We start from the raw sequence: 144,179 nt of genomic DNA, 5'->3' as shown, positions 1-144,179 counted from the left end.
AGCCAGGATGAACTGCTTGGTGGGAACTGTTTGGGCTCACAGCATCATGAGAAAATGAACTTAGAGCTGTGGGCAGATCAACCCCTCGGCACACTTCTACCCCGGCTTTACTCAACACCTCTGTGGAGCCTAAGGTGGTGCCCATGATCCACAGCACATCCTAGCCAGTCACATGAAAAAGCAAAGCCATTTTAGTGCCATGTAAATCTCTCCAGATTTTTTTACCCTTTCCTGTCTCCTCACGGTCACATACAGGGACCCCTTTCACTATGTCCACAGCAACAAATAATTTTCTTTTTCCTTTAATCACTATCTTTTTCTACCTTTTGATAGCTGCTCTCAGCATGCTTTGATTTTATCCCCATCACCTAAACACAGATCACCTTTAAACTTACATTTTTTCCCACTGTTACCATACCATTTACAACCACATGCTATGAACATACTGCTTTGGGAATCCCTAAACAGATCTGGAGGCCATTTCAGTGGCAGCACACCCAGGGCTTCAGCTGCAAAACCAGGAATGATTGCACATCTAAAAGCTCAGGGCAATAGGAAACCCTCATCTCCTTTGGACAAATACATTTCCCTGAGCAGCTATTTCTTTGCTCACTCAGTTAAGGCAGGTTTGCAATTAGTCTCCCTACAAACCAGCCCGCACAGGGCCACACCACTGGCATGCACATGCTCAGGCCTGCCTAACCCCATGGGAGGGGAGCACCATGCTTGCTCCAGCCCTGTGGCAAGCTCCCTCTCTTCTCCCTCTGCATATGCAAGTCTGCAGAGCCAGAGGAAGGAGAAATGTTTTCTACTGGCCGGGGCTGGGCAAGCATTAACCATTTTGGCTGCTGAACTAAAACCTGCTTAGAAAAGGACAGAACAAAACCAGTGTATTTCTCCTTTCTTGACAAAATGAGAAAAAAGAAAAAGAAAAAAAAAAGGAAAAAGACACTTGTGCTTTATGTAGAGGGATATGATCGATTTGGCTTCTGCCCTGAACTGAAATAAAAATAAAATTCTGTTTGAGTAGTTGTAACAAAAACAAAAGATGAAAGATAAGCCTTGAAATATCTTGTCAATGATCTCTTCCTTCAATTACCAGCTCAGTGACAGAGCCTGCACCAAAGGCACCAGCGATTTCAGTCCAATTCCTTTTTCTGCTGAAACTGTTTGAAAAAATTACTTCAAAAATTTGATTTCCACCTGCAATTACCTTCAGTGTGATGGAAACCTCATTTTTTGAATGAGGAAACTATTTACTAAAAGAATATAGGTCCAGAGTGCATCCTGACCACAAATATGAGTATCAGCTACAACAGTCCCTCTGAGTGAGAGCGACACTGCTCAGGAACCACTTCTAGCAGCACTTCCTCAGCAACGATCTAATTCCTGTAAAGGAAATGGAGGCTTTTGTGCAGTCAGGCATCACCCTTTCAAGACATTGTATAATATTTGTGCTATTGCCTTCTCCAGTAGCACTGAGAGACATTTTACTATAGGACTGATTTGTCTGATGTTATTTTCCCTCTGTTCCTGCTCCAGGCTGCCTAGAGTGGAGCCAGTAGCTGCTGACCCAAACTGTCATGGCTTGAACTATTCACGTTGCTCTCTACCATGGCTTGCTACTTTCTGCCACAGTAATGAAGCTTCTTGCCTGGATCTGGCTGATGCAGAGCATGGGTAAATCACTGCAATGGCCAAGCTGCAGGCTTCCCAAGATGATTTTGCCACTCCTCAGCCATGGGTACAGCTCTGCAGCAGATCCTTCTGATGGAAACCCTAGCAAATAACTGTCTCCTCCACCTGTACTGGTGTTTCCTTGATTCTCTGGTTCACTCATGCTACTGTGGGGCTCCTCTCTGCTACTGGCCACTTGTCAGAAATGTGGATTTGGAAAATAGACAGGTCTTGTTTCTGCTGCAGACCAACATGAACTCACACAGCTAAAATCCCCGGCAAAATACTCAATATTTATACAGGTTTCAGTCATTCTTTTTTTTTTTTTTCTGGAAAAATCCTGCAGCATGTATCTGTCCCTGGACAATTTGTTCACTGCAAACTAATTGCCTGCAAATCATTTGTTTGATCCAAGACACATCTTCAAAGGGAATTTCCACAGACTGTTCCTGGCATTTAGTACAAAGTTTACCAGTCATAACGAAATCCAAACCAATCATTAGCTCATCTGCTATCTCAGCTTTCCAGACTTTTATTTTGCTCCAAGGATCCAAATTTCCAAGTATTTTGACAATAGCACATTCCTCCATAACTGTCTCTATTTGAGGGCAATTAGGTCAGTTGCGTTTGGACACCTCATTGCATATGCTTCTGAATGTGTCTGGTCTAGTAACAGCTCTGCTGGAGCCAGCATCCACTGTCCCCACGCGTTTCCCAGGTCCTACTGCCCTTTCAGCAACCAAACTTTCTCCTATAGTTGTTTAACCACCCAAAACAGAACAAGCAGTTCTGCAAGCTAACGAAGCTAAGGAAGCCTGATTTCCTATGCATTTACCTCTCGCCACTGCCTTTGGTGTCTGAGGATGAAGTTCCTGTAGAACTATTTGACATAATCTGTCATCCATATGTATTTTGCCCTCTTCTATGTTGATTTTATACAGTTTGGGCTCCTGCCTCAAGACTAATTGGGAACCTCTTGAAACCTGTAGGTTCCTTCATGTTCATGTCAAGTTTAGATGAAATCAGCACATGAGTTCCAAAGTCATTAGCAGGGGGGACACAGGTGCATATGGACAGCATGCCTTTGTAAGCCTTTGGTCGCACAGGAAAACAGGCAAGCAAAGACCATGGTGCTAAGCACTGAAACTCCTATTGTGCCACCTCCCTCTGGCAGAAGCCTTCCACCAGACTGGGAGAGGGATGCTGATAGACACCAGTGACAGTCCTCCCTGACCGACCTCTAACAGTCATTTACATGGCATTTTCACAGTGCTGGTGTGTAAGTGAACTGCTCTCACTAGGTACTGCACTATTGCAAATTGCTTTCATTTAAATAAATTAACTTATATTTTTCACTATTGTTTTTAAATATCTGAAAGCAGATTAGAATCCCCTTTCCCTCTCGCTTACTTGACACAGATTCACTTCCTGCATTCTTGGTAGTCATCTTCCATAGTGTCTGATTCCTCCAACTCTTGTACTGGAGATTGAATGATTTTGAGTAAGAAGCTCTTTGTTGGTTTTGCCTTTCTTTAAAGCTACTGGATAATTTTTGCACCCCAAAGATTAACCTTTCCCAAATGATTCCAGACCATTAAATATACATATTAAAAAAACCCCCAAGCAACACGTTCAAAACACATTAGTATGTATCAAGTAGATTGAAATGAGCTTCTAAGGATAACTCAGTAGTATCACAAAACCAAATTTTGTTTGCAGGCAGGTGGCAAGAGGAAAGCAAAAGTTCAAATGGTGGTGAGAAGGAGCCTTGACATCAGCAGAGCCAAGGACCGGAAGACTTACAAGGCGGAGTAAACCCACTCTAAGCTGTTCCAACAATAAACAGTTATTTTTGAACTAATACCTTTGAAGAACTTTAGCCTTAGCTGAAGAGATCTATAAACCACACATAAAGACCACCAGTGAGTAGGTATTAACACCACCAACCACAAAATGCCCCCTCTCTAAATGGTACCCAGCTCCCTCCCCTCTCTTGGAGTATTCTGCACAGAACAGCAATGCTGTGATGAATAATTTTTCTCATGGTGATAAATATAATTAGATAATAAATTCATGTCAATCTTTGAGAGTAGAATTGCCATCTACCCTGTATAATGGTTGGAGGGGAGTTAATTCACCTGTCACTGAATACATTCTCGCTTACTTAAGCTTGTTTAAAAAAAAAACAAAACAAAAAAACCCCACAGCCAGAAATCCAGCAATGTCTTAGGACAATGACTGTGCCACTTGCTCCTGTGAATGGGCTGCCCATCCTGAGATCCACAACCTGGCACCTCTTTCCTACCACTCATCCAACTTACTGCTTACTGACATGACAGAATATAACTTTTGCCATTGCACCATAACTAATGAAGTGTTAAAGTGAGTGCTAGCAGTTGTGCATCTGCTGTGGAGAATGCACAGGGACAGAAAACAAGTCCTGTGGCAGAGCTAAACCCACAACTGCCAAAACCTTTCTAGGACCGGGTGGTGGAAACTCCAGTCAGACACTGAGGCTTGTTGGTTCTCCTGGTTTTTGATCCTGATCATACAAAAACTCATGTGCGTAAAGTCATGAATACAAATGGTGTCTCTGCAGCCAAGGGAGCTTTTCACATGAATAGATTTTCAAAGAAAATGCAAGGATTTACAGGATTAGGACCTGAAAGTCTTGGCTTTATGTCTTTCAATGGAGTTATACTGTGCCAGTTATACTCAAGAAATGCTATCATTTTAAGAGACCGAACGCTGTCAAGTGCCAGGAACTTTGCTGGAGATGAGATCTGGGGTCTTCTTACTTGGCCAACCTGATGAAACAGAATTAAGCTTCAAATGAGCCACATTGCAAATTGAGGCTATAAAGGTCAGTGATCCTTATTTTCTGGCTGGTAAAAATAGGTGTTTGCTCCTCTGACTCTGACTTCTGACTAAGGTAATTTTTAACCATTATTGATATTTTGGTCCAGACCCAGTAGGTAAAAAATGTTTGTTCCTATATTTAGTTTATATCACCTGACTTTCATCCCTGATTTTAGAAATAGAATTCTAGGAGAGCAGCAGTAGCTACTTGCTTCTGAGTGTACTGTGTTTAGCCACACACTAATTCAAGGTTATGTGTCTAGAAACTTGGATAAGAAGATATCAAAAAAGCTCCAGCAGGCACAAAGATCAACAATGGGTTGAATAAATACACCTTATTTCTCCCCACAAATGGGCCTAGCTTGGAAATAGCCCAAGCTCTTTTAGCTCCCAACCTTATTTCCCAATGTCACCTCTAGATCTTTTATTCATCAATTACCAACATGCTACCAATGAAGTGATTTTGCATCCAGCTCAGGTACAAGATTCAGTAAACTGCAGTGGGGTCATCTCCAAAGCTTTCTTGTTTCTTGCTACTTGAAAGTGATTGCAGCCATTTTGTCAGTAATTAATCTGTTCATTCAGGTTTGGATTAACAAAAATAAACCTCAGTAGAACTTAAGTAGAAAGGAAAGGCCAGCATAAATCAATGCACACTTGCAGAATTGCTTATTTTGGTCAGGGATAGAAAGATTAATGTTCTCTTCCTTTCTTACATTGTAATTGAAGTGTGTTTTTTGGCCCCCAACTTCGGCGAGCAGATCCAAGGCAGAGGGGAGAGAGGGGCATGTGAGACTGTAGAAGGCACACAGGGTGCAGACTCCAGGAGTTAGGAAATGGGAGTTACAGAGCAAGATGGCCTATTTTTTGTACTTTTTAATGTGAGGCCTGTTTTTTTAAACCTCTCAGCAGGAACAGCAAAGTTTTCCAAGTCATCACCTAGCAACAAAACCCAGAAAAACATTTGCAAAGCAGTTTTGCATCCCTGGAAGAACTAACTTGTTGAAGGCTGAATTTGCTATGGAGAGGGATTGAATGCTCTGTTCTTATTCAGAGTGCTGAGACGTGCAGTCCTCTTTCACTGAGAACAGAAATTCATTAATGCACATACACACACACTTTAAGTGTAGCTTTGGAGGTGTTCTCAGACAGAGCTTTTGGACCACAGGGGTGTGGTTTCAACTGAAAAGCAAGTGAAAACAAATTAAAACAATTTCTTCTTTTACGGTATATGATTCTGTGTTATAGATTGTGTTTATATGCACTTTCTGCGTGGTGGATAACAGGATCAATATTTAATCTCGAAATCTATTCTTAAGAGCATTTCACTTCAAATTAAAATAACTTTGATAAAAAAAAACAAACCCAAATAAACCAAAACAAAACCCAAACCCAAAAAACTCTTTAGCAGAAGAGATCTGTTTGAAGTCATAGTGAATGACCTGGCTTGATACACCATATATTTTCACGAAACAAAATCTTTTTTATCATTATTTGCAAAAAAAGGGATTTGCTGAAAGATCATATTTTTCTTGTAAGATTCTTCCTCTTCCTTTCTCACTGAACACAAGGAGTTTTCATGACCACTGAGGTCTTCAACTGTCATGACTGATGGGAGCAAGACCCTACAGAAACTGTTACAAAGGGTCTGCCCACACAGTGCAAACCCATGCTTTCTTAGACATCCTCCAGTTTTCTCTGAGTGCCATCAACAGCCATTTCTTGTCAGCATGCAGACACACCGTGTTCATAGCCCAGAAACAATATGACTGTGTCAGTGCAGCATTACATTGTGTGAATGAACTCAGGCTCTTGGGAAGGCTAATCAGTCCAGTTGCATGACTATGCTGATTTGTGCTTCTGGTTTTCATTAGCATCACCTCTGAAGTGTCTGTACCATGCTGCACTGCACAGTGTAAGCAAATAATGAATTTATTTTTCCATATTTAGTAGGCAGAAAGGATATAGATATTATCGGGCCAGGAAAAAAAATCCAGCTAATAGTGAAGTTACTTGGTGGTAACATTACATATATTTACACATTCATCTTTCCTTACTGCTGTAATGGTTGAAATTCTGCTAACGGGCCAGCTCTGTGGCTAATATGTATATAGAGTGCAGAGCAGAATAGTCACATTCAATTCAGTACAGCATTTAACCTCAAACTGTGGATATACTTCTGACAGGCACTAGTTGTACATAATCATTTTAGACCAGGGTCTGTAGAAAGAAGAATTTACAGGAGGATATGGATTTAATCCCGCGTTGGTCACACATAACCACTACGCAGCTTTGCGAATGGTCATTTTGCAGGATTGGTTACATTCCTTATCACTGCGGGAGTTTTGCACAGCTTCCAAATATTTCCTGGGATATTTTTGTCCATTACCACTTTCCTGCTTTTCCTAGCTTTCACCAAATAGTAAAAAACATTTGGGACTCCATGGGGCTTGCAGCGAACAAAAACTCACTCATGAGTGTTCCCATCTTATTGGGAAATGTTTGCAAAGATAGAACCTTTTCTTTCTTTTCTTTGCAGCTAAATAAATGGTTAAATGCTGAACTCTCGAAATCTTCCCGAAGTGTTTCTAGGCCTTGGGGAGCATTAACGTAATCACAGGTTTGTGACCCACCCACTAGGGGTTAAGTGCTCCTACACAGTTCGTTCAGAAGGCGTGCTGCTCCTTTCCTCCTATCTTTGTGCCCTGAAGTCACCGGGGGTATCATGCATGCAAAAGTGGTGTAAGAGAATGAAGAATCAGGCCCTTCTTCCTTGTGTTGTTCAGCAGGTCCTGCTTTGTCAACTGTGATTCCTTGCAAGCATAAGAGGGAGGACTGACCCTCTGAGTCCTCATTTCTCTCATTTGATCTCAGTAAACCTTTCATCCTGCCACTGCTTCCTCTTGTGTTGTATCTCATCCTTTTAACATCTGTGTGTAACCTCAAGTTAGTCACCACTCACAAGGCTAGCAAGGGCAAATGCAATCTATGGAAGGGTTGCTTTCCCTTCCTGAGTCATCTTCACCAAAGATCAGCCTGTCTGTTTCTCTTGCTCTCGTTTCCAAACCAGGTGGACAGTGGTTGTTAGGTTGACATGGAAAGTTGGTGTCTCAAAAATCGACATTTCTGTGGAACATGTACTGCTGGCATTCATGGACTGCAAATTTGTGGCTCACTTACACTATTGATAGTCTCTCACCACTACCAGGCTGCAGAGAAGACAACAAACATACAACAAACATCACACATACACCTGCAATTTCTGTGCTTTTTACCTAATATCAAACAAAGATCACAGGTCAGCATTTTAATAATGCAGTACACATTATAAGTACTGAATATGTGGCCTTCAGACACTGGCACATCTGCAGCAGGGTGCTACACTCAGAAGAGCACATTTTGGAGAGAAAAAAGTTTTCTGGCAATTACGATAAGGGCCTGGAGGTCAAGATGCTTGGCTACTACTACTTTTCTTTAACCTCTTTTTGCAAAATGGGGGTAATATTTTCCTGTGATATTGTTTCGACTGCTATGCAGTTTTAGTGGCTTTTGTAAAAGACACGGATCTTCAGAAAGGTCATAACAAAGCAGAATTTAATTAATAGGGTGCCGTGGTGGAGACAACTGTGCATTCCAGACAAAATTCGCATCCTCAATCTCCATCTAAATCACAATAAAAAACTCTTACACTTGTTTCATCAAGCGTTCATGAGCTTTTACTTTGCACAAACTACTGCCCAGGACACCTGCAGCTCTAGGCCTGTTTGCCTGGTTTAGTCTCTATCTATTGCTTCGTATTAATAACTTCTCATTTTCTTGTATATTAATATATTCAGAATGACAATTGACATAGCTTCCAGCTGCATCATACTGAAGTAGAACAACAAGCCGCAGCATTTTAGGGCCATGTTAACCGTTTATTACAATAAAGATGCTATCTTGGAGCCCTCATTAATGGCAATATTGCAGCTGTACATACTGCAAGTAGATGCATAATCAGTGATATAAAGCTTGTACACAGCAGATGGAAATAAGAGAAGGTAAAATAAAAGCTGTAAGCTAAAATATGTACTCAGTGAAGCCAACAGAATTCCTGAAATATCTGTGGTCTAAAGAATTTAATATAAGACTTTTAAGAAAAGCTTATTAAGAACAGACAAACTGTAGGTCACACATATGATCATTACTAGCCCAAGACAGAGAAGTGATAAATAGCTATGTAGGAAAAGGCAGGAACTATCTGCAGCTATGTCTGTCCTGTGTGTGAAGCAAAGGAAAAAGATGTCACCTTCCTAATAGGATGCTGGTATTGGACTAGAAATAAGGACAGGACACGGTACCTACCAAAAATTGGCATTTTTGCAACAAGAGTGGCCACAGCACACTGAAATATTCTAAAGGAACTAGCTGAGAAGTGCTATGTTAAAGTTAGTCTAACATTAGAAAAGTGGGAATGAAGACACAACCGACCCACTGAGATATTCTTCCATCAGTGCCATGACACTGAACTTATGGAGCAAATTTTCCCAAGGTCTTCTCTTACATGAAGTCTTTGGGATCCAGCAGCCTTGGTTGAGCAACGGGCAGTACATCGAGCCTCTTTCTTCCACTCTTTTTATTGGAACTTGTTTACAAAACTCGCTAATAATTATCATCTCTGGAACATTAGTCTCGCCAGGAAATTCAGTTCGAATTGGCTAATAGCTTGATTTGTTACTAGAGAGGAATAAGTGATGTCCAGATCTGACTAAATAAAATTTCCTTAGGAAACCAGACTTTAAATTATATGTGGCATTTCACAGAAGCTAGCTGAAGAACAATCCCAGAAAAATAATGGAACAGTTTGTTCAGTATTTTAATAACAGATAATTAGTGCCAAGGACATAAATCATACCAGGGTATGTATTAGCGTATTTTTGACACAGCTTAGGAATTAGCAAACCTGTCTAGGAGGTATTTTTGGGGATGGGAGGGGAGGGTAGAAGGGTTATGGGGCAGGCTCATGAAGACTGTTTGTTCACATAGGGCTCTTGAACGTTTCTATCACAAGTGAAATTCTGAGTTAAAACTTTTGTTAAAAGGAATCATATAGTAGTATATCCTTTCAGTATCCTGAAACTGTCTTTGTGATGAGAGCAATTTTTTAAGGGAGAAATACCAATTAACAGGATAGCTTTAGAAAGATGCATGGAAAAAATTAGAAAGTATTCCCCTATCGTCTGGCAGTATTTAAAGGTTGTTACCAACAACCCCTGTGATGATATACAATTGCTGCTGATAAAGCTTCAGCAGACATCACTAAGATTCATTACTATTACAGAGTGAGCCAAATCTCCCGGTCAAATAATTGTGATTCAGTTTGGCTGCATTTAATACAGCCAAATGCAAGGTGATACATCTGGGAACCTGGAGGGCAGATTACAGCTATAAAATGGAAGATTCTGTCTTGGAAAAAAGTGACCCTGAGTGAGACTGAAAAAGTCGGTGGAGATAACAGCTTCAACATGAGCTCTCAATGCAAAGCTGCAGCTAAAAGGGCAAGTGTGTCATCTTAGTGTATGAAAAGGGAGCTATCAAATTAGAGGTGGGGAAGCGATCCTACCTCAGCAGAGAGCTACACCAGGATCATGACAGCAAAACTACATCTACTTTGGAGGTTCATTTGTGTATCTGGAAACAGTAGAAAGAGTTCAGACAGAACCACACAAATAATATGGAGAACTAGACTTATGGGGGAAAATCTAAGGAGCTCAGTACATTCAGGTGTTTGAGGAAGAGTTTGGGAGGAGACTTGGTCATTACAAATGTTGAATGAAGAGGTTCTCAGAGGGGAAAGGCAATTTCTGCTCCCTGAATTAATTTTGGCATGTTGCCACATGAGCACAGCAGAACCTTCTGGGTTTCCAGGGAAGACAGTGCTATCAGTACCTCTGGGGAAGGAATATCTGATAAAAATAGACATGGGCGCATGCTATCAGTTTTACCTCTGCTCCATATAATAACAGAATTATTTTATTTCATTGCAGAGAAAGATTGTCAAAAAGACTATCACACTGCCATACCCGAACTTTTATCATCTGGCCTTGTATTGACTTCTAAGGAGGCCAGGTCTGCAAAATGCTGAGTGCTCTCAGCTGTAGAGGAGTGAAGGTTTTTTAGTATTATTATTAATTTTATGTTCATTTTATATTCATTTTAGTATTATCAATTTATCTCAACTGATCCAGTCTGTGCTTGGTTATATGTTTATATATAACTGTATACAAATATAGTAACATATATCAGCTAAAGGGAATTTTGTCTTCAAAATTATTTCAATGGTGCACATCTCTTTGTACTATTCCTAGACCTGCATATATGAGTAGTGTGAGGGGATATTCCATTAATGTTCCAACATGAAAATAGGCTGTGAAGACTGTGCTCCTGTCAGTTTCCTCTCCCTCTCAACTATCTCAACGAACAGAAATCCTAAGCTTTAAATTCAGAAATTACCCTGCTTTATAACAAGATATGGAGTTAATTCTATTTTCTAACTCCCTGTGTGAGGATCTACTTTCATTTCTAGAGAAGTCAAAGTGGTTCAGATCAAGTTTGGAGTAGTTCACATGATTAGCTTAAAAAAAGCCACAGAAGCAGGTACTGCACACAGCAGTAACTATTTACTATTTTGAGTTTCTGCTAAGTGATGCTCCCAATTTTGCTGAATGATTTTGCAGCTAATCCCAGATATTTGCACTGATGTAGATAACTCCACCCACTAATTACCTGGGAAAAAAAAAATCCCAGGTCAGGTGTTCCTCCTACAGTAATACCTGGCAGCAAACATAAACCAGACATTGTTACCTGACAAGCTATACATGATGCATCATGTTGCAATGTGAGGGATAAGACATTTTTCCATGTTTACCACCCACTGTTAAACTTGCGTAAAGAAATGCCAGCTCTTCAGTTTCCTCAGCAGAGAGAAGCTGTTCAGACCTTCCCGTCCTTACGCTGTCCAAACATTCTAGGAAAGCTGGTGACTGCTTCTTTAGAAAAAACAGGTCAGAGGCATTTAAAATAAACCTCCCACCTAAAAATCTTTTCAAAGTTCTAGGAGTTCAAGCGATCCTTTCCTGCCCACTCATAACAGATTATTTTCACAGCCTGCATGAGGAGCAGCACTGATGGCTCAGAGCAAATCCCCTAATATCAAGTCCTTCCAGGCCTCCCAGGATACTGACTGTGCAAGTCTAGATTCGAGGTCCAAGCCCACACTCGCCCTTGTGACTGCCTGGCAGAATTCAGCAGATCACTCTCTACATTTCCATTTCCAAGATCATGGCATTTTGGATACCTGTAAATTATATCAATTGAAGGCAATGAGCTGCGTTCAGCCCAGTGACTGTGTGCCATACTGGTGCCTTGGGAAATTGCTGCAATTTTACAAGCTGGCTCTATCAGCAAAGGTTACACGGTTCTTCATGAAAACACTGCAAAGATGTCACAGACTATGTTCATAAATTGCTGTTGAATTCACTTCTTCAGGTTAAGGAAAGTGAATGTTTTGCATGCTTGAGTTTGGAAACTGAAATGCTTTTCTATGGTTTAACTCTCAGTGGAAAAGGCAGAATGAAGTCAGTTTAATGCCAAAGTTTTAGTGGGCATAGCCTTGATTTTTGTTTAGCTGAGATCAAAAACAAAGGCAGAATAATGTTTGACTGCTCTGAGGAGAATTGGTAATTGAATATTTCAAGCACATCTTTGAAGTGTCCTGTTCTGTATCATGGCATTAAAAGGTGGCTCTGGGAGATACCTACAGTTACACCTACCTGCTTACCTGGGAGAAGTGGAGGAGGCTCGGGGGAAGAAAAGGCCCAATGAGAGATTAAATAAGAAGAAAAGAGAATACAATGAAGGAAATGTCCTCAGGGGTTTTTTTGTTTGTTTGTTTGTTTGTTTTTGTTTTTTTTTTTCTCTCTGTTTGTTGCCAAGGAACCTCGGACCTAGCCTACACAGGATCCTTCCTTGGATCTATTTCTTGTCACAATCCTAATTGCAGCTCGGTTGGTGTGTGCAAAATTCCTTCTCCCCATTTAGTAAAATGAAAGGTTCCATCAGAGTGAGCACATCTGCATGTGCTAAAAATGGAAATGCAAAACCAATGCAAAATATATTAAACAAATTTTTTTTTTAATTTTTTTTTTTTCTTTGTGGGGGTTGGAGGAGAGAGAAGGAATCTAGAAGTGCCAGGGCTGAACCACATAAAAATGAAGCAAGATGAAGGCCTACATCATAAGTCTTCCTGCCAAAGAGGTGTGCGCAGTCTTTGAAAGAACATATGCTGCATTGTTGTACTGTAGATTCGGCATTCTAAAAAGTCTCCTTTAACTGGTGCAAAAGCATATGCATGTGGTTCAGGTTTGTGCTAATATGGAAGTGTCAAAATACCCACACGCATAGTCCAAAGCCAATGAGACACTGGGGGAGGTGGAGGGGAGAGACAGAAAACTGAAAGCCATGTTTCACTCAATCTATTTCTTATCAGTCATCCTGGGAGCTGTCAATCACTCTCATCTGCCCTCTTCGTGGAAGTCCCAATCAATTCCTTCAGCTGTATAGGACTGAAGTGTGCAATGGCCAGGGCTTTAAGAAGAGTAATTTCAGAAGTCTCCAAAACCATGCAGCCTACCAAGCATTAAGAAAATTCTTCAAGGGAAAAGCCTGGGAAAAAGTGAGGTGGCTTGAGCTGCACCTTGACACCAAGAACCATCCCTCTCCAAGCTCACAGGCTGCTCTTTCATTTTCACATCTTGCCGGATACTGAGGAAATCCTCTTGTTGCCACATCACTTGCAGTTTTGTTACTGGTGATATCATCCTCAGAATAAATAAGATTTCCACAGTTTTAAAGTGATCTGCACTGGAAAAAATTGTTTATCTTTAAAGCACACAGAAACTCCTGTTTCTGCAGAGAAAGTAAACCCTTCGAAAACAGAGAAAAGATGACTGAAAAGTTCAGAATTACAGTACCTTGATTCTTGATGAGTTTAAGTATTCAGAACACAAAGAAATAAACACTCTCATCCCTTAATCACACTTATAGCCATGCTTATGATAAAATTCTCAGGATTTCTCCTATTACTCCTCTTCAGATGGAAACTACCTGAACCTGCTGAACACTTTAAAGACCAGCTTGTTATTCTCAAGGCTCTGCTTTGTCTTTCACAGTCCTGACTTGCCTGGCCACACCAAGCACCCATATCAGCAAGAATCAGAATTGTAGCTGATGTACATCAGGTTCTGTATGAGTTCAAGATAGCATTTAGCTTTAAATGTTTTAAAAGTTGAACTGCTACATGCATGTACGTAGTGGATCAGAGGCACATCGTGTAGGTTGAACTGTCACATATTTTGGATACCTTCATTTACTCTCAGTTCATTGAAAAAGTGTGGTTGCCTTAGAAACCATGAAAGTGCAGAATAATTCTAAGATAAACCCAACTGACAGAATCATTCAGCAGTGGCTCAGATGTACACAGCATTTCTATAAATCCCCAAAGATACACTGCATTAAAAGCAGGGGAGGAAAATGATTTCCCCATTAAAAATGAGGTTAGAGAGAGGTGGCTGATTACCCTGTAGAAGATGACAGATCACTGTATTGTGTTACGTGTTCAGGTAGTCTTAGCCTGGGAAATGCCCATGTTTGGTAGGTTAAGCCTGTGGGAAAGGAGGAGGCTGTAGATGATGGGCAGAGCTCAGAGTCAGAGCAGGCAGTGTCTTCTGGGCCAGAATTTCCCTCTGGCTCTGGAAGGATGAAGAAAAGCAATAAGTATGTGTCTATTTCCAGATGTTCCTTATAGAACAGGCTCCCTCTGCCTGCTTCTGCTGGAGGCATTTCCCCATTTATGTAAAGCACTCATTTAGGAAGTATAAATCTGCTCCCCTCCCCTGCTCCCCCTTTTCTCAGTGCTGAAACTTGTCTGCACCAAGGTGATGATTTCCTATCTGAAGAACATAAAGCGAGCTCCTGAATGGAATGTGATCACCTCCAGCTAGTAAAAGTTTTATAACCAAAGACAAAAAACCCCAATAAAATAAAACAAAATCAGGCACCTCAGCTGGTGTAAATCAGCACTGCCTAACTCCAGTGGAGCTTGCCTCAGGCAGAGGTGGAAATTTTTGGTTTTTCCAGTATATAGATGGCAGGTTTATTGGAAGTCATTAAAGCACAAGTTTTATTCTTAAAAAAAAAAAAAAGATAAAAAAAGAAAAAAAAAAAAGAAAAAAGAAAAGAAAAAAAAAGGTATTCCAGGCTTCTCCCAGGACCATCCTCCATTAAGATCTCTTCAGTGATTCACTGTATATGTTTAGATAGGCACTGCTAGCACAGAGCATTGGTTTATTTGGGTACATTAACAAAATCATTTACACCGATCATGGCTAATCCCTGGTTTAGTGTGTATAAACGTCAATTTACATTACTGATCCCCTTCCTATATTGTTTCTTCCTATTTGTCCTATTTGCTTGCTTTTGGCTGCCAGAGCATACTGCTTGCATGTATGAATGGTATATTGTAATTGGGACAAGAAATTAAAAAGTTTCCCTTGGAGAGGGGTGATGGTCCCCAACTTTTCTCAGTTTTATAGCTTGAGAACTGCACAATTTTAGTCTGGTGCTACAAATGCAGCCACACCACCTGAACAGCCAGCAGAGGCACTGCTGCACGCTGGATAACATGCATGGCATCTCCTGTAGTTTCAGCAGGGAGCAAAACTATTGCTAACTTACTGAAACACTCAGCTGACTTGGAAGAAAAAACAATTGTTTTGTTCAGAGCAACATCTGTCCAGTTCCTGAATTGCAGCAGATTGCTGGATCTGGTGTTGAGAGGGATCAGGAGATCACGGCCTGAAGCAGGAGTGAGCATAGACTTGGAATAGGGCACTGGAGCCATGAGACACTCAAAGTCCAATTTATTTATTTAACATTTTCTGGGGCTTAGGTCCTGCTTAACCAGCCAGAGAAGAAATCTAGTACCATCTACAGTAACAAAATGGTAGCTCAGCCATGGCTTGAAGTCTGCACATCAAGAAGAAATGCCTGTCCTCAGGGATGTGCTAGCTGTCATACGTTTGTTGAGGGCAGCAGTCCCAGAGTCCAGTTTATGCTGGAAACCAGAGCAGAAATCCCAATTGTCCATTCTGAATTAAACAGCAAAAGACCTTCTGTAGATGCCCAGCTCTATTTGACTACTAATGATTCTATCTAGCTCAAGATGTCCCTGCTTATTACAGGGAAGTTGGACTAGATGACCTTTGAAGTCCCTCCCAAGCCAAACTATCCCACGATTCTATGACAGTAACTTGCTTGGCTACTATGAATGTTAAACCTTGAATAAGTACAGAAAAGTCAAATCAATATATATAAACAAAGGAACCACTTGTAAAAAGGTTGAGAGAATTCAAATAGTGCTTCATTTAAAATAAAGGAGCTGATCCTTCTCTTTGACCTCATCCATCCTTCCCTCCCCCCAAAAAAGAGAGAAACAGAATACAAAGACCCAACTATTCCATGTAGGGAAGGAAAAAAAAGGGGGGGTGGGGGGGGAAGCCAGATCACCAAGGTAAATGTTTGACTATGAGCTATTCATTTCACAGGACAATTATGCTAAGTTTGTGTGTTGATCCTCCCCATTTGTAAGACAGCCTCTTCACCAAAAATCCCAAAGCACTTCCCGAAGCCTCCTGCACTTATTTCATATCCCCTGACCTGCTGCCAATGCTGAGAAAAGAGCCATGCAAGCCTCATGCTCAGTCTGAAAAAAATAACCTTCCTGGAATATGAACAGAAACAGAAAGCCTGAAATAGCAATCAATCATTAGCAAAGGTCTGGAGAGCAAGAAATACTGCCCAGAAGAGAGATGGCTTGCAAGGATAAAAGTTGTCATGGATCCACTTATATATGAAGTCCTTCTGCCAATCAGATAGTGCCTAGAGGTGCAGTTTGCCCCCCTGGGGGAATCTGATTTCAGACACGAGATCACTGGATTTCCTTTTTCCTCAGTGCAGACTTTATCTGGAGATCAAAGCCCTGCCGGGAGCTGGTAAATAGTATATTCTCACTTTGATGGATCTGTAACTCCTGTGAATGCAAACATGGCAAGAGGATAACACAACTTTATGTGACCACTTCCCATGCTTTTCTGACCACTCATACTGCTGGCCAGAAGAAACAGGTTTAGAGGGCAGATTTAGCCAAATTCTGCTCTTTCTGCTTTTCCTCTGCTATTAGGGTGCTATATTAAGGGTGATGAGGGATCTATTGCTTTCTTCTCCCCCTACTTCAACTCCACTCAGTCATCCTCCAGACCAGGTAATATATAACTCCATTCATTGTGATGCTAATGAGTTCTATTTAGCTGTATTTAACTAGATATCATGACTCCACGCAATGACCTTTCACTCCTGGGAAGTAGTTTTAAATTTGATCCACAGCAAAGGAAAATCCCTCCAATTCATTGGCTGTGAAAGGTCACAAGTGAAATGTGTTTTGATGGTATCTGCTTGTGGTTTAGTTCTCAGTATACCTGAGCATCAAGCTCGTCTGAATCGGCTTTTGTCCTGACAGTCTGAGTACCAAGCACTCTAAGAAAGCACCGTGGAAAACGCAGCCAAGCATCTGGCAGTGCCGATTAGTTTAGGCAGTACTTGGAGAGGAGATGCCCCATTGAACACAAAGCATGTGCAAACCCACTATGAAACAGAGCGGCCCTGCTCAGCTTGATTAGATATTTTGACATTCAGGAAATATATTCTGATTACAGGATAGTTTTCTTCCCCCTTGAAGATATTAAAAATGCAATAAAAATTCAGCATTAGGTAGAAACACACAAAGACCTCACGTACACATCAGACAGTGATGCTACAGAATATGCTTGTAAATATGACTTCCAGGACAGAAACGGAGAAAAAAAAAAGACTAAAACTGTGTTAACACTGGGATATTAAAACTTCGCCAGCACCTCTTTCCTCCTTGGTTAGTGAGTTAGTGCAAATCATTCAGCTTGGGATTTCAGAATAAAACACTGCCAAAAAAAGAAGCCTTCTCCTTCCTTCCTCCTTTGTAGCCATTCTCCAGCAGAAGCGTAAGGGCTTGTTTATCTCTTCTTACCAAAGATATTTGGCACTGTGGTATGGTGTACCCTATACAGGATAGGAAGAAATGTCTCATTTCTCATTACTTAATGTTGGCATAATAGCAAAAAACTAGAGCCATAAGTCAAAAAACCCAACCAACAAGCAAGCCACCCCACCAAAGCAGTAAGAAGGGTATCCTCCTAAAAGCTTTCAATTAAATCAGGAAGGGAGGAAGTACTGTCAGTCCACTTTTACAGGAAGAACCTTAAATGAGAAAGCCTAGTCACGAGGTTGTGTCAGAAAAAGCAACAGGTTTGGTGTTTGCTCTGGTCAGATTTGTATAGCTGTGAGCCTACTGCTAAGGTATTTAATGAGGTCTCTATGTTTTAAACACTGAGTTGTGCCCTGATAGCAGTCTGAAAGCTTTCCTTTCCCTAAAACCTTAGTACACTTGCAAAACCCTGCTCAGACTAGGATATTTGAAGTCCCATTAGCCAACATGAACAAAAAGAACAGCCTATTTACACCTGCTTAGACATGCCCTGGCTATATAGCTAAACTAAAACATGCTCAAAAAGTGCATATTGTCAGTAATTGAAACCCCTGCTGATTTCTGACAGTGAAAGTACAGAAAAAAACATGAAAGCTATTGCCAGGCCTGCTAGAGACACTGAGCAACTTCATGGTTCAGAGTAAGAGGTGTTGCTGCCTTCAGGGTGTTGCAGTTAAGAGATGCCTGTGGTCTTAGGATGATGAGCAACCAACCTCTGTTCTTAACAGCACAAGGATGTCTCCTTACTAAGGGAGCAAGTAACAGCTACAGGAAGCGGACATGGAGCAGTAGGGTGAAGAGTGTTTGAAGTACAGTAGCTTACAGGCAGAAATTATGCAACTAAAACCACCCCTTATTTGCCTCACCTAGTGCCAAATGCATTCATTCATAGCATACTCAAGGCTTCCCCAAAACATACTCAATTTCTAGTGAGGTCTCTGGGCTCATCCAAGGAAAGAGCACAGCTGGGTGTTATCACAAAAGAGAGTCCTACAAGATCCACTAGAGTCCTGCCTTCAGCCACATATAAAAGCTATACTCAGAGTACAGCGCAGAGAGCAAATTCCTACTTTGCTAGTACTACTGAATGATGGCCAGAGGGTTACTTGCACCCAGCAAAGGAGAACAGAGACAGGCAAAAATCAGGATGCTATGTGTCTTCTCATTCCTGCTTTAAGGTAGATCAAATTTGGGATGACTCTACCTACAGCTTTAGTACAGCATTGGACCAAGGAAATATAGCCTATATTCCTACCTTGACACCCCCACTGCAGAAGAAGAAGCAGCAGTGCACAGCAAAACAACTCCAGCTGAGAGCTCTCAGGAATCTCAAGATCAGCCAAGTTTCAGTTTTTTATGCTGTAAAAAAACCTCAACAAAACAACAAAACTGCAAACCAAAACAACAGCACAACAAGACCTAGTCCAACTGCAATCCTGCCTTTGTACTGCAGTCAGAATAAACCAACATAAGTATGCTAGGGAGCCTCAGCCCTTTAAGTTTCTGACCTAAAATGCAGAAGAAATACACAGGGAGGTAAGTTAATAAAACACACCTGCAATAACTCCTTTTGGAAACATGCCTTAGCTGAGGTACCTGGCTTCACTCCCAATACTTGCAAACAATCCCCACATGTCAGGAACTGCTGTTTAACAGACAGCACCATTTCCAGGAGGTCCTGAGAAAACCTAAACTGACAGATTTCTTTTTTGAAATACTGTAATAACTTATAAAGCTGTCAAAGTGTTTTATTAGTATTATTATTTAAAACATGTTCCTGTGTAAGTCCTTGTATGACAAATTTTAGCCAGCAGCTAATTTTTAAAGTTAAGTGATAAACTCCAGAAAGCTGAGAATACATAGAAGCTCCAACACAGCTTTAATTAGAGGGTTGTAACCAGGTACAGGTAAATTACTAAAATGCTTTTGCTAGAGGATCTTTGCTCTTAAAACATTACTAACACCTCTCCTATGTTGTTGATAAAATACTTCTATGCTGCTGAACAGATACATCTTCCTAATACAGAATTCAAAAGTAAAAACTTTTGACTTATTCTAATGAGTCCTTACCTGGCTTTTGTGCCTCCATTCCCTTTTGCTCTTAAGTAGTAATGTAAGTTAATTAAATTTGGTCAAACCATAGTTCTTCCTTCTGATGGGAAAGTCAAACCACAAAATACAGTTGACTCTCCTTACAAAACTACTTCCCTGACCAGTCTATACATAAATGGCCAATGCCAGAAGGGTCTATGGATCCAACTAAAATGCAAACCACCCTTGCCTTGGGGCCTTACCTTGAGTTTCTCCCTCTAAATAAATAAAATTATGTACTCTGCTGCTGAGGTTCCCATTTCAAACGTTCCTGTCATTGCTGCTCTTGTACAGCTTTTTAATTCCTCGCTGTTCCATCTCAGCTGTTTCTAGATACCTGCACAAACCTTTCTGATTGATCTCACCTTTCCCCCGGAATAGCTTTTCATTTAATTCTTTCATAATAAATTCCAAATCATGCCTTACTTCTGATCTACAGCCATCTAAAGGATGGGCTAGTCTGACTTTGGTTATAGATTAAGAAATAGTCAGTAGTAGGTAAAACTAATGAATAAAAAGGTGCTTCCTTGTTTATTTTTATGGAAGCTTTCATAATCCCTAAAGATGGCTTTTGTTTTTACTTCTGTCAAGGTCTTTAATTTCTCCATTTTATTTAAATCTCAAAAGTCTGAATAGGGAAATTGATGGAGAAGAATGCTGAATTCTTAGGATACATATGACCTGTAATGTAGTGTAGTGATATTGAGCTAGTGTTAAATAATCTAGCCTGCGTACCACAAATGATGTAGGCACTAGAGCTGCTGGTACCTGAGCTACCTTTATGATCATGTATACAACTTCTCTGAATTTTCATGTCCATCCTTCATGTCTTCACCTTGTCCTACAACATACATCAGCATCTTCAGGTCCAAACCAGGACTATAGTCATCCTAAGCTATGGCGTCATACCTGCAAGATGCTGAGCACCACAATACTGAGCAACTTCAAAAGGAATTGAAGGGGCTCGGCACCCTGCTGGTTTGAGCTCAGGCTGAGCAATTTCGTGGGTGGATGTCTCCTGAAGCACTGGTCAATTCACTAAGGCTTGAGTTTTCTGCCAAATAAATGCCAGCTGAGGGAGTTATGGCTGCTCAGGGGCTTTCTTCAGTGTACATGTTCTACTTAAAAAAAAAAAAAATCTACTGTCAATTTTGCATTCATAAACTGATATTCCCCTTTGCCTTCCTCTTTTGCCCTCTCTGACTTCTGCCCTCCCTCCTCAGCTGCCAAGAAAGTGCCCTTTTGTGTGCGGAAATGCCCAACAGTTCACAGAAGTTAACTAGAAAAGACACATTCAGCCACGTTCTGTCAAAATGCCTTGACACTCTACTTTCTGTCCAAAAGGCCCTTTTACTTTGGAAAGGCCCTCATTGAACTCCTCCCCCCCTTTCACCTCCCTCTTGAACTTACCCTGCAACAGCAATACAAAATAAATAGAAGAGGCACCCCTCTCCCCTGCCCCTTTTGCTGCAGGTTGTTTTTTGGTTTTGGTGCAATATTAACTATGAATTTTATGCAGGACACTTGCAAAGTCCAGAGAAGTGCAAAATGCTGCCACTTGGCATTATATTCACAGAACATCTATTCTTCTTTCATGACTTCACTTTTGCCTTGATGTTTTTTCCGTGGCTTGATTTCTTTGGCTGTGGGAAGGGATCCTACCATTCTTAAGACCCTCTGGGTCTGTGTGTTAGAGGGAGGGGACCGTGCCACACACAGGTATGAGGATAGAGTAACATACGCTGCTCTCCAGCTGTCCCTTGCCCAGAGCACTGCAAGCTCCAGGGGCACAGTCAGCACAGTTGAGAACAGAAACACAAGGTTGCTCTTTTGGTTTGAAACCAAGTAAGGAATACACGAATTATCTGAAAATAAAAGCAGACAGCACTGGAAGTACAGACTGCATAATTTTGATCAAGTTTTCAATGTCCTTTGGATGCTCATCTCTACTCAAAAAGATACTGAGTGTCTAGTGTGATTCCTATTAAGCTATGATACATTAGGACAAGCATTAACACTACTGTTTAACTGAACCTTAGCTTTTTCTGTGGTATAAAACTTCCTGAGGCAGGCTGGGGAACAGGTCCTGTGGTAAACCAAACATGTTAACTCAAATACGGTGTTAGTGGTCAAATTTATTTCTGGATTCCCTTTCACCTGAAATTGAGGGGCTTTGCCCATGTATATAAGCTGGCTAGAAATTACTGGAGGTTTTAGACAAGGATGGGCTCTTTGGAATTTGTAGCTATGTATTTTTAATACTGTCAATAAACTACTTCCTTGAGACACAGGGCAATAATGGGAGCTGTTAACAAAGCGTGAAAAGAAACGGGCAAGCAAAGGTTAATCACATGGCTGTCCACTAATGACCTCTCCAGCCCTGAGTTTAAACCCTCCACTACTTGTAAAGACCAATCACGTGAATAATTTCCTGTCTGAGGTAGTCTTTATGGTTAAGAATAAAAGCTGAGCTTATTGTGAAAAGAAAGTGCTCAGCAGGGGAGAAGGTTATTATTTTTAAGCTGATCTAAACACCTGGGTTTCTCAGTAGACCCTATTAAACTTCCTCCATTATGTCTAAAGATTTCAATCATTCCTACCACAGTAGTAAATTAGTGTATTACTGCTTAAAGCAGATAAGCCGTAGCGATGGGGACATCCTAAGCTGATGCTGCTCACCCACCCTGAAGAGAGACCTATGCAGCCTGTTTCTTCCACATAAATAAGGCAACAAGGCCTGATGTCATCCCAGAATATCATCTCCTTTTTGTATGCTGAGGTGTGAGGCCCCTGCTGCTAAGAGGGCCACGGCACAGTCTGAGCCTGGGGCATGGGAAGGTGCCTCTAAGCAGGATGCTCTTGGAGCAAGGTTGGCCCTAAAGCTTGCCTAAAGCTTGCCCTAAAGTATGGGACAGGAAAGCAGATGGAAAAGCTTGTTGCCATCTCTTCTAGATACTTCCAACAACAGTCAGGCAGAAAGCAGAGAATAGAGATATGAGATATTCCTGATTAAAGGTTTAGCTTTTGTAGCAAAAGGAGGTCTGCATGAGTGAGAAATATAACACTGTCCTAGCTATTGGCTCCCTACACTCACTCCCTCTTCCTTTTCCTCTCACCCCCACATTATTCATGAGATTATTGTCTTCCAAAAGTTATGATCCTGGAAAATGCCTACAGATCAGACACAGAGGGAGTATGCAGCCTCTCTTCCTCCCACCACAGCTTGCTGCTGCTGGGATCTCCACAGCTCACCAGCACATCATCAGCCAGTGCAGCATAGACCAGAGTGCTTTCCCTGTCCACCCAACTTTCTCAGGGCTCTTTAGTAAGGGTAGCCCAACCCGTGGCAAAGCAGCCCTCCTGAGGCCTCACACAGCGTGTGATGCTGTCCTGATTGTGGTTTGTTTATGGGCTCATATATAAAAAGTCCCAGATTCTCAGCCAAGTCCAGTTTATCTCAGGGCAAACTGCACTTATGCCATTTATTTCAGTCCTGATTTACACACGTCAAACAAAATACCTGCAGATCTTTTCCCTTCTCGACTTCCCCAAAAGGATCTCATCTGGCACATTTAAACCTAGACTGTCTACAAGAGTTGCAAAATGACTGTGAAATTTTAACTACACTCAACATAAAGTGCCCAACTTACAGTCTCTGGAGGGAATGATATTATACCTTGTTAACCTGTTTAAAATGCTGCCTAGAAACTGTTTGACATTGCACGGGTGGTGGAATTGCTTTTTCTACTTAATAAATGGAGTCCTTGAATTTTCCAAGTAAGCGCGAAACTCTTCTGTAAACAACCGTGTGTCCAGTTTCCATGCATGGATACCCAATTTGTGCACGCAACTGTAGTTATTGTGCATTCAAATGGGGCACACCACTAGTCACGGGCCTGGGCTTCTTGCCAGTTTAAAAGTCAGCCCTTCTGTATGTAGAAAGAGAAGGCAGTATCCAATAGAAACAGTACTCTGCATGCACTCACAGCTCTTATTCAAGGCTCTTGGAACAATGTCTAACTGTTAATCTTTGCAACACTGCCGTGAGGCAGGGAATATTTTATCGACATTTTACAGTCAGAGGAAACTGAGGTTAAGTGACTTGCCCAAGGTCAAAAGACAGATTTAATGACAGGCTCAGGATCTAGCCATGAGAATATGCTGCCCTGACACTGGACTGCTACACCTCGGGGTGGATGAGGACTAAATGTGTCCTTCCCGTAACATCCGTGTGGTGCCATTTGCTAAAGGTCTAATCCAAGGAAGCTCAAACAAAAATCTGCTGTGGTGCCAAGATTAGGGAAATATCTCCTCTGTGGCTGGGCTCTTTTTGTATTGTAAATGCAGAGGATGAAATTTCCAGAGATGTGGATGCCCAATTTCCGCTAACATTAATAAGATGATGTGTCCAAATCCTGTAGGCAGCTTTGAAAGCCTGTTTGTGCTTTCCCTCTTCCTACTATTCAAGCATAGAGTAAGGTCAGGGCTTTCCCATACCCTCTCCCTTCTCTGCCAGTGGAAAAATTCTGGCCATACCTTCACTTACTCTGCAGTGAATGGATAATGTCACTGGGGATTGATTGATCTAATACCCACAAAAGGCCAGAGGAGAGATTCCCTTGGTTGCCACAGATACTGGATCAGGACCTTATCTTTTTATGGCATTCATATTACTCCCACTATTTTAATATCTGAACATCTCATGGTTTATAATATATTCCACTTCCTAACTCATCCACGAGATACAGGGGTAGCATTAATCACTTAATCCCATTTTACAGATGATGAACTGAGGCACATTAGACTCCATGCTCATTTCAGTCTGAGCTACTCTGAGACACTCTTGGCATAGGCAAGAGGATGAGATAAGCACCTGCAGCCAGAGATTTAGGCACTTGGAGGGGATACTACAGTAAGAGGGAAAAGCCCTTTGGAAAGTGCCATTTTTACTCTGACTGCAAAGGGAGCCTGGATGACGAGGTAGTTAAAACCCCACCCTTCAAAATAGCTACTGCTAGGTGAGACAAATCCCCTCCTAAATGACTTGCCCAATACCATGGAGAAAGCCTGTGGCAAAGGAAGAAATTGAGTCCCAGACACGATCACCAGGCTATTTAACTTGGACTGAGCTTTGATGTCAGGTAAAGCATTTTTTTTTTTTTTTTTGTTAAGGCAGGAAAAATAGTGATAAGTTCAAAACTACCAGTTTTGCTTGGATTAGTCACTGGGAATCTCAGCAGCCGGGCTCTTGAGCTCTGGCCTCTTTGACTTTCGTATGTTTAGATGTTCAGGCCCTAATGAGTTGATCTCGTTGATCTTTAGGTTCCTATTCATATGCAAATCCTGTCATTCTACTTTTGCTAAATAGTCTTTGTATTAACACATGAAATAAATTTTTAAAAAAGAAAGTCAATCTGTGGTAAATTATCATACTTAGGTTTGTTTGCATTTGGATAAATGATCATGGTCCCTTTTTATATGATCTCCTTGCTGTATTCCTGTTCAGAAAAGGGGTGCAAGGAGAGAAAGCCAACTTTTAATCTCTTCCACATCGTTGTAAATGTTTTGTCAAAGCAAAAATTGTCCAAGAACCAAGAGATAAAGATTCAAAAATATGTTAATGCCACAGCTTCCTCTTTGGTTATATTTTTTAAATTAACACAGAAGCGTCCTCATTCTAGTGTCACTAGTGGTCAGTCTACTAAAAAGACCAGATCTGTTTTCTAAGGCTCCAAAATCATGGCCTGCCACAGAGAGAATGCCTTTTCACAGAGAGATTTTGCAGGCTTACTGTGTATGTGTGTGTATATGAGACATGTACATCTCTGTGCCATGCCAGAGCACACTCAAGAGATTTTGAGCGTGAATCCTGACCCTCGTAGTCAATGAAAAGCACTCAATGACTTCAAAGAGTCCGGGATTTCACCCATCGTTTTTCAGACTCTGAAGCTTGCAATCATTAGTGGTTTGCTCGAAAAGCAGTGGCTACAGTGCAGTGAAATCATATTGGAACTTCATTCAACTCTGCAACAAACTTTTACTATCTCTGTTTATACCCTCTGTATGGTACAGTTATATATAACTAGGTTAGCCGCAGGGAGTAATCTGAACCATAGAAACACAGGAAAACTCTTGCAGGGTCTTGAAACATATCCTGGACACTACAATATGTGTCTATATATTTCTGGATGTGTGTATGCACTTAAACCTTTCAAAAAAACTCTTAGCCTTAATTTGAACAACTTGCTTGGAATTGTAGCTGAGTTTCATTTGCTAAAGAAAAGCTGTTTAGGAGTAAATGCAGGTTGCAACAAAATGTTAGGAACAAACTGTCCAGGATCTTCTTTCACAACAATCCCACGCGCTTACAAATCTCCCTTTAAGAATAAAGTGGTAGTGCAAACACCTAATTAAAAAACCGGCTTGTATTCAGAGTTACTAATTAAAAATCCTCATGTTCCCCCGACTTTTTCCCCCCTCTCTGGAAATCTGCAAGTTATTTAATTGAAGTCCCATTTTGTCGGTGCAGATGCACGAAGTGTCTGAATCATCAAACAGATTTAGGGTGTTTTGATTGTTGTGTGTGCCTCATTGCTATTCCCAGAATGTCGAGCTGAGTTTATGCTGATCGGCAGGACTTAGAAGCATGAAACAGTAAAAGAGTCCTTTCTTCTCATCCCAGCCCCATCCCCTTTGCCCCCCTGGATTTACATTGAAACTTTGCCAATCTCAGATCGCACTCTGTCTGCTGCCTCTGCATTAAAATGGAGCCGGCTTGCCTGTTTCTGTGGCCCTGCGCTCCATCTTCAGATTCCAGTTCGCTGCCGTAAGATGCCTCTCATGTTGCTTCAGGGAAACTTCTTTTAGAAGACAATTTCATTTTCTCTCTTTCTTTTTTTTTTTTTAATAATAAAAATCCTCCCCTGTTTTTACATTTGTGTGCTGTGTGAAAAGAAACGAGAGAGAGGAAGAGAGAAGCTGTTTTCGTCTAGAGGTGAAAACAGCCTGGTGAGCAGCAGGTGCAAAGCCCCAAAGCAGCTGCTTACTGCTCTCAAGTTGAAGCGCCTTGGTCCCCCACCCTTCACGCCAAGAGCACTTCATATAATCCTCTCATGCAATTCACACTGTAATTGCAGATATCCAGACTGCTAGGGCTTATTTTATTATTATTTTTACTGATAACAAGATCCACAAACAGGGGACGAGTCATAGTAATTAGTTGTGTGTCGCCAGGCAGCTTCTGCAGAAGCAAGTTAGATTCTTTTCCTTTCTTTTTCATTCTTTGAGGGGGGGAGGGGGACATGACTGCTTTGCCTCCTCCTACCTCTCCTCTTTTTACCTCCTTGAAGGCCACTCAAAGTAGCACATGGGGAACTTTCCTTCTGAATGTGTAGGTCTTTTTATTATCTTGCCTGCCTCATTCACTCATTGAGATGAAGCCTGGTGGATGGGTGCTAGCAATGAAGATTATTGTCTTGAGGACCAGCTTGTTTTCTCAAGGCTCTGCTTGTTACATTGCTAATTATGGGTCTATGGGATCCTTTTCTGATATTTGACCAAGTGGCATGGATATCTGTGTAATCATTTCCAACTGGGGAGGGAGCTTTTAATTTTTTTTTTTAAATATTATTACTACTATTATTGCTATTATTATTATATACCTCTGGACAACTTTTTAGTGGCTTTATTTCAGGTAATTGGTCCTTCCTGCAATCTGGGAAATCTTTTTTTTAAATCACATTATGGATTTCACCAAACACTAGTTAAAATGTTAATCACTGGTAAATACACATTTATTTTTCCCTACTGTTCAGAATGAATACAGATCCCATGAATGTGTTGTTTGTCATCTGTAACCCTTCTGCGTTATCTCTGTCTAATAGGACACTGTTGTTTACAGAATGAAAAGACTGAACATGGACATTTGGCTCCAAACTTTTGTTTTAGATTAAGGCTTAATGAGTTTATGCTTTTTTCTCAGTTTGATTTTTTTAAGCTAGAATATAAAGGAATAAAAGTCAGTTTAATGAGATTATTATTTTTAATAATCTGAACAGATTTTGCAGTGCTGAAAGACACTATGCAAAAGCCTGGAAAATAGGATCCTTTATTTAGCTGCAGAAAGCTTAATTCAGTTGCCATGAAGTCAAGGCAATTTTCTCACTATGTCAGAGAAACTCCTGTCAGCACGGAAGACCAGAGGAGTTTCTTCCAATGTGTCCTGGTAACCCACGTGGGGTCCAAACAGACAAGTGTGGCTGTAGGCAGAGGGGAGTGGAGAAGAGAGTCTGGTACTGATTCAATTTCTAGAAATGTTTTCAATTTGCCTTAAAATGGATTATTTTCCTGGTTTATAACTGTGTGATTTTTTGCAAAACTGTAAATTATTGAGAACTGTCTTTTATGCTGCAATTCCAAGTTCTCATGAATAAAATTATTGCTATGCTGATCATTGTAAAAATATGGTTTGGAAGACTCAACAGCTCCAATAACCTCACTGTGAGAGTAATGCTAAGAAAATAGTGTTTGGCTTTAGTGGTGTTAAAGAACCTCAAGCCAGACTGACACAGAACTAGAACAGTCAAAACCCACCTTATTCTGGGGACTGAATAAGTGAATTATAACCAAGAGGTAAACCAGAACAGTCTAAGGCTGATTTAATCTGTGCCATGCTATTTAGGATGTCAAAGGCTTATTGTGGCAATAAGGAATATCCAAAGCATCGGTACACCCCCAAGGAACACCTGCTTCTCATGGGCTTCTCATGTTGAGTTTCACACCTTTCTTATTGCTTTTTCAATCACTCCAAAACTGGTATGGCATAAATTTTCAGCTGAAATATGCAGACTAACTGCAATGTTAGAATGTTGTCAGAACCCAAGGACACCATGGACAATAACCCATCCAAAACAAACTGTGCTGGTGCAAACCCTCCTTATTATTACGTTGGCTCGTAAATGGGTATTTGTCTGAATGAATGTCTGAGTTCTGCAGACTCTGGTATGTTGCCTAAAAAGTCTTATGGCTTAAGACCCTTTTGTTTTTAAAAATATCTTCGTAGCCTCTTCTCAGGTTTCAGACCAAAGAGCTGCTGGATTTGGAGCAAAGTAAACACACTCCAATACTAATTCTCAGCAGTCAGTCCAAAAATGCTTTTCCCTTGGGGTACCAACAGGGATGTCCACAAGCTTTGAAAATAAACATAATTCAAGGTGACACTGGCACACCAGGACTTGCATTAATGATATGTCAGAAGAAGTAAATTGTGGGCTGGCAGAGTGGGAGAGAGCAGGTCAAATGATATGGTGAAAAAAGCCACCTTGGTTCCTATAAAACTTTCAAGCAGTTCAATTGGTTCAGTGTAAGTGCTGTTAGCCACACAACTACCATGAATTTAATCTATAATGTCAGAAGAGTTTGTATTCTTTGCTATTAGAAATGTGAACATCTTAGAGACACTCCTGAAGATGAGATTTATTAGGCTAAAAAGTGACAACACCTGAATATTTCCTTGAGAAACGTATTATTCCATTTTAACCAAAATTAAAACAGGTCAAGTAAACAGCTCTGAAAGCTGGAAAACTCAGTTTCTTGCCCATCCAATTATGCCTAGCTAGACTAGCCCATAGAATTTTCCATTATGGCTGTTATGAACTGTGGGTGGTCCTCCTGACAGTAGCATATGAGCTGGAGCACTGAAGCACAATAAGGCATGTTAGGGGCTGTCAGCGTGTTTTAGGATCTCCTAATTCTTCACTGTAATCATACTGCTGTGTACAATATAGTATTTGAGAAGACCCTTTGAGTAAAAATCTTGCTTTCAGACATTCCCAGGCATTGGAAAAGTTTGAGAGATAAATAATGTTATTTGACTTTTTTTATTAGATATAATCAAACCTTTAGGTGTCAATATACATGCTTTCTCATTAGACCAAAACTGTCATCTTAATTGCACTTTCAGGTTCCCCTTTTTCATCCATGTTTATGTATGGATTTTTCTTTTTTATTTATTTATTTATTTATTTATCTATTTTTATAGCAGCCTGCTTTGTGCCATTATCACCTGTTCTGCATACTGGTTACTTTGCTGTAATTCATTCATTTACTGTTTCAGTGCTGCTTGGGTAAAACCCTCTTAAGAACCGAAGAACCTCCTGTTCTTACAGAGAAATCTCTTTTTTATTTAAATCAAAGCAATAAAACCCAAATATGTTTTGTTTTCCCCCTCCCAATGCACACATACTTTCCAGTAATTACAGAACTATACAACCACCCTACAGAAAGGAGCGCATATTTTCATCTCAGCACTTACCAGCTCTTTTAACAGTGCAGATGGGCTGAGAGAGCAATCCTTCCACATCAAATCAGGAAGTTACAACACCAACTTGGTAAACCAGTGAAAAGAAGGAGCAGCACAAGCAGGATTTTTTGGAAGGTGAAAAATTTCTCATCACCTGTAGGGGTGTGGAAAATATTTCAGAGAGGTCAGCAATGAAGGAAGAGTATATGTCTAGTTTGGTGCAGTCCCAGCTTCCTACCAAGGGTCTGTGAGAGGCAGTGTGCTCCAGCTGGGAGCAGGATGGGATGCACTAACTACTGGGAGATGTCTGCAGTGGTGGGGAGGGTGTAGAGGCCCTTGGGCATGGGAGCATGCCTTGTCTCATTTTGGAACGCCACTGCATAGCAGGACAAGGCTTCATGTTGAGAGGTTGGATTCAGCCAAGGTGGCATAAATCCTGGAAAGTAGGGAGGGCATCCATAATCACATTTATTACAGTCATTGTAATATCATTTGGGAATAAGTAAGGCTGTATATTCCAATGTGGACATCTCTGTATTGCCATCAGCCCTTTCCCTGCAGGCTGGTAGCAGTATGGGTTGTGTCCCTGTGTGGACTACGTAAGGGAGGAGTTGCTCCCTTCTCCCCTCCTTCAAGTCCTACCCTGGGGGTCAGGGCCAGTTACCCAAAGAGGTTTCCTCATGTGCCAGTTCAGTTTTAAGAGCTTCCTTCATAGCTGCTCCCTTCTCCTCACATCATTCATTCAGCATCAAATAGCCAACCCATCTCCAGGTCCTGTCTGATCCTTGTGATCTAGTCACAAGAATTTAAAACAAAAATACCTTTGGGCTATGTCTTTCATTCGGGTGGATACCATCTGCAAAAGGTCTCCTATCAAACAACCCAAAAGAGTAGACAATAAGTAGGTCACCAGTGTGCTAATACCTACCTCAGCCTGCTGCCCACAGGACCATACCCAGGAGAGCTCTCATGTTCCCACATCTGCTTGTATCTCTCAGCTGACTTCCGCTGTTACTGTAGCATGAGGGAAGCTGGTGCTTTCACAAATCTTGCTCTGTGCCTAGAGCTCTTAGATGCTATAATAATATTAAAAGATGCAACATAAACTTAAACACAAGCAGTATGTGGATAGGTAAACAGCACCCAGTAATTTCCATGCGCAAATACAAGTACCATGTTTAAAATCTGCTTGCGAAACTAGGGCTGTAAGTTTTACCAAGGTTTGAGAGCAGTAAAAAAACACCATTAAAACAGTTATTAAAGCACAATCACATACACCAATAACACACCTAACTGCTGTGGGCCCAGTATAGCACAGCTGTTCCCAAACTGTTCTAAAATATTTCAGATTTTAGATTTTGTGCAATTATGCTATACTATTTTTATCTCTGCTTGCACTAAGGCTGCATCAGAAAACCCCAGGTAAAGCTGGAGTCCTTATCCTGGTAGACAACATAAAAAGCCATAGGAAGAGGTAATTATCTTCATTTCAACAAATTTAATAGATACATTGTGGCAAAAAGTGAGGAGGCTGAAAAAATGGGTGAAGGCACTTCCCAGAGGTTGTAAATGAGGACAATACCAAGGGCGTTAGCCCACCAGTCCATTGACACATCCACTCACCCAAACTTTGAGAGCTTGGTTTCCTCCCCTTTCTACACTCTCACTTAAGACACCTACTAATTTTCTATTCTCACCAGCAATGAGGACACAGGGCAGATGACTGGATTTTGTTCCTCTGCGGCTGACAGCCTTTCACAGCCCTCCTGCAAGCTTGAATAACACATGTTGCATCTCGAGTTCTGAGGGGCGTATTTTAAAGTGCTTAGCACCCAGCAGCACTTTTAGAAACACTGACTGGAAGCAACCTCCAGCCAGATGTTCAGAATAGCACAGTACCAGCTTCTGAGATCTTTGGACACTTATGCTGGGGTTTGAGTGAGAACAGAACAATTTTGAAAGTCTGTAAATTGGAGCCTGATGGGTATTTTAAATACAAATATGTTTCCAGATCTAATACTTGTAAGCCCAATATTTTAAGGAGCATTCGTAGCTGAGCTCTGGGATATCTGGTTATAAAGCTCAGCTATTTACTGGGAGAAAGTAACTGCTTTTCTTTACAAATAGAAGTACACAAAGTCTGTGCAATAAGGAAAATTCTTTTTAAAAAATTGTAAATAATAACAATTTTTAGAGCCAAGTAAAAGACCTGTTATTAACCACCATTCCCCCCACATTTTTAAAATGGGATACAGTTCTCTTTGGAATCATAGAATTGTTTAGGCTCGAAAAGACCTTTAAGATCATTGACTCCAACCGTTAACCTAGCACTGCCAAGTCCACCACTAAACCATGTCCCTCAGTGTCACATCTACCTCCAGGGATAGTGACTCAGATACGTCCCTGGGCAGCCTTTCCAATGCTTGGCAACCCTTTTGATGAAGAAATATTTCCTAATATCCAATCTAAACCTCCCCTGGCTCAAGTGTTCTCCTATTCCTTATTACTTGGGAGAAGAGACCAACCCCCACCTCGCTACGATCTCCTTTCAGGTAGTTGTAGAGAGCAATAATGTCCCCCCTAAGCCTCCTTTTTTCCAGGCTGAACAACCCCTGTTCCCTCAGCTGCTCCTGACTTGTGCTTCAGGCCCTTCACCAGCTTTGATGCCCTTCTCTGGACCCGCTCCAGCACCCCAGTGTCCCTCTTGTAGTGAGGGGCCCAGAACTGAGCACAGGATTCGAGGTGCAGCCTCACCAGTGCTAAGTACAAGTGGATGTTCACTTTCCTGGCCCTACTTGCCACACTGTTTCTGATACAGGCCAGGATGCCATTGTCCTTCTTGGCTGCCTGGGCACAAGCTGGCTCATGTTCAGCCACCGCGACACCCCCAAGTCCTTTTCCACTAAGCAGCTTTCCAGCCACTCTTCCCCAAGCCTGTAGCGTTGCATGGGGTTGTTGTGACCCAGGGGCAGGACCCGGCACTTTGCCTTGTTGTACATCCATCAGTTGGCCTTGGCCCATTGATCCAACCTGTCCTGATCCCTCTGCAGAGCTTTCCTATCCTTCAGCAGATCAACGCTCCAGCAGAACTTGGTGTCATCCTTTGTCACTATCTTTCCCAACACATCCCATAAAGGATGGAAATTCTCCTTAGCCTTCCTTTTGTTGCCACTGTATTTATAGAAATTTTTTAATTTGTCTTTTACAGCAGTAGACAGATTAAGTGCTAGATGGCTGTTCCAGGGATCGAAGGATTCCGGGTGAAGAAGGATGTAAGCCATACATGCACACACACCAAACTGCTAGAAAGTTTATTACAAGATCCAGAATAGATATAAAATCCAGAGATATAACAAGCCAGAAAGAGAGATATCTAAAGGCTACCAAAGAATAGGTTAGGCATAGATTCTTACCGACCCACACACTCGTCCAATGATCAAGAGGCCAGCTCCGGGGTACATCGTGAAGAGATGGGGTGGCAGGCATTATTTTAGAGGGTGTCCCTGCGGAGGCAACATCGACCTCGGTGGCAGTTGGATCCGCCTCCTTCTTGATCTCTCTCGAACCCTGGCCTTTTTTATATGCCAAAAGTGCAGACTCCTCCTGATGCAGGGGGCCAGTCTGCACTAGGAGGAGTGGCCTTGTTGGCCCTTTGCCGTGCACGCTCATTCTAGATGATCGGGGTGGTCCACCATGGACCAATTCCACAGTGTTAGACCCATCTAACACAATGGCCTTTGACTCTTCTAATTTGCTCTCTGCTTAACCTCACAACATCCTTGTAGTCCTCCTGTCCCTTCTTCCAAAGGACATAAACTGCCTTTTTTTCCTCAGTTTCAGCCAAAGCTCTCTGTTCAGCCAGGCTGGCCTTTTTCCCCACTGGCTCATCTTTTGGTACATGGGGATGGCCTGCTACTGTGCCTTTAATATTTCCTTCTTGAAGAACGTCTGGCCTTCCTGGACTCCTTTGCTCTTCAGGACTGTCTTCCAAGGGACTTGGTGAACCAGCCTCCTAAACAGGCCAACGTCTGCCCTCCAGAAGGCCATGGTAGCAGTTCTGCTGACCCACCTCCTTCTCCAAGAATTGAAAACCATCATTTTGTCATTGTTGTGCCCAAGGTGGCCTCTGACCATCACATCACCCACAAGTCCTTCTCTGCTCACAAACAGGTCCAACGGGCATCTTCCCTAGTTGGCTCCCTCACCAGCTGTGTCAGTAAGTTATCTTCCACACACTCCAGGAACCTCCTAGGCTGTTTCCTCTCTGCTGTACTGCATTTCCAGCAGACATCTGGTAAATTGAAGTCCCCCCACAAGAACAAGGGCTAGTGATTGTGAGACTTCTCCTAGCTGCTTATAAAATATCTCATCTGCCTCTTCGTCCTGGCTGGGTAGTTTGTAACAGACTCCCACCATATCATCTGCCTTGTTTGGCCATCGCCCTGATTCTTACCCATAAACACTCAATGCTATCATCACCATCATTAAGCTCTAGATAATCAAAACACTCCCTAACATACAGGGCTATGCCACCACCTCTTCTTCCTTGTCTATCTCTTCTGAAGTTTACAGCCATCCACTGCAGCACTCCAGTTGTGCAAGTCATCCTACCATAGTTTTGTGATGGCAACTATGTCACAGATTTCCTGCTGTGCAATGGCTTCCAGCTCCTCCTATTTGTTGCCCATACTTTGTACATTGGTGTAGATGCACTTCAGTTGGGGAATTGATCCCGCCACCTTTTTGGAGGGGGAAGCCCTAATTCCTATGTGACCACTCTCAGGTGCTTCCATGGTTTCTAATACATCAATAACCCTTGAGTCTTTGCTGCTGCATGGATCTCTATCCCCTACCTCCACTGAGGTGGCAGACTGAAGGACCTCACTAGCACACCATCCCTCAAACATTGGCATCTAGCAAGCTTGGGGGTCTACACCCATCTACCCCAAGTATCAAACAGAAGGGTGGTCCCCAATGTTAGCAGTACTCACACTCACTTCCCCCAAGGCCATAGCCAAATTCTTTAAGTGCTTTTATTCATTTTTATTATCCAGAAAGGATTTGTTCATCAGAGTTCATCATGGCTGTATTATTTTTACCCTTCCATTTATTTTTAAGAGTGGGCCAGCCCTAATATTTGAAACTTCTCCTGCTCCATTTCTTTTCATTCTCTCTTTCTTCCTTCCTTCCTTCTCTCTCACCCCCTCCCTCTGTCTCCTACTCTGTCCCCTTCAGAAGCCCCCAGGATGACACCGCTCATTGATGCTTCTCCTTCATTAGCATTTCAGCAACTTGGCTCAGTAGTTTCAGAGACAATCCGTCATGAGAAAACTGAAGAATGTGCCCCATTTGCATGATTCTGTGCCAGAACGCAACTTTTCTCAGCTGTTCATTGTGTATTTTCCCCTTGAGCCTTCAACTTTCCCATGAAGTCCCAGAAATCATATTATAGAATTCCAGACCAGCTGCAATGCTCCAAAGATTAGTTTTATGGACATTTTTAACCAAGCTCACAGCTTTACAAAGAGAATCACATACATAAGAAACAGTTTTACTTTCTGTTCTTACGAAAGGCAATGTGCCTTATATGAATAAAGTCCTTTGAAACTACAAGAAGGAATTTATGCCCCATGATGAGAATGATCCAATAACTGTTGTGAATCCTTAGGCATATTTTTAACTTCCACTTGTCCTTCCTTAATTATTTTATTCCTCTTTCAATTAAATGTTTGTAATCCATTTTGAGAGTCTTTCCGAAATGAATGGATATGCAAACAACTTGATTGAAATGCTTAGTGCATATGACTAAAAGTTACTGGCTCTCACACATCAGCAGAACAAATCAAGCTTTTGGTTAGTTGGTTTTGGAAATCAAAAAGTGGTTTATAAAAAGAGACAGACAGATAAAACCTGCTTCTAATTACTTTCTTGAGGGCGTCTGAGTTTGTCAAAATAAAAGACTTTATTATATTAAAAGTAAGCAAGAAACTGAAAATTAGTGTAAAGCAATCAAACTACTTTGTCAATTAAAATGTATCCCATTAGGAAAATTAGGCACCTGTTCCACAAAAGTTAGACAATAGAGCATGGGAGGAGAACATTGCATTTTAACAATCTGGTTGCTAATTAAATTCTTTACTTTTTCCTATGTAAACCAATAACTATCATTTTTCCCATGTCATTTTTAACCTACCGAAACAGAACTTGCTTTTAATTATTCTTCCTCTGTAAAACACCAGATTTCTTCTGTGCTTTTACAGCCATAGCATAGAACATAAAAATATACAACCAAACATTTTATACACAATTCAGAAAAAAAATCTTTTAAATAAAATCTAGATATATTTTAATACAGATTTGCGTGCCCCCCTCTCCCCCTCCCAATGAGGCTGGCTGTGTAAAAAGCATCTTTGCTGACTCAGGCAAATATATTGAACAAACGCATAAACACACTCAAACTATGTGAGCATGTACTTACACACACATTTGCATTTACATATACGCATTTATATATGTTGCTAAAATCCCATGGAATTAAAGCTTGCCAAGATTAGAACTTCATAAACAGATAAATTAGGGTCCTTCCGATGCAAAAGATAGGTTTTTTGGTGAGAAGCTCACACGGTGATTAGAGTGAGGTTGTGGAAGATTTCATTAATTATAGGTGACCGGTTTTCCTCTCAGAGGACAGCTCAGGTCCCCCAGCTCCCCCTTGGCAGCTCATCTTAAACTGTTGTCTAACCTTTCCCTTAATTCAGCTCATCTTGAGCTGATGGGAACTGCTTTCATTCCACCTCTTGTGGAGGTAATGAAACAATCTTCTTATTCACTTGGTTCCTCTGAGCCGGTGACACACAACAAAAAACCCAGGGCCCTGATTAATGGGCACTAATTAGCAATGTTAATGACCAGGTGTCCAAGAGCATGGCCAGCTTCTCTCAGCATGGAGTGATCCCTCAATGAGGGCCCTGCAAATCCAGTCCCAGTGACCCTTCCCCTCAGCTGCCAGTAATGAAGCTGAGCTCTCTCATTACACCCAGGAGAGGCTCAGGGGGAGGCCCAAGGCTTGAGAGCCGAACCTTTTCCTTCGGGTCTAGTGGGTCTTCCATTAATTAAGGTCAGCATTTTTGCTCTACCCCCACCCAGCCTTTTCCCCCTTAAAAAAACCAAACCAAACCAAACAAAAAACAAAAAAAAAAAAACCAAAAAAACACCAAAACCCCAAAACCCCCAAAAACCCAACCAAAACCAAAACCCACCAAAACAACAAACAAAAAAACCCCAGCACTCAATGGTAAAAGATTTGGATGAGGAGAGATTTAGCTCTTTTGGCTGTCTCTGTTTTCCCAGTGATAAAGATGCAGTGTTTGGGCTGCTCATAGACCCTTCCTTCCCCTTGGGTTTTGAGTCTTCCCGAGGTAGCCATGCAATGAGGGAAAACCTCCACTGGCTGCAGCAATCACTCCCCATCAAACCCTACCTGATAACCTCCCATAGCGAACAGAAATGGAAGAGCACAGAGGTGGAGTGATGTTTGTGATGACAAAGCAAAAAAGTAACATACATCAGTTAAAAAGCCAAATGCACAACTCCACAGGTCAGACTGAACACACAGAAATGTATTTATGTATTATTCCTCATCAATACTTTAGTCATATTTATGATTCTTAATTTCTGATGTCTAAAAAGTGACTTTCAGCATAAAAACCAAATATAATATGCCTCTTTGAGCAGTTTACTTGGCTGCAGTTTGTGACTCCTTTCATCTGGCAGCACAAAGCAGAGGTCATTTCTGCTTTCTGCCTCTGTGTTTGGGAAAGCAGAAAGGGGAGTTTGCCCCATCCAGCTGTGGCCCTGGCACAGGCAGAGCTGCCAACTGCTGCCTGAGCCTCTGATCATCATGACACAGATTGTCTGTCACCATTGTCTGTGGACGACAATAGTTTGTAGGTTTTAGAAATTGATCTTGGTTTTTGGTGGGAAGGGGCTTCTTAGGGATGGGGGGATGTTATATCCGTGTGTGTGCAGCACTTCTACAAAAAAAAAAAAAACCCAAATGTTTAAAGAAACAGAGATCTGGTTTATTTTTGCTTTATTAACTTAGCTAATGTAGTGATATATGAGCAAGAAAAAACTTTGCAATGCACCTGACGGCAACCTGTGTGGTAAAGCTGTGTGCTCCTTAATATCTGAAGTTTCTGGAAACTATAAGTTAGCTTTACTAGCTTAAACTTTGACAGTATGAATGTTTTATTTTAATTGGAAGAATATTATTACAAATCCATCACTTTTTCCAGTTGTGCACTGCATAACAAAGGCACAAAATTCACATGCATTAGGAGGGAGTAGTTAAGGGAGCTGATAGAGAGACAGGAAGCTTTTTACTCTAGGTCATATCTTGAGCTGGAAGTGACAGAAAGTTAATACTGCAAGAATGCCATTTGGTGGCTATTCCAATAAGGGGGAACCTAGCTCAAACCATAGTGTGTAAATGCCTTACCAGTAGCTGGGGAGGTAGCTGGACACCGTACTGCACCAAGTGTTTTCCTATCAAGGAAAAAATCACTGCATTAAAGGGGTGATTTCTGTCTAACTGTGTAATATTGTCTTCTCCCAAATGACAGTTATTCCCTGCTCTCTTGACTACCTGGGCATTACAGCAGTGGCTAACATGACAAATTAGTATCATGATGATAATGTGTTTGGCTTTTCCTAGTGAAATTCTGTGAGTTACGAAAAAGAAAAGGTGCTGCATTTTGAGATGGCTGGGAGCCTGGGCACAGGTGGCAATCCACCAGTAAGCCTGCACTCCAGTTACTGGAATTCTGTGCATAAATAAATTACTAAACTTTTTACTTTTTCCTCTTCAGATTGTTTTACTAGCACCCAACTTGCCTAGAAAAAAGTCTTGCAAGATGTACTGGTTCATTCCCAACTGATTACTTGCTCTCCATGGGATCATTGGACTTTCTAAGGGCACGCAGCCTTGAAATTGCACTGCTTTCACCTTGCACACAGCAGGTTATTCAGTAAGGACCTGCTCTGGCTCTGGTTTGCTTCACCTGAAACTGTAATCCTGCAGTAGGTCAGCTGTCTTTTAAAAGGTGTTTTTGAACCCGACAGGGATTTTGGATGAAGGTTTATATTCCCTATCTAGAGGTGTGCATTGACTGTCATTACAGATAAGAAAGGTTCAGTTCCCAGCTCTCCTAGTGACCTCCTCAGAGATTTTGGGCAATTTAGTTATGGCCAATGAGGGTTGCTGATGGAAAGATGATATAATGATGGTTAAAATATCAAAATTAGAAATTAATATATTATTAAAGCTTATTGAAAATTTGGCCAGGTATATTAAAAAAAAAGCAAACCCAAACCAAAACCAGAATAAAAATCAGCTTCCCCCTCTTTGCCTCAGCTCCCTATGCATAAAGCAAGTATAATACCATTGCCTGTATTTTCCCCCCTCAAGGCAGACTGAAGCAAGGATTGACCTTTCACGTGCATTTCTGTGGCATCAAAATCCTATGGGAAAGAAGCGGCAATTGAGGGCTTTAGCTATGTGACATAAAGAACAACAACTCAGTTTTCAAAATATCATTCACTCCTATAACATCATTTCTAGCACTGTTCTGTTCATAAAACCATGAACAGCAAAGCAGCTCCGGCAACTGTAAGAGCTTTTGTAACTCCATCCTACACATCTAATTGATCGGCTATGCCAAAAAGAACAAAAGTCTTTCTACAGCTATAGTTATTCTATTACAGGTTATGCAGATAAGGTTACAACTACAGCCAGACACATTTTTCCCAGATAAACCTTTTTCACTAAGAAATACTCATTATGATCACAAAACCTCTCATGAATGGGTATTGAATTGATTTTTACTTTTTTTTTTTAAACTAGGAGTCGGAAAATGTTTTTATTCTAAACTTACTTGCAGTTAATTACAAATGTCTAGGAAGCCTGAAACAGCTATTCAGTGAAATCTGAAATATTTTTTCAGTGTTTTAGTTCACCTAAATTTTGCACAAAATTTCGCTTCAGGCCTTCGCATCTGTTATTTCATACACACCTCTGTTGTTGAACAGCCAGTTATCCAAACAGCTTCACCAGCCACCCTTCTGCCTCCTATAAACTTCTCCTTTCAGGCAGTAGCTGTAATGCCTTTTAAATGTACCCTCAAAAATATTTCCTCCCCTTCTCTATAGCACTGCTGAAGCCATGGCTTTTGGCTGGTACTCTGGCTGGTTATTACATATTGGTAGTTCATTTATGAAGAGAATAGGGATCAAAAGCAAATTTTTGCCCAATTCTAAACTTTTCCAGGCATTTGGACACAGCTTCTGTTCAGTGTTCCACAGGGGAAGAAGAAATGAGAAACACATGACAGCAGTGACCACCATGTGGGCTAAATCCCAGCCGCTGATGCCAAAGACGTTCAGACACTGACTTCTGTAACAACAACAGCTAGGAGCTTTGGAAGATGAGACCTTCATGGAGTAGTAAAATCAATTGACAATAAAGATGCTTATTCTCCTTAATCCTGTAGGGACCATGTTACATGAAGTATGCTGTTTAGTAAACTCTTCAGCAACAACAAAAATCAGTCTCCAAAATGTTTGAAATCCTCTTGATACTAGCAATACTTTGCTTTTATACCGTCTAGGTTTATACCAAATAGAAAATCCTTAAAAGGATAATGCTGAGGAGCACACAGCAAATGTAAAGTTTGGGCTGAATGTTCTGATTGCTGGTTCAAGTTCCTGACTTATCCAACAGTTTATTTTGCAACTACATTTTATCAGGATTTTTTGGGTGGTTTTCCAGTTGCTTTTTCTAATCACTTTCCACTATAATCCTCTGCCTCATTTTCCCCATTGAAAAATGAACGTCACTAACTTTTCAACAAGATAAGATGAAGCTTCATTTGTTAGTGTTTGCAAAGCAATTTGCAATGATTGGTTTGTAGCTGTGCTAAGTGTACTATTAATAAAGTAATTAGATAAAATAAATAAGGAATGAATTACGTGGATTCTGATAAAAGGCAACTGGTAACAAGGCGAGAATTTTGCCCATTATTGGAGCACATAGCTCCATAGGCAAATTAAAACAAGGGCTCTGTCCTCAGAGTTTTGGGCAATCCAGGCTACGTAATTGATTTGAGAAGAGCTACTCCAGGCTACTGTGTAATTACAGAAGTATTCACTCTTCTGGCTCCCACTCTCCTTGTCATGTTCTACCTCATTGCCCTTTATGCTAAAGCCTTTGTTGATGAGGAGACGGAAGCAGTAAGGACAAATAAAGCAATTAGCAGGTAGGGGAATGCTACCACTGTTTAAGGATAACACACAGCTTTTACTGAGACATTTACTAAGTAGAAGTCTAGAGCCTGCAGGTCAGAAGGAAAATACAGGTAATCCAGAAAAACAAACAAATTAAAAAATAAATAAATAAAAAGACTGTTCCTCATATGTATGTGTCATTCAAGAAGTCTTGGCAGGAGGAAAACAATAGTCTATATCAAAACCATAATGATTTTACTTTGAATAACTATATTTTAGTGAGATTAGCTTCCAACTTTGTAAATATTTTTTTTTTCTCACTAGTCTCATCACCAGAATTCTTTTCTCTCTTATTTCAAGTTTGCATTGGCAGTAAGCAAACACTACTTTTTGAAGGGCTAAAAATCTCATTTTAAATTGCTGTAAAGCCAGCCGGGAGAGGGAGCCAAGACCTCGAACAAACCTTTCTTCCTGGCTCTCGAGACCCTGGGAAGGAAGCTGAGCCATTTTGGCAGGGGCTCCACTAAGATCACAGGGTCTGTGTGAAGGTATTGCATGAGGAAGAGACAAAAGTGACTGGGAGACAAAATAACATATGGTATCCCCAAGCATCAAATGTTGGATGACTCATGGTGTAAGGAAGAGAAGATGGCAGAAAGATAAAGAAGAACTAGTGAAAATAGGGAAACTGTAGTTTCTCGCTTTTAATGTTTCCATTGTTCATCAGGAGACTAGTTTATGAGGTTATATTCTGTGTACTCTAGTTCTCTTCATAACTTGCTATCAGTTGAATTTGAGGCAGGTATGAAGAAAATGATAGATTTTCTGCAAAGTGTAGCAGATTAAAATTATGGCAGGTCTAAACCTGTTTCAGAACTGCAACGCCAGGCACTGAAATGCATAGAGGTACTGCTGCTTCTCCAAAGACACCCCAGTGGAGTCTGAGTTCTGATCTCCAGAAAAAAAGTCCAAGCTATTCTTGGTCTCCATAATACACTGATGAAGGTGTTAGGAAATTACTATGGTGCAAGGAAATTACTAAGATTAGTGGGGAAAGAAATTCTGCAAACCAAACAAAAAGAAACCCCAACACCTAAATAACCCCACCAACAACATGAGGGGAAAACCAAACACATTTTAAATTTTTAAGTGGAGAAACATAAGAGATTAAGAGGATAATTTAATTCAGGACCATTTGTGATATATTTCTCCCTGAAAATCTAGAAAAGATGAGAAAATTCTGATTCCACTTTTATGTTCTTAATTTTTTTCCATTTCTCAGCTTTCGATGTTTATAAAAATAATCTTTCTTCCTTTACGTCTAGTAGGAATTAAAAAATAAAAGATACTGAGACTCGTCTGTAATGGAGAGAGCAATCACCAAGAAAATTGTAAAAGTCTTTTTTGCTAACTAAACTGAAAATTGTGTTTCAAACTAAACTTAAAAAAAAGGGTTAATTTTAACTCTTATCTTTACATTTAACTCTGAAATAACTTAAAAAAGTCAAACTTGAAGTGTATATTTTTTTTCTAACAGTCTGTAGGAAATTTTTTCTTCAAATATTTTTAACAAATTTTTTATTGTGATCTTTTACAACATTTGTAGACTAAGATAACAAATTAGTTCCTTACTACTGACTTCATTTTTTTCTGTATTGTTTTGTATTCTTTTTCCCCATTGTGCAGGTAGCACTTCTCAGAAGTGCATCCAAAATAAACTAATGATGAATAGTGATGAACAGAATTGAAAACTAGAAGAACTTTTTCCCTATTCTTATGTTAAAGATCAAAGTATTTGGATTGGAGACAAACACACTACATTTGATTTTCTCTTTATAAAAGCCTAGCAGTGTTTCTTCAGGCACTTTACCCAAGCTATGAGATGTTGAGTTTCTTGGAGATGTTTCAGAAGAGCAGCCCAGAGGCTAGAAGTCAGTGGAGAAACTTCTCTCAACTCTTTTCAGGCAGCTCAGGGGCAGCAACTTAATATATGTGCCTAAAGATAGATGCCAGGAGCATTTTTCACTTCTTGTGATCTTTGTAGAGCATGATCTTCCTCAAGCAACACTGGTATCAATTTACAGAAGAGAAAACTGAGGCACAGGGGGAAGCAAACCTGCATGGAAATGGCTAGCTGGAGATTTGAACCAAATCTCTGAAATCCCATTGTGGTGCTCTCTCATTGAACCGCATCATACTGTGGTGTAGGGAAACCTATCCTGCCACACTTGCTTTGTATGTAAACACAAAATTTAATTTCCCACACTTTACAACCTGGCCACGTGCTGCCAAACTCTATCAATTACTGTGTTTCCAACAAGTGGGAACAAAAGGCAGAGGTTGCTGTATGAACATACCTTTTCAGTGGCTGCATGGTAGCATCAGAAGCACAGGCATGAATCCCCACAGCTGTAAATCTTGTTTAAAGTCAGGGGGATTTTCATGTCTGTTATTAAATGTTCAATTACACTCCACAAGCAACAACAGAAGCAAACTGATAAAAAAATATGGTAAGACACAATAGGTTTTGAGCAAAGGAGACTGCTAAAATATGTTTGTGAAGAGAGCCTGGAATTATTTGAATAATGAACAAATCTGTAAAAATCAAAACCTGTTTGCAGGAGAGTAACAGAGGAAAGGGCAGAATTGGTTGAATGAATTATGCATTACAAATCATTTAACAAGCACTGATATCTATAAAGATAATGATTCTAATGTAAATAACAAGCCTTTAATATTAATGCAGCCTTAATAGACTGAAGAATCTGAAATGGTGAGTAAAAATTAAAACATCTCCTAAGTGTTTTTCAGGAAAAAACAGATTTATTAAAATGTCACAAACCCAAAGCAGTATCACTTCATGCTAGTTTTGATACTCCTTTACTCCACTGTAAAGGATCCTGTCTGTCCTAATGCTGAGGTATGGACAGAAAAAACACCTCTAATTCACAGTGATACCAGAAAAGTAAAATCAGAGCCTTCTGAACTTCCTAGATATTATAGAGACTCAAACAGTGACAAAACTGAATATTTCACTTTCCTCTCTGCTTTGAGATAAGGATCTCTGTACTGACTTGGTGCAATCACAGCAGCGAGTGGAGAAAGGAAATGAAAAGCCTATTCCCCTCCCCTACTTGCACATAGTTACATGTGGGAAAAAGAGAGAGAGACTATAGAAAACTCTGTGCAATCACAGCTGGGCTGTTAATTGCTTTGCCCTGTGCACACCTTGTTGCTCCTCTGCAATAAGAAATGGCAACCCATCCCAGCAGTCTCAAGGCTGTTTTCGTATTCACCTCTGTTATTTTCATGTCACCGAAATGCCCATGTGATGTCACAGGCATGACACTGTCTAGGCTCCTGTGGATGACAGCAGTACCGAAAGTCAGGGAGTGATAGTGTGACCGAGAAAGGATTGGGTTTCTCAAACCCCTTTGTGTTATATCAAGGTTACAGCCAGGGAAAAATGTTGGTTCACAGTAACAGATAGAACTGAATGCACCGCCACATACCTAGCCACTGATCACAACAGCAGAAGGCCCAGCTGTTAGAGAAAACCAAACTTTCCTAACAAATCTGTCTCTTTCATACCTAGCTCTCCAATTCCTAGAGTTTCCACATGTACCTTTAGGAGACAAGGTTGCTGTGTCCATTTTTCTTCTGCGTGGCCATGGATTTCAGCAACACCTACTTACTTGGAGGACTGATCTGGTACAGTTACCTGGCTCAATTCAGATGCAAAACTGGCATGTACTGTGACACTATATCAAATTGCACAAAACCTGCAAAATATGTTGGGTTTTTTTTTAACAAATTAAACTTGACCCTCACGATATCAATATAGTGGCAACTACCCCTGCAGGATATAAAACTAGCACCATCTATAAAAGCTTCCATTAATGCTGTAGGTTTCTAGTCCCAGTAATGGTCATTTCGTCTGAACATGTGGGAATAAACCCAAACCATAATAAGACTTAAAAAGCATTCAATGCATATTTGTCCATAAACACACCATATAAATAAAAGCTCTTTAAAAAAAATGTGTCAAATGAATCAATGTGTATTGTATTGTGGAATAATAATATCCCAGACCACATGTGTTGCTGAAGTAAATAACTTTAGTGAGTATAATAGCATTTTCCATTTTGTGGAAGAGCTTGTATTTTGATCTGTTGATGAAGGACTGCCCCTGAGGAAGTCAATGACAAGAGTTCCCCAGGTTTAAAAGGAGAAGGAAAAATGTGTAAACGATTTGGCCGCAAATAAGGAAACAAAAGGGGTTTTTTTCCCCTTTCTCCTAGTGTGAGTGAATGCTGAATACAAAGCCAGTTGAAGACAGTGGAAAGATTTGCTCTTTGCTTCAGCAACTTCGGATCTGGCTCTAAGCATGTATGTGTGAGATAAATTTTGGCACTACTGGAAACCCCACCTCATACCTCCCACTGCGAATATGTCATCTTTCTATGTGCTCATGCATGCCAAAGCTTTATCTCTTTTGAAATATTGCCCAGAATCAAGCTATGTTTACTCAAGTAATAGGGACATTCACCTATATGCAATAACTTCTTCAGTGGAGAGACTGTCTTTCTGCAGTTGTACTTTGGAGTTTGTTCCCAGTTTTGCTTTTCTTTTTCTAACTTGATGGTTTTATCCAGGTTTGACAACTGGGTTGGATTTTTTTTTTTTTTTAAGTCACACACCTGGAATTAGCTTTTTCTGACCAGAATTATAGTGCACCTGGAAATACTAAATCATTTTTATCTGTTTTTTTAGTGGTTTTGCACAATGGAATTTCATCTCTTTAAATCTTTCTTACCTTTTACAAAACTAAATTGCAGCTCTAGACAGAGCAGTTTATGAGCGTGTAGATACTGATATCATGAGATAGTTGTGCCTACTAGTGTCTGTTTCTACCAATCCTAGTAGTTAGCTGAGAACTACCTCTCAGGGTTTCTTTCCTCATCAGTGGCTCTGCTTACCTACATAACATATGGAAATGTGAGCATACACTTACGGCAGATTGTTTGCTATGTTTACACCAGTTCTAACACTAATCCCCATTAATGTTTGATATTGCTCCCAAAGAGTTTAAATAGATGTCAGGCCTCAGATCTATTGCATACACATCAGGCATCGTATAAACTTCAAACAGAAATATACTGAAACACTGTGGCGTGTCCTTTTTTTAACATCATGTTTACTGACTGGATTAACCACATCAAATGTATGCAAAGCCCTGCTACTTTCATGATTTCTGTCATCACATTTAAGAGTTCTATTTTCAAGAAAAACATAAACCAGTTTTGCATCACCTTAGGAGTCCAGCTTCTTGCTTCTGCTCTCAGTTTCTTCCATTTATCAAACATGTCTGTGAGTGCAAAGTGAAAGAACAGCCAGATGCATGCAAAAACCATAAAACTTTCTTCCTTTCTATTAAAGAATACCAGACACAGGCCACATCATCTGCATTTTGCTGCAGAACAATAACCATGAGTGTCATGGCAAAGTTTGCCCATCCAGCGGCAGCCTGGGTGCCCTGACTTCTTAGAAAATATTTAGCTGCTGTGAGGAGGGATGTCGTCCCTTTTGCAAGGGCAAATGGGAACTGCCTGAGGACCATGGAAATGCAAAGTTCCAGGTACATCCCCAGCTCAAGCTGCTCCCAAGATCAGCTTTCCCCATATGAGCTATATGTACTTGCTGGAACTTTATGTTACACTCGAGAGAAGTCTTGAGACCTTAATTCTTTGTACACCATGTGGAGAAGGAAGCTGGTCAGGCCTCCTCCATGCCAGGTGTTACCCTTCCCTCTTAGTTCCCTTCCTCAATTACTCTGATTATTTCACATGAGGTTGTTTATCAGGCTGATTATTTTGAAAATTACTGTCTCAGAGGCTTTCCTCTCCACCAAACCACCTCTGTCTGAGGTATTTGGGACACAATTACTTTGCATTTAGAGGACCATTTCTCGTTATACATTTATATGGTGCCCAATTCAACAGGACCCTGATCTTAGCTGGAGCCTTTCTGAAACCCTTATATTGTCATAAAAGCAATAGCAACAACATTCAGCTATAAAAATCACCAGTACAAGCAAGCAACACGGTGTAAGAGTGCTTGGGGACGTCAGACAGTCAAGAGCAGAAAGTTGTTATTGAGGTACACTTGTAATTGAACAGAGCTGATCTGCTCCTTTAGGCTACAAACAACTAATTATTACTTCAGCCAACCACAGAAAAAGTAAAAAAAGCTGTAGACACAGACATATCTATTAAAATATAGTGTTGTTTAGTAACAAAAATAATTGGACTTCACAAGTTACTATATTTTGCGGCAGGGGATAATTTTATGTTAAACGACTAAGCTGTGCCTCAACCTTTGCTAGGCTCATTATATCCTTTAAGTAGTTCAAGTTTCCAGATAACCAGTAGCAGAACCAGGTAAGCAGGCAAAATTGGTATGGCTGGGAAAATTTGTATCTGTCACACAGGTCTGGTTCCCACACACTCTGGTTACATCATTACTTAGTCTGTTAACTAGGAAACCAATTAGGCCAGAGAGCTACCGTCAGGTGACCAAAAACTGAAAATGGACAAGAAACCCTACCTGAAAGATGAGATTTCAGCAGAGGCCCTCAGATAGCTGACTCCTCTTCTGCTGCACTGCAATTTTCGTATTTCATTTCACCTTTGCTTTCAGGCTCAGCTCTGAGGTCCCACAGATTGATGGTTGAAGGAGCCTTGTTTCTCCCCCCAACAGGTGCACTGAGAAAATTGTTTCCTGCATCAAAAATTACACAAAATTATGTAATAATTTCTCTCATTTACTCTGGAAAATTTCCTTCTCCACACCTTTTAATGTACAGGGTGAGAACAAGGCAGTAACTACAGAACTGAATGCTGCACTGTAGGTAACATTATTTAATCTTAAAGGAAAAAGGTGTGTAAGATGAGGGTGTAGCTAAAGTTTCAGGGCACAAACATCTTCAACAACTATTTTTTGTCTCCTGAAAATGTTGAAGACATTTCTCCATGCACTGAGGAAGCGCAAAGGCAGGTGAGCTCACCCTCAGGAGAAAAGGTGCATGGGCAGAGGAGACCAGCATGGGGCATGGTGGGAACCACAAGGTGAAAGCCAGCTTCCTGTAAAGCATGCGTAAGAAGGGCACATGCATATACATGTAAATAAATACACCTAAGCTCACACTATCATTGATCTAGCTGTAGTATTATTACACATATGAAAAAGACAGCTTACATGGCTATAATACATTTTTACATGCATATATTATAGACACATACACATTGTATATAAATGTATCTGTATTGCATTCTACAAGTGATGCAGTTATTTTCTATATTGCAAATCTTTCCAGATTCTGACATCGTCTGAAGAGGTCACAGATTTGCTAAGACCTTGCTCATATCTACAGAAAACCTGCAAACACCTCCAATACCTTAGCTCCAGACCAAGAGCACTAACAAGCCACATGCTCTTTCTCTATCTTCTTGTTCAGATGTTTTCTGTTGGACAATGAGGAAGAAGGAAAGAGTTGCTTAAAACGTCACCTCAAAAGCCTCAGGAAGAGACTTCATGCACAAGGTGAGGACAGGCTGAGGGCATGGGGGACCCTCACCCATCTGAGGATCATATTAAGCTACAGCACTACTAATGTTTGATCAGTAGTACAATGCTATTGGTTTAAAGATTTTTTTGCCTCGATGTAGTCCTCTTAATTTCTGATGGCCTGTAGTCTTCGTTGGTTTTGGAAAATGATCATCAGAGGAAGTAAATGAATCAGAAATACTTTCCCAATGATTTTGCTGAGCACATGATTTGATCACTGTGCAGAGAAGAGCATACTAGTCTCTGCCTGACGTCTGCCAACCCAGGGAACCAGGCTCTTGAATGTTTTCCAGCACAAGCAACTCATTATTCATTCATGCTGCAGGTCCTCTGTACATGCTGTTACTAATATTAGGTTTCAACAGAGTAATGAGCAACAGCAATAGGTTAACTGTGTTAATATATTTCAAATAATGTTTGAAATATTAAATTTGAGTTTGGATTTTTAATTAGGGCCTGAGCAGGGTATTGACAATCTTCCTACTGTTTTGCAGGCAGCAAGCAAATAAGATTGGGATTGTTCTGATCTGAACACTGAAAGCCAGTCTGATTTTAGGGGATGGATCTGAAATATAACACCAAACTTTAAAGCATTGTGGAAGTTTGACTCTGGGTTCTGCAGCCAGACTTTGACCCATCCCTATACTAAAAGGCGACTTTTGATACGGGACTGCAGGAAAAGTAAATAGTTGTGAGACCAGCTCTCATGGATATGTTTTGTAACATGCTGTGAGTGAGCTGCCCAGGGACAGTTTGACTCTCAAGGATGCCACTGTTATTAAATAAAGGGAACATGGTGTAGCTGAGCATAGTGAAAAAGGATTGTTGTGGTATAAATCTATATTATAAGGATATATACAGTAGGGAAAAAATAAAATAAATAAATAAAAAAACCCTCAGGCAAGCTATGGGTCACAAAATCCTATAGGATTTCAAAATTCTTCCCACTGCTGTGCTTCACACAGGAGTCAGCATCTCTTTCTTGGTTGTATATATATGTGTGTGTGTGTATATATATACATATATATATACAAGGACTCATTTAAAATCTGAGCTGGGCAAATTCCTAGGACCTTTTTTCTGTGAGCATGCCGTGCATATTTCTGAATGCACTCCCCCTGCAATGAAGATTTTGCCATTCTGGAACTCACTCCTCCCACTTGGTCTGTTTGAGCCTGAATACATTGACCTATGGGGCACATTGCAAAGCCTAACTATTTTCCCAGGATTTTTCTGAATGAATGACTTGAGTAGGTAGACAGAACATTTCATTTGTACAGTACGTGAAGGCTTTTAATTAATAATGTTCCCATTTGAATGCCTATTGTATTTTTTAATGCGCTTTCTACATACGCCCAGAGCATTGGATAACTTCAACATTTTTTTTCAATTAAAACCCAAGTAATGTCACAACAATGCGGCATTGCTGCAATGTGGCACCAGTCTTCTTTTCATGATAGCTTTATATAGTGTCTAGAGCAGTATCTCCTGATCTGGACCATGACTTCTAGATGCCAGCACCTAGCTAGCACCATCCAAGCTATAGCAGGTCTCAAGGAGATGAAACCTCACATCAGTTGGAGAGTTTGACAGTGCTGATCATCACTGTAGGATTGGGGATGTTCTACATACAGTGACGTTAGAGAAGTGCTTAGGCACCTCATGGAGGTTTTATCTCCTTCCTTTCTGGATTTGGAGCTCTTGAGAGATTGGGTCTTTTCTTGGATATGTTGAACGTTCTTACTTTTAGAACAAAAGAATCAGCATGGTGAGTCTTCTCATAGCAGAAGGGGTTTGTTCCTTGAAAAGGTCTTAATAGGAATTGAAATTGGTACTGGTTCCAACAGTTACAATTCTATGTCTGCTTTGGTCCTTCCCAAAATACCCTGGCATAGACTGAAAACAAACATTTAAGGTTTTCATTTCAAAATATCTCTTAATTTCAAATTACCTACAGAGCTATTTATTTAGTTGTTTCGTCCAGCTGGTGATCTGTGGATCAAATCTGACTCAGGAAAATGCTTCTATACAGCCCAGTTCTTTTTCCCTGTGAGAGATGCAGGCAGATTTACTATAATACATACTTCTGAAACACAAGTACATCCTTCTGTGCCTAGTCACCACACCTGTCCTGGACATGTTCATGCAGAAGAGGGTTTGTGTGCATGGAGGAGGCACAGAGCAGATAGCATCACCCTATCAGCATAGCCATATGGGTGACATTTTTCTGATTTCAGTTTGGTAATGATTTTTTTTTTTAATTCACACCTGGGCTGGTGACAAATATTTTGAGAAAAAGATGAGGGTGCTGCCAGCAAACTGGAGTACTACTGCACAACTCATTATATTTAAGCTGTTTTCTTGATGAAGAGAGTTGTTGTGCAAAGACGAGTATCCAACAGGCTTTTTCCACACACTGTATTTGTCCTTGTTGTTTTAGTTCTCTTTTTGTTTTGCTGCTGTTTCTTTGAGTTACCACCCTTCCTGAAAGGCTTAAAAAGCCCTCCTGCCACCTCTGCTTTTTCATTCCTTTTCAATGACTAGGCTACAAAAATTGATTATGATTAGTTACTGCAAGGTGCAGTTACTGCCATAGGGCCTTCCCTCCAGGATCAGGCCAGTGCGGAGCAAAGGACCAGGTGAACTCAAACCTGTCACCAGAATCTTAATGCAGAGCTCCTTTGAGAAACACCATGGACAACCACACTGTTTTTCTTCATCTCTGAAAACCCTCTAAGAACCTTACACTTAAATCAGGTATTGTACAAGCTTCCTTACGTAGCTCTGTCAATGCACCACAACGCTGACCTGCAGTATTCTTGTATTTCTATCGCCCTCAGGAAAGACAGCATGGTTTGTACTGAATGGTGAGAAGAGCTCATATTGGTACAAATTCTGCCCTTACATGAGGATTCGCAAAGGTCAGTTACAAGGAGAGGGCTGGATTTTGCTTTAAGCCAAGATAAAACACCACCTTCCAGAAGAAAAGGGCTGATGAGGTGCTTTATTCCACTAAGTAACTACTCTATTGCAGGTACAAAGACCAGCATCTTATTCTATTTCTATGTGCTTATTTACATGATGCACGTTCTTCTGAATTAAAGGCCTTTAAATTTCCACTGCTTTTGCAGTCCAGGGAATATTTTGATTGGAAAACCCCCATACTTTACAGCATGAATGAGAGCAAGTGCACACATATATATGAGAGGAATAAACATTTTTAGACCCAAAAGCCCTTTCTGTACAAAAATAAATATGTGCTCAAAAAAATTAATTTACACAAACTGCTCTCAGGCAATTAAAATTTCTATGCAAAGGAATGAAGTGCAACCACATCTTTAAAGCATCCAACATTTTGTACAATTGTTCAGGTATGCTTGCTGCTTCTGACACTGAGATACCACCAAGCATTTTATTGCGATTGTCTTTCCCTTAAGGACCTCTTTTGCAAATTCTCTTATCTGAATACATGCTATGGCAGAGAGTGATATGACTGAATTATTGAATTTATTTTGCAGTTATAAATTTGTACATAGAGTCTGAGAGGTGTGATGGGCAACCCCTGCTCTTCTCTGATTATGTTGAGTGTGAAGACGTCTGAGAGACAGCCTTACAATGACTCTGGGAAAGAACAGAAGGAATTGCTGACTCCAGAGTCTGCAGCATGCAGACAACGAGATAACACCATGTAGAGTCGCCTATGCAAAGTAAGCCACCCAGTTAGTGATAACCTAATACAGATGGATACCCGACTCCCAAGACTAGAAAAATACAAGTGATAGTCATGGGACAGTGGAAAATGTTTACAATGGCTTACCATGGGTGTTTATCACAATCAAATGCAGATCATTATTCTCCAGCTAAGTTGGACTGTAGTTTTCGTGTTCTTAGTTCCATACTACCCATGGATATTCATATAGCAACCATGGCTTGATATGTCCATTTCCATCACATCTGGTTGTGAGGTGGCTAGATCTGTATCAGATTGCTGAGCTGCACAAATGCTGCTTCCCAATTCAGTTGCTGCAAAACATTTTACATGAGTCTGAACAAAGAGATTCCAGCTGGTCCAGGCTGAAGCAACATGTTTGCTTCCTTCTCCCTTTCATCTCTAAGTTCATTCATGCTGAGAGCGGATATAATTGCTCTGTATAAATACATTCAGGTTAGGCACTAAAGCAAAAGAAAAGATACTTAAGCAAACGGACAATGATGACACAAGGACAAATGATTACTAATGAGCAGTCAACAAATTCAATCCATAAACTTAAGTTTCTTATTATCAGAAGTTCTTAAACACCTTTCCACTAAAACTTGGAAGAAAAAAAAAAATTCATCTGAAGCTTAATGAATATATAGACTATGAGATACGGTTGCTTACAACAGCAGAGGAATGGACACACTTGGTAATCTAGGAGATCCCTTCCACTCCTACGCAAATAGGGAACACAAAATCTAAATCACTGCCTGGAGTTTATATTAGTCTTGCATTTTATTTTTATTCCAGGCCCTTTGGAGTCTGACTTTTGTACTTTCAACCAAAGTTGATCTTGCAAAATCTGTTATAGATTCTTGCTGGTCAAATTTTAGAACCAACACCTAATCATTTTCCTTTCTGAATTACCAGATGTCTGCTACTTGAGCATGACCAACCCCATGGCTTATCCTCCCCAATTTCTGTGACTGGATTTTGAAGTCCTATGAAAGATTTTCTTGATCTGCCTTTTGCCCCACAAAGTAGATCCACAAAGATCTGTTATTATTCTTTTCTTGTGTCTCTTTACACCTGACCTGAAAAAGTACCCCTTCACAAACATATCATGTCATCATTCTATTCCAAAATACTTCCAATTAATTTCAGTCTTTGCAATGGACAACTACCTATTGCCTAGCATATTAAATACCAAGCATGGTAAATAAGAGCACTAAAGCCTATTATGGGAATTGGTTATGATATTAACAACCAGTTTTTCTGAACGGGGCTGAACTACCCTGAGACAATCTTCTTCCTACTTGTCACCCATGATTATGAGTTGGATGTAATTTCTGACCTGATTCTCTCATTAGGTCGTCATAGAATCATAGAATAGTTAGGGTTGGAAAGGATCTTAAGATCACCTAGTTCCAACCCCCCTGCCATGGGCAGGGACACCTCGCACTAAACCATGTCGCCCAAGGCTCTGTCCAGCCTGGCCTTGAACACCGCCAGGGATGGAGCATTCACAACTTCCTGGAGCAACCCATTCCATTGCCTCACCACCCTCACAGTAAAGAACTTCTTCCTTATACCTAGTCTAAACTTCCCCTGTTTAAGTTTGAAGTCACTACCTCTTGTCCTATCACTACAGTCCCTAATGAAGAGTCCCTCCCTAGCATCCTTGTAGGCCCCCTTCAGATACTGGAAGGCTGCTATGAGGTCTCCACGCAGCCTTCTCTTCTCCAGGCTGAACAGCCCCAACTTTCTCAGCCTGTCTTCATACGGGAGGTGCTCCAGCCCTCTTATCATCCTCGTGGCTCTCCTCTGGACTTGCTCCAACAGCTCCATGTCCTTTTTATGTTGAGGACACCAGAACTGTACACAATACTCCAAGTGAGGTGTCACGAGAGCAGCATACAGGGGCAGGATCACCTCCTTCGACCTGCTGGTCACGCTTCTTTTCTGCTGGTCATGCTTCAGCTCTGTTTAAACTTTACTAGTTCTCTCCCATTCCGCAAAGCTAAAGCTTCTGTAATCATCAGATTGCGCACTAAATGCTGAAATGTCCTTTTTTTCTGGGTTTGATGAGCACAGTTTTAACCTATTGCTATCCATCCATTCAGAATGCCGCTGCAAGAAACATCTTCGTCAATTGCCTGACCACATGACCCCATTTAGGTGCCCCTTAACTGCATTTCCCTTTTTTATCAGCCAATAAAAAATCTGCCTTTACTTTCAAAGATACTTTTATACACCTACTGCATCTTTTTCAGCCCCTAGACATGAGCTCCTTCTTGCCATCAACCCATGTATTGACTCCCTACCCTCACCTACTTGCTTGATTTTCCATTCCTTGTATATTCTGTTCCAGCCATCATCTCCTGAGAGCAGCTCTCTGGTAACATAAAATAATCTCATTATCCTTCTTCGAAACGCTGATGTAAACACTTCTGTCATGATGCCTAAAAAAAAATTGAGCCACAACTGCGAAGTTGTAGTTCTATGATTATTGTTTATTATGATGATCAATAGGGTTCAACTGTTTCTTTGTATGCCCTCCTATCTTGTTGCATATATACTTTGTAAATGGTCCAGGGAAATGACTGACCTCTTAATCTGTATTTATACAGGAGTTAGTTCAGTGGTATTCTGGTTCTTGACAAAGGCCTATGCTGGTGCTCAACTGTAACAACAGAAAAAATAACACTGTTAACGTCAGAAACACCATTCTTTCTTTTATTCCACCTACTGTCGTTCCCTCTCCAACAGTGAATCCAGTTCAGGGGTTTCTGGTCTTTCTATTGATGAAACTGGCCCTCTGGGACTCCTTCTGCTTTGTTGACACCCCTCATAATGTTTTTTTTCTCTGAAAGAAGAGAACATTCAATATGTTGAATGAAGAACTAGGATATTTTTAGTAAGAAGACCATGGAGGTGAGGTAATCCATAGAGCAAACTGAACATGTCCTACTGTGTTTGTAGTGAACGTAAAATAAGAAGGGAACCAGTGGAGCCATGATCTATTCCCAGGTCTCTTGTGCTTCTCTTGTGGCTACTTTGCTGATGAGGGCAAACCTCTTCACTCTTTTGGGAGTTCATTTACATTTGCGTTTTGATTGCCTTTCAGATTTCAACTAAAAACTTCTGAGGGAAGGGACAGTAACATCATCTTTTGAAGACCCTACCACAAACACTTTTAAGTGTTACTGCAACCTCCAGCACCACCATCTTTGGTATAACCCAGGTAGCAAAACTAGACCCTGAAAAGTGACCAGTCAAAAAGCCTCTCTTGTTAAGGAGGAAACTGAACCTTTTTTTGGGAAAGGTAGATATATCACAGAGCTGCGAGTCAGCAGCTCCCACACAGACTGTGGCAAAGGGCAGGCAGCAGTCAGCAGGGCCTTAGAGGGGTCAGAAAGAAGGATTTTCGGGTGCCTGCAACTCAAAGTCCCCAAGTCAACTGTAACCAGACATGGAAGCAAGGAGCTGCCTGCAAGGATTTTGTAGTCAGAGATTGATCTGTATATGACTGTTTTTCATTTCAGTTCTGACCTAGCTGCTTTGTACTTTCTCTCTTCAGAAAGCTATGCTTCTCAATTGTGCTCTGCACAAGCTGGCTTTCTGAGTTTAGAGCCTCCCAGTTTTCTCTGGAGAACACACTATAAGAGAAGGTCTAAAAGGCAGATCCACCTCAAAGCTCTGGCCAAACCAGAGTCATGCCATACGTCTACAGTACAAAATCCTTAATCTAACATTTTTCTTGTTTTCCATATGGCATAATAAGAAGGAAGAAGTGGAAAAATATTAAATATAACAGGGTATTTGTCTTGGTAATTCTGTACCCCATATACCAAAAGCACTTTAGTGCCATAATGACTACCTTTACTGAGAATAAGTTTAATGAGAAAATGAAAGCACGTGCCAACCAATTCACCAAAAGAGGTTTAACCAGTCTGCCAACAGGGTTCAGAGACTCCTGAGCTCTTTCCCTTCTCCATGATAGCCCTTAGGTAAATTTTTGCAGGAAATTCAAATACTTATGAACTGGTGGAGTTGCTGCTTCACAAGCCCTAACAAATGTAAACACTTCTGTTTCAGCACATCTGCCACTACAATACCTACAGCTTTTCCAGAACCAAAGGATTAACTTTATTGTGCATTTGCTCAGCAGATCTGGTAACACGATATTGTACTTCTAAGCATACAGATTACTCACAAGTTTCTGGATGCTACATCTTTAGATACTCACTCTACTTAAAGATAAGTGTTGAATCTTGCAATCCCAGAAACATTCAACTGATGTAAAAACCAGTTATACCAAGGGCCAGATGGATGCTATTTTTCCTCAGGTTATTTGGATATTCCAAACGTAATGGTTTTATTATTATTTCTTGCACTTTAATATTAAACAGATGCAGCTTGTTTGTAAAGGCTGCTGTGAGCCATTTTTTCTTTAGATTTATAAAATAAAACAACAAAGGATGTAAGGAGTTGGAATTTAGTTTTGTATTACTTTATCCTAAAAGAGAAATAAAGACATATTAACCTAGACATTTACTTTTTTTTTTTAAATATGATATATGTATAAAAGAAGATTTTATGAACATGTATAGAGAACTTCTAGAAACGAGGAGTTACGCCACAGACATCAATTATTCTACTTTATTTTTGGTGAGGGTAGACTCAAATCTAGAAAAAGTATATCTATGTATGTGTGTCTGTGTGTGCAGCTGAACACATCAGCCACATCATTAAATACTAAAACACTTATAGAAGCATTTTCCTGGAAAGTCAGATGCCATTTTATTTTCTGGTTTATTTTTCAGGATGGCCATCATCCTGTCCCAGTCTAGATACTAATCATTAGAAGTGCTGAGTTCTCACAATTTCCACCTGACCCCATAGCAGCTGAGAGTTCTGCACTGCTGTACCTTGGCCCTGTTGCCTAGTACTAGCAAGGCCTAAAGAGACTAAAATAAACATGCATTTATATTGAAGGAAGCAAAATGTGACTGACAACCCTCAGAGCAATTTGTCTGCTAATCAATTAGGAAGCTTCTCTCCTAACCTTTGTCTTCCCGTTCAGTTGACCTTTGCTGTGGAGTGTTTTGCCCTTTGACCTAAGGAGAACCTGAGCCTCCAAGTGGCTTTATTTAACCAAAATGTGTACTGTATACAACTGACTTCTTTGTATGTTATAGACATGAGATAGTCTAATTGCAAAAGCTTGGAGATAAACTGTTTCCCTGAAGTAGGTGTACAATGAGGATGTCCACTCAGCTGAATGTATTCCTTTCCTCGCAACTAAGGGAAATTGATGAGCTATTTAAGTGTTTTATAAATAGGCATCCTTGAAATGTAAAACATTTAATTACAAGGAGTATTGTTATTGCTGCCGACTATTAATTTCACTCTGCCTCCAGTTACTTTATTTTATTAGAATTGAGGATTTCTTCTCAACCAGATTATAAAGCATCTTTCATTATAAATCCTTAGGTTCAGACGGTGATAATTTTTTGAAACATTCATTTTGCCTGGGCTGATAATTGCTATGCTGAGTTCCCATTCAAAAGCAATACTATTATTATTATTGTGAAAATTCAAACGTGAAGATTTCAGCCACTATTGAGTGAATGACAAAAGTACAATTTCCAAATTATAAAAACACATTTTGACTTTAGTTCTTACAAGAACTCTGCAACCAACATGGAACGGATCTGTTCCATCTTAGCATGGAAATAATCCTAACTGAGGAAGTAGCACTTAGTCTTGCTGTGGAGGAAAGTGGTTTTATTTGACTGTGTTCTGAGAGTTTAAAAATCCAACATCTAAGCCTATTAGGTACACACTTTAAATGCACTTTAAAATCCGTGTTACCAACATGTTGAGTATCCTTCCTTCCCAGGGATTTTAACAGGATTGAGGCTGCTGAGTACTTCCCAGAAGTTTTCACTGTACCACAGAACTGTGCCTACAGAAGCTGTGGACTATATATGTGGGTAGAAATTACTTTGCCATGCCATCGCTGACTAGTCCTAACAGTGGTTTGCCTGAACTTCCAGGTCTTAGAATAAAAGGAGGTTCTGAATTCAGATGTTGCCATATGATTTTTAGAACAGTACCATAAAACAGTCCCTTGCTACTTTTAGAGAATATTGTCTCCATGGTCCTGAGACAATTTAAAATTCATTTGTCAGGTCTCTCTTCTACACTTACAAAATGTTGAATTGTGTTGAAACTCTAATTTATCCTTGAAGCAAAAGATTCAGTTCTGCATACAGACACTTCACTAACTCAATAGGCATTAATAGTCAGACATCCTTCTAAATAAATTGAAGATGCAGTCAAGCTATGCTTTTCTAGACCAACCTCAATATTAGCACCTCTATAATAAGTATGTAGACAGTTCATAATCTCCATCTATGTTATCGTATGTAATTTAGTTTGACAGGAGTTTACTTCAAGCAATATGATGAAACCCCAGTAACATATATACAAAATAGAAATCAGTCAAAATGACTCTGAGCTTCACAACTGCCCGATGACACGGTTTTGGGCAGGGTACCAAGACAGACTTTGTGGATAATCACCAGTGTCACCCCAAAAGTGCCAACAACGTGTTACTGTCTGCAAAACGATCACCTCCTGTCCTACAAGTGTGACACTGAAGGTACTAGTCTTATTCACTGCAAGGACAAACATGGTAAAGACTAGCTAGCTCCATAAAATACCAGAGACCTGGGCTGGGGTACAATTCCTGCTCTTTCAAAGACATCAGCTGTGAACTTAAATAAGAGACTTAGCCCACCTACATTCTGCGTGTGACATGGGAACAACAATCTTTCCTACCTGATCTTGAGGAAGATAACCACAGAGACAGGGATGGTGTCTGAAGATGTATTCATTGTGTGAGTGTTGACACCTAAAGTCAAGAGCATGAGTAAGTGTGGTCTGCTGGACCCTTGTTTCCCATGCAGTCAGGGGAGAGGATTTATACTTGCTGTATCAGAAGAACTGACCAGTCAACACAGGATATCAGTGTCTCAATGGGCGTTTAAAGTTAATTGAGATCAAGGCAGGCCATCTGCCAGACACCATGATGAAACCTCTCTATCAACTGTGGAGGGAGCCAAGGTCTTGAACATTTCCATAGCAGATACTCTGAGAGGTCTTTTTAAGTTAGGTAGATAATGCTAAAGATGATCCTTAGAGGCTTTGGTGAGGTGGGCACTATGTATACTGCAGAGAAAGAATTTCTTAATGGCTCCAAAAGCTGCCGAGCACTTTATTTACTTCAGTGTTCCATCATCTTGCCTTTTTCCTATAGCTATATTTGGCAGAGTATTTCTACTGATTTGCTGGACTAGTTGTCCTCTCTCTTTGGCAAAATTATTAATCAGGACTACAGACTAGCATTAGTATTTCAGCTCTGCATATAATGATCATACCAATAAATATCTTCTATTTCAGTAGCATTTAACCACAATCAAGATGAAAACCTAATGTGCCCAGCTGTGATTTTTTTTGGGGAGGGGGAGGGGTAAATCAATTTCTGTGCCAAAAAATGTGGACATTGAAAACAGATGCGAGCATTTACTTTTCTGGCCATGCAGTTGGGAAAAGTGCTCCAAGAAACGGAGCTCTTCAAAGGAAAAATAAAATTATAATAAACTCCTGTTGAAAATAGATGTTCATTTGGTTCATATTTTGGTTGATTATTAAGCTTTCCATCCACCCCCTCTTCCCCCCACTCCAGACAGATTCTGACTAAGGTACTTGGGTTTTCCATGACATAACAAAATAGTAGAATCATAGAATCGACTAGGTTGGAAAAGACTTTTAAGATCACCAAGTCCAACCTTTACCCCAGGACTGTCAAGGCCACCACTAAACCATGTCACTAAGGCCCTCACCTACATGGTTTTTGAACACTTCCAGGGATGGTGATTCCACCACTTCCCTAGGAAGCCTGTTCCAATGCCTGATCACCCTCTTGATGAAGAAATTTTTCCTAATATCCAATCTGAACCTCCCCTGGCGAAGCTTGAGGAGGAACCTCTTGTCCTATTGCTTGCTACTTGGGAAGAGAGATCGACCCCCACGTTACTACAACCTCCTTTCACGTAGTTGTAGAGAGCGATAATGTCCCCCGTGAGCCGCCTTTTCTCCAGACTAAACCTCAGGTCCCTCAGCTGTTCCTCATAAGACTAGTGCTTCAGGCCCTTCACCAGCTTTGTTGCCCTTCTCTGGACCTGCTCCAGCACTTCAATGTCTCTCCTGTAGTGAGGGGCCCAAAACTGAATACAGGATTCGAGGTGCGGCCTCACCAATGCCAAGTACAAGGGGATGATCACTGTCCTGGCCCTGCTGGCCCCATTGTTTCTGATACAGGCCAGGATGCCGTTGGCTTTCTTGGCTGCCTGGGCACAAGCTGGCTCATGTTCAGTTGTCAGTCAGTACCCCCAGGTCCTTTTCCACTGAACAGCTTTCTAGCTACTCTTCCCCAAGCCTGTAGTATTGCATGGGGTTGTTGTGACCCAGGGGCAGGACCCAGCACTTTGCCTTGTTGAACCTCATACCATTGGCCACAGCCCATCAATCCAGCCTGTCCAGATCCCTCTGCAGAGCCTTCCTACCCTCGAGCACATCAACACTCCCACCCAACTTGGTGTCATCTGCAAATTTACTGAGGGTGTACTCAATCCCCTCATCCAGATCACCAATCAAGATATTAAACAACACTGGCCCTAATACCGAGCCCTGAGGGACACCACTAGTGACTGGTCACCAACTAGATGTGACACCAAAAAATAAGCAATATCTGTAGTGACAACCGACACCAAGATAGTCTCCAGAGTGCGCACAGAAGCAGATTAAAAATCAAAACTACTACTGAGAAATACAAACACTGCAACAGCCAAAGCTTTATGCTGGCTTGAAGGCTCTACCTGGTGAAATGCACCTGCTTTAGGTACTTCTATGGCCTCTTTACCATAATATCTCAAAACCTCATGCCTTCTAAATGATCACATTCTCAAAGAGGCATTATTTATCTCAGTTTTACACAACGGGAGTTGAAGCAAACACAAAGATTAAAAGCTTTATCACCAAGGTATTTAGATGCTTATATCCTGATTGCTTTCAATGGGAAGTTACGAGCCTGAACACCTTTGGATTTTCTAAGTCTGCGTGACTCTCTGAAGGTCACACGGCAATTATGTGGAAGAACAGAGAAGAATTCCAGCAGGGAATTTTATCCAAATTTAATTTTAACTCATGTCTTCCAACTACTGGTTAATACCCAATCAACTAGATCATCTCTCTTGTGTTTTGTATTTTTCCTAACCCTGCCCTACCTCTCTACACAGGTAAGAATACACAATGGTGCTATAGCAAAAATGCTCTTCACATCTCTTTGCAAGTTATGGGCACCTGTCACATCAATGCTGTCACACATGTTGTTGCTGTAAAGAAGTTCAACATAAATTGAGTCTGTTCATCAGTTTTCGTATTAATCAAATGGCTTGTTGGACACAGCAATTGGTAACGGACACAGGGCACTGTGAGTTATAAAAGTGAAAGTAGGTGCCACCCTATAAAATTTTAAAGGTTTCAAATAGACACCTTTGCAATAACTGCTGTGTCATGATATCACTTGGGAAGAATGTCCACAGTGTGTTTTCCATCGTCTCCAACTCAGTGTTGAATCTATTTGTATTCCGTGGTGTTTTCTGCTTTTGTTCTGTCTAACATCAGGAATAAAGAGATTTATACAGCCAACATTTAAATGATTATAATAACTATTATAACAGTAAAATTAGTATGTGTAATAATGACAAGTTGAATGAATGTACAGTTTGCATACAAGGCTTTAATTCCATAATCTCATGCTTAAGCTTTTGGATGGACAAGGAGGCGGATTACTTACATTAACAGTCTTTACTCCTTTTTTGACATGCCGCTCTTTTAAGTTTACCAGCAGAATACTGAATTTAAAATACTTACTTTTGTTACTTACTTCTGTTGGTCCTCTGAGGAAGAGACCATGGACTTCCAGGCATCTGTAGACCCCAGCTTGAAAACTATTAACTTACATGCTTAAAAATAAGCAGCTTCTAGAGGGTTGTTGAATCAGCAAATACAAACATACATTAGTTATTTGATGAAATTCATAATAATTTTTTTAATAACTTCTTTGATGAGTGTAAATGTATTCCTTGGCTCTATTTCAGTTCAGTACTCTTTGCTTGGGTAATGTGTGCTTTGAGATTATTTTCATTTTACCACACTGGTAATGTGCACTAATCATGTTTTATCTTGTTGTAAGTAAATAGCTAGGGTATTGCACAGAACTGTTTGATCAAGTATAGCATGATTTAAGAGAACGGTTATGCCTTTATTTGTCTCATAATCCTGCTTAAAATCTGTATGAATCATTAGGGTAAGGTGCATGTTAATAATAGCTTCCACATATACATTTATATATAAAAAGCTAAAATATTTGCTGACTTATTTTAGTAGATTTAAAGTGTCACTGTATTTTTCCATCGAAGCAAAATGCTTTTAAAATATTTCACTTACTATATGTGTTCTCTCCCTCCACTCACCTGTGTCTCGGTTCATGAGTGATATCAACCTATGCCACGTGATTTGAAAATCGTGAGCTTTCTGGCCTTTAAAATCTCATGATAGAAGGGCTGCATTTTTAAGCTTCCTTTTGACAGTATTAGTGAAGACAGCTCTTGAGAATAGGAATACATCTCAAAAACAGCAAATCACCAGTCCCATTTCAATTCTTATGAGGCAACAGACCAAGCTGTCTCTTGGAACACAGAATGTATTTATGGACTCTACCAGTGGATTTCCCTGGCCATGTCCCTCCAAAACTGGGAGGCATCGAGAGAGGGATGTAGCCCTGTTTTAAGAGAGCATTGCACAAATCCATCCAAGTGAGCCTCTGTAATCTTTTCTTTCCTTCATCATTTCCCCATCTTTGATCTTCCATATATTCCCCAAATAAAATTGGCCCCCATCAATGTAACTGTTCCTTCCTTATAGCTTGGTGAAATGCAAACATTTTATTTTGCAACAGGCCAGTCAGAGTTTGGTTTGCCAGGCTGTGCATGGAAACGTGCACTAAGAAACCATGATTTCTTCCTTTCCCTTTACTGTGAATTGAGCTAAAAACTGTCAAGCTCTACCCAGGCAGTAATACTGTGTCTTCACTTGATGCCAGTATTTATGGCCTCTTTGCTGGCTTTTTGCCATAACAGATTGCACAGATTGGCACTACTCAGCAGACCACATAGAAGTTATACACTATTACATAACCCTTCCACAACCTTGCTGCTCCAGATTGTAAATGTCTCCATCATTTCAGTCGTTATCTCACTTTCTTTTTATTTGGCTCGAATGTGCTAATCTGGAGTTTGAAAACTTTCAAGAATTAGTCTGACATTGTTGCAACCTTGAATATCCAGGTTTATTCATCCTGAAGAAGAGAAGGCTCCAGGGAGACCTGATAGCTGCCTTCCAATACCTAAAGGGGGCCTATAAGAAAGCTGGAGAGGGACTTTTTACAAGGGTATTTAGGGATAGGACAAGGAGGGGTGGCTTTAAGCTGAAAGAGGGGAGATTTAGATTAGATGTTAGGAAAAAATTCTTCACTGTGAGAGTGGTGAGGCACTGGAACAGGTTGCCCAGAGAAGCTGTGGCTGCCCCATCCCTGGCAGTGTTCAAGTGACCCTTCCAACCCAAATCATTCTATGATTCTACAAATATGAAAATGTAAGAGGGAGAGCCATGACTAAAAAAGATGAGGTGGGTAATGCAAGCATGTGTACCATGAACATGATGCAAACACATGTTTACCTTGAATTAAATTACCTGTTCTGCCTGCCTGCCTACCTGCACCTCCACATTACTGCACATAGACTAACAGGCATTTCGCACACTATTCCTAGTCAAGAGCCACAAGACAGGGTAGGAAAGAAACATCGTTATAAGTCCTGGAGTGCCCTGTTTGGACAAAACATGCCATTCACCACACTAAGGTCCATCACTGTGATTTGGATCAGACTTGTGGAAATCCTGAAACTAATTCAGTAATGTGCCTGGTGCCTCTTCCACCTTGACTTTGACACAAACCTACTTAAAACAGAGGCCATGTTTTAAAAGATCTCGGTTCTTAGTTAAGTCTGTAAAGATATGTTTCAGGCCAAAATCAGGACCATAGAAGTTAAAGGAATTTAAACTATTGGGTTACGTGGGATAGAATTTTATCTTAGATAATTTAGTGCAGAGAAACTCTTTCAAAACCTGGGGCATCTCACCTGCCTACTGGAGTTTACTTTGCAAATCTCACCTACCACTGACAGCAAAGAGACTGAAATTTTTGTTAGTCACAGTAGAAACCACATATTTCATACCAATTATATTAGAGAATATTAGCAAATAACTGACAGAAACATTAGATAACTGGTAATCACAGCTGGTGCTTGCACAGTACAAAGCTTTCATCCACCCAAAGAGGCTTCTAGAAAGATGTAGGCCATAACAAGAACTGGCCGAAAGAAATCCATCCATCCAAAAGAGTTAAAAAATTATACTCCCTCATAAAAGCAGTTTATTTTAATTCCCATGCTTACTTACTAAACTTGAAATATTTCACAACAGATCGGGGAAAGCAATTAACAAGTCCAATCTCTTCTGTATTTCTATTTCTGAAAAAAACCAAAAAATGAACAAACAAATAAAACCCCCAAACAAACAAGCAAAAAAAAAAGTTTAAAACAATATTACCCTTACCATGACACAGGATTTGGTTCAAATTTCAACGTGAAGTTCAGACTTTCAGTAATTACTCCTTGTGTATATAATGTGCTTATAATATATGTTTTTAAAACGAACCTCGCTGCTGTGCAGTGAGCGCATATAATAAACACATGCATTGGGTGCATTGGGATAAACCCGAATCTATATAATTAAATGGTCAGTAGTACTGTTCATGATATTTATTATTAAAGATTCATTGTATAGTTTACCGTTGAACTACCCCAGTCTCGTCAGCTTCAACCTCATCTCAGCTGTATGAATCTCATTCACTTTAATGGCAGCAGAGTAAAAAAGTATTCTACTTTAATGACTTACAAAAAAGTCATTCTCTCTTAATTTCCAGACATTTGAAAAAAAGATATCAAGCCATGCATCAGGTAACAAAGAGTTTCTCTTTCACAGCTGAAGGCCAAAAGTTTCAAGCTCTTGAAAACATCTTAAATTAATAGATCTGACCCGTAGGTGATGTACAAGCCACTTTTTCACCACAAATATTACTGTAAAAATTGTATGAGATACTAAAGATAGTTTGACTACAGATTCAAATTTACCTACATGAAGACATCTAAAAAGGTCAATTTACACCCACGAAAGTAGGTGATATCTACACCCTATAATGCAGTGAGGTCATTCCTGAATGGCATTCCTTATCTGCTCTTCCAGAGAAAGTCCCAGGATACTGGTCAGATTTCTCACATTTTAAAGTACACCTTCTTCAGTTCCATTATTATTATTCACAATTCAGTTCAACTGAACATAACTAGTTTTCTCCTATTTGATGACGCACTGAATGGAAAGAATACACAACATCTCATCAGGAATATTACTATTTTCTGAGTTTTATTAACTGCAATACAATCTTTTATTAATTTTAATAGAACCTTTTATTTATTCTAATAGAAATTTTAGAATAATTTCACTTACAAAAACCACAATTTTTTCTATTTAATCAAGGCTATTTACATTGAAGTGAACCAAATAAGAACCAAATTATTTTCTCAAGTGTTTATACAGTACCATGACCATATCAAATCACCTGTGAAAAACCTCCACTAGCTCAATCCAGATGTTCAGCATCCATACAACAGATGATTTTGTAGGAATTGGTGAGTAAAATCTCGACTGTATTGACCTCAAAAGCAAAGAATTTTACTCAATACTACTAAATGAGCAGGCCAAATACTAAAAACTGATCTACCGATAGGTATTAAAACCCATCAAAATAAATGGATAAATGACACCTTTTCTCTGATTAAATGTCCCAGTCAATGTTGACTGCAACTATTAAATAAGAAGTACCATGTTTTGATGGATATTAGTAAAGCCATGTCTGCCTGCAAAGCCATGGAATTGTTCACATACCCCAGTTAAATTAGTTTGTTTTAATATCATGTCTTCAATACTTTTTAAAATTTATATTAATAAATATTTTATTATCTTGGAACAGACATTCAAGAAAGCAGAAAAGAAATGTAGAGGTTTTCTATCTCATTGATAACTAGGTGATTGTTTACTGGTACATCCTATTTCTCCCATACTCTGTGTCAATAAAGAATTATTAGCTGCATTATTTTTTTCTATGCAGATGATGCTATTTTTCAACTAACTAAATGCAAACTTCTTTATCTGCATTGACACAACAAGCAGTTGCTAAGAGAACAGCTTTCTTGTTTTGCCTCATACTGCCCCAGGACTGGGGAGATGGCACTTGTGATCCTTCTCATTTACTGCTTTTAAAGTCTGATAAGAAAAAAGAAAAACCTTTTAATGAGGTGAAACCACAATCCCTTCTTGAGATACTGGATAATATAACTCACATTGCTGATATAGATAGATATATATGTTTTTTTTGTTTAGGATGGGAATTCAAAATAAACACCAACTAGACTAAATAGACAGAATTGCAAGGTGATTACAGGATTCAGAAAAGAATTTCTTAGTAGTATTTGCAGGATACCATTAAGTTAGAAAAAGGTGCTGCTTAGGAAAAGGGAAGAGATTGGTATGAACAGCAATAGTAAAAAAAAAAAAAATAAATATGGCAGGCAAAAAAAAGTCTCAAGGTGCGAGAGACAGAGTTTTGTCCAGAAAGATGTTTTTTGATAATAAGGTAGATCAGCAAAGGGGTGAACAAAGGGGATCCAAGAAAACACTAGAAGAGTAGAACTCTGCTAATGATGGCAGAGGGCACAGTCGATGACTGTGAAGAGAAGAGATGTTGCAGTTCAGGAGATAGGTAGAACTAAGGGACAGGTCTTTAAGGACAGCCAAAACCAAAAGTGTCTGCATTTTTAGGAGAAAGAGCCAGAACTGGGTAACATGACAAAGAAGAGATACAGAAAATACAGATGAAATGAAATTTTCAAGGTCGTGCAGTGAACCAGATTCTCCAGGAAGAGAGTGGGGATGTGGCAATTTTGGTGCCATTTTCTAATAGGGTGACAGCATCTAGGCTGGCCAGACTAAAGAAGGAGGATCCCCGGTGTTTGACACAGCAGTATTCTTTCTTCATAGTGCTTTCCTTTACCAAAATCTTTCATGTGACTCCTTTTTTCTCTTGCTCAGGTATCTCCTTTCTCCTTCCTTCTCTATTCTTCATTATCCCTTAACTTCCTCTCTTGTACCCTTCACCACTCACTCTTGGGGCAGGGAAGCCGAAGAGAGAAGGAGAGAAAGAGAGAAAGAGAGTCTCTTCTTCACAAAAGCTTATCCTTAATGAGACAATTTCTACAGGGCAAAGAAAAGTAGCAAAATCCTATTCACAAAAACATGTGACTGCACATGCAAACATGGACAATTACACATCTAATTTGCCATTTGCACGTGCAATTAATCTCATAACCAGAGTGATTATTTGTATGAAGTAGGTGCTCTACTATGCGAATGAAAACCAGAAGTGCAGTGATATGTTTATTTATCTTCCTTAAAAAAAAGTTTTGTTGGCTTTTGTATATATTCATGACACTTCTCTTACATTGCCAGCCATCAGTAAAGTTAGTGATTGTCATTAGCAAAAGAATCAAACATTGACTGACAGTAAAAGCCAGTAAAATATTCACTTGTCAGTAAAAATGGCAATTTAATTTAGAACTTCTCATTGCTTTGGCATAAGTTCCTGGACTATTTGAGCACTTTTAATATCAAAGGGCTTTATTTATCACAGTTGAAACGATGGGTTCTATAAAAATTGACACATATGACCATAAACAGAATTAGCAAGAATCCCAAATTGCCTTCAAAAATGTACTCAAAATTGCACAAGTTAAATCATAATTAAAAATCTGGATATGTATGGGAAGACAAAATGCAATTGGATGATGTTATAGCATTAGTGGTTTGGAAAATTTCATTGTTTAAATTGAATCAATATTTTGAGGAGTGTATTTTTCCCCTTCCCACTGAGATTCATTTTCAAAATCAAATTTCTTAGGAACCTCTGTCTAAAATCTTCTAAGAATGTACTTGCTAACATTAAAGCATGGGTTGCATATGCTTAAACACAGTGGTGATTTCTTCTAGGCATCAGGACCTGTATTCCCTGTGACCACCACATGAATTAGCAAAGCAAAGTTCATTTCCAACACCACTGCTTGACTCATTACCACAGCCCTCCTAGTAAGTGAGGTGCTTCACAGGGGACCTGTAAAACAGCTGTCCTCTGGGTGTCTGGTTTTGGCAGCCTTTCCCATCTGTTTTACCTGTCTCCTCTTCTGAATAATTTATTTCACCATCTCCCTAAGTAGAGCACCTGGCCCAGAGCTAACTCTTTCACTTAAATTATTCAGAGCTGAAAACTCTTTGGTTTAAACTCAGATAATGTAATGACTCAACAGGACAAAACCCTTAACTTTGGAGCAACCGTGAACATTTCTAGGCTCTATATTCTGCTAGCAGCTTAAAAGCTTGGCTGTGTAAACTATGTACAAAAGCACCAGAGAAATTCTTCATCCTCAAACACTTCTTCCAAAGCCTCTTCCAGCAGCTAAAATTTTCCAAAGCAGGGTTGTTTTACCTTCCTGCCTTTCTGCCACATCTCAGTGTCACAGGAAGCCACAGGACGCCTTCGTGTGTGTGCACTGCAGCTGGCTTGTGCCTAGTCTTTATGCAAGAAAAGCTCCTGTTAAAGCCACTGAAAATTGGCTGCAGGGCTGGACTTTGTGCACATCTGTTCTTTTCACAAGCAGGTTTTTGTCAGAAACACCAAAAGCCACCCCTGTGCAGAGCTCCCATGCTAGCTCCATACTCCACTATCTTTATCTCATGAACCCTACAGTTGAAATAATTTCTCCCCGCCACTTCTCATAATAGCATGGAGAGCTGCCATAGCCCAGCAGAAAGGGGCTGTACAAGGTCTCTGTCTTAGGGTGTCACAAAGCAAAAAACTGAAAACCCAATAGTAATTTGGGGTTCAACTTTGCTACCCCCGTCTGTATTGACTGAGGCAGTTTCAGCCTTTTTTTTGAGCACTTGTTACATTTGTTTTCTGTCAATGGCACCACTGTTTTTATCCATTTAATTAAGCTCAAAAAGCCCATGATCAGCTTATTTATATATTACCTATTTCTTTTGAAAATCTTCTGAAGCTGTTTAGAAGACAATCAATACAAGGAGATGATTTGTCTTACAAGATACTAGCTTCAGTGTTTTTATCACTGAAAGAAATATTACTTAATAAAGAAGTATTATTTAATTTATTACTTAATAGAAGGTATCAAGGTTATAATGTCAGATTCCAGATCAAGGGGTATCTTCAGGCCTTTCCCACTTCAGGTTGAGTGAGAGTAATAAATTGTCCTTGATGAGAAAAAAATTTTCATAAATGAACGAACAATACTTAAGGAAGCTGTTTCGAAACGGCCTTGCAGTAAAAAAAGAAGTTAATTAGTGAAATCTCTATCTGGCTTACTCTGTATTTACCTCAGTATCACAGGCATGGGAAAAAAGAAAGAATTATTAAAATGAAATTAGTTTTGTAAGATTAGTACCTTTTCACTTCTCCTGCAGTCAAAAAATCCCAAATATCTTGCATATTCATTTACACGAACCAGCATAGATCCTGCTAATAGAACAAAAAGAAAATACAGTAATTTTTATCAGGTCATACCTAAACAAAGCTAAAATTAACTTCAGTTGGATTTTTGCCTGTATAAGTACTAAATAATTTGGCACATTTGCAGTAACTAGTATTGTCTGTTTACTGTAGGGATATCCATAATGCCCATCACTGTAGCTCTTCCAGGCATGATACGAACTGTTTCATTTTCCTCTGAGAAGTTTATTAAGTATCAGGTATTTGCTTTTTGCTCCAGCTTCAGGAAATCAGGGTCATGGATTTCAAATGAAGTGCTTTGTACTCTCTAGGGGCAGTGAGAAAACACAATAGTACAGACAAAATCTAATCAAAGTATTTTGGCTTTCTGCCTCCTTTTTATTTTACAATGGGGAAAAAAAAAAAAAAATTCAAGGTGCGACTTGAATCCCTTCAGGAGTTCCCTTCCTGTGTATGCTGTCTCTCGCCAGAAACGCGAGACTGACAGAATGATAAAATGTGATGCCAGGTCCTCTTGCTCATTCAAAGACCCTCCCTCAGGTATCAGGTGCCTTGCCTGAGCTTTGAGGTCAACCAGACACCTCCCCTGAGGCTTACCTGGGCTGAAGGATACATCTACCCGAAAATCCGCTCAGGTAGAGCAGCTGTTATCTGAGCTAGGATCAAAGTGCCCCTCTGCACTCCAGAAAAAACATCTTCCAAGCTAGTCGCCTTTCTCCACGATTCAAATGAATGTTGAATGAGTCTCTGGGGACAACAGTTGTTGTGCTGAGGAGATAGCTGTCAGAAATACTTTATCATGAAAGTTCAGTTCCTTTCAAGGCCTTTTATTATTAATAGTTATCGCTGCAGGGGAGCAGTAAACACAGACCCTATTTACTGTACAAATTGACATATTATAAACCACAAAAGCCATCCTGGTGCTTTGCTACTTTACCTTGTTTTTCAGCATGCTAAATCTAGGGAGTCCTTTAACCTTTGTGTTGCTAGAACACAGAAAGAGAATTTTGGTTTTGCATGGCCAGGCTGGACTGGTTAGAGCAGCTAATTTTTTGAGGGTCATTGCCTTGGAGAGTGCATGGATGACTGCGATATCAGTACTGTATGAAAGGTGAGACATTATGCTCCATGGTGACTCTACAGAAAAAAAATCAAGGGCATTTATCGCTCTGTGAACAGGCCACAGGATGTGTCCTACGGTAGCTCATGTTTTGCACCAGATTTCCAATAGCTTCCATCCCTTTTGGCTGCTTGCTCAGGGCATTGCACTTCATGCAAAAGATGGGCATGTTTTCTAAAGGTAAGTAAAAGACTGATTCCTTCAGCAGTAGTACGTGAGAGAGGTGAGCAAGTAGCTGCTAGGTGGCATAAGAAAACATGGCAAGATGAGTCCTAGGTGTGAGAAGGACTTAGTCCTGCTCCAGCCCACCACGGTTGTGGTACCGTGAGCAGGTGAGACTTTACAAGGTCAGTTTTCAGTGCAATATTGGATTTTAACAGCCTGGTGAAAAACTCTTGGAAACAAACTATACAAGCACCAGTAGAAACAAAAATGAGCAAGACGGCAACAGCCCAGAGGCAGGGCAAGTGATAAACAAACAATACCAAGTTAAAAAAAGACAATCTATTGCACTTGGTAACAGATGGGTCTGTACTTGTACTTTCTGTTTGCCCCCTGCACTTTGGCGTTAATCTGAAAATACCTCCCAGGTTTCTTAACAAAGTCTTAAAATCATACTGAGGAGAGACAGAGGATAGTGCACAGTCCTCTGCAAGCAGCCAGACATGCTGCAAGGGGTAGGGTGGCAGATGTGTCACGAAGTCACAACCCAGTATGTTGCAAAGTCATGACTCTGCAAAGTGGCACCTGAGCAAGCTCCAACTTAGCAAGTCACAAAGTATCGATTCAGTGAGTCATGGTGTCACCACACAGCGAGCCACAAGGCACACAGAGGTGACACTGCAGGTCTGGATGTGGTGAGTCAGCAAGTCACAAAGAACCTCCTTAGCAAGGCGTGAAGTCGGCAAGTCACAAGGGTGAATCAACAAGTTTAAAGTAGCTAAAAGCAGTTCTAGATACCAGCTTAAACACAGTGCAACTGTGCCAAAGTGGCAGCACCGTATGGCAGACATTGAATGGCCTCTGTGACATGTATCGAAGGGTTTGCAGGCCAGTTCCCAACAGGGAGAGTGTATCTCTAAAGTCACCCTCACGGCTGTCACAAACTGATAGTGTCAGAAGAGATGTGGGGAATTGGAGGGACGTGACAGCTCCGTTGTTCCCACACTCCTAAAGTCATATCCTCAGAACAGGTTTGAAGCACAAGCCTGGGGAGGGTGGATGGGGGAACCACTGAGCAGCTGCTCTGTGAAGAGAAGGCGTCGTTCTCGGAGGCTGTTGATCTGGTCTCACTCATGAATATTGTATTCTATTCAGTGTAAAAAACCAAACAGCAAGGGGGTGGAATCGGCTGCTTTTTAAAGTACAGAACATGTACTCTGAAAGAGTGTTCAGAAGTGGTTCTTCCAGCCCACAGTATGCTAAAGATTGGTGCTTGGTACATTTAAAGAATGAGAAAAAAATTACACCACTCAAGTATAGAATATAAGTGTGACTTTTTTCAATTAAAGAGTTTCTGACATCCAAAAATGTTAAGTGCTCTTCTGACTGAAGTCCTTAATAGCAACTGAAACTGTTGCAACCTTGAGCCTTTTCTTAGATAGAGAGCATACTGAGTCTCTTCTTGTTACAATAAAAAACCAAATTAATGAAAAAAACCCAAAAAACACTGTAATTTTGTAACCAGACTTGGACAAACTTCTGAGAAGGACCACGCACCAGATTAGATTATTTAGATTTGTTGTGAGAATAGTCAACATGTGTTCCTTTCCCATTCTCTGTCCAATCTTTGTTGTAAAAGTGGACTCATGTTGTGCCAGGTCAGATTAATAATATAACATGAAAGGGCTAGGTTTGTAGCATTTTCCATGCTCATTACATTCACTGATGTGGGAATAGAGTTATATTCTACCTGAGCCACTTCTTGTTTTATGGCCAGGATTAATAGCACACAAATACTTCACAGTGTTAGGTGGACATAGCACCTGCCCCTTGGCATCAAATTAGGTGAGTGCCAACTTGTCCAAAACTTTCAGGCTGTGAAATAACCTTCAAGTTACTCGAGAAGGTCTTGGCATGTTCTTTGTACTGACACCTCTTTTCCTCTTTCCTTGACAGGCACATGGCCCATGAGTTCTTGCTCTGCCAAGAATTCCCCTGAGAATGTGTTCTGTTTCTTCTGTTCAAGCCTATATTCAACTCGATATATTTCTGTGACTGTCACTGGGTATCTATTTTATTATGAAGTTTCACCACACTTTGAATGAACCTGCATGGTATTTCTTTCTATTTACAGCTGCTCATTGAGCATACCATCTTATTAACATGAAATAATGCCCAATCCCACAGTCACAGTCTCTAATATTCCCATAGTTTTCAGGTAGGTGATGCTATTTGTAAAATCAATTATTACAGAACTTCATTATTTTCACACGCTACTTTTAAAATCTAATTCTTTGGAAGTGCTAATACAGTGCAGTTTATTCATTAAAATCAATACGATTGTTTAAAGTATTTTGGGTGTAACCTGATCTCAGAAAATGCCTAGCTATTTACATTTATACAAGCCCTTGGAAAGCATTTCAAAATAATGTAATAGGAAAACAGTTGATACAACGGTTAGATAACATCAAAGAGTGGGTTGGGAACACAAACCACGATCCTTGCGAAAACTGATTCCTGAAGAACTGGCCAAGAGAGTTCTAAGTACATTTCTTCCTTTTTGCTGAAATGTAATGTTTGTTCTCATTCTTCAGGTAGAACCTGGCGAGTCTGTATTTGCACTTGTTGATCTTTCCCAACATAAATCTCTCCATTGTAGTCATATCAACAATATGTTTTCTTTACTTTAGTAATAAAATTTCTTGTAACATATGCTCTTTTAGACTTTGCATGTAGTATTTATTAAGTTATTGAGGTTACAGTTACAGAACATTTCAGCATAATATGGCAAAGGACAATGAAACCTTGTGCAGGTGCAAGATCTCTCTGATCTTCTTTTGCCATCAATTAAAAATCGCCTACGGGTATAAGATCTCTCTGATCTTCTTTTGCCATCTACTAAAAAGAACCTGAAGATTATTGGAATGTGTCCTAATAAGCATGATGATACATCCTTAACCAGAAGACATGCAGTGTTGTCATAACCTCTTTGATGTAATCAACTGACAGACCTAATGTACCATTTTGCTGGAATTATGCCTGGATACATAGCCACTCCTATCCTCTGTTGGATACAGTAATTTCTTTGACAAACCATAAGCAAAGCTTGGGACAATAATCTTCATACAAGTAACTTTTGATTTACTAACACATTAGGCAAATTTCTAGGGGAAGGATTCAATGTGAGTTTCCCATTTTTAGGGAAAAAAAAAAAAAATCCCAAACAACAAAGCCACCTGAAAAGCTTGCTCCAAAGTTATACATTGGTCTGTGTTTCGCTTAACGCTTTCATAGTATGATAATTACTTTGGAATATTGTGTGGAAATCGTCTCTTGCCCACACCCATTTAAGCCTGAACTGATGGCTTTATTTGAACAGATGTAGCTTTACTGATGAGCTCCAGATTTAGCCTGACCCCACTAGGTTTGCTTCATAACAAAACAGGAGAGGAAATAACAAACTTTGATAATTCCTATTTGAGTTACATACTGAAGAATCAAGGTTCACCCCCAGACATGAGCAGGAAGTGCTTATGATAAAAATAGTGGCCAGTCTATATTGGAGATTTAGAATCTCTCACGCAAACAATGAAAGTTCTTCCAGTTGAGTGGAGAAGTATTTTTCCAAGTCAAAATATGAAAATAACACAACACAGTAATTACTGATATTTTGATAGTGACAGCAATGCATTTGACATTGCAAAAAGAAGACATAGGTCCTACATTAAGACCTTGACATATAAGAAGATAACCAAATCGTGAAGGAGATGAAACCACTACGTACTGCTTCAGAAGTAACCAATAAATACCAAACATATCACACTGAAAAGCTGGTTGTGTATCCAGTAATACAGTAATAAATATTTGCCTCAAATTATTTATTTACTCTTTTTATGTGTATGTGTGTGAACATTTCATAAAACATGCAGAATGTACCAGTAGTCTAAAAAATACTTTTAACATAATAATTCATTTCTACTTTTTGAAAATAAAATATGAAATTTGCAATGTGAAACAAACAAATAAGACAATTTAGAAAAGATTAAAAGCAATTGTTCCGTTACCTTGGCAACACAATCTAGGTGCAGCCAATCAGCAAAGTTGATGCATTGTTTTGACATACATGCACATATTCCTAACATAAATAGCAACAGAGACTTAATAACAATAGGTTTTAAAACTAGGAACTGATGTCATTCTAAATGTGTCAATCTAAAAGAACCTATAAAGTGTTTCTTCTATTAAACTGACATTAAGTATATGCTGGAATGGCTTTATAAGAGATAGCAAACTTCTGACAGGTCATACAGGAGATGCAAAATCTGTAATTACATTCTAGCTTCTTGGATCGCGTCCTTTAGCATGTCTAAAAAATTTTAAAAAAATTAAACTTGAAGGCTATGATACATCATTTATTTCCATAAACAGGCAGAAGAATTATGCAGCATATCTGAGAATGGAGATGAAATATCAGACTTAAAGAATCTGCCTAGCCCTCGAAATAGATGCACTTAAACTTCTCACGTCTTATTTTATGATCGACTGGTGCCAGTGAAGTTCTGCAGTGTAAGTTTTCAAGGATATTAAAAATTAACAATAGAAGAAATGTACAGAGGAAGATTGCTAATGGGATACAGAGCCTTTTCACTTCTTGGCCATTGGTTTGAACCTGGTCTGTGTTGGCAGCAACAGAAAACCATTACTTTTTGACAAGCGTCAGAAGTTTATACGGAAGGAGTTCATCAGCCATCCTACTCCAGACCCTGATGCACGGTTGCCAAAAAGCGATCCTCAAAACCAGAATTATTCTTGACAGCCTCAAAAGCAAACTGGCATCTCCTCCCTTTCCCAGACAGCATTCTCCCAGCCAGCTCTTAAGTGTTCAGACAGTCAGCCTAAGACCATGCTACCATGGACTGTCCTTTGAATCAACATTGTGGATAGAGAATTCCAGTTCTAATTAAGCAACATTTCAAATCCCATTAACTAAAATACATTTGAACACATTTGTACATGTCTTCATGGGATCAATGTTTTTTTAGGAAAGCTAGGGTTGAACCAGCCCTAGATCCCACCACTTCCAAAACCCCAACTTTAACAAAAAAAGAAAAAAAAAAAAAAAATTATGTCAGCACTGACTAATGATATACTCATTCATAAAACCCACAGAGACAGACACCTTATTTTGTCCTTGGGTGGGATTAAGTTACCCATTCTGGCACGTCACCCTTTTTTCTTTTTCCAGATTTATATGACTCTCATTATAGCAAATGCTCAGAGTGAGGAATTTCCAAATGGAACACATTGAAAATGAAATGGAAATAACCCACTATAAACAGCACTGAGGAGAAACAAGTGAACATGCAGGGTACAGTCTGCTGCTTTGTCAGAATGGGAGTGGTGTACTTTTGTCTAGGAGCTATTATTTTTCCTTAAGAAAAATACTGACCTTTACTTGGAATTTTAATCTACATTTTGATTGTTTTCTTTTTCAGGATGTAGAAGAGTGATGGAAAGGACAAGGAAGCACCGAACAAGCTAAAAAGTTTCCAGCCATGCTGTTGGGTTTGGTGAAAACATCCTGATGATTAACCGTTTCAGTGCTGTGGAACCTGCTTGTTAATGCAGGAAAAAGAGACTGGAAGTTTCCTTGTGCATCAACTCATGAGCTTTAAGCTGCCAGCCTTCTAGCAGAATCTCCCTACCCAAAACACTGCTGAAGTAGGGACAACCAGAATGAAGACCTGACAGCAAAAACTACACAAATGTTGTCCTTAAAACAAGTGTTTTTTCATAAATTACGATTTTCCATTGGTGTTACTTGACTTTCTGCAACATACTTAAGGAGCATGATGTCAGGCAATACCAATCTATGACATAAAGTGAATGTATTGCATCAAAAGATCTTTTTCAAAGGGCCTACTTGTTAGGATTTGATTGTCAGATCGGCTTGTACCTGAGCTTTATACGCTGTGCAATATGTGTTTCTACGGTCAACATGCTCCCTGAGCAGCAAGATATATTGTCTAGAGAAGTCCAGTCTCTTGTGATCAGGATCTGATTCCTCATCCTGGTCTTTCTGCTATAAAGTCATCAAGTAGCAACACTCATCTTCTTCCTTCTGATTGAATATTTTTATAGCAACTTTGCATGATGTTTTCACATATTTGTTCTAAATATGGATCAGAGCAAATGGAGTTAGAGGTTTCCATAGACAACTGAGCCCTGGGTCTGATGGAGGTAAACTATGTAATTTTTAACTAGAAACAAAAAAGAAAATTCTCTTAGCTAGAAGTGGGGCAGAGTACCGTCCCTGACAGCCTGATCTCCTTTATCTTATAAGCCAATAATTTTATGTCGTAACTACTGTCTTTCATACTATAACATTTGAAAAAGATACCAAGACTTGATTTAAAAAGTTGCCATGGCAGAGAATCCACTATGTCTCCAGGTATCATAGGTTAATTATCCTTCTTAAAATATATAAATTGTTTCTATTCTGAATTTCTTTAATTTCCATTTTCAAGCCACACATCTTTATATCTTTTCATATAAGATTAAAAAGTTAACTAATATAAAAAAATCTCTTCATTTTGTAGATGCCTATAATCACCTCTTAAGTCAGGCAGAGAAATATATACATAACAGGCCCAATGAGCAGGAAGTGAAGCACTTGTCCATCAGTGTGTGTCAGGGAGCAGGAATTCAGTAAATGGAACAAAGCATTAATGTTTTTCATAACCTATAAAAAGATGGATTTTTGTACTGAACTCTGTACATGTATTTTCTTGCTGTATCAAACACTTAAAAAAATCTAAGTAAGTGTTGACCTATATTTCTATAAACCTAATTAGAATTTACATCTTCTACAGTCTCCTCCCCTACATTTAAATCTCCATCCCACACTTTACCATGTCCCATTTCCTGCTTTTTCTTTTCATACATTACTTTCATATTAAAAAGCAATGACGTCTAACAGAGCTCTCTCTGACTCAACCAATAAGTCCTTCTCCTCTAGAAAACAGCTCTTGCAATTGCTCTAAAAGCAAAGCCTCTAGAAGTGATGACTCAATGCAGGAGGTAAGACCAAACAGCAAGACTGAACAGCTGCTGTAAAAGATGGATCTAGGGGGTCTAACAACAGCTCTAAGTGTCAGCAGAGTCAAATTGACTGATTAACAGTATACAGGAGTTACAATAAGCACAGGGGTGCTGAGTCGAGCCTCACTGTCCCTAACATCATCTGTAGTAAAGGATACCGAACTGCTGAGCTGAATATTCTGCAGGTATCACTTCATGGTACTGAGCAAAAAATCCCTTCCCTTAAGCTCTTCCATTCCCCAGTATCAATAGCTTAAGCTTTGCCAGCCTGTGCATATGAGTTCATGGGTATCCACTGCTGTGCTGCTTACTAGTTATTTCCTTTACAAAATCCCTCAAGAGGTTCCAGCAAGGAATGAAGGCTCCTTGGGCTGATTAAACTACCTGGAAACTCCCAAAGATGAAAGAGGTAGTTCTAGTCCTATTAGGTTCAAGGCAAATTTTGAACTTGAACATCAAGGAGGTCAGGCCTTTGTTGCTACTTAAATATAACTGTACAGAAAATGAAATCTTGCTGAAAAAGTGAGTGTAAAGGTCTCCAGTAAGGAGAGAAAGCTTTAATACAGCGCTTAAAAAGGGATTTAGTGCACACTGGCTGCTATTCTGTTAGTAGTGGGTTTTGTAATCAAATCAGAGCCAGAAAAAAATGCCCCCTTCTTTTTTTTTTTTTTTTTTTTTTTTTTTTTTAATGAAGGTGTTGTGAAAGGGAATAGAGAAATCTGAATTAAAAATCACCCGGGCAACAATTAAATAAAATCCTTACACCACATAAACACCTATGAAATTTGCACAGGGTTGTATCTTGTACACATTCCTAAGCCAAACACAAAGAATAGGACTAAGTATGTACACATGCTGCCATGCTGCAGTTCTCCCCTGTCCTTTGCAAGCCAGGAAAAAACCAACCACTCACAAACTTTAACTTCTGAATCTTTCATTGAATTATTCCAGAAGCATAGAGACAGCGCAATGCCTCAGTCATCCATCGGCAGCAATGTCGCTCAGCATTTAGAAACTGCATTTTCTTTCTATCTGAGACTCTTGAATACTTTGCAAACACTGACTAAGCCTTGCAACCCCTTTACGAATAGCACTGTTAGATCCATCACCCAGCAGACTAGGACAGACAGACAATATAAATCTAAAGGAAACAAGTAAGGAAACTAAGATTCAGGAGATCTGCTACAGATTTCCACTCTCACCTCAAGCAGATCAATGAATCTCTTTGGCCCAAAAAGTCAGAGTGGTTACTTCATTAACTACATCAAGAGGAAACCAGATTAATTTGAGGTATATGGCTGAATTCCTGCCTGTAAATGGGAAGAATAAAAGAGCATGCTGAGAATATATTGCCAAGACACAAGAGTGGCTGTAGACCCAGAAATATCCAGAGTCATTATGTACACGAGGATTCCTGGTAGTTAGACCCACTCTTTAAGCCATCAAATCTTATAATTTATGATATTACTGTAAAATACGTAGTTAATTTCCTAAGCAGAAACATATCTTAATATTATGAACATAAAGTTCTTACTGATGCAATTTATTTGTCTTTTCTATGAATCAAAATCTAACAGTGTATAATAGTTGTAATTATCTTGTAAAAAAAGAAAAAACATAAAAGAACAATAGATCTCTGAAAGCGTTATCTACCCCTAATTGTAATCTCACCTGAGCTAAGGAACAAGACAATCTACATGACGTGGTGAGCAAGTGCCTGTTACATTTTTGACTGCATATTCTTTACACTTTTCCTTCTCAAACAAATTCACAACATCCTGCAAACCCTATCTTTCCATAGGGTTGAGCACCGTGTAACATGAGACATTTCCCAATAGAAATGTAGGTCAATTTTCAACTGTCTTTCCTTGAAATGAAATGGACTTGCATTTTACATGCAAAGGACCATAGAAGAAAAAAAATACTATGTGTCTAATAGTCTTTGCAAGATTTCTAGACCTGTTAGCTTAAAGAGCTTCCAGTATGGAAATAATTAGACATACTGAAACATGTAAAATAGAAAGGAAATTATGAGATAAAAAGAGTCTGAGAAGTGTGACAGGTCAGGGGAGCCAATGAAGGATGCTGAAACAAGCCCATTCAAATTAGGTAGAGGGGAGTGGGAAAGAAGGAGGGGAAAAGGGTACTATGGAAAAGTAAAAAGATCTCTGGGCTAAAAAGGGAATTACATGAATAAATAAGCCATCCCCTTAGCCCAGGGTGCCTGACCTTCCACTTGGTCCTTTCTCTTATAGGCCCTCCTTACAGAGTAATTTGCTCCAGCTGAGCCTTGCCATACCTGGGCTCTCTTGTAATCCCTGAATGAGGGCAAACACCTGTGGTAGCTCAGGGACAAAATATTAACCCGTTCCTTCCCAGACTCTGAGGGGATTTGTACTTCAAAGGGGCATGAAGACTCAGTCGTATTCTTGTTTTTAGCAGTGGAAATAAAAAAACAACGGAAAAGAGGAATTACTACTGCTCTGAGACTGGCCCACAGGGGAAAAAAAAAAAAAATCCTGATACAAATAGAACTGTACAGTTGGTATTTTGGCTACCAAAGAACTTTGGCTACTGAAGAACCCTACCAAGACTGAAAAACCTCCAGCACAAAGCAAAAGTAAGATCTCCACCAAATGAACAAAATTATTCAAGCAGGTTTTTTTGGGAATACTCAATCCAATTGACACAGAGCCCAAAAGCAACTAGAGACACCCCAGAGGTTAATAAAGTCCTCTCTTGTTGCTAGGACTGTAGCAAGGAAGGGAACATTTATTTTGTTGCATATTCCAAATATTGACAAAGTACAGTACAGAAATGGCCATTAATTCTTTCTAGATGATCAAGATCCCTCCACATCATGCAGGCATGCAACCCTCCCGCTCAGGTTAGGATACTCCCCATCCCCCCAGTAGGTTACACCTATTTAATTTAACCAAAATAAAATACAAAAAGATTGTCAGGAACTGCTGTCTGCCTTACAGGAAGTACTGCATTTGCAAGCTGACAGTAAGAGTGATGAGTCAAGCAGTGCTTCTGCAGGTCTGAAGCCCTGAAGTGTGTCAGGTACCTGGGAGATTCTCTGACAAAGGCGAAAGGGGGCAAAAGGGGCCATTGAGGTTACACAATTGAGTGGGGAGCTCCCTCCCCTTAAATATGATGCTGTGAGAACTCAAACTTGACTACAGCAACAGGTCAGACTTCCCAAATTAGCTGTCTTCAGTGACAGCAACAGCACTGCCCTGTCCCCTTCAGCAAGGTGCTCTGCCCCGACTGGGAAACTGGAACCCTGGTCAAGGCCCTGGTGCTTTTCAGGGAGAGCTGAAACATGCAGGAATCCATATGCAAGGACTCCTTCAGAAAGCTGAAAGGGCTCAAGAGAACAAGAGGAGTTTTCCCTTTTTCTTGATGAAAGTTAAAATGGGCTGTCAGCATGGTGGACAAGTGTTTGGCCATAGCACTCAGTCCTTGGGTCTCTCTGCCAGGCAGAGTTTCCACACATCCACAAGACTAGGAGCAGGTTAGTGATTTCTGGTAACTGACTTAAGACCCCTTCACAGACTTTCAGAAAGCGCAGAGGATCCGATGCACTGAAAATCAGGTCATTTCAAGATGGTGCAGATCTCCCAAATCACCAGCTCTTCCTGAAAGCCAAAATCCCAATCCCTTGGTTACACTTTCTGTTTCATTGTTCCTGTGACATCTTTCAACACCTTCACCTGAATCAAAGCCCTGACTCTAAAAACCACCCAGACTCTGTGAGATACACTTATTGAACCTTGTGGGATGAATCAAATGAAAGAAAGAACAATTGTTTCAGGATTTCAGGGTGTTTAGCATCAATGCCCCTCTGTATTCAGGACATATTTATTCAGTCTTTTCAAAATGAAAGTCATATTCTTTTGATTTGTGGGAGGGGTTGCTGCATCCAGGAACTGAAGCCTCCCTTTTATTGTTACATAAAATCTAAAGAAATAATAACAATTAATAACACTAAAGAATTGAAAGGAAACTTCCATCTGAACCCATAGGTGAGGTTGGGTGGGTGAGTCTCTAGTTGCACGGTCACATTTAGGTCACCTTTAGAGCTGGCGTTGGGTAGGTCTGCAATGTTGCACCTGGTCTGAACACTTTGGTGGATGGGCACAGGCAGCAAATGCAGCTGTTGGCTTGTACTCTGACAGCACCTTTGCTACAAGCCGTCTTCTCTGAACAGCACCTTTCACTTCTGCTCTTGTTTTATTGCCTTCAAACCTTGTGACCAGTATTGCAAAGCAGGCTAGGGACAGAGCTGGGCTTGGAGCCATGGTCCTGTGCTTCCATTCCGTAGCCCTCCACTCCACTGCATCTCTCAAGGCCTTGCAACAAGAACTGTAGGTTGAGCAGGTTTGGGTGTGTAAGTTCTACCACTGTGCCTGGGATGCTACAAACTGAAAGAATGAGAGTTGTGCTTCTAGTTTCTCTAAATGGTGAATCAGAATTTGGATACCTGCTTGAAATAGAGAGTTCAATGTCAGAATTTTTAATCCTGGATGCCCTATTAGTTAAAACTGTGACTCTTTGAAGAGGAGACCCACATTCAGAAATTAAAAATTCCAGCAGTTGACATCTAAATCAAGTCACTGTCTTACATGCATGTACTCGTATTGAGGTGCTAACCCCTTACACACATAAGACCCAGCAGAAAAGAACAGCCTAGTTGTTTAGAAGTTTCCTATTTTGCTGCTAGCTTTTGACAAGAAGTGACACCAGTGTATGCTTCATTTCCTGATATGAAGCTCCTGAAATGTCTTCTTCAGTTTAATGTTCCCTGTCTTCAAATCTCTCTTCACTAACTTCTTCCCGGCATTTTCGAAGGTGGTCCCCTGCCAGCTACAGGCAGCTTTGAACTCTCAAAAAGTTACAAAGTCAATGGAAAGACTTAACTTTCAGGTGCTCTGCATTAGTGCTTTCTGAATTGCTGTCCACCATTGTTAGGTTTATTATTTAACTACTTTTTAAATGCATGCTCTCTTTCCAGAATTTCTCTTTAAACCATTGACACAATGGGATGCATATGAACCTTATAGGAGGAGATCTGGAGAATACAGTACCCTAAAGAAACTCTCTTCTTAATAACTGCTAACCAGTGGTAATGGGCATCAGACTCAACACTGCATTTCCTTCTTGCTCTGCTTCACTTTCTACTATAAAGTAAGCAAATATGCAATGACTTCTGAGATCATAGCAAGGACCACTGCATTCCTACTCAGCTCAAATTGCTTTACTAATTCCAGGAGATGTATTTTGGTATCTTTAGTTTCACTCTCTAAGCTAAATCTGATCTTGAGGCAAATCAAGTATCAGGAAGTTTTGTGTGAATTTCTCACGGCTCTCATACCCATCACTGACATTAGAGTGCTTACAGTTCAACTAGAACATAAAATTTTTGACCAAAATATACTATGCTATTTTTTTAGGACAAGGCTTAGGATTTGCTGACATGGACACAATATAGTCTGCTGTAAAAAATAAGCTAATGAAAATCAAGTCCAGAGTGTTTTTCAGAATACTCAGATTCTACTCTAAAACAGTAAAATGACTTTTTTTTTGTTTAACTTCATTTCAGGTACCCCAGGAAAAGCAACTGGTAACTTAACTCATTGATTTCTTAACTAGAAATCTTCTTGTAAGTGCCCAAGTTCATGCAATGTACCATCTGGGCTGTATTTTGCATTCTGCTTGCTTCATTTACTGTGAAAGGATTAAGGATGAATAGATTTGGATCATCCTTTTTTTGTTTCAAAGTACCAAATTAAATTGGAGTCTTCTTGTCCATTCCCACATAAAAGCTAGATCTGGGCCTGAAAGGTCTTTACTCTAAGCATACAGGAGAGGGAACAAGAGAAAAGAGGTGGTGGTGTCTCCATTTTACAGTAGGTTTGCAGAACTTTCCCAAGTGACTTTCCCAAGCTTATATATATACTAGGTGTAAAACCAGAAAACTAACATCATATCTTCTAAGATTCAGCCCAATGCCTTAACTGCGTGATGGTCTTAAGTAGTTTGAAATGACAAAGCCTTTCATCTAGTATCAGTTGTCATGTATGCTCAGTAGATTATTTTGCTAGGTATTAAACTTGATTTCTATTTTGTAGAGACTGTAATATATCTCAAAAAAAAAAAAAAAAAAAAGAAGAAAAGATGGAAACCTGTAAAAAGAGCTATGCCAGGGAAAGCCTGAATATCTCTATGTTTAAGCTTGGCAGTTAAAGTCAGTCCTTTAAACTTTTAAACTTGTTCCAAATTTTCAGAACTGCACAGCATGCAACTGAAAGAGTGATTTGACCGCAAAGATCAGGATTTTGTAAGTATTGTTCAAGAAAAATCCAGCTGAAAAAGATTCTATAAAAGTATAAGGGGCACTTTTAAACTCTTTCTTTAAAAATCATAAAACTACCTTTGTTGACTCTGCTGTTAATGTGCTCTTATTCAGGTGTTTGGAAACAATATTACTTTGCAGAGTAGGCAGCCACTGTCAAGGGCACTTTTCTTATCTATGGTCACTTATTACGTACTGTGAGTTAGTGAACTAATAATGTGCATGCTACAAGATGGTAGAGAAAAAATGCCCCTGACTGCACATAGAGGGAGAATAGTTCAAAATAGTTAGTAACTTTGATGCTTTTGAAAATTTTAGTAAGTTAAGTTTTAATGAAAGCTAGAAATAAACGTTTAACTTGTCTTACCATATGAAGTTATTTCACAGACATTTATCAGTGCACATATATTTAGCAGCTGCCATTCAGTGTAACATCTGTGTCGATCATTGTCTTCTGGAAGCTCTTCTCGTGTATTGCAACTGCATTATGGAAGAACGATTTCCTTATTAGTGAGCAAACTATGATTAAGTTACTTAAGTAATAAGCCCACTAAGTACTGAAGTCAGAGGATGGACTTGGCAAGGACGCCTGCAAATCACAACTGAGAAGGACAAGTGAAATTGCTTAGACAGACAGAAAGAGCTGGTACTCAGCCCCTCTTCCATTAGGAATGATCTATCCACTGCTTTGGCTTACCTGCAATAGATGCATATAGATTCAACCCAGTGCCATCCCCAGAAATACACATGGGTAAGGATGAGCCCTCTGAAAAAAAATTTACTAACTGGGTTTATTCTTGAAATGCACAAAAAATTATAATAATAATTAAACTTTCTAAAAAAATTCTTTTCACAATGGCTGCAATTTCTATCAGTAGAACATGTACTGTACAACCCAGTCTCCAACTCAACATAAGTGAATACAGTTGCTTTTCTGTTTCCACTTGTGGAAGAAATCCAATAGTACATCATTAGCATTATTTCATATATGCCATGGATGTTTTTAAAGGTCAATTTGTTTATAGAAATACTTCCACTGAGGATTAATGATGACACTATTTTTACCCCTTTGACCTTGAGGAGCAGGAATGTACCTTTCAAGCACCCAGAGCCCCTCTTCACAATTTGTCTAATCCTACATCTCCCCTGCTCTTGCAGACTATTTGCTGTTAGTGGCCACAATAGACAAGCAATAGTACCATTATAGGCTTCTCTAACAAAAGACTTTCATGATCATTTTCTAGTGGCTTTAAGATTGACAAGATCCCCTCCTGTTACTCAGATGCATTTTCCCCTCCTTCCCGGTGATTTCTTTTCTTGTTTCCAAGGAGGAAAGTGCCTCCCTGAGTAGCGACCTCTCTCTCTGCAGAGAGACCTGCTAGAAACAACAAACATTGCATGTTAAACCTCCTCCTAGAGGGCATTATGAACAAATGGAATGCTAGCTCTTCTTTGATAAGGTGTACACCTGTGGCACAACTTAAGAATCAATTCAATTATAAAGACACAAAAATGCCTTTTGAAGAATGTTCCTGAGAAACACTGAGGTAGAGAGCACAGCATATATATGAGTCTGACTTTGCCAAAGTTATTTAAAGGGAAGTTGCACAGAATTGCTTCAGCAGCCTGATTAGCTATCTGGGCAGCGTCTGTTGGTGAATGCCTGAGTGTGAAAATTAAAGCTATCTCACTGGTTTTATCACACCAGCCGTCCTTCAATGCAGTCAGAATTTCTCTTTTCTGGAGCTTCTGCTTACTTGCTACACAAAACCTGATCTATTTGAATGGTTTGGTTATTTTTCAGAGGTGCAGAATATTTGTACCTCTCACTGGTATGTGAGAGCATGTCTGATAATAAAACCTTGTATCACTGAGGCTGGATACTGAGAAACTGAGATGCCCTTTCTTTGCCCCAGCCGGTAGTTACTTTGGAAAATTTCAGCTGTGCTGTCTTTGTGTCTCATTTGTAACATGAGAGGGTAATAATACCAGCCTACGCTAGAATATTTTCTGAGGGTTACAAGTATTTTGAGAACCCTCATAAATAATGGTACAGATTAAAACAGTAATGCAAATGTTACATCTTATTTGTTGTCTATGATTCATATGCAGAAAAAAGAAGACTGGTGCTGACCTTTTCATATGTGGCACTTGACAGAGTAATGTTCTTTTTAAGTGTTTGGTATACTTTAACATACCCTGCACAATTTAGAGAAGAATGTCTAAACGACACTTTAATGTTTGCTTGTCATTTACTAAGAATAAACATTCTTCTGTATTGTCATTAGTAGAAAAGGAAGAACAAGAAAGCCACAAATAACATTATTTCAAATCCTTGGATCTCAGGCTCTTCTTATGCTGCAGAATTGCTGATGTCAGAGGGTGGGGTTGCGCAGTGCCCGCAGGGTAAGGATTGCTTGATTCATCTTCTATTATAGCTGAAAAGGGAAACAGCAAAGGATTTCACTGAAGACAGGATGACTAAAGAATATTTTGTTTAGATTTGAATTAGGCTTAATACAAGATTTTATGAGACGCACAGGAGGTCTGCACTCAGATTTGGGGTTCATGGTTAAGCGTTGTATGTGAAGTTGTTTCCCTAAAATCTGAAAATGTTTGAGGACTGTTGTCACCGGATTTTCATGACACTGGTTCAATGCTTTTCTTGTACATAAGACAATAAAGTGTTGGCCTCCCACCAAGAATCTATAACACAAAGTTAGATCTAAGGATAAGGATCCAGCTTCTGCTGAAATTGAAAATAATCAGATTTTAGGTTAAGTCACGGCCACCATTTTACTTCTTTACTTTCTTTACTTTTGGTGCTGCATGGGCAAGCATTCAAATTTCACTGGGGGGAAAAAAAAATCAGCCAATGCTTAGAGTCTCCTTCCTGACCTCTCAACTGGGGACCCAGCCCTGGTTTAGTACTTAGCCCATAATTAGTAGTTTCCCACAGCTGCCTAAATGGCTGCTGTCCAATGGCTTTCATATGGCTGTCCTGACATTTGCTGCTTCTGCATTTCTAAGAAATAAAGCCATGACTCAGGTATACGGTACATCTGCTCGCGGTGCATTACACTGTTGAAGTCCCTGTAGGACAGGCTGCTAACAGGCAGACTTGACAATTCTTAACAGAGAATCACAAGCTTTATTCTGACAATTTCTGAAGTGTTCTTCAACTAAAGCATTAAGAACTTCTGATTTTAGAGGAAAAGATTCCTAAGAATATTTCCATCTCTGTGAAGTTTTGGCCCATGATACTTTCATGTACAAGGTCACTGATACTCATAAAATTCCTGAAATATGCATGAAGACATTTTAGAACTTTTCTCTAGTTATTTCATATGGCTATGCTGGTATATGAAGGTAGAACAGGACACATAGAGTACCTCGTTACTGTATTCTTTTTAAATTTATCTAACTTTATATTGATACACATGGTGTTTGTAAATATTTCCTATTTCCAGTAAGATGCTTTTTGCTGGTCAGAAGGGTATGTATATCTTAGAGCGGGTATGTTAATTTCTTTGCTTAGTGCTTCCAGTCAAAGAAGAGTACTCTGAGGTCCCAGTGGTTTTACATATATTCTGTGATACCATTCCTAGAAATGGGTTTTGATAAAATGTTCAAAAACTGCTGAGGTCAACTGTATTGTTATTATTTGCTTTTATGTTCTCCAAGGTATATTGTTCACTGGAAAATTCTGTTTCCAAATTAAGCTGATAGTCTTTCAATTAAAAAAATGGTGCAGCACTGACCTTTACCTCTAATGTTACGTGGGAAGAAAAGAGTCAGAGCATATCAATGCCAATCTAAAATTAATCAAAGTGATACTGCATTCATTGGTTCTCACTTCTTTTGCAAAGATTGTTTGTACAAGAAGAATCAGAATAGGGGCAAGAAAACAAAATTTGTCACTGATTTTTTTTCCTTTTTACTTTACTCTGCTGATCTCCTTTGCTTAAGTGCAATTAGCATTATCCCGAACATCATCTGTTTATCTATGCTGCTCATCTTACTGTTTGTTCATATGATCCTTTCAACCAAAAAGACATGAATGCACCCAGCAAACTTTTTAATCAGCTATAGGCCATACTATACTGCCTTGTGGGGAGTCAACCAACCTGCAAAGAAAAGTATGAATCACTATAAGCTGTGAGACACCAAGACTTTGATGCTGTAGGCAAAACAAGCTGCTTCATGCTGCTGTTTGTAAAATGTTTGCAACTGTATGCCAAAAAGCATACAGGAAAGTTTACATAGTGCTGCATATATGCTAAAGAGCATCCTACAATACATGATATTTATGGACAGCTATGAGCTTTCATTCATCAGTAATGATACCTCCCTCTTAGATTTTGATCTTCCTTGGATCTTTTTCTAACATGTCACCTGCAAAGTATTGCCAAGGACAGCCTCAGCATCTATTCCTTTTTCAGTGCTATTCTACTGATTTCTTCAGTTTTCTGAAGAAACATCCTCAGGTATCAGAAGTAATAAACTGGTCTCTTCAGCAACACCATGTATTGCTCCTACCCTCTTGACCAGTTCCTTGGTGCCATTTTTCGTGCAGCCACACATCAAGTTCCCTTTTTTGCCCAGTGACGAATACCAGAAGAAGGAGCCATGCTAGCTCCTGTAACATTAGCCTCTTGGCAGGGTTGTTCCCAGATGGGAGAAAAGAGCTCTGAGTACTGGGAAAACCTTTCAACCTTTCACCAACCTGAGCTTCCCCAGGGCCGAGGCACCTTTTTAGTAGCTTAACTACATGCAGCTACACTGCACCAGTATGGAAATTTAAAGACAATACAAGTAAAGTGCCACTGAAATCTTGAAAGGATGTAGAAAATAATAAATACTCCAGCTGAGATTTGGTTTGGACATAGGTTATCAGGTCTAAGTGCATGTTTACATTTCTTTGAAGTGTTCCTAAATACTCCCTCTTGTCTGAACGGAAATTTTCAAACCCATGATGAAAAAATCTGGTTCAGATCATGTGTATTGGTTATAAAACCAGGCATAACATTGCAGCCGGTTCTTTTATCCAGAGAAGGTGCAACTGTCAGATCGATTTAGAACTTCAGGCATGTTATTTTAAATCTGCATTAGTAAAACCTTTAACAAAACATGTATCTGTTGCCCATATCTTGCATCTGGAGCAAAGTTATGCTAAAGTCTGATCTCTAAAACCAGTATGGAAATCATATTTAGTATGTTCTGCACTTTATAGCATGGTACACGTGGACTTTTTTACTGTAGTGATAACACAGTTCTATAGCCCATCTGGTAAAAACATTATACATCGAAAATGACAGTCAAAAAAAGCTGCTGCAAATACAACAAAATTACCTATGAAAAGGTTGCAATGTAAGGCTAAAAACAAACACCCATATTTGTAGCCATTATCTGGCACCTTCCTTTTAAACAAGGATCTGTAGCTTATAGTGTTATTTTATAGGCTTAGTACTGGTTTTTCAAGTTGGGAAACAGTATAAGACCTCTGTATTAACGAGCTGGAATTTTGCTGATATTATGAAAGGTCTTACTACTTGGTCTCCTACCACTTGATAATATTCTACAGATGCTGGGGAAAAACATTATCAACAGGCAATTCTTACATATCTAACCTCTCAAATGATAGCCAAACATGACTTCACACAAGTAATAAGTCCAGGAACCTACGCTACATACGGCAAAAGTATTTATAAACAATATAGAGAGGTATCTGGATGAGACCTTCATCTCACTTTGCATCTTTGCACCACGTAAAAGGTTTCACAGTGCTGGCATAGTAGATGCCTTGCAAGCATAGTGTCTGGCAAAGTGTCATGCCAGAGATGAGACTCTCTGTCCGGGTATGTCAACAGTAGCACTGAACCTTATCATTTTTATTCTTCCTCACTTTATCTGAGGAGATCAGGACGCAAGGGTTCAGCCCACACTCTCATGCTTGAAAAACAGGGAGCCAAACTGGTCTCATGGTGTCATGCTGGAAACAGCACCTTTTTCTAGAAGAATGTGTTTCTTCCTTAATTTTATCACTTCTGTCAAAGCAGAGTGAAAGTTCTTGAGAGCAGAATACTAGCTAAACCCACGCTGTATAATGAGCTGTATGATAGGGTGTGAGGCTTCAAAGGATGTACTTCTTGGGATTATGCTTCTTTCTATAATTTCTGTCATTCCTGGAGCTGACAGCACTCCTGAGGGGCTCTGGGCACTGGGATTTACCAGCAACCACAGCTGCATCACGCACAATGATGCAAGTCTGATAAACCCAAACCTCCTCACTTCCCTGATATTAATTCCCAAAGGGCTTTAGATATTTACTGTAGTGTTGTAACTGTTGCTATATTAAAAAATACTTAAATAAATTTTCTTGTGCAACAGATAGGTAGGTATTTGACCAATAAAAATCTCACATTGTTCTTTTTAGAAAGTGCCCCCAAAAACCCATGTGAGAAATTCACAAATTGCACAGTACTACCTTCAGTAACACAGTTTCATGTCCTTAGTTTCTTCCCATCTGAAGGACTAATCTTACTGCTAAATGCTTCTAATAGGAGCTATAAATTTACATATTTATTATACGACATACACACAGAAAATATCAACTGAAGTACTTAAAAATACTAAAATCACCTGTCAGATGTCATGACCAATAAAGTAAAAAGGATATTTTATAATTTGTTAACAAAAAAATCAGTTTTTCCAGGTACAACACATCAGTAAATTCCATAGAAGGATTGTTGGTTTGTTGGTTTTTGTTTTTTTTTTGTGCGTAGACCTTGTTTTCATAACTTTAAAAGTTTAAGTAATTGACATGGTGCCAACTTCTGGGGGTAATCACCTGTCTTTTTTCCAAGCTGACACAACATATTGTAAGTAGATGAAGACTCAGTTTCATTACATTAACAGCTTCTCTAGATGCGTTTTGATGCATCCCTCCAGTGCTTCATAATTTAGTAACAGGTTGGAAATGAGCAAAGGGGTAAAATGAGACTCTGTTGCCAGAGCAACTACTGCACACCTTTAATTTTTGAATCAACAGACAGTTGAAGTTGATACTTTGCCACAGAGTATGAAGAAATATGTTCCAAAATATTCTATGAATGCAAACTTACATTGTTCAAGGAGTGGCGCTTCTTAGAAAACAATTTTCCAAAGATAGTCCAGATATGCTATTATTGAGTTAAAATGCTAACAGGAAATGTTTAACTTTATTTTGACCAAAAGAATAGCCACTTGCTCAAGTGCAAAGCCTTAGGAAATAATTATCTGAGCTACTTCATCTCTTAGAATTCTTATGGAAATGTTTACTTTAAAAAGAAACATTTTCTAATGATGTTGCAGCTCAAACATTGCAGCCATGTGTGAGAGGGAAACTAATTAAGAAAAAATAAAAAGTCTGGCTTTATCATCCAAGTGAGTATAAAATCTAGGGAAAAAAATCAGAAAAAATGAAACACAAGTAAGATTTCTGACTTCTCAGTATTACAGACACTAGAAGGAGCTAGGGGCAGACTGCCTCAAGACACACATCTAACCTACTGTTTCCTGAATAACTGAAGACCTTATGCTTTACAACATTTTCTTTGAGCGGTTACACTACTGGGAGTGTAAAAACTACAATGTTTTTATTGACCTAGGCAGAAAATTAAAAGCTTTCCCCTCAATTTTCCAGTTGGGTCTAACGAAGTGAGCACAGATGGAATGAGCTGAGGCTGGCCCTAATTGTGGCTTTGCTCTTTCATGACTTCTGCTTGGTCTTACTGTTCCTCAATCACCATATCAGGATGTAAAACCCTCCCATCTCACTAAAGACTTGGAAGCTTCAGGCGGAAATGTGAAGCCATTGCAGTGGAAATGCAAAGGCGCCACAGCATGGACATTGTGTCACCTGTACAACAGCCTCTTCCAAACAGCTTCTCTCGTAGGACAGTGACGGAGCCCACCTCAATAATTGCATCACATCAGATTTGCTCCATGGTACATCGTGATGAAGACTTTAATATCACAGGAAGCATTGTTTTAGTAATCTTTTGCCTCACTAAGTGCTGTTACATAGTGGCTTCTACCAAAATCATTTCATTGCACAGAAAGCAGGAGAGTCAGAACTCTTGCAACATTCAAACTGCATTTTTGCATGTTTCATGTTAATTTAAAAATGCATTATCATCTATTCAGCTTCTCAAGTCAATTACTCAGAAGCAAAATAGAGGGTTCCCGGCAATCTACTGAATTACAGATGATTTCAAAGTGTGCGTGCTTTTTTTTTTTTTTTCCCCCTCTTATCCCTCATTTCCCCATCAGGCGCAACAGTTGCTAGGACCTATAACTGCTTCCATCAAAGACAGCCAGAATTTTGTCATTGCCTAACTAGCTATAGAAAGCTGTTTCATATGGGTATAAATTTCTGCCATCCTGAGCCAGAGGCTCTCTGCTGACACTGTGTCCGCCTGTGCATGGAGTTATTTTTCCTCTTATCAGCTATTTGGTCTAAGCTACTCTGCTTCCTTTATAATCTGTGGCTGTACAGAGAAAACCTCAGAAAGGGCAGTTCATCACAGCTATTTAGACATGTCTCTTAGAATGGGATGCAGTTCCCTAGGGAGGTATCTGTTTCTCTTCATCAATAAAAAACAACCTCGCTGAGTAGTTTAGTCTCTGTAGCCAGCTTTCAGGTGCTGGGGTTCAATAGGAGGAATCTTATGCAAAACCCAATGCAAAGGGAGTCAAGACCATGCAGGGTCAATGGGAGCAGACCCCAGTCCCCAGCAGAGCATCCAGAACATGGCAAACAACAAGCAAATGAATAACCTCTGTTGGTGGAGAGCTACATTGCTTTGTACAGCGTATTTCCAAAGGCTAAATCTGTTTCCCCCCCCCCACCAAGGAAAATAACGTCAGTAGGTATTTGACTAAGGGGAGCTATGGAGAGTGGACCAAATAGACTCTCTAAACTGTTGTTTCATCCAGGGCATGCTTACAAAAGAATCCTTGCAAACTTGCATCTCTCTCTACACTCTTGTGATGCTCACAGTAAAAATGGCAGCACACAGGCACATTTAATGACAGGCTGAAACAGGATGTATTAAGCAGCAATGACTCACGTATTATGCAGTCCCAGTGACTGAACTAGTACTCTGCCAAGATCTACTGAGCAGGATCAGTGCCACAGATGGTCAAAGGAGACAAGACTTTCAACATAAAATCTGACAGCTGATGTCATTTTTTTAAATATCAGAACAGAACATATGGGAACGCAACTTCACTCCCCTGTGCTCTCCCAGTTTAAAGCTGGATTACTGTACCGAACCAAATGCAGCTCTCTCCAGACATAAGAGTAGAGTGAGTAAAGTAGAATCCAGCCCCTGAAATTTAAAGCATTTGGGAAGAATTTTCAATTATTGCTAGTAACAGTCTGAGTGCTGTAACAACCTGTACAAATCACAGAAAGGAAAACGAACTACTCACATAGATGATCCTCTTGCCAAACTATGTACATGAATGTGCCTGAGAATCTGCTTGTATAGCTTTATAATACATGGACTTAATATCTTTAGAATATAACTCCTTCAAATTCCTTAAATTTCAAGGTTTTACTTTCCATGTTTTAAGAATGGGATGCATTAGTAATCATATAGGCAGGCAAATGCTTTTTAAGCATTAAACTGTGCTCCAAAGGGGAATTAAAACATGAGATTTACAGAGTATGTTTTCTAATGTATCAACAGAGCAAGAAAGAAAAAAAAAATACAAGTGCTGGTATTTTCAAATACTACTACTAATATGTTTTTATGAGCAGAGCAGCCACACTTGCTGCCTCACTAACCTCAAGAACCAGATGCAATTGCACTGCATGCAAACATACAGAAGCTAGACAAAAAGGATTCAACCATGCAAAATACTCATTGAAACTTGTGGCTATGGCACAGATAAGCAAACCCTAAAACTGTTCAAGTATTTCTCATCCGTATTTATTGCAATGATAGTATTTAAAAGTCTGTCAGAGGCAGGCATAACCACTGGGCAGTGAGTTAGCAATACTCAAAAGTGCTATTTACTGAAATCAGGATCATAGAGGCCAAGCTTGTCAGGAAGTATATGTAAAACGGTTTATAAAGCCAGCTGCATTCCTAATTTGGGATAGATAAATCATGCCAAACTCTAATATATTTTATATTATGTATGTGATTTAGTTGCTTAGTTGTATTTTCCTTGATTTTACTTTTCTAAGGCTCCAATTACTAACAATGTATCAATGACTGCATCACATATAAACTCTGACCTGCAGCTATGTGCTCTAAGATTTAGTATGGAACTGTTTAAACACCAACTAACCTACTCCTTAACTATTTGCTTTTATGGGAAACCAGCCACACAAGAGGATACCTCACAATGTTCCCAAAGAGCAAATATGCATTCTACAGCACCAGGCTTGGCCAAGGACAACATGCCCCCTTACCAATTTCTCGAACGGTTTTGATAGTTCAGGTGGACGATCTCAGTTGTTGGAAAGGCACCACTGACAGTGACATTGCTACGCCATTGCATCACTGTTTTTGAAGTAGTGCTCCATGCATTTATGCTCTCACCTACACATGGTGCTGATGACTTCAGTGATGAGCAGGTGTGGTGGCAGGCATGAGAAAAATCTGCCTTCCTGCACTCTGACACAGACCCCAACACTGAGGACATCCCCTGAAGGGGAAAAAGAAAAATCCTTCCTCTCTACAGCATTTACCTCAGTAACAGCTTCAGAATTAATTATACACTGCAGCTTTGGGTTAGTGCTTTGGAGTAATGTTGGGAGGTAGTTATAATATCTCAGGTGGGTGAAAAAGCACCACAGCCAGGATCTTGTTCCTTACCAAGCTGCTTTGGTACTATTGCTCAGTGAAACCTTTCTGTTCCCATTTCAATTAAAAAAAATCTGTTCCTTGCCCCTAATTCAGCGCAGGCTTTGACAACAAACCCATTTCTTTGCTTTTTAGACCTGTTAGACCCTGGATCCATCAAAGCCAAGAGAGAAGGAGATCCAGTCTGTCCCCTCTTGCACAGAGAGGACTGTTTACCTAACTGCATTCAGCCACACCTGAGTAGTTGCTCTGAAAGGAATGGGTGGCACAGATGCCACTGTGAGTCTAATTTGACCTGCAAAACCTTAAATACTGGTGATAATGTGCAAGAAGGAAAGCAGCCAGCTGGAGCTAGAAGCAGTGGCAATTAGAAAGAAACATCTTTGCACCAGCAAACTGAACACATTTGATGTGAGAAATCAGTTAGAGACAAACACTGAAGCCCCTGATGTTACTCTGACAGCCGTTTTTTCTAGGAAGAATTATACTTAAATTAAAGGGGGGGTGGGAGGAGTGGGAAGAGCAGGGGAAGAATCACTTGCAGATTTTCTTGCATGGGAATAATGTAAATCTGAAACTAAAGGGGTTGCTGTAACCCCTGAATAGCCATAGCCAGAAGACAGAGACTGGGATGAATTGAACAGCAGAACATATAAGACAGGGGGAAGAAAAGTGGTGAAAGATTTCAGTTTTAGTCAGAATTGAGTTTGGCAAAATTTCTCATTCAATTCTGTTAAATCATATGCTTGAATAAGTTATTCACCCAGGCCAGTAACATCTGTTCAGGAAAGGGGCCAACTCTAAAATGCGTTTTTCATCCCACAAAACAAAGCATAACCTAGGCTATAAATACACTTGTTTTTACTATGCTGGATAAAGTATCTTGTGGGGGAAAAAAAAAAAAGAAAAAAAAATCTTTAGTTTAGGACATTTTTGGTTTAGAGACATTACTCATCTGATCTTGGATCCTGTACATATTCAGGAGTCCTACTGCTTTCAGTGGGGTACTGAGGACTACAAGGAGTTTTCCCTGAGTAAGCATGATCAGACTCAGAGATGTTCTTGCCCCTTTACGTATTCAGAACCACCCTGGTCCACTCTCCACCGATACATTTTTCACGTCATATACTGTAAGAGCTGTCTAGTCTCTCTGACACATCATCACAGCCAAAAATCACTCCAAATGCCTCATTGTCTTGTGAAACTAGTGACAAACTTTGAAATAATTCAAAGTAAACACAAAACAAGACATTTCCCACTATGGATTTTGTTTGAGGTGCTCAATGAGGTCAGTATATTTTAATAAGACACTTTCAAGCAGAAACATACACACACTGAAGACAAAGACAACTGTACCTCTAAAAAATATTTTTAAGTGATAGATGACTGTCAGCTTTGCAAAAGCTGACCATGCAGTGGCTTGATAGCACAGAATGAAAACAATTTAGAAGTGCAAGTCTGTTTCTTTTGGCAGCAGAAGGACTTGCTAATGGATTCATCATTTTCTGTTAAGCATGAGCATCAAACAAAAAAAACATTTAGGGCTCTATTCATCTGAGTTTCCGGCCCTACACTTGCCAGCCATGAAGGTTCTATGGCTTAGTGCTCCAGAGCTCAATTCTGATATATGCCTCCCAAGTTCAGAAACGAAGGCCCCACAAGATGTGGAAATCTGTATGGCAGTCCTTGTCCTCTCTGCCAGTGCGCTCAGTCTGCAGCGGTGCAGAGGTTTGAGGTACTGCTTCCCCAGCACTGACACAATCATTAGTGTAGCCACTGACCACTTTTTCCTATTGACCCATCCTGTAAAAAATTCTTACATGACAGCTGACTGATGGCAACAAATCTTGCAGCTGGTCAGCCACAAAGAGCCACAGAAATGCATCCACCAGTTAAGAATAAAATTGCTAGAAAATAAATTGCAATGAGCAACAGATAACTGAAAGATCACTTACGGATGAGACTTCCAGCAAGCAGGAAAGTTTACTAGAGAAAAAGGAAGGAAGAAGGAAGAGTAAAAAGGATAATTTAAAAGATATTTGGCCTCCTGGGAAAAGGCTTATTAGTGCAGAGGCCATTAAATATGTTTGCACATTACTGTGCCTGCATCCAGGAATGGGGTAAAAACACTGATAAACAGATCATGCATTTGGTACACTTCATCCACTTCAAGGCAAGAAGCACCTTCATCTTCTGCCTTTTTAAAAACATCTGAAGAGAAACAAGGTGAAACTATGACAGCTCGTCTTTACTATTTATTATTTGTAGGGCACTCACATGGTGTCTAATGTGCTTCAGATGCATATTTTCTTTTTAATATGTTAGAAATGGCAAGATGGGTATTTTTCCAATGGAAGGATGGAATAAAGGGAAAGGGCCTTACTGGAAATCACTTCACCATTTACTAGCAAAATACTTGACTGTACAACAGCAATAGTTCATGGCAGGGGCTAAAATTACAGCATTACACTGAAATATGTCATTAGGGTTGGCTTGTTGCTGTCATTTTTTCTTTTAAAAAGCTGACTGTCTACAGAACAATTTATAAGAGATTTCAAACACCCAAAATATTACTTTAACTCTACAGAATCATATTTTAGATGTCTTATTTCACTGTTAGTTTCAACAAGGAATGCACAGAATGATCAACCTACATATAGGTAGCAGCAATTATTGGCACATTTCAGATGAACACAGCATGAAGGATAAGTCTAAAGAAAGATTAAGACTCAAATACTAAGGGAGGGAAAAAAAAAAAAAAGCCTAAAAAAAAAAGCCTGAAAAGCAGGAAAGGACTAGCTGTCTGCAGGAAGCTTGTATTCTTATGTGAGGTGTGAGTGACCCAGTGTAGGCTGGAATGTTATCTCTATGTGATCTGCAGAATTTCTCTCTTTACTGTAGCAACTGAAGAAAAGTGAATTAAAGTCTTAAAGAGAAAAATCAATAAAGGAAAAGAAAGGGAAATATGGCAGAAGAGCCTTTCAATGGCTGTATAAAAAAGTCACTCAAATGATCACGGGGAGCAACCCAAAATTTCCATTCTCACAACAGAAATACCTTGTAAAAACAAAACAAAAAAGACAATCTTTCCCCCTTCGTTTGAACTGTATTTGTCAGTAGGTTTCTATTACATCACTAGAGCTGACTTACTAGGTCATAGTGGGCTTATCATTGATGCTTCTGGCCCCAAAGTAAACTTCTGCTTGCTCTTCCTTTAGCATCTTGAGTTTTACCCCAGCTTATCTGTTGAGATAGATAATATATAGCCCCAAACTCCAGTGAAAATGCCCAAAGGAAAATATCTGGTTCCTCGCAGCCTTGTCAGACAATAAAGGTCAGTAGAAAGGTTTACTCCAACCACCCTTTCCTGCATTCAGTTTTATCTTTAACAGACAAGTCCTGCTCTCTGTGCATCTAAGAGTCACCCTCTAATAAACCTTTGTAGGTTCCTTTGGTTTGAGCTGCACTGAACCCTGCTGTTCAGGCTCTTGCTATAAATCTGTAGCCCCTAAATAGAGCACCTCTCTTCTGAGACAAGGCTTTGTATACCTGCTGTCTGCAGCCAGCTGGAGTATTTCCCTTTTCCCTCCAGATTTGTCTTAACCTTTTCCCCACCAGCTGAATGAAATGTAATATATCTTTCATTACAACATGGAGAATAGTTTTTTTCTTAATCAGTAGGAATTTGCCATTTGTTTTCTGCTGGCAGTGAAGGTCCTTTTCCAAACTCAAGGCATATGAGGAAAATCTTAGAAGGTCTGAGGTTCACCACAGCGGTTACAACCACAGTAATCAAAATAAATAGAGCAGTGGTTCACATGTTCGCAGCTCTCACCCTGGCTTGTAACTTCAAGAAAGGCAAACCTTTCTAGGACTGCTCATTTTTCAAGCCTTCAAATGAAAAAATCAATGATCGCTGCAGTACAAGTAAGTGTAGTCATTAAAATTACCTTCCGCTTCCTCCTGCCTGCCAAAACACTGACAAAGACTAAGGATCCCAAACCTGACACAACAACTAACTTTAGAAAAACTAAACATGTACATGAGCATTTGAGAATGGCTGCAAAACCAAGAGAATGTTTTATTAAAATCTAGAGAACAGATTTTGAATTCTAATTTCCAGAGTTGAGAATTAATACAGTGAAAAAAACTATTTGTTGAGAGAATGAATTGGTACCTTTGGACAAAGAGCTGACCTTTTATTTGGGGGCCATAAATAACAACTAGCTGCCTCAGCAGGGGTGGGAAAAAGTAATTTTTCCAGAAATTAGATTAATTTTGTTTGTTGTTTTCTTTTCCAAAATAGTTTACCAAACTGTTATTGAGGCTTTTAGAAAATAATCATGAGTAGCAGAGTAATATTGAGATACAAACTACTCAAAACCATAAAACCCGGAACTACCTCTGCTTGTCATTTAGATGGGGGGAAAAAAAAATGTCTGAGAATCTTTAACCGAAGAAAGGCTTTGTTTCTAAACAGAGCAAAAGAATTCACAATATTGCTTCTCAGCAATAATCTACTAAGGTACCTATTCATGACAAACTTACTTACAAAATAAGCAGATTTACAATAAGGTCTATTGTGTATCAATGGAATAATTCCTGTCTATTCAAGAACACCAGAATAACAACACAGATCCACAAACCCCCGCTTATGCCTACAGGCAATTACCTCATCACACATCCTCCATGCTGGGACTTACCTCATTTCTATGCCCATTTCTGGCACAAGTGAAGTAACTTATCACTTACTGTTCAAGGTCATACATCTGGTAAATGATTCAAGAACAGAATATGTTTCCCAGTGCCGCTCAATAACCCCTCAATGTGTGATAATAGAAATCTGCCTGAACAAACAAAGAAATGCAAGAGATAGAAATGAGAAAGCCAATTTTTTTAAAAAGGCGGTGCTAAGTGTGCCTCATGTGGCTTTTCAAAACCAACTGTTTAAATATACAAATACTCCTGTTCAAATTTCATCACTTTACAAAGTTCAGGGGTCAAAAGCAGGCCAAATAGGAATCACAGGCCCCTGAATTTTTATCAAATGCTTGCACTGCCAGGTGCTGAAAAACACTGGGTGTTGGTTTTTTCTTAATTCTTTTGGAATCTCTAGCACATCAGTATCATAAACTGAGTAAGTTATCATTTTCATAATGAAAGAAAGAAACATTCATTTGTATGTTACAAATGGGTGGATTATTTAATAGCGTTACTCACATTCTTTTAAAGTTTGGCCTGGAAACAGACACATGTTCTCTAAGCGCAGCCAGTGTTTACATATAACATACATCCACATTGGTCATGGGTAAATCTCATTTATTTTCCCAAATTGACATTAACGTATTTGAAGATCACTGAAAAAAAAAAAACCAAACCAGTTATCATTGAGACACAACAGTTCCTTGGACCTCAGCTGCAGGTACAGTCATTTCATGAATTACTGAAGTAAATGTAAGCAGAATCTTTTTTCATTAATCCAACAGCTTTACTGACCAACAACCTCTAAAGAAAAATACCAAGATCTGTTAGAATTGCAAATAAAGAGAGAAAGTCTACAAGATGCTGAGTGAAAAATTTCAAGATGTTTTTTTATTAGTATTTGCCATGTCTTGCAGGTGGTAACACTGCCAGCACCTGGTATGGGAATCAAACATCTATAAGTAAAAGAGAAGACAGTATGTGGGCAAACTGTGTCGATAGGAACACTAGGGTATTTCTTAGAGATGGGTGCTGGATGTTGGAAAACAGACAACTGATGGATACATCATATAGATAGAGGCAATGTCTTAATTACCCATTTTGCTTCAGACATTGGGAATATTTGTTTGCTGGGAAAAATGTGTTAATTAGGAACTGTCTCATGGCTGGTTGCCATAATTACATGCCTAATGGCTGATTGACTGGGTGACAGCATCTCACCCCAGGAGTGTTGTGTCACATAACCAAGCTGAAGGCTTTGCGGGATTGCTGACACGTCCTTTCTCCTTCCCGTAAATGCTCTGTTAAACACCTAAGGAATAAGCCACCCAGTTAAAACCAAGTGACACACATGGAGTATGTCTGGTAGGAAGATTTCTCTGGTACTCACATTTCTCTCATGTGAGAACTAGGAAGACAAGGAGTGCAAGTTATTGCTGGGAAAGAATAGATTTACTATATATAATATTCAAACAAGTTAGGCAGGTTTTAACGTGATCATTACATATGTCATGACAACTTAAGAGCAAAACAGTCACCACAGCAACTGTTACATCAGGGAATCAAGGTGGCTGATAGATACTGGGCATGGAAGAGCTGTCACATAGAGAGCTGTCACATAGAGAAACAGCTACTAATGATTCAATGTCGGCTTTCAGGCTGAGCTAGTACCAGCCCATAAATAAATAAAAATGACATGATTTTTAACCCAGCTATGTTTTCCCACTGTGAACATTTAAAATTTTATGTTGGAATGTATATATTTTGCATTTATCAGGTACAAAGCAGGTAAAATATTAATAACTTTAGACTGAAAGTCAGGAGACTTCTCAAGACAGTATTATTTTGAGATAGCTTCCTAGTGCAAATACTAGAAAGAATGAGCCTAAGTAATTTAAACTGGATATTGATACATTTACTAGTTTTCCTTTTAAAATTAGGAATTTTCCACTAAAAAGCAGTTGTAGGGTTTTTTCCTACGACAATTTTTTCTTTCTAGTTTTTACAGTGAAATGCAGCAGCTGGCTGCCCTCTTTGATGGTGGCCAGAGCAGCCCAGCAAATCCCTGTGAGCCAAAGGAAAGGTCTGTCACCCATGGAAGATACCAGAAACCAAGAGAGACCAGTTGCACAAGAAGGAGCAAGAGCAGTCCTGAAAGTCCCTGAAAGCTCCACCCCAGGATATCAGAGCTGGCTGGTTGGTGGGCAGCCTCACCAGTCTGTGCTCGATCTTGGTCTTGTTTGTCAGGCATGACACTGGAACTGGGACTTCTCCATGTTTTGACAAATATGTGTCTTCTACTGAAGTAATGTCCTATCAAAATATTCCCTCCCAACTGCAAGAAAGGCGCTCTGAAACTCTGAAGAGATTTTGGGGTGGTGGAAAATGGGAGGGTGGGTGAGAAAATGTGAAGGGCTGGCCTGTATGGAAAGGGAGAGAAAGGGAAACCAGTTGACACATGAGAAGCAAATAGGAGAGCTACACTTGGGAAAACAATTTGTCAGCTGAGGTAATGGGAATCAGAGAGGGAAGGTTTCTCTTTTTTTACATGGTACTTTGATTCTTGAGTGCTCCATTTCGCAACTGAGGGATGCAGTATGTTGGCTTTGCATATGCTCTACACAAAAGGAGTGGAAGATCCTATCCCAGTGGATAACTAGAGTGAAACTGAATTTACAGTCCACAGCAGCCCCTACAGTCATGGCCAAACCAAATCTCCCCTTTTAGCGGTTGGATTTAACTGGGACCTCAAGAGCAGCACCACTTCAGAATCCCAGCACTAGTTTCCTGCCTCAGCTCAGCATCCTCAGGGCACCTTTCCAGTGAATTACCCTACTAGATCGAATCACTTGGACAGAAGCAAGAGTACAACTTAAATTAAAAGACAAGTGATACATTCTAGCGAGATCTGCTGACTCAATGACAGTCTCCTCCTGCTTTCTGGTAGGAGAAATAACACTAGCTGTGAAAGAGAGAACTAATAGAGATAAATGACTGGTGTCACATGCAGCCTGCTCAGTTGTCTTTTGAATGGTGAAACATGAACACAAGCATTGCACCTTCAATTGGTTGAGCTAGAGTTGGAGTCTTACTCTGCTCTGCCTGGGTGGAGAGCTCTGCCTGAGCAAAGCAAGGTGGACATAGCCCTCTAAGTAGCCCAGCCACTCAACATTCGTGAAACCATTGGTTTCTAAACACTGAGCTGTACGGAATTTGAATGCCCCACTGATGACTGAATTGGTTAGGAATACAACTGAACAGCAGGCTGCATACCCAGCGAGGTATTGTGGGTAATTAGAGATTAATTACAATCCCATAGTTTGTATCATGGTTCAGGGTCAGCACAGGGTCAGTGCACATGGCAAACTTAGAGAGCTGTGACTAGATGGATGACGCCAGCTTGGAGTGGCTCAGCAAAGTGAAGCGTATAAAAATGAGGAGCCAGCGAGGCTGGGGAGTGGACTCACAGCCAGGGTGCTGGCGACAGCAGTGACACTGAGTTGTGGGGCCTTGAGGCATCAAGAAAATGCTAACAAGCAGCAGAGAGAATACAGCTGCACTAACTATCCAACTGCAACCCTGACTTTTCCAATTAACCTTTTCCAGGCTTTCTAAGATTTGGGAAATCTGGGGCACTGTCCTGTTGTCAAAGCAAGCTCTTAAAGAAAGAAAAGCGGTGAAGAAAACTGCCAAAAAAAAAAAGGCCGGGGGGGGGGGGGGGGGGAAGATGCCTCTGCTATTTAATATGGCTATTAAATTTTTATTTAAGGCTAAAGCAAAAAAAAAAAAGTTCCACCAGACTGCAATGAGTTTTTCAGGAGATGGCATTCATAGGAAGTGTGGAATATATGCTTGCAGTGCAAAGCCATTTATCATTAAAGCCCTTCCCCTAACATTGCCAAGAACAATTTGTCATATTTTTATCAACAATCAAGATATGCAAATAGCCTAAGACAGCTGAAAAGGCAAATTCATAACCCCAATGTGTAAAATAGACAAGTGATAATGTAGTAAGTGGAAGATACAGAGCAGAAACCTTTGTTGAAGAGAGGAATAAATCAATATAAAACTCCCAAGTGGTCATTTTTGGCAGTTAATTATTTGCAGGAAGTTTTTCTCTTTTAAATAAACCATTTTTTTTTTTTTAAGATCATTAGACTAAAAAGCTAGCTTGTGGCATTCAGAGGAGGGTGAAGAGGAGACTGGTTCTTGCAAGGGACAGCTGGTATGTAGAGGATATACCCGTTCTCTTGTGTGCCCCCAGCCATATCCGCAGGTGGCTACTGCCACTGTGCCTTACTGAATGAGGATCTGTGTAAATTCTCAAACATATGAACATCAGTTCCTTTCTGTACAACAAGGGAGTATTTTCCTTTCTGCCTGGATTTGATTTCCAGAGGCATCTGTGCATTTGTCCAATTCCCGCCCAGTGCTAGGAAGCATTTCCAATTATTCTTTATAATTTCAAGGATGGTAGTAATATTTATGCTATCTCAATAAGAGATAGAAACATTCTTCATTTTCTTTTTCAGCACTGGTTCACTGGATACAAGGTGCTTCAGAAGTGTAAAGTTCCTGATTGCATTGACAAAAGAACAGTGTTATTTTCATAATTTGCATCCACATATATATCAGAGCTTTTAATACAAAAGCAGGTCTCTAGAATTACCTCTGTTGGCAATTGAAAACAATGGAGAAATGAAGTGAATTGATGTAACTAATGCAAGAGGCAGTAGCAGAGATCATTACCAGTTCTGATGCCTAGACTATTATCCTTGCCACCAAACCATAATGATAACAATCCATAAAAAGCATCATTATTTTTACCTTCCAAAATGCTCAGGATAATTTTAAATTTGTGGTTCCTTCTTCAAATACCTAAGTCAGAGAAATGAGTCTATAAAGACCTCTGGCTCCTGAACTGGGAGAGGAGGGAACAGCCAGAGCAGCTGACTGCAGGAGCATGAATTCAGAAGAAAAGAGAATAAAGAGCAGTTCGCTTATCCCAGAGGGTTGGGAAAACCCAAACCTCACAAGGTAAAGGTTGGCCAGTTGCGAGGTAGCAGTGCAACTATTACAGAAGCAGAAATGTTGAAACACAGTAGTTCGAAGACCAGAAATGGCAGTGATAGCAACCAGCCTAGCACTTTCCCACTTGCTTCTGAGTCAGCTATCACTTGAGCATCCAGACATCTTCTTACCTTTCAAGTCCAAACAGTGTTTTCTCCAGTCTGTACCCTGGAGTTTACACGAAGGATTTCACACCATAAAATAACTGGTATTTTAATATCTTAACTAAAAATGTCAGTCCATCCTGTCAGTTTTATGAGATGAATGTCACAGCTATTCTGTTTATTTATGAGGCTTTCTCTTCTGCTGTCCCAGTGACAGATGATTTTGCCTTTTTACATCCCAGGGTTACCTAGCCCCACAGAGCCATTGCAGTGCAAAATCAAAAAGCTATTCTTCTGTGTTTATCATTCTGAAAATGAATAAAAAGTATGTGAAGTTCAATGTGAAACACTTCCTTTAAAAAATGCCTATTTTCCAGTAATGTATAAATATATTCTCACATCTAACCAGGCTATCCGTGGCTCTAGGAATCAGTGGATTTCATGACACTAAGAACTAATGCTAAGTGCATTAGTACTTAATATACTGGGATTGCTAAACCTGTCTGTGCCAAGAAATTAGACCAACTGCCACATTTCTGTTTACATACAGCTCTGAACTGAGATGTGAGGGGTGCTGTGTTGAAGAGACATGGTTCCCCAGTCCCTTCCAGTACATCAGAAATTAATATATGGTTAAACAGAACTGCATGGCTGAGATGGTGATGCTTCCACTTCGAAGATCAGTACAGGTTGTCCTTTTGTAATCCATTACCACATCATTGCATTCAAAGTTCAGACTAAACAATGTCAGTCACAGAGCCAAGCCACCTTGGGCATACAGACACAAATGCCACATACAAATAGCATTTTATATCACGGAGTTTAACTTACAAGACTGTAACAGATCAAAAATAGGGACTGACCAGGTCTATAGGTTCAAACCTCCTAGACTTGGAAAGAACAGGTCCATACTAAAGCCTAATAACTTACTATTATACTAAAGTGCAAAATGCTGTCTTATATTCTTTAGAAAAAATCAAACAGAATAAAGCACATTCCTGTGAACCTTTCAGCTCCACGGGATACCAAGAAAATCTGACTTGTAACTCTTACCAGCTTTAATAGAAAACAATTATTGTCTGTGAATAACAAATAGTTCATATGAAATATATTATCTGTTGTCTCCAATCTCCCTCTAAGGTAGCCAGTGACTTATTTTACCTGTGCAGAAATCCAATCCTGATTCATTGTCTCCTGGAGCTACCATGGGAAAGGCACATTTTTGGCCTGATCCCAGTACACACTTGGAGCTGAATGCTATAGTGGTTTTAAACACATTCGTTGCATACAAACATGAATTCTTTTGACTAATCCATTTCCCTGATTTCAGGGATGGTGAGCCAGTTTGTTCACAAAAAAAAAGAGCAATTCTTGCAAGGGTCTGCCTTTACCCACAGAGACTGCTTCTTCAGGGTCACAAGAAAATGAAGGTTGCAGAGCACCCATGGAGATCTGCCATTTCTTCTAGGACTCTGTTCTTTTCATACAAACCTCTTCAGTTTTAATAAGTCAAGGAGAACATGGGCCAAAATGTTTGTTCCACTGAAATACATTGCAAAATCCCACTAATGCCAGGATTCCTCCCTGATTTCCAAGAAGAACTGAGAATATCCTCAAGCAAAGATTTATCCTGCAGTAGAGGCTGACAATGAATTACCAGAATTACTTAAAGCAATGGCAAGAGAATGGTGTCTTGGAACCAGGAATTTAATGCAGTTCAAGTATGTAAAATGCATTTCTAGAGCAATGGATAACTGTTTGTAATTTCCCACTGATTTTCCATAATTTTCCACAGAGCTGTGCATTTAGAAGCAGTTTACTGAGAGGTTGTGAAGGGACACAGCCTTTTGCAAGCTATCTGAGGATGACAGTCTCATTTTCTCTGCATTTCTCTTTGTAATAACATTGTTGGCCCTGCAGCCATACATGTGGCCAAAACATTTAATAATCCAGACCAGCACTTAAATGTAGCAGCTAACCGAAGAACATGACAAAATTGGCCATATGTAATAATTTCAGCAAAATGATTGTTGATCAGCCTCCAGAGAAGCTTTCAAAGGTAGAGCAGGCTCCTGTAGAGCACGGAACCATAAGGCTGTGTTCAGAGATGGAAATCTGCAGAGGGAAAACAAGCCTAAACTCAGAGCAGACTGACTGTACAACTCATATGGTAGAGCAAAAGCCAAGGAAAAAAGGCACCCTCTACTCTAAGGTCCCAGGTGCAAGCACAGGGAACATCTTTCCTCAACAAAGGAATCAGAAGAATTACTTCATTAAAATGTAAAGAGGATTAGCTGTGCCACACCCTGGGAGCTGGAGAGAACCAACTGAGCCAGCATGGCATTACAGAGCACCCTGCCATTGGGTCCTGACAACCCCGGCAGGGTCTTATGCACAGAGGAAACAGCACAAACAGATCTCTAGAGACAGGCTGCACTGGTTATTCCTCTTCCACACATCTCAAAAGTAGACTCTTTTCTACCTTTGCAGCTTTTATAATTACCTTCATTATCATCAATACAGTCTTCTCAGATTAGAGCAGAAATTGTTTTGAAATGTGATCTTTTTGAAACAATTTGAAATTTCCTAGATAATGGAAATTTTGAATTTCTTTAGGTTCTACAGGATACTGGCAAACAGATGCTTAAAAAGCAAGAGAAAGCAGGCACAGCTGAGGACTGGATAATACAAATTGAGAAAAATCACTGAAATGTATGCCTTGGACCATTTCTTAAAGGAAAGCTCATCATACCAAGAAAAGTTGCTTCAGTCATGAAATAGAAACTTGAAAGAACATGAAGTTGTAAAATTCTCTGAGTCCTACTTAGTGTCTTTTGCTACAGACTTGTCTGTTTTGCATTCCTATTCCCATGCAAAGTGAACCAGTATATTTTTTCATGTATACATGATCACATTGATATATTATTAAAACAAGCTAATCGCTACTGTGGAAATAAGTAATATAAAATAATTAATAAAATAATAAAATAATTAATTTGAAAGTAAGGACCATATCCATATTTTACCATCCCTCATTCAACTACAACTAATAAACTTTACTAACCACCACTTTTGACCAGCTAGTGGATAACCACTGTGTTACTTGAGACTTCCCAGACCATATTTCAGAAATTTAAGAATGACAACTCATGTTTCATGGAAGTAATTAGACAGGCCCAGCGCTAATTATCTGGGAACATTGCAAGGATGATTGACTGTCATTTACTTACTATGGGAGTTTGGGGTTATTTCCAGAAATATATTTGTGGATTGTGTGCACATGCGATTGAGTGCGCCATCAGCAAGTTTGCAGATGACACCAAGCTGAGCATGCAGTTGGCACGCCTGAGGGACGGGATACCATCCAGAGGGATTTGGACAAGCTCAAGAAGTGGGCCCATGCAAACCTCATGAAGTTCAACACAGTCAAGCGCAAGGTCCTGCCCCTGGGTTGGGGTAACCCCCGGTATCCATACAGGCTGGGGGATGAAGGGGTTAAGAGCATCCCTGAAGAGAAGGACTTGGGGGTACTTGTGGATGAAAGATTGGACATGAGCTGGCAATGTGTGCTTACAGCCCAGAAGGCCAGTTGTATCTTGGGCTGCATCCAAAGAAGCATGGCCAGCAGGTCAGAGGAGGTGATTATCTTCCTCTGCTCTGGTGAGACTCTACCTGGAGTACTACGTCCAGCTCTGGGGCCCTCAGCATAGGAAAGACGTGGACCTGTTGGAGAGGGACCAGAAGAGGGCCACAGAAATGATCAGAGGGATGGAACATCTCTCGTATGAGGAAAGGCTCAGAGAGTTGGGCTTGTTCAGCCTGGAGAAGAGAGGACTCTGGGGAGACCCTATTGCGGCCTTTCAGTACTTAAAAGGGGCCTACAAGAAAGATGGGGAAAGACTTTTTAGCAGGGCCTGTTGCAATAGGACAAAGGGTAATGGTTTTAAATTAAAAGAGGGGAGATTTAGGCTAGACGTGAGGAAGAAAGTTTTTACAGTGAGAGTGTTAAATACTGGCACAGGTTGCCCAGAGAGGTGGTATGTGTACCATCCTTGGAGACGCTCAAGGCCAGACTGGAGGTGCTTGTCTGCAACCTGATCTAGTTGAAGATATACCTGCTCATTGCAGGGGGGTTTGACTAGGTGACTTTTGAAGGTCCCTTCCAACACAAACTGCTCTATGATTCTATCTCTTGATGATGCATTTATGCAAATAATCAGCAGCGATATTAACAGAGAGGTGAGAGCAACAGTGATCAGCAAAGCAATCCTGAGCAAATGGAAGCCCTGGAGTTATCATCCAAATCTGAGGCTACCAAACACTATTAGTAACACTTGCAATCCCATGACCGCAACTTTGTCATTCAAATATCCTCACATCCTTGCACCATCTCAACCTTGCTCATTGGCAATTGTACCACTAATTTCAACAGGGATGGGTTTCTAATATTGCAACGCTAAGAGAGAAAAGATAATGACAGGGTCTTCCAGAAGTCAAAGAGGAGAAAACTGATGGATTCTCCTTTCTAATTGGTGGGTTAAAGCCAAGTGACAGCCCTTTGACATTATGTAGAGTCTGGGATGTGACCTCAGCATACAGAGCTAGATTTGGGTTTAAATTAAAATTTGCCTCAATATATTTTGAAATTGCAGACACTTCTTCATTTATTTGTATCACTTCATCTAAAGGCCATTCTCAATTAAGAGTCAACAAAGTTTTAAAAACCTGAGGGAATTTTTGGCTGACAGTAAGCCAGTCACATACTTTTCTTAATCAGGTATGTATTTATTACAAACTCCTGAAACTCAATTTAGTAATTTCACATCTGAAGCAATTCCCTTTGGAAATTTTTTTACTAATTTCAATGCAACTTGGTCAGAAGCACCGGAGAACAGCTTGTTGTCTGATATTACTTTCTACTTCATTTTTGCAGGTGGCATATCAGCAGAGAAAAAATTTCAGACCAAATAGCTCTTCCATCTGCTTCTCTCTTTTGTAGGCATATAAGCAGAACTTACTTATTTCAATCTTTCTATTTAACTGACATTTTCTGAGTGGGAGAATGACATACAGTTCCAGTTCACAATTCTTTAATGGCCAATTGAGAAATTAAAGAAAAATCAAGATCTCTGAAAGAATTCCTGCCCCAGTAAGATTAATACTGCAAATGCTAATTACTTCATTATTATCATTTCTGTATGACAGAAGCATCTAGTGACATTACTTTGCAGGCAAAAATCACTGACAGCTGCCATCCTTAATCCCAGTTCAAGCCTGCTCTAGGCAAATCTTACATCCTTATTATTGGGAATTTGATTGAATAAGGGCAAGGTCAGTACTTTCAGCATAGTCCCCAGACAACTCAATTTTTACTTATCATTTTATGTTTGTATATGAACTACCTACATTGTTAACAGATGAAAAAAGTTTATGGGGAACAGACAATTGAATGGAACTCTACAGGTACAATACTGTTCATGATGGGTAATTTTATTTAGTGTTCTTATCGACACACTGTTACCAGACAGATTTATGCAAATCAGAGAAAGACATTTGTTTCATCTGCCACATCTAACAACCCTACAGTGCATTCAGAGGTGCCTTGGTAATCAGTTATCTATCTATGGGTAAAACATTCCCACTCAGAGATGGGTGAATTTGGAGCTCCCCAGTGAGATGCATCGATCCACATGGGGACTTTCTCTGACTTTTGCCCAGATACAATCCCAAACTTCTCAGAATCACCTGTGAAAAACCCTGCTTCTGCTTTCAGGATGCAGCGAGTAATTCAATTATATGACTTTATGATTTTCAGTTTAAAAGCCTAACAGAAAAGGTAAGAGTACAGGGGAAGAGGAGGCCACACAGAAACTTACAAAGCAGAAACAGAAACCCATCAGTAATAGGATCAATTCTCACGGTGGTGAATTTGCACCCCAAAGTGATTAGAAGCCTCTGGGCTTCAATGCTTCTGCTGAAGTTCGTACTCTGAAAATAAGGGTGATGAACACTTTCATGTAAGAGTGTAATAAAAAACATAAATAAAATTATGTATTTTTCTTTTGCATGGACAGAGAAGCACAATTGTCACAGGCATTTTTCTATTATGCTTATCTAATGAGGTACTGTTAATGATAAAAAAATAGACATGGGAGTTGTTTGATTTGGGGATTTGTTTGCTTGGTTTTTTTTAAGAAACTGACTCAACTGGTTTTCTAAAGACATTTTTCATTTAAAAAATGAGTAAATTGCTTTCAGCTTACAAAATTTACCTATTTAATTACCAGAATTTTACTGGTGGTCAAATAAACCACTTTTTTATTCAACCTTTCATAATTTTCATGCCAGTGCAAGTACCAAATTTGCTTACCTACTAGCAAATGCTCATGACAGTTTTGTAAGGCTGAGTGATTAATTTGCACTGTGGTATTCATATATCATACATAGGCTTCATAAAACCTTCAATGATTACAGTTAATAAAAGTGAGCTTTGGTGACAGCAAAATACACTGGAGGTGCAATTAAAGACTATGTATCAGGTGAGTAATGAATATGAAGCTAATTAAAATTCTACTACTCCCCACAAAAAATGGCTGTTGAAATGCTGAAGTGAACTAATCATTCTTTAAAATATTATACTCTATACGTATAAATAAATCCTTAGGTGGTTCATTACCTATTTTATATAATGGGGTAAATTTCAGTCTATCCAAACTTACAGACATTTTACCCTATTTCTAAAAGGACAGTAAATAGGACACTAAATATCTATTTCTGAATATTTGCTAGCCATTTCTCCTTCTTATATATGTCATTAAGACTGAATTAACTGGGCTTGGCAAAAAGAAAAAACACAGTAATTGGGCAAGTAATTTTAAGCCATCAATTTATTGGGTAGAGTTTTGCATCATTTTCTCTTTGAAAGTCTTGATGGCTGTTAAACTTGGACATACAGATCATACCATGTAACTCTGAAAAATTTCCCAGACAGGTATGAAAAGACAGAGGTGAAGGTACCTCCCTGCAGAGCACACTCTGCCAAAAACATCTTTTGTGAGCTTGGAAGGATGATATGTTCTAGTCTGCCATTCCCTATCTGTACTTCATACAGAGATCATGAATAGGTAAGTCATAAGAGGATGGGAAGTGCTGCAAGCCATTTTTTAGGTTTGGATATGCATGTATTTATTTTCCATTTCAAAATTCACTTCTGTATATATTTTTCAACATTCACATAAATGTTTTCATAAGTATCCCTGCCACAGTTAAAGGGGTGCCCTTAGCTTGTATGTCCATTTTCATCTAAACACTCTGACTTCCTAAACTGCCAGACATGGTGCCTGTCTAACACAGGGCTGGTCTGACTCACAGTGTCTGCTCCCACACAGCATGTATCTCAGGAAACAAGAAGCGCAAGAGTTACATGACGAAGCAGAACAACCTGCAGAGGAAGGTCTCCATGAGTCAAGTGGAGCAATTGCATGCCACCCCTCACTTCAGCAAGTCAGTTCAGGTCCCGTTTAACTCTAAGACATATACCCCCGGGTTGGACATTTCCTAAAGGCAGAAAAGCTGCTTAGACCTGTATGCGCTGCTACAGAAGGAGTATGGGAGCCACATAAGGCACAGTTGGGCCTTTCTAAGCCTCGCCTAACTAATAATTAGTGCTCTACCTGTTCTACTACTGGGCCAGGTACTGGATTGCTTTGGAAAACAGGAAACAATGCACGAAGCATTAGCCAGGCAAGTCCAGATGTTACCCACAGAATATGGAGGGCACACATGCATGACAAAGACATTTTCATAAAATTGTTTCCCAAACACACCAGAGCTACTGAAAAAATATTTCTAAGTGGTTATAATACTCTCCCATTTACAGGGGTGCACTGGCTGAACACATGTCCATTCTGCTCCTAATGAGTGTGACCAGCAGTCATTTGTGACCCATCTCAATGATGTCTCTACAAGGGTAGTGGTCAATTAACTATCATCTTCCTTCAATGCCAGCACAGTCTTGTCACTGGTGATTTCATTTATTCAGTTGTTTGGAGTTCTAATACTGGACAGAAAATAAGAGAAGAATCAACGCTGAATCACATATGGATAATATGCCTTCCTTCCTACAGATAACAAATGCCACTGAAATAAGCTTGGACTTGGCTGTACTCAGAGAGACATCAGACACCCTTCTAATGTTTTTTAGATCCCATACTTTATACTGTGTACATTACATTACAATGGAAACTCTTAACACTGTTGACATTTTATTGACGGCTGAATAGTTACTTCTAATAAACAAGGACCAATCCTTTGCTTTTAGATATGTGGATCAGACATATTTTTGTCATGGTCACTGATATACTGGGGACCAGGATGAGTGAGATCCTAGTTGGAATATGTGGCTGTGGCCATGTACAAAAACACTGCTGCATAACTGCTGTAGGAGCCTCAACCTTCGACTGGGATCCACACAGATATGTAAGACGACTTTCCTCTTTCCTCCTATGCATACAGGTGTATTACACTAAATGTGTATTCTGTGCTAGCATCCTATTATATTTTCTTTCATACGCATTTGCGTTACAACTGTTCCTTCTGGGACTCTGCCTCTCAGCAGCACCACTGGATCAATGACCACAGCTCAAATTAAAGGGGAGCTCTCGGTTCCCCAAGTACCAGTGCTAATCTGGGTTTAAAGTTCTGTAAAGCCTGATGAAAACAAACAAACAAACAACAAAACAAACAAACAAACAAACAGAAAACCCCCATAATACTGGGTAAAACCTTAAAACAGAGTCAGTTCTAAACCACACCCATAAAGATTGCCCAAGGATCTCTGAAGCATTGTCAGTGGCCACACAGTGTTTAAAGCACCTACGGGAAAAATAGGAAACAGGATCTGGATCTGTCAAAAGACAATTCTTTCTGAAAGGTGAAAATATAAGAAGTGAAACTTTGTTACAGATAGGCTTTCTCTGTAGCCCTCCTTGCTCCAAACAAGGAGCATGAAAAGGACATTTTTTCCTATCAATTGTTGGAATTGCTTACCAGTCAGTTATTTCTTTGAAAAGCTCCAGTAGTCAATAAAGCTGCAAAGATGTCAGCAAAGGACATTTGTTAAAGAAGTCAGTGGCCTGCAGCAGGTTTTTTTGAAATGATAATGTGCAAAAAGGAAGAAAAAAATCAGCCTACCACAGACTGAATCTCAGAATTGGCTGAATAGCTTTGCCTTCACTTGGTCTCTGCCTTTGGCTTCGTATGCACAGGTATAAAGGCAATCCTGGACTGTCTGAGGTCAAAGGAAACCCTAAAGCCTGGACCCACCTTTGCCCTGTAATTTCCGAGGCTTTCAGGATCATCCCCTCATGCAGAACTGGCAAACATTATACCATGGATTCATAAGCATATATGGAGTCAAAAGTGAATCTCACCTTTGCAAAACTGCAGATGGCCAAATTCTGAGCAGGAATTAGGGTAGAGTAGGCAATCAAGCAGTTTTCCTTCTGTTTGCATCATCTAAGAAAGGAGAAAAAAATAAACCCCAATGCTGTTCTTTTGTTGAGCTGTTTATTTTTACATACTGCACTACTATGCAGTGTTTCTTGAGAAAAAAAAAAAAAAAAGATAAGCAGAGAAGTTTAATTTCATAAGCAAGATTAATTTTATTTTGCCAAACCTGCAAGAATTATATTCTTTGGACCCAGCCCTCAATTTCCTCCTGAATTTACCTTCTTCTAATAATTTAAATTTGCCAAGAACCTATTTGGTGCAAACCGAACACTTGAATTTCTGCTCACCTTGCCAGTTGCCCTGCCCTTTGCCAATAACAAAAGGTTTTAAGATAGAAACTGGACTATTTAACCTTCATTAATCATTCATAGTGTTCAAACACATCATCCAGTAACTGAAGAGGGGTTAATGGTAGCTAAGCTTGAGGCTGTTGTCGAAGGTAGGTTTAACTTTCTATGAACTCACTGGACACAAAGAATGCAGCCTGCTCACTATTTTGAATGTCACCAGCTCACAGCAAACTGATGACTACTAATGGTAATTAAATACCTCTGCAGCTATTTGTACCAATAACAAAGAGTTACTGTCAGAACTTGAATGAGGTCCATCTGCCTATTTTAAAGAATGTTAACATCCTGTAAGTGATAAAGCAGATGGTAACCCAAAAAGGAGAGACAAAATCAAACTTCTCTATTCTAGCCCCTTCCTGGACCTGCTCTGGATTCCCTAATGTTTCTCCTCAGATACAGAAGTTTAAGAACAAGAATTCCATACAGATCTGTTGTTTCATGGCAGATTTTCTCACTGTTTCCTTTTACCACAGGTTGCAAATCCTCAATCCCAGTAAGCTGATGGGGAAGTGCCATTCTACCTCTGCTCTGTCCATTCTCACTTCATAATGGACATGTAACATGGTGTCATTCAGATTTGACAGAGAGTGAAGACACGATTACTTGTCTGTCTTTCTTGGTTGGCTGCAAACTGTATAAGAGACACTTGTGTATCTTTGCAAGGGCAGCATAAAGGTTTCTCCAAATTAGTCCTGTAAAATTTTATTAATGTGCTTGACTGTTATGACATGTGTGAGTACAAACGGAAAAGAGCTATTCTTCTCTGCACTTTCTTAATTATACTGTGTATTTTTCTAAAATCTATCACTTTAGGTTATATGCATAGTTCAGGAAAATTATTTAGACTGAATCCTTCTGGGTTTGTCCAGTTAATTTCATTTGCAGGTAGATTAAACATTCAACCATTTAGTAACTCTATTTTGACTCCGTTGGCAATCCCTACAGAGCATGCAAAGCCTAATGGGGCTGGACTGGTTCCCACTATAGAATAAATGCTTTATCCAAGTGACTCTTAAGCAGTAGCAACTGGGACATGATAGGGAAAGTCAAGACTTCTGCATTTATTTACTGTACTTACTGGCAAACTGTTAACAGTCAAATTTATGCAAATCATAGAAAAACACTTGTTTCATCTGCCACATCTAATAACTCAGCAATCCTGCAGTGCATCAGAGGTGTCTCAATAACCAGGTTTCTCTCTATGGGTGAAATATTCCCACTCTCAGTGGGAATTTCCACATCTAGCACCAGGAGTACTGACTATGGCCCACCACTGCCACTTCCTTCTATAAATCTCAAATACAGTTGTGATGTCCAATCTGGAAAGACATTTTTTAATTGTCTCGGTTGGGTCACCTTGACAGACTTTTGTATCTGTCCAGTTTTGTCAAGAAAGCACATACTTATTACTGCCATTTTAGAAATACAGTATCTGATTCCTCAAGGGTTTTTTACTGTAGCAAATAATACTACTGGCTGCAACTACATTTTCAGCTTTCAGCCAGGATCTGTAACAAAACAACTTTCCTCTTGCATTTCAACATCTTTACAGTGGTTTTGATTGCCAGATTTTTATTTTCAAAGGAAGTAGCAGCATTGCAATCATTACTTTAGATATACTTCACATTTCTCAAACTCCTGCCTCATTTTTTAATAATTATTCATACTTTTCATTACTGTGTTTGAAGAATGGTTAAGAACATTTTTCCCCTGAATGAAAAAGAAAACAATTAGAATAATAAATGACTCGAAGAAAACTGATGCAGTTTCCAAGTCAGAGGTTGCTCTGATGGAAAAAAGGGATGTTCAAGGTGAGCAGATGGGCTACGAATTCCATAAACTGCTCATTTTGCAGCAGACTTTTTCCACCACCATTTGTATGTGATTATTGTGCTGCATATTTTTAATACAGGTGTAGAAATATAAAAAGTTCTAAGGTTTTCAGCTGTTCTGGCGAAATAAATATTTATAGAATCATAGAAACATAGAATAGTTAGTGTTGGAAAGGACCTTAAGATTGTCTGGTTCCAACCCCCCTGCCATGGGCTGGGACGCCTCCCCCTAGACCATGTCACCCAAGCCTCTGTCCAACCTGGCCTTGAACACTGCTAAGGATGGAGCATTTACCACCTCTTTTGGCAACCTGTTCCAGTGCCTCACCATCCTCACAGTAAAGAACTTCTTCCTTATATCTAACCTGAACTTCCCCTGTTTTAGTTCATCCATACAGTCGCCCAGATTCTCAGGGAGGAGAGCAAATGTGACCTGACTGGTTTTTCTGACCTTCAAGGACTGACTTCATGGATCTTGGCCTCAGCTCTTTTTCCAGATGACAGCCCCCTCCTTCAAACAGCTGGCAAAGGTTATAACAGACCCACAGCCTACAAGCACTTCACAGCCCTCACTATACTGCATACTGAGACTACCCTGGATTTCGGAGACATAAGCTGGTGAGAGCTCAAACCCTACTACTTCAAAAAGACTCCTAGGCACTAGAACTAAAGGAGAATCACACTTCACATGCACTGAAGCACAGCTGACTTTCCATGCAGGGAAGAGCAAAATAATTTTTTAAAAATTTAACTGAACTTTTTGAACATCACCAAAGGTTCATTTTTCGAGATCACACTGAACTCCCCGTGAAAATCTGGGCAGCTTCATATCCTAGCTGGCAGTATCGCAGCAAATCATTAATAAGCAGATAATAATCTAAGAGGAACACACCTAACCTGTGCTGATGTCAGGAAAATGTATTGAGGTGTCAAACCATAGGTGTTATACATCAGGCCTGCCTGATCCTGCAAGTAATTGCTCCAGAGTTAGATAAACTAAATGTTTCGTAAGCCTCCTGTGAACAAACATCACAAACTGCTCACAGCCTCCCCTGTGTGGCCCAAGGCTGATGCATGAAAGAGGCACTGATGACACTTCTTGTCTGAAGTGCCAAAGCTGAGAGAGGGAATCACACCTCTACAAATTTCAAGAGGACTCCTTTCTCCCCAGGTCTGTAACCTTTCCCTGGGGGAGAGAGTAAAATCCAACATTCCAGAAGACTAAAGCTGCAGAGTTATTCTATCACCTCTTTCTTGGCGAACCAATAATATCAACTTTTTTCTTTGATTTCCTTGATTAACCAACTCAAACACTGCATGGATAGCTGTGAAGCTACAACAAAGGCATGTGACAACCAGACACAAGGCCAAATGAAGTTACAGAACTATTTTTTCAGTGAATGATTTCTCCGTTTGATTAGATTGATTAATGTGCTGATAATACTTTGTTTCATTAGGAACAAACTGTTGATTCATCTGCAGCATCTGTATTTGTGGTGCTCCTGAATGGCTTTTGAAGCTCATTTGCAAAGCTGTCTGACTCAATGCAGATAAATATTGTACTTGATATTGTTTTTGCTGGGAGAGTTTTGTAAATTACATTGTTAACGCCTCTTTGAAGAATCATTTGCTTGTTTAAGAAAAGTGAACTTGTTAGGTGACATGTTTTTTCATGATAGAAAAGTGCAAGTGCACAATGCTTTTCCCTCTGGAATCCCACGTGAATGATGAAACTTCTTTCTCTGGACTGGGAAAAATAAGTAAAGAAACTCATCATGATCATAAAGTTTACAAGATCCATGTTCATCTTCACACTGCCTTCTGTCTTGCTGTGCTCCCATGGTAGTGTAGTTTAGTCTTTAAAATCTTCAGACCACCAAAATACAATTTACTGCTGTTTAAACTGCACGATAGTTCAAATAATGTCCCCACACTTAACTAGAGATTGAGATATTAACCATGCATCTAACTCGATCCCTTAATGAAACATCTAAAATTTATAAAACAATCCATGTTCTTTTCTCTGCTTTTTGTGCACTTGTACTGACCTACACAGCGTTGAGGAACTCTCTGTCAGCTTCCTTTCAGTTTGTCCAGCTCTTCAGAATTTAAGATATCGTTACTTATCATTATTGTTATATATGGTTATTCTACTGATAGCATATTTGAGATTGAAGAGTGACTTAAGGCAGTCATTTTGACTGTGTACAGATCTTGTGTGCCTTGACTTATCTCCCCTTTTCCCAACTACTTTACCTGGTCTGAGCAAAGGTGTTACCCCTCCCTAACAACTTGCTTCTCTGATACCCTTAGACTAACAGTGCAACACAGATGCAACACTACAGACAATTTCACTTTCAGAACATCTACTCAAATACATAAGCTCCTAATGGTGTAATAGAATAGCTCATCCATATCTCCCCATAGAACATTATTTGAAGAATATTCTTTAAAAATATTTGCAAAAATGTTCTGCTTCCTTTAAAAAAAGTATGCACTTCTGGCATGTTTATTTTACCACTTGCTTGTTGGAATTCTAACATTGTATTAAAGCAATAAACCTTTCAAAATGAGAGTTGCAAGGTTAGACATCGCAAATAGCATTCTAATACCAAGTATCAAGCAATGAGCAGAAACAAACAAGAGAAACAGAACAAATATGGGAGAAAACTATGGGGCTTAGAAGCAGGAAAACCCAACTGGAAAAGCAGACAAGGAAAATCAGCAAAGAATTAAAGAAAGAATGCATGTGGCTGCCCTACCCAGCCTTTGAGAGTTCACCTAGCACCCACATGATCTCTGAACTGGGCTCAGAAGTGTCAGGCAAACAAAAACTCTTTGTAGGTACATGTTGGGATTCCCTGACTGGTTGCATACAGCCTCAGAAACCTCATACAGAAGACATAAGAAGGTGGACAACAGTAACGAAGATTAAAATAGTCAAATGAGGTGAGGGACATATTCTTGCAACGAAAGAAAAGGCTGGACTACAAGCATTAACCCTGGACATAAAAATAGATTATTTCTGACTGGTGAGATGAGATACATGAGAGACCTATTAGCAAAGGAACATATTACATGGTGAATCATCTCTTCTTGTAGTCACACCACAAGCTACATGTACATGTTCTGTCTACAGATGCAAAGTTGTTTATTGCTGCTACTGCTGAGCTTACTCACTATGATAACTTCCCTGAAAGCAAAATGACAGTTTTTCCTCAAAACATGCAACTAATACCAATCATGTAAAAAACAATGCTGAAGAACAAGTAGCACCATATAGATTAACCAGCTAGGTCTGTAGTTCACACTCACTTTGTAGAAAGAGCTGACCTTCTACATAAAGCAAAATAATAGAGATCATGCACATCACAGATAACAGCAATACAAGTTCTCCTACCTGTTTGTCTTCTCTGCCATTATTACAGAATGGATCTCAAGAGATGGAGATTGGTAGTTCAGTCTCCATGGCTCACTTGGTCCCTTTTCTTCCTTCTTCTGGTTATGACACTAGCTACCAAGTAACATAATGACTGTAAAGACATCAGGTATTTCAGCAAGAGATAAACAAGTGACCACAAGGCACCTCTCACATCAAGTCTTCTGAGCTATCACATCATGAAAAAAGGCATTTCACAGAAGGTTCAAAAACAGGATTTTGCATATACCTATGAAATTCTAGCACATTGAGTTACCTAATGAACTTGCAGAGACATTAGCAGTGGAGTCACATCACCTGACTTTAAGTCCACAATTCAGGCCAGTAGTCTGTTATTCCTTTATAATCATAGGCTTGTCCACGGAATAAATCAGGGCACTGAAGTCCTGCTGCATAGGATCAGCCAGAAACCTCTCATCTTACTGCAGAGGAGATATAAAGTGACTAACTTAGCCAGTTGAGAGACATGCCTAAAGTTGAGGTATAAATACCTCCCCTAGTTTTGGTATTTTTAGAAATGAGTTGCTAGAACTATTAATTCTAAAAAATTACAGCTTCACAGTTCTTACTTTACCTGCTACTTTGTATATACAATGGTTCCCCTTTCACCCCCAGGATTTAGTGTAGGCTGTTTTGTTTTTTCTATGGACAAGACTTTTGTCATTCCCAAGTCTGCCCCAACTTTTGGTACAAAGATAAAGAGCTCTCTGGCTGTAGGAAGTCACATTGGATAGACATTCAGAGTACCTGGTACAGTTTGCAGAAAGAAATCTACACCTCCTTGCACCAGCCAGCACTGAAGAAAGCCTTCTCAAAGAGACGGATCTTGAGTGATGCAGACTGTAAAACAGAGAAATCTCTGTTGTAATGCCCAAGTTTTTCAACACGCACTGCAGCAGAGATATTTCAGAGAAAATTATCAAGAAAAGAGTGCTTTCTCCTTTGCCTGTTTCTATTTAAGTCATTAGATTGTGGGGAGCAGGATGTGGAAGGGAGAAAATGCTGTTATCCCCCATCACAGACACAAAGCCAAGTGAAAGGTCCAGGGTTACACAAAAGCTGCTGCAGCATGGGCAGTGCTAAGCCTTGGAGACCAACAGCCATGCTCTAAGCACTAGATCATTCCCTCTCTCCTGAATTCTCCTGGCTCTCCATCTGCCCTTGAACAGTCACCACTCAATGGCACAACCTGCATAAGGTGGGCCTTATAGCCTTTGGTTTTTCTGCAGAGCAAATTACCCTGAAAGCAGCAAAAAGAAGAAATCATGTGTCAGGCCTGCCTCTAAGCTAGTTAAAATGAAATGGTAAGACAGGAAAGCATTTCTATACGTACTTTAAGGAGCTCAAGGGATTACTGTTGCATTCTAAACAACACTCTCTCCTGGCAATTTCTCAAGCATAGTGAGCATGACCGCTACTCAGCACTTTGTGCAGAAGCTAACACCAAGAAAGTGTTAGTCATGTTACTGACATGACTAGTGCTTTGGAGGGATCCTTAAATACAGTTATGTCTCTTGTTGGTTAATGAAGGCTTTCATAAATTGCTCATCTTCACTTGTACGAAAACAAGCATTCATGGAATGGGAATCTTCCCCCTTTAGCTGAAAAGCTCTATGTAAGCAAAAGGTTGCTTCGTGTTTGACACTGTTTACCTAAGTGTGGCAATGAAGTTTTCTCCCCCTTTACAGAGTTTGGCATTTAGATGCGCTCTCTTTTGTGCTAAAAATAACAAAGGGAGTATTTGAAAGAAATCAGAAAAGATGAGCGGATACATTATTGATAGAAGTTTCAAGCAGCCTGCCGCTGTTTTGCAATGTGGTTGAATCTCAATTTTTAATGAAGCAACCTATGAAAATCAGATGGGGTGAAAAACATGACCTCTAAATGATACTGTACACAGAAGTTCCCATCAGATAGATGAACTGCCCTCTTTCACATCCCACTGGAGTTTTACCTCAACTTGACCCTACAGTTTACAGGCGAAAGAGACAATACCTTGACTCAGACAGGAAAGGTGGCATTAGAGAGATGCATAACGTTGAAAGAGGGCTAAACAAACTAGCCTTTTTTCCTATTGTGCAGAGTTTCCATCATGTGCATGCTGACTAATACTTCATCCTATTAGAAACACACCTCCAATTTCTTGAGAATATGTTTACTAAAACATTATTTGTAAAGAAAAATCCATGGAAATCATACCATTAAGTGCACCAAAGAGCAGAATAACGTGTCAAGGAGGTACACTGAATACCCAGAAAAGACTAGCAAAAACAGGTTTTAAAACAGATGGGGTGGAATTGAGAGAAGCCAGTTCTGGAGCATTTGCTCTCGATGATGCAAGAATGAAGAACTTTGTGGAACTGGGTATTTTTGTATGGGGTTAAGCCTTTGTCTTGCATAACTATTCCACTGTCACTTCGTGATTTCTTATTCCCTATGGCTGTGATAACAAACTGCACTCAGAGAAACTGCTCTTCCTTCTTCCATCTCCATTTTCTCAGCTCAAGAAAAAAGCACATACAAATAACCCTCGTTCCTTCAATTACCTTCTAATCTGATAATGAACTAATATGTGCTTCTGTTTACCAAAATACTAACATTTCCACTATGAATACTGGCTAATTTATAGTTGCTGCTCTGTACAGAAAATGTCATTCACTGGCCTGGAGTAAAGTAACATTGATGATAAAAAGGTTACATTCATGGGGCTATATTCAAGAGTTCACTACTCAGGATAAGGAAAGAATTAATGGAAAATGCTTTCATAAAAAATAATTATAAGATTTGCTCATATGTCAGGGAGGTAAGAATAAATTATTTAGCAACACAGTATGTAAAAAAAGAGAAGTTTAACAACACATTTCATAGAGAACATTAAGTCACAAATACAGTCCTTTACACAGTAGAAGCCAAATTTTTCCCTGGCATTCCTGAATCAACTCTAACGAAGGCACTGGAATCACACCTGCAGATTCCAAGAGGTAACTGGCTGAATGTGGCTCTCTACCTGCCCACACAAACTGTCCTTATTCAGTTCATGTTCTCAAAGGCATAATGTGTTGATACCATAGTGCAAATTTGCTGATGTCTTCAATATCATTTTTAGCCCTTGAATCGGCATTCTTTAATTATTTAACATATATGATTGCATTTCTGAATGGAACTACATGTTTCTATATTGTGCCAGTCTTTAGAGAAAAGTTGGAAATAATATGGTGCATTTGCTGACACTTCATGAGTTAAATTGTTAAAGTACAATGACAACATACTGTATCCTTCCCATCTTATAATTCACGAGTGTGAAAAGGTTCCTAACATATTACCCAAAGAGCATCACTTGTTATCAGCAATCACTTCACAACAGAGGATAATCGCTTTCACAATCGAGGAACAAGAAAAAAGGGAAAAGGTAGAAAGAAAAGGAGTGGAACAATACCTGTCATTGGAGAAAAAAAAATGAAAGAAAATGTTAAAATTGGAGCCTTTATCTCCTTTCAGTTATACCACTGTAAATCCACCTAAAGCAGAGGGACTTCTGCAAAGTGTTGTGTTCAGAAATCACCTGGCTCTCCAAAGTGCCCTACATTCAAAGTCAGGCTTAATCACAAGACCCTTCTTCTTGCCAGACTTGTGAACTCAGCTCCAGCAGGATATCTTTTCTTTCTCCAGTTTGTTTTAACAACTACACTTATTTGCCTCTTTTGTTTGGATTCATAGGCATCTCTTTTTAAATATTAAGCACCAAATTAAACCTCTTTTTTTGCTACCTAGCAGGATAGAAGAATGACCTTGTGATTAAAAGGGCTAGACTAGGATTCAAAACTCTGAGCTGAATTCCTTCAACACCAGATCCTTGTATGACTTCAGACAGATCACCAAATCTCTCTCCACACTTCAATTTCTTGTCATAAAATGGGGAGAAATTATTATATTATCTATGTGGACACGCCATGAAGTTTTGCACAGCCTCTAGCTATGCAGTGCAATGGTATCTCAAAGACAGTGGCAGACTGCGATGATGACTTGGATTCCTTTCCTGGAAGTTGTCCCGCATACCTTGCTAGAATGCTTAGGCCTGCTACAAAATCAGTTTGTATCATTCTCTCCAAGCAGAAGGAGATAATTTACAAAATTAAGCTGGAGTAACCCCCGCAAACCCACTTGAGCAGGCAGAGCAAGTTATGCCATACACATGCAAACATTTGCCTACAACCACTGCTCTGCAGTGGTATCATCATTGTCACAGTGATTGCTCCCTACTACAGATGCTTTGGTTTTAGCAAGGGACCCCACCATATGATATGGTCAATTAGCACAAGAAAGTTAGCTGCCTCAAGCTTGGAATAAATATCACCAGAAATGGCCCCAAAGGGAAAATCTGTATCTCCTACAAACCATGCTGCACATCCTGGTCTGGTCCTGCAGCTCATGGCTTCCATGACCAACACGGGGCTGCCTCCCAGGACAATTTGTGGTGGTGTGGACAACTAAACATGAGCAAGAGATACGGGGTGAACAACACCACTCCAGAAGCCTGGGGTCTGGGATTTCCTCCCCCTCCCCTCATGCTTTTAGAGGGTTAACTTTCTCACAATCAGATATTAGGACAATCTAGAGTTTCAGGCCCACAGTCTGCCCAGCAGCTTGAAGCGAGTGAGTTAAGCATGATGCCCCTGATAATTTGTGTGTTTCTCATGCAGTTCTGTTTACCTCAGAGAATAGCTCAGATTCATGCGGTGGCTCATCTGTTTGTTTCCCAGGAGTGTCCTCCTCATCAGGTACAAATGACTTGTTGTTTCCCTGTTCTGTCTGCCTCCTTGGTGACGGATAGATGAGAACTGTTCTCTGTGCTTTGGGACTCTAATGTGATCTGGGTCGAACTTGTGGCAGGTGGGGGGGGAGTGGGAGCGGAGAGGAGTGCAGGGAAGGGGCAGTTAACACTGTGAGAACTAAAATCTCTTTGTAGACAAGTGTGTTTGTGTGCATTTCCAACCTAGCTGCAATTTGCTGCCAGCTGCTTCAGGGCAGCAATGGCTCAGGAGCAATGCTGGCAGAAAAGAGAGGGATCTAAAAATAGATCTTTGGAAGGCTAAAATCGGGGCGGGGGGAACATTTCAAGAAAGCATTATTTGATTATTTTTAGTAACAGTTTTATTTTCTGCAGAGTGAAAAGTCACCATGTTTATTGCCTTGGACTGTATGAACACTCCTGAAGGCCTGGTTCTATCCATACTTAGAGGCAAATGGGAAGTCACCAATCCATTTCTTTTACTTATTTACATTTACAATTATGCAACGTATTACCCAAGTCACAATCCACTCATTTGCTGGATGCCTGCCTGATGACAGAAGATGAAACTGTACTTACAAAACTAGCCTACATTCCCTTTCAATTTTTCTTTAGAAACTCGTTTTTATAGGCAGTCTTAATTTGGCAGTTACACTTCAGCAAGGATCACATCAGCATTTTTTCTTTCGAGTCACATAGTTTCAGATGCCCTGAACTCCATTCAAATTCAACTCCATGCACAGAGAAGCCAAGTTTCACCACAACTATAACTGAAATCATACATTTCTGGGAACATCACAGTTTCTACAGAAAACCTTAAACTGACCCCATTTCTGTCAAACCTGGCTAGAGATTCATGAAAAAAGTTCATAAACTCCTTAACAAACCTGAGTAAAAGCTCAGTCTTGGCTGTTAATGATATCCACATGAGTCATGTTGCTGACAGCAGAGGCAGCAGGATTGGGATCCCAGTTAATTAACCTCCACTCTACTCTCTGTGCAGAAAACGTTTCATACAATTCCACTTGTCTCAATCAACTAGCTCAATTAATAAAAATGGGTCTGAGAAGATGGTCCCACTGGATTTTTGGCAGCATCCTTAGCTTGTCTGTATTCTCTACTTGTGTGACTGGAAGGAAATCCTGTTGATTTCGTTTTCATCTTTCTCTCTCTCTCAATTTGAAAATAGAATCTATGATTTTCCATCATTTCCACTTAGATAGAAATCTGTTGTGAAAGGTAATTTTATTGCTGAGAAATAATTTTCCTAATGTCAGCCATTATTTCAGTCTCAGTGTGACAACTAGGGTAAGTGTTGGAAATCACTGTATGTTTCCACTAAAGTATCTTGACAACACAAACGAAGAAGAAAAAGGTAGTCTTTTTGTTAATGAAAACTGCACTGTTATTTTGGTCTATAATGGAGAGATTCATGTAAATGATTGCCTGTCGTCTATACTAAAGAAAAATAGCAAAAAAAAAAAAAAATCAACAAGCAGGAAGAACAGTTTTCTTCCTTCCTCCTTTAATTTGCTCTTATCAACTTTACTGTAATCAGCCCTTTCACAAAATTTTGCCTCTGATATAATGCTTATAGACTCCCTTAGTAAAATAAATCAAAATCTATCACCAGATGAGGGCTACCAGCTTTGCAAAAACTAGGGAAACTAGTGAAATTTTAGCCACTCACTGTTATGAGAAACTTTGTCCTATTTATAGATCTATAGGCAGTTGGTATGTTATATGATACAGTAAAACCATTATAGCCCATGCCTCTATCTCAGCGCAACTACCTGTATGTCAATTCAGAGTGGAAGATTCCTTCCTTTGGGGATGGAGGGACAAATGGTATTTCCTACTGCTATCATCCCTCAGGGTTCTTATGCAATACTACATGTCTTCCCTTCCTCCCCTGCACCTGCAGACAAACGAGCTGTCCTACTATGTTGGTGGTGCAAAATTCAAGTTAAGAGACAGCGAGAAAGAAACATGTTAATAAAAATGCATTTTTTGATGTGTTTTGCCTAACTTGAAAGTTGGATAAAGGTTTTCAAGGTGTTTGGTTTTTGGGGGTTTTTTGGGGGGTTTTGGTTTGTGTTTTTTTTTCCAAGCCTTGCCCTCCATATCTAGTGAACAAGGACATTTTCGCTAAGTCCCTAGTTTTCTGTTAGCTTTAGCAAAAAGGTCTGCAAAATCCAAGCAGCAGAGAGGGATTGTGAGAAAACTGAAACCACAAGTGGACTATCAGTGGGTAAAACAAAACCCTGCAGCATCTTCAGTAAAGATGCTTCAGTTTCTTAGAGCTCTGCCTACTTCCTATGTCAATTACTATTCTTATTAATTTATTCATGTCTTAAAATTCTAGGTCATTTGATCTGCCCTTAGCAATCATATTAAAATCTCTCAAATTTACGTTTTGCATTCAACAGAGAATTTCTGATGAAGTTTTTCAGCTTATTTTCCAACTATCTAGAAACTCCAAATAGTGCTTCAGCAGATGGAATATGTGAGATTTTTTGCTTCTTAAATTTGTCATCATTGAAATGATGAATGCTGGTATTGCATTTGGGAAAAGCTTACTCACACAAGTAGTCTTTTCTAACAGAAATAAATTCATTTAAGAGGGAGTGAGCAAAAAATTTGCCGAATTGGGTAAGAATTCCCTGAATCTATTCCTGGTACTGATCTAGCTTGCTTTTCACTGCCTGATGAAGAAAAACGAGGAAAAACAAATTAAGGAACACTTCCAGAATTTTAAGAGATTGAGGGGCACAGTTTGATGGATGGCAGTGACTCACTGCATTGCAGTTCTGTAGAACAACATGAAATCCCCAAGCCCTTGATTCCAGCAAAGTGATCCCCGTTGCCCACTGGGGAAAAGATGGAGCAGAACCACTCTGTCTTAGCTCCCTATTTAATGATGCTGCTGAATATATGTATTATTTACCTATGAAAAGCACAATGTAAGACAATGAAAATGCAGTAATTTTATATGAAAAGTTGGGACCAATTCTGCTGGCAGCTTGTTGATGAGGGTAAAGCTGTCAGGCCCCTTGCTTTGCTTTTCAGCCATCCTTTTGTTGCTGGGGCAGTGAAAGAAACTGAGCAGATTCACCAGGTGAGGGAGGGAAACTAAGATTTGTGCACTGATTCTTTTTAAGATGTTTCTTTAGGGGGGTTTCTTACACCAAAACAAAAGCAAACCATCTGAAAAACCTTGGGCAGCAACATGGCGGCATTTCCCCACCTCAAACAGCACCACAGGGAGAGGGTTCATTGTGCCTTATCAAGATGGTTTTCCCTTCGTGTTTTACTACAGCAGTATTAGGCAACAGGCAAGGATCTTGTTACCCTTTACTAGCTCTGTAGTCTTTTACCTGTCAAATGCATCAAATTAATTTGTCTATACTAATTTTAAAAGCAGAGACAACTCCTTCCTTCAAAGCAGCACCCTTCCTAGTCGTAGAACTAGGAAAAGCCTGGTAGTACTCAGTGCTACTCCTCTTGCGCAGAAATGAATGTTAAGAGGTCTTCCATAAGCTGTAAGAGTCTGCTGATGTCCAGAAGATTTCCCAAGGCCCTGAAAGTAAAAGTTTGAATCTCTACCTCTGCCCAAACATGTACATGGCGCCTGAGCTCAGGAGAAGCCTAACAGATAGGGAATTTCCCATAGAAATAAGAAGTTATAGCAGACATGGGCAAAGATCCATGGTTTGCCTCAGGATGTTTTCCAGCATCAACAAGCTGCATATGTAGGGACATGTATCTAAATTGGGGGAGCCTTCATAATAAGAATATACCAAAGCACAGGAAACCTCCACTGAAGCAGGATGTTTGCAAAGGGCCGAGGCATCCCATGGGTGCACTCATATGTGGCCCATTGAGCTGCTTATCCTCAACAGCGTGGCGGGAGCCACATGCCCAGGAATGAAGACCCTCTGTTTACTGCCTGCCTGCACACACACAGCTGCCCACCTGGAGTCTAATCATAGGGAAACCAACTTGTTTTTCTGCAATTTAACCCAAGCGCTCCAGATTGAAGGAAATTAAATTCATTATTTCCAGCCCTTCATAGTTCCTGCCCTGCCTTCTGCTGTAGGCAGGATCCCCATTCCCATGTCAAAGGTGCTCCCTCCCTCTCTCCTACCTGATCTGCAGCTTTTTGCTCTCACTAGCTGTTCAGTGAATTGGCCTCAGATGACAAGACAATTCAGCCTCCTCGCTAACTCTTCAGCAGCAGTCATTTTAGGGCATACACACCTCTGGACAGACCCACAAACCAGAAATTATACCTACAAGCAGAGCAACATTGACCCGTGCATGCCCACACATCACAGCCCAATTCCCCTGCTGGAGAAGAAAAAGGATAATCAGCCTGTGAAACAATACTTGCATGCACAACAAGCGATAGGGTAGAAAGCTCTGAATTTGCAGCAGAGGCAATTTACCAGCAGTTTCCAATTTGCTGGGAAGACAGAGAGCAGGTGGTGAGCGGGCAACCGCCCCAGCACCAGGAACATGGGCATCACATGCCACACCACTGCTACCTTGGGCAGAGCAAGTGTTCCCCTCATATAAACACTTGGTTTTTTCTGTCCTCTTCACCATCAGAAATATGGTGGAAAATGGGTCATGAAAATACATTCTCATGGCATTATTTGTGGAAAATGTAGTTTTAAAGAAAAGAGAGACCTACAGAAGCTGAGGCCTGCCACCCTGTTACACATAACTAGTGTCAACTGCTGCAAACAAGACCACTTGTATCAATAGTGAAATATGCAAAACAAGGATCAATCATTTTTCATGCACAATTATGGAAGAAATTTAAACATTAATTTGTTCCTGCTTTATGTTAGTAGCAAGCTATTAATATAACCAGGATAAAACAGATTTAGGTGCCCCATGCACTCTCAAGGGGCATGCATGCATTCAGGCACTTCTGTGTGGCAAATATTAAACCAGCATGGACAAGGGCTGATATATTCTGTACAGGAAAGTCCTTAAGTACTTGAGCCAGCAATGGAAAAGGTTTCCCCAAAATATATTCACTGTAGAGATAAAGTGGCATTTCTTGAGACTCACATTTTACTCAGAACTATAGTACCAACAATCAGAACAAGCCTTTATAAACTGAACAGACAGACAGTATATGAACAAATTTTAGCTTTCCCATAAAATTAGATAAGGTAGAAGGACAAAGGGAGCGAAGGCCCCAGCTCCCTTTGAAATTCCATAGGAATTAGGCACCCAGCATCATGCTCTGAAAAGTCTCACTGAATTTTTTTCAGCTTCTTGGGAATTTTTTTTTTAATATATTTTGAAAAACACAGCCTTGTTTACAAATCCTGTTGAGGGGCTTCTTCCTTCATGTTAGGAATACAGCAAAACCTCCAACACCACTCTGCTTGTCTGAGACAGAATCTATTTCTGTTCAAGACCTTTGCACATGGGAGAAGTTACTCCACAGCATGGGAGGCAGCAGAGCACATTTGCTTGTGCAAAGGACTAATCCCAGCCTCCATCACCAGCCGACTCCTACAGCCCCTGTCAACTCAAGGCAACTCGTTGGTTTTGGCAGTGCTGCTGGTGGGCGGCACTTGTCAGCAGCCACTCTACCAGGACTCACCAAAAAATTAGCCAAAATATATCCTATATATTCTGGCCCAAAAACTAAAAGCATTTGGGACCCTTTTTAGGGACAAAAAGGGGGTTTAGGGACAAAGGATTACTATTTGCTACCTGCTTATATAAAATCCAAGCTCATGCAGTTTATACTCATCCATATACAATGGAATGTAATTGCAGAGAGCAACTGTCATAGTTTTTCACAAGGCATGTTTATGTGTAGTGGATAATGGGAATAGCGATGGGTTGGTTGGGGTTAGTAATAGAATGCTTTGCATGTATGGCAAAAAACCTAAACCACAGCAATTACCAAAGTCAGTTCCTTAGAATAAAGTCTTTATAAGCCACCCAGAGAATTAAGAAGCAACCAACAGTGTTTGGCACCTGTGTGAACATGTAATGGCGGGAGTACTTCAGGAAGGGTATTTGTTCAGCATTTAACAAACAGGGATTTATGGTAGGGACATCTAGGTGCTACTGCAGTCTTATTCATTGAAAAAGTTGCAATCTGCCCATCAACAAAGTGTGACCAGGAAAATAAGTTAATTTTCACAGTAAATAATTTACTGCAAATTATTCGCTCAGTGTTATATAGGGGCTTGCCTGTTCAAACCTTACAGCTTGACAATACTTTGTGGTCTTTGCAGAATCTTCAAATTCACCACCACAACTGTTTTTAAGAGAGAGGGGTTTTTTCCTCCCTTTTTTTTTTCTTCCTTTTGTTTTCAGAATCAACCATGTTTTGAAGGACGGAGTTTTCAAATTCTTTTTAGGAAGTCTACGAGGAAGAAAACTGCACTTTTCAAGTCTATGCTTTAACTTGAAAAAAGACTGTTGCCTAAAACTAGCCACTTGCCTACTTTCTCATGCTAATGTCTTGTTTATAATTGACACCTTTACACCTTTACTGCCTACCACTATATCAATTTCACTTCCCCAGAGAAAGAAAACCAGATCCTGTGACTAGTGCACTGGATTGATAATCTAGCCTAATGCTGACAGATAAATGCACTAATTTTCTTCTGTGGTTGGCTCCACATTGCAGAGTAAATCTGCTTCTAACAACTGCCTCAATAGGCTCTGTAACCTGTCCAAAAGATGATGTCAAGTGCTACAAGGGCCTAGGGCTAGTATGGCAGGTAAGAGTTACCACTGGCATAAAGTTACAGGTGAGGTTTTGAATGAGAGGGTTATTTTAAACGAAAGCCTGGCTGGAAAAACAGACTGCTTTTTAAAAAGTTGAAAGAGTAAAGGAATAAAAAGAAACCTATATAATTTTGGGACCTACATCTTCAGTATGAAAATCAGCACATTTTTCCAAGAAGTTAGCTAAGGCACTGCAACCCCCAGGAAACACAAGGAGTTTGCATTTATTACCGCGTGTAGTGGTGCACAGGAAAATTATGTGCCTTGGCCTTTGCTTGATTTGGTGGTAGCACAGACTCTGGGTTCCCATGGAGCACCAGGATCTTTCCTATCTCAGGAGCAGTGTGCAAGCCTCAACAGCGTTCCCTGAGTGCAGGGGGGTACTAGAGGATACTGGTGCTTGTTCCTGCCTCCCGTGTTGCAGGAAGTCTTCACTGTAGGCAGGTGTCAGGGCTGACTCTAGACACTGTGAGGTACAGACACTGGTGATCGATGGCTCACTGGAGATATAAACTACAGACATTGATGGAGAACCAGATGACTTATTGGGTTGTTGGTTTTTTTAAATTTAGTTCCAATGAAGGCAACAAAAGCAATGAAAAACAGTTAACTGTTTTTTTTTTAATTCCATGCTAAATATTTGGATCATTTCTGAGAATGTCAGCAGCAACTGCAGAGCCAGTAAGATATCAGAATTGCTTTGCTCCTATTGGTTTTCTTGTTGAATTCCAGGATCACTATGCTGGTTGGTACCAATTTATAGCACTTCATAATTTCATTTATCATTTTGACCAAAAGAGCAACTTTGGTAGACATTTATTGATTCCCTCTTTGGAAAAGATCACAAGCAATAGCTTTTTAAATAAAAAGGGTCTTTGGGTTACATGGATAACCCTGGCACTGAGGGATACGTCTCTGACTCTGCTCTCATGTCTAAAATGTTCAATCGTTTCCACTCCCCTAACCTGAAACAAAAATAAAACTTCATTTTAATCACATCTTTTTCTCCTGATTTTCTCTCCCCACCTCCTGACCTTTCTATGTGAAGAGGATCACGCAGAACATTTCAGCTTTTCTTAGGCTAACTTTTGCTCACTTTGAATAGCACTTATATAGGTCAATAGCATCACTTCCCCTTTCGCCCCCCTCCCCATCACAGAAGAAATACAGGATCTGACCTCTTTAATGTGTAAGTTAACAGGATGTCTTTTTGTTTGTTTATGGCGCAGGAAGGTGATATTTAAATGAAACAAAATATTCAGGAGAGAGACTTTCTAGTCTCTGATTTATTTTTTTTTTTTTCCCTCCTTATTTTTACAGCACCAAGCACATCTGGCTCTGAGTAAGGCTCCTTAGTCCTATTTCAACACAAGTAACAGTAACAGCAGGAGTACTCTGACCACAACCTACAGAATTAACAATTGTAGACCTACTCTCATTATAGAATGCATGGAAAAAATATGCCATATTAAGTGTCTACTACAGCATGCACAAACTCCCCTGTACATTGCAGGTAAACTATAGTTCACTGATTTTATTGGTACAGAAAAATGCCAAAAGGGAACTCAATGTCTAAACACAGTGCGCCACCAGTTTCGTCATATTCTAATATGTTATTGTTATGGTCACAAAGATCATAGCAGAGGAAGCTAAAAGTTTCAATAACATTTTGGGCTGACTATTTATCTTTTAATTCTGTATGACTACTCAGTGAACCCAATCCTGCTCCTGTGGAAGTCTAATGAGAGTGTGAGTACTGCATTCCCTAGGAATTGGATGGAGCTTCCAACTACTGACTTTGTAAGGCTTCAGCCATGCAAAACCCTGCTGGCACAAGTAATGCATAAGAGCAAAAATAAAAATTCTGCCTCTTTGAAATGTTTAACTACGGCTCATTCGTTAATACAGTATTTGAAAGGTGAAAAAACACCCACTGATTCTGAAAAGTATGGGAACAGGTATTTTTTTGGACTGTAATGCCTTCAGTAGCTGTTAGCTTTGGAAATATTTAGACATAAGCTAATTTTGTCTCAAAATAGAGTCCAGAAGAAAGAATAGTCAGAAACTGGAACAAAGTCCTGCATTGTGCCCTATGAAATACTTGTCGAGATTTTTCACTAGAGGGCACTACCACATCATCACCAAAAGGCACCAAGGACAAAGGACAAGAGTAGCCTGGTTGGTTAACTTGCACACTCTGCACCGGCTGCTTTATGGTTTGAGAAACAATTTTAATCACATCGCAGAAACTTTTTTTTTTTTTTTATCGTAGGGGGACTTCAATAGTTATTCAATAGTTATACATTGTTAAACGGTTAGTACATGGAGCTTTCACACCATGAAGTTTTGACTCTTTAGGCTATAGAGCTCGTTAAAAATAGTCTGCACTGAGTTTGCAGTTCTCATCAAAACAGTTCAAGGAGGCTGTATTTGGGAATTACACTGCTGAATTAGCACAACAAATAAGGAATAATATAGGGCATAAGGCAAAGGGAACTTACACTTGGGCTACTTCCTTTCTGTATTCAGTGCTGCTCAAAGGAACCCAAATGAGGTTAGAGGAAGAGCTGAAACTGGGAGTCACAGGAGGAAAATAGAGGGAGAAATATAAGGGAACTATGCTTTTCTCTGAAAGAAAAGCTACTTGCAATAACCTGTGATAACTGCCTCACTGCTTTTATTAAAATAAGTGTATCTCACTGAAAGTAAGGTGCAAAAAAGGTTAAAACATTTCATGTTTAAGGATTTTTTATTTTTTTAAAGTATTTTATTTGATGGGTATGCAATGCTTGTTCCACTCAGCGTTAGAGGATAATACAAATGAAGATTTTCTTTCAATGCTTCTGGCTGAGAGTGTAGAGGTTGCTTTTAAGGTGACTAGGTTTTAGTTTGAAAATTATGGGACCCCTGTTTCTCAAGAAAGTCTCTGCTTTGTAGTCCATTGCTATGCACCTGAAAACTTCCCACTGACTTCCAGGGGAAATTTGGCTGCTCAGGAATGCGGGATTGGCCTTCGGAATGGCAATCACATACAGAGAACTTAACAAGGCACAAAAAGTTAACCCTTCAGTGAAGCTAGTCACATGCATAAAGCTATTCATGCATTTATTGCCCTGCTTCATATAAAAGACAGCAAGCAATGCAATTATTATATTAGAAAACTATAAGGAAAATAAACAGTAAGGGCGGCTAGGGTTTTTTTAAACCATGTGGTTCATCCAAACACCTAGCTTCTTAAGCCTTTGTCTGTTCTGATTTCTGAAAGCTTTCGAAACTTGGCATCTCGTTTAGGGCACAATCCAATTCCCTTTAACCCGATAAGAATTCAGCCATTTATAATTGCAGTTAGAGGCAAGCCCATGACTGTTAAGCTCCACGAAATTCCTGCACTGTATTTGGAATTCTGTGAGTTCTCCATTAGTGAAACATTACTGCTAAATTTAATTTAAAAACAAGTTTATTGAAATTATTAAAACTGACCTGCTTACAGCATCCATCAGATGGAATGATAACCTACTAAAATGGTCTCATTTAAACAAGTCTTGGAGAAAGACACAGGTGTTTATGACTTTGAGGCATCCTATATCAGATAGCAACAGACATCAACAAAAGGTGCTTGTAAGCTGTAGAAAAAATGGCAGCAAAACAGAGTTAGTGGGTTGCCTGTGGGGCCAGAATGTCTGAACTCTACCAAGTTCTGCTGAGGAAAAGAGTTTCAAGGTCAGATGTACTAATTGGAAAGAGAGTCTGGCAGCTGAGAGGGGATCCCGTGGCCCGGGGGATGAGCACCAACCTCCATAATATCTCACTATGACTCTTCATTATAGGAGCAATAACAGACCCTTTGGCTATGAAGAAAGTGCAACTGGGATAATCTTAAAAAATGAAGCCGAGTCCCAAGGTTTTGGCAATTGTGTGTTTTCCTATTATGAGTTACAGAAACCCAGCCCTGTGCAGACAAGCCTGGGAAGGGATGAGTGAGCAGAATGCAATGTCTTTCCTAATATAAACAGATTATTTTGCATTATGGCAGATTTAGGAATGTAAAATGTTCACTCTATAGCTAGTTAAAGGCTTACCATAATTGCTCTACTACTGCTGTTGCTACAGGATTCCCTGTCTCATCCAACTGGTGGATGTTGCCTGGCTTTCAGACTCTGTTTGCAGAGGGTTGCTGGAGATGGAAAGCAGGAGATCTGAGGACAGATCCTCCATACATGGTGCCACAGACATCCTGTGTTGTACAACAGTTCATAACTCACTTAATCCAGGCTGAGAACATGCCTTAGAAACGCACAAAATCCAAAACATGAAAGGAAGCCTTTGGCTCCTCCCTTTCCAGGTAAGCAGCTGTTTGGGCAGCACAAGAATATGAGACAGGGAAAAACCTAGCCAGACTGAAGCCAACAGCAAAACATCACTGCATGTCAGAGGATTTGGAGTTTCACCTGAGACAGTACTGGCTGAGCACTGAAAATTGAGTAAATTCCCTTTGCCTGGGCCTGCATCTCAAAATGGCAGTCTCAAGCTCAGCGACTAAGCATTCAGCTGCGGCAAATATATTTCTGGAATAAAAAACCCAACCACAATCTATAATACACAAGTGAGATACTTTGCAATTCAAAGTCAAACTATAGAAACACAAGTATTTTGTGTGGAAAGACAGATGAAGGTACAAATTTGGTTACTAATGCATGCGTCAATATGAGATCAACCCAAAGAGCAGAATCCAAACACTCCCAAAATTTGGACAAGAATTCTAGTTTGGGCTTGCAAGCAGGTCTGCATGTTCAAATGGATAGTCAAAGACAACCTGGCTTCTTTTGTCAGAGAACCATTTTCTCAACTCTGCTAGCAGCGCTTCAGCCTGTCTGACATTTCATGTGATATCTTTTTTTTTAAACACAGAATTAAACGGGGGAAAAAATCCCTTAACCCAGTATCTTTAGGGCTTTTGTTTTGGTTTTGCAACTTCTCTGTTTCTAAAAAGAGCATCAAGTTATCTGTGGATGAGAGGAGGAAAAATATATTTAAGCAAGGAAAAACATGCTGCTACAGTAAAACTGTGTCAGTTTCTATTAATTCAGTTTTTCATTGTCTGATATTTCCAGGCACAGTGGGCTTTTTGGTAGACCTCTGAGCTCTGTTTTCTAACAGAGGCATAGCACAGGGCCTGTCAGGAAGAGGCAGCGATCTCATTGTTATACACCTCAAAGAGACAATATAATCCTCATGCCTTCAGAAGGGCCAGGACTGAACCCCAAAACAACAGTCCAGTCTTCCTTTAGAAGGGTGAGCAAAGCTCAGTCAAAGCCTTTTTAGTGCATGCCTATGAATTATTCCCTCATCAAGTGGCTGATCACACTACATTAATATCATGGGCACATTCTGCTTTGTTAGCAAAACTGAATTCCACTGCAGCACTAATGAAGAACCAGTCCTCATGTAAGACATGATATCTCCAGGATGTGTCTATTCTGCTATGAAATTATTTCCTTTTGTCAAGAGCATTATGAGATTACTAACTGGAAAATATTTAAACACAACACAAGGAGGAAAATGTCTGTCTTTTAGGGAAGTTGCATGAACACACAGTAACATAATTCCAATACAAACAAATGCATCTAGTCAATATTAAGCATCTGTCCTTGACTTGTGAGCCAAGAAGGCACCGAGCCTTTTACAAGTCACTGCTACAGAAGCTGGTTCTTTATCTGGAGAGACTGGAGCAGGGAGAGGCTTTGGCAGACCCTGGTTCTACCTACAGCCTTTTCCCAAAGTTCACTTAAGTAGCATCATAGTTTACCTGTCGGATTAGATGAAACTGGATCCTTTCCAGCTCAATATCAAATTTCATAGGTAGCAAAACCAAGAATAACAACAGGTTCGTTTGTATTATTTTGGAAGCATCCCATGAGGCCAAGGGCAAGCCTGGGACTCATCAGGCAGAAGCAAGTGATTGCTATGCACTGCACTACTGCAGACTTTTTCCTAGTTTCTCTCCTCCCTCCACCCACATTGCAACTGAACATAATAAAATCCAAAAGAAACAGGAAAAGAAATTGTAGACAAGTTATAGACAGTTATAGACAAGTTATAGACAGTTATGTTGCACTGAATTAAAACATAGTGACCCACAAAATACATTTCCTGAAGCTAACTTTTAGTTCAGCCTCAATATTATCTACCTACCTGAAGGAATGTCTCTCTAAGATTGCATGTCCCTCAATAATATCTGCGGTAGTGAAAAAAAATTATAAAGACTGTGTGGGGTAAAAAAGTGCTGAATCTAATATGTACATGTATCTAGGAAATCTCTGCTGTTATTTTAAATTTCATAGCAGTATGAAGTCTGCCCTGAATGCCCTAAAAGTAAAAAGTGTAACTGGTACTAATCAACACATCCAGTTGTAATGCCCTTTGCCCAACACAAAATATCCATGTCATTCCAAAACAACATTAATTCCTAAAGTGATACAAAGCTTTCTGAAATCATCAGGACTCCTTTCACAGATTTTGAAGGTTTTTCAATCTGGTCTGTTAAATGAGTCATTAATAATTTTTAAAATTGGAAGGGCTGATTTAGCATATAGCTAAGGATTTGAGAATATGTACACAGAAAGCAGTGAGATTTTCTAAAGTCTTCAGTACTGTCCAAGCTCTCCTGTCATTTAGGTCAGTGTTTTTTAAAATTCCTCCATGCTGCTTAAGTGTAGCCCCATTAATCTTTCAGTACTGGAAAAAGAATACATATCTCCATAGAGGCCCTTATCATTCCCAATTTACACATAAGTAATGTCATATGACTACCTGTCTTGGTTAGGTTATTCCTCAGTATCACTTCTACAATTTCAAGAATAATTTATAGGAATCACATATTAAGATGTGTTATTCATCACAGCCCGTGTGTGGAAGAATCATTCTTCCTCACTGATTCTGTAATACCCCTTGTTGTGGATGACTTGGGTTCATTATACTCCAAGCCATTTCTTTTTCCTTTATTATTATATCACTATGTGAAGTAAAACTCAATAATAATTTTAAATAAGCTTGTGTATTCCACTTCACTAGTGCTGACAGACAGAATGTCACATATTGCTGCTTTTTTGTTAAGAAGTTACTATTCTCTCTCAGTTGCATAATCCTAATACAAAGTAAAGAATATCTGAGGGTTTGTTTAAAATTATTCAGTTTCATTATACTGCTACAAGTGGTGCTGACAGCAAAACCACTTGCTTGCCTAAAATAAAATGAAACATAAAGGATATCTTTTCTTGCATACGGGAAATTGCACAGACTACCTTATTGCATTTTTTAGTTTTACACAAGTAATCTCACTACCTAGACTTTCACTCCATTTCTACCAACTCAACAACAAACTTCCAGTATTATTGCATACAACATTTTTAATTTTCATGTGCTAGCAAACAGTTCTCTCTCCTGTTCATTACTGATTTTATGATGGCTAAATTCTACCTCAAAGGCAAATTTGTCTTCCTTCTCCTTGATAATAGTCTACAGGAATCCAACAAGCAGAATTTAGTCCCAGCTTGTTCAGGACATAGAGGAGTTTGAGAAGTCTACCATTTCTTAAAGGAAAATCACAGATGAGAGCAATAACCAGAAGAAGTCCTTTCAAACTTTCATAGCTATAATTAAAAAAAAAAAAAAAAGAGGTTCTCAACTATTTATGAATTAGAATGTTTCCTTCAGTTGTTGCCCTACTCAGCAACATGAAAATAAAAAAGGAGAAAACCTCAGCCCTGGCTATTCCCTGAGGATGTTAATCTCACTTCTGCCACCATGACAGTAAAATACGAAGAGATCAACATATTGCAATGAAAGGGCCAGTATGTAAGTAATTTTTAAGATGTTATGTACGCAGACCCAGCTGCTCATCCATTATAGTTGTTAGTATTTGGCCCTTTGCCACCAGCTGACAGCCAAGCAGAAAACAAACCGTAAGAGTTAAATCATATCTAGTTACTGACCAAACTTGCTGGTCCAAGGCATACTGCAATGGTGGGCAAGAAAAGAAAGAGCACAGGGAATTAGCCTTTTTCCATAACACTAGCAGTAGGAAAATGGCAAGCTGATCCTGAGGTAGGTCCTCGTAACTAGGTGTCCAGTAATTGCTCCTTAAACCCATAACAGTTCTTCTGCAGTACCAAATTCTTGTCATATACTTGATCTGGGGGGTGGGTGTTAAAATTTGTATTAAAAATATATGCTGCATAGATAAAAATCAATTAGCCAATTCAAGAGCTCTCTTTTGCCTAATGCCCACTTTTTTTCTCAAAAGCTAGCTTTTGCAAAGTGACCACACTTTTGACAAAGATAGAACTTGTCCTACTGATAGCACAAATATAAATATTACCTTCTGCATAGGTTGTTTGGGTTTTTTATTTATTTGCTAATCTATTGCATTTTTTATGTGGCACTTGAAAAGCTGAACAAAATACTTCCAGGAGACAAAGATCATCTGGAGAACTTTCTAGCTCCAGACTAGGTAGTTGTGGGCTTTGGTGCCACAGAAAACTGTGTGGAAATACTAGAGGCAGGAGACTTTAGACACCCTGCAACTGATTTCATATACTGTTTACAGGAAACCCTCAGAACTAATAAAAACCAGTAAGTACTTTCTTTCTATCAGAAAGCATCTGATCAAAAAGATCTTATCCTGTCCACACTATTTCATACAGTACTTAAACAGTGCACTCTGCCTACCCTCACTACAGATTCAGAACAGCACCCAAAGCACTGCTGTGATTCTTTATTCAAAACAAAAACATGATTCAAATTCGACCCCCCAGATGAACCACATCAGTTCAGAATTACAGGAGAATGATGTTTCTTGACCAGGCTACTCTACTTTTCCAGATACTCAATTATATAAGACCATTAAATAGATCACGAACATTCAGTTCATAATCACAGTCCCAGGTTACAAGGGAAGGAGTAGTAATACAGACATCTGATACCAAGAAAGGTACACATGGGTAACAAGAAGATGTGCTCTTGTGCTTACATGTCCCATTCATCACTTATTGAAGAACACTCACAGGAGATCACATTGGCTTCTCATTAACATCAAGAATCACTGAGCTCCCTGCACCTTACCCTCTCCCTCTGCCCTACGGCAAGGCAGACAGCACGGATGCAAATGGATTGTTGATTTTTAGAGCTGAGCAGCAAGTCACTGTCATGTGACTAGGAAGTGGGTCTGAGTTAACACTGCAATAATTGAAAATTCCACAAATGAGGCAAGTCACTTCTTCCTCTGCACAGCCAGCTCTGCCCTCACACCTGAAGGGCTGGTGCTGGGAGGGAAGAGAGGCTGTTTACTTCTCAGCCCCACTGGAGGAGAGCTGTTTCTTCCAGTGGACCACAGTCGGTCAGGTGACAGCTGAGAGTCCAGCTGACTGCAGGAACCAGTGAAACCAAAAAAGCTGCAGAGCAGCCAGTGGGAAACACTACAACGCCTCTGCTATAGTAATGGCCAACTATGTCAAAGAGCAGTAAGGGTGAAGAGATCATATAGGATCAAACAGAGAAGCTTGGGGGGTGGTTGGTTGAAAGAATGCAATCAGTAATGCTAAACTGGTTCAGGAAAATATATTAATTTGGTGTTCAAAAGAAGATGCACAGCACAGTAAACATGAAGTACTGTAACCATTAATTAATGTCCCTTTACTTCAGTTTACCATTAAAATACCTAAAACCTGGTAGTTCCATATAATTCAGAGCATAGAATATAAATATTGTCAAATTAGGAATATTTTTGTAGCCATAAAGAATGACAGATATTAGTGACTGAAAAGCTACAATATTCAGGCTGCAGAAAACCTGTTTTCTAACTATCCACAGGGTCCAGAATCACTGGGACGTATGAGAGGAATACGTACAAGAAACAGAGCTGTATTTAATCCTCATGTTTATGACAGGCAGAGATCGTGAGAGGAATGCTCTTACAAATAAAAGGGACCCATGTTGTTAAGCTTCTCTCCTCACTCCATGCCAGGTAAATCTCACAAGAGAAATGTGTGTACTCTGAAAGCACTGGGGATTATATGAAGAACCAGAGAAAGAGCAAAAGCTACACTGACCCAAAAAGACGCAGAGGCAGCAAACAGCACTAATGTTTCTGTGGCTGCAGAGCCGAAGGCAAGTTGTCCTCTTTCATTATAACTGAGTGGTATCGGTTCATATAAACTTGGGATGTTCACATACAAAGAGGTTATTGCACGACCTCTGATTCATCATAACTGTCTGTGCATGTGCCTTAAGCTTGCAGCTCAGGTAACTAGAATTAGCTAATTCCTCTCGTTCAGAGCAGAGGGCTAAGCCAACATGAATTACTTCACGTTTTTCAGGAGCTAAAAGCATGTATGTAAGATTATGGTAGACCAGTTGATGTGCAGGAAATGTTTACCACATATAAGCTTTCACTTGTGTTTATATTTTCAGTTCCTCTTTAATACTAACTGGGGAATGTTTCTTTTATTTAAACTTTACATATGTCAAAAAGGAGGCCTTGGTACATATACTGGGAAGGAATAATCATGGCTAATTGGTGCTAGAAAGCTTTTTTCAGCTATAGCACAGATGCAGGACAAGATACCACTTCTCCCCCCAACTTTGCCCTTTTAGTAAAGGTGAATTACTACATATTCAGGCTATGCTCTCACCTGGGGTTCTCATCATCTGGGCTTCTCCTTGGTTATGCTCATCTCTGCTTCACTTCAAATCTGGCTTTGCATTCTGCACTCACTGGGTTGATAAAACTTCAACAAACTGTGCCAGACCATCTCTCCACTTCTCATCAGCTTCTCCTATTCCACTAAGACACATCAATGCTGCCTCAAATCAGACTGATTTCTGGTGCCAATTATATAGTACGTTGATGGCAACCACCTGCCAATACTGAGTCTTCTGGTTGATATCTGAGAGACACTGGATGTGAGGGGCTATGCTGTGCTCCAGCTTGGGAGACGGGTCCTGTCAGCAGGACTCTGTCACCACTTAAAGTTTCATTAGCTCTGAATCATCAGAATAATATTGCTCCACAAAGCAATTTCTAAAAATAGAAGCTCAAATTTAAGAATATTCTCCCCAGGCTGACTTTATCATTCAAATTTAGCTGCTTTGTGACCTTTTTCATTTGTGAATCTGAATGTACTGTAAAAACTGGAGAAACTGTTTCACCAGTGTTGCAAAGAAGAGAAGAAAATCCAGAAACAGAAAGCACAAATTTTGCATTTGCACATTCAGAGTGTGAATGTGAAAGGTCCTACCTACATACCAACAAAACTAATATCTAAAATTAATTGCAACTCAGCTGCATGTGGTCCTAAATGAATAAACTGACCATATAGAAGCTTAAAGAATGCATTTACAAATGCATTCACTTTTTTCC

The 144,179-nt window shown here is 39.8% G+C and overlaps 2 long non-coding RNA genes across 4 annotated transcripts; both read right to left on the bottom strand.

Moving 5' to 3' along the window:
* Nucleotides 1-26,580: 26,580 nt before the first annotated feature.
* On the bottom strand, nt 26,581-75,763 carry LOC115612277. Its single transcript, XR_003992923.1, has 9 exons — nt 70,527-75,763; nt 65,359-65,429; nt 62,332-62,822; nt 55,316-55,390; nt 52,828-53,033; nt 47,991-48,164; nt 31,030-31,177; nt 30,114-30,255; nt 26,581-26,743 (listed from the first exon to the last, which is right to left on the bottom strand). It is a non-coding gene; the product is annotated as an uncharacterized LOC115612277 (long non-coding RNA).
* A 131-nt stretch (nt 75,764-75,894) lies between these two features.
* Nucleotides 75,895-122,042, bottom strand: LOC115612279. 3 transcript variants are annotated; one of them, XR_003992927.1, is made up of 7 exons: nt 121,951-122,042; nt 121,165-121,625; nt 115,504-115,588; nt 87,470-87,773; nt 86,033-86,101; nt 85,703-85,815; nt 75,895-83,466 (listed from the first exon to the last, which is right to left on the bottom strand). It is a non-coding gene; the product is annotated as an uncharacterized LOC115612279 (long non-coding RNA). The 3 variants fall into 3 exon arrangements; XR_003992926.1 differs by having other exon boundaries at nt 86,033-87,773; XR_003992928.1 differs by having other exon boundaries at nt 75,895-80,284; nt 86,033-87,773.
* Between the last annotated feature and the right edge of the window lie 22,137 nt (nt 122,043-144,179).

The sequence above is a fragment of the Strigops habroptila genome, chromosome 8, assembly GCF_004027225.2.
Source record: "Strigops habroptila isolate Jane chromosome 8, bStrHab1.2.pri, whole genome shotgun sequence".
In the NCBI taxonomy this organism is placed as follows: domain Eukaryota; kingdom Metazoa; phylum Chordata; class Aves; order Psittaciformes; family Psittacidae; genus Strigops; species Strigops habroptila.
This window is presented reverse-complemented; position numbering and strand designations above follow the sequence as displayed.